At 42.1% G+C, this 126,858-nt stretch overlaps 2 protein-coding genes and 1 pseudogene across 3 annotated transcripts; 1 reads left to right on the forward strand and 2 right to left on the reverse strand.

Moving 5' to 3' along the window:
- The first annotated feature begins 7,562 nt into the window (after positions 1 to 7,562).
- Wdr33 (WD repeat domain 33) lies at positions 7,563 to 113,178 on the forward strand. Of its 2 annotated transcripts, XM_038331801.1 has the most exons (22): positions 7,563 to 7,729; positions 35,008 to 35,234; positions 36,995 to 37,063; positions 37,824 to 37,928; positions 40,876 to 40,971; positions 41,149 to 41,300; positions 42,915 to 43,012; positions 83,412 to 83,538; positions 84,980 to 85,134; positions 85,231 to 85,309; positions 86,450 to 86,560; positions 91,006 to 91,100; positions 91,666 to 91,752; positions 92,011 to 92,150; positions 93,221 to 93,373; positions 93,808 to 94,893; positions 98,810 to 98,918; positions 102,293 to 102,731; positions 107,909 to 108,072; positions 108,163 to 108,258; positions 110,190 to 110,405; positions 112,533 to 113,178. In XM_038331801.1, exons 2-22 carry the CDS (start codon positions 35,031 to 35,033, stop codon positions 112,760 to 112,762), a joined length of 4,011 nt encoding a protein of 1,336 aa, XP_038187729.1. In that variant the 5' UTR covers positions 7,563 to 7,729; positions 35,008 to 35,030; the 3' UTR covers positions 112,763 to 113,178. The 2 variants fall into 2 exon arrangements, with proteins under 2 accessions (XP_038187729.1, XP_038187730.1); XM_038331802.1 differs by lacking the exon at positions 108,163 to 108,258.
- Positions 53,590 to 53,942, reverse strand: LOC119815602 (annotated as a pseudogene).
- Positions 113,179 to 114,780: 1,602 nt separating the features above from the next.
- Sft2d3 (SFT2 domain containing 3) lies at positions 114,781 to 116,892 on the reverse strand. Its single transcript, XM_038330426.1, has one exon. It carries the CDS (start codon positions 116,855 to 116,857, stop codon positions 116,210 to 116,212), a length of 648 nt encoding a protein of 215 aa, XP_038186354.1. The 5' UTR covers positions 116,858 to 116,892; the 3' UTR covers positions 114,781 to 116,209.
- Between the last annotated feature and the right edge of the window lie 9,966 nt (positions 116,893 to 126,858).

Consider the following 126,858-nt stretch of genomic DNA (forward strand, 5'->3'; position numbering starts at 1 on the left):
CACCCCACCCCCGGCCCACAGCAACTCGTATAAAGGAAAACATTTAATTGGGGTGATGACTTACATTTTCAGGGGTTCAGCCCCATTATGGTGGTTAGCATGTTGGTGTGTAAGCAGACATGGTGCTGGACGAGTAGCTGAGAGTCCTATGTTTTGCTGACAACAGGAAGTTGCCTGAGATACTGCGTGGTATCTTGAGCATGGAAAACCTCAAAGTCCACCCCCACAGTGACACTCTTCCTCCAACAATGCCACACCCACTCTGTCAAAGCCACATCTAATAATGCCACTCCCTATGTGATTCTGGAATCAGTTACATTCAAACTACCACACTTGGTGTCCTCATGTCTTAAGTCCCAGCACTTGGGAGAAAGAGACTGGCAGATCCCCGAGTTTGAAGTCAGCCTGATGTTATACATAGCAAGTTCCAGGACAGCCAAGCCTACATAATGAGACCCTTTCTTGGGAGAGGTGGGGAGCGAGGGGAAAAAAAAATGAAAAAAAAATTTTGAGAGCTCAGGAGTCCTGTGAGCCTCCCCCCTGTTTCTTTCATAAGGGTCTATTAACAGGCCAGATCTCTTGGAGTCCTATAAGTGATAACAGGCCACTGTGATTCTAGATGGTGGCCAGCTTCAAGGAAACAGCTATGCAATGGGAGAAAATGAAGCCAGGTGTTTTCCATCACTGATGAGTTCAGGTCGTTAGGATGCTCTGTGGAGGAGTGATGAGGCCTGTGCAACCAGGAACGAACCTGCTTACAAAATGTGCGGCAGGTAATGGCTCCAAAGCAGGAATGGCTGCAACAGAAGAGAGTGTCTCGGATCAGCATGGAGCTGTGCAGAGAAGAGCGAGAGGATGCATGTGAGGGGGCAGCCATGGAGCAGACCTGGAGAGTGCTCATCTGTGCTTAGAAAAGTGCTGCAAAACATGGAGTCCAGCGGCCAGCTGGGAAGTTTGGCAGGAGCAGGAAAGAATGCAAGGGATGTGGAGAGGGTTTGTGCTTAAGACAAGTGTCACCAGGTTTATTTACATATCCTGGACACCTACTAGGCTGTCCATCCAGAGAATACTTTGTACTCAGAAACCAAATATTTGTGTCTTTTACATATTAAAATTACATATTAAAATGCGTGTCTGGGTCAGAGGACTACTAGTGGAAATGGGTTCTCTTTCTACCATTTGGGTCTCGCTTGGGTTGTCAGGTTCGAGGCAAGCACCCTTATCTGCTGAGCCATCTTGCTGGCCCAAATATCTGTATGTTAATTGTTGGTTTGAGACAAGGTCTCACTATGTACCCAGGCTGCCCTGGAATTAATGCCAATCTGACTGCTTCCTGAGTGTTGGGATTATAAAAGAATTTACTTGGCCAAACATTTATAATCTTGCGCTGTTACAATAACAAGATCATTGCCAGAAATGGATGTGATAGAAAAGAATATGAAATAAGTGTTTCCCCTTTTTAGAGACATGGTCTAAGCAGGCCACTAACTTCTAATCCTTCCTCCACCTCAAGACTGCTGAGATTACAGGTCTGTGCCACCGCTCCTGGTTTTATGTAGTACTAGAGATTGAACACAGGGTCTCTTTCATGCTAGGTAAATGTTCTGCCAGCTGAGCTACAGCCCAGCTGTGAAATAGTCATTTGTAAAGTTTGTATTCTCAGTACTTGGGAGGTAGGTGTAAAACGATAAGGAGTTCCGGCATCCTGGGCTACATAGAAATTTAAGGCAACTCTGGACTACATGAGACCCTGCCTCAAAGAAAAACCGCCCCCCTCCCGCCCCGGATGATAGATGAAAGGGAAATGTGGTCAGGTAGCCTGGAAAGTTGTATGGCTCCTTATGTGAACCTGTAAGTGTAGTGAGGAGCGGAGCAGGCTTGCTCTTCTGTCCCGCCTGGCTCCCACAGCTAGCTTTACACCCGAAATAACAACACACAAACTGTGTTCATTTAAACACTGCTTGGCCCATTAGCTCTAGCCTCTTATTGACTAATTCTCACATTTTGCTTTAACCCATATTTAGCAATCTGTGTAGCACCACAAGAGGTGGCTTACCAGGAGAGATCTTAACCTGCATCCGTCTTGGAGAGGAGAGGTATGGCGACTGTGTGAGGCATCTGACTAACTTCCCTCTTTCCCAGCATTCTGTTCTGTCTACTCCACTCACCTAAGGGATGGCCTATCAAATGGGCCAAGGCAGTTTCTTAACCAATGAGAGACCTTCATCATTTAAGTGTGAGATGTTCGATAAAGGTACAAAAGTAGCGTCTGGAAAGCAAAGCGACATGGATTCCTATGAGTTCCAGATGAGCCTGGGCTACAAAGTGAGACTGCATCTTAAAAAGTACCTTCCCCTAAAAATAGTACAAAGAGGAGGCTAATGATTTGGATCTGAAATATAAGCTCTGCAAGGATCATGTGTAAGGATTGGTTCCGAGCATAGCAATACTCAATGTTGGGGCTTCAGGAAAGTGACTATATCATGATGATTTGATGTGCTGTCAAATGTGATGAACACTTAGGAGAGCCGGGACCTAAGGCAGTGAAGGGAATTAGTCACTGGACGTGGTCCTTGGGCATTATCCTTGGTTCCTTCCTCTTATCTTTCTCTTTGCTTCCTGGCCATCAAGAATTGAGCAGCTTTGTCTGGTACTTGCTTCTGTAACCATACTGATCCACCTGCCACAGTCACAAAAGCCACAAGCCAGCCAGCCGTGGACTGTAACCTTTAGAATAGTATGTTAAATAATTCTTCCCTATTTATTTAATTATTTTACTTTTAGTCTCCTGTAGCCCAGGTTGGCCTCAAACATGCTATGTTCATAGCCAAGGTTGACTGAACTTCTGATCCCCCAGCCTCCACTTACTGATGCCAGGTTTACAGGCTTCCATCACCACACACTGGGGCTCAAACCCAGTTCAGGATTTCCTGAACGCTAGATGTCCTAATTTGGTTTTCAGTGACTTTGAAATATTTCTAACCAGTATAACTTGTGGTAGGAAAGGGTTAATTTGGTTTATACATCCCAGGACCCAGAGTATCACTGAAAGAAGTCAGGGCAGGATTAGGAGATTAGGAGGCAGAAACTGAAGCAGAGGCCATGGAAGAATACTGCTTACTCACTTGTTTTTCCCTCAGCCTGCTCTCTGTCTCTCCCTGTCTCTCTCTGTCTCTGTCTCTCTTTCCCCCTCTCTCCACACACACACACACACACACATATATACACACATACACACTGTGTGTGAGTGTGTGTGTGTGTGTGTGTGTGTATAAACTCGGAGTGGCACTGCCCAGAGTCCACTGAGCCCTTCCACATCAATCAGTCATGAAAAGGCAACTCCAAGCTTGCCTACAGTCAATCTGATAGAGGCATTTTTCCCAATTGTGGTTCCCTCTTAGATGACTCTGATTTGCAAAGTTGACAAATAAACAACTAAATAGCACAATTTACCCCTTGTCGACTCGACACATGAACTAATAACCTGAGTTGGAGAGATGGCTCAATACTAGCTGCTTCTTCCAGGGGATCTGTGAATGCTTATGTTCCCAGCACTTACATGGTGGTAACAACCATCTACAGCTCCAGTTTCAAGGATCCAACACCCCTTCTGACTCTATGGGTACTGCATACACCTGGCACACAGACATGTATGCAAAACACCCACACATAAAACAAAAATCTTTAAAGTTTTAATTCCAGAGTTTAAGATCTAGAGACAGGAGATTTCTGTGAGTTTAGGAGCAGGGTCTTCTACATAGTAAGTTCCCAGAACAGCCAGAAATCCATAGACCCTGTCTCAATAAAACAAAGAAAACTAATAAACACTCTAAAACACGAATAACCCTTCCTTGTTTATCCCAACTCTCATGTTAATATCAAGGTCACAATATAAATACAGTTCATTACTGGATGTGGTGATGCATGCCTTTAATTCCATCACTTGAAAGGCAGAGGTAGGCAGATCTCTGAGTTCAAGGCCAGCCTATCTACAAAGAGAACTCCAGAGCAGTTAGGGCTACAATTTGATCATGTCTCAAAGACCTGTCCCCTAATCCCCTCTCCCCCAAAAAACAAAAGAAACCAAAACAAATAAGCAAGCAAGCAAATAACTAAATTCCTTCAGTTGGGACTGTAGAGAGGACTCAGCCAATAGCACAGTTTGTTCTTGCAGAGGATGTGTGTGTTTGAGGGGTTGGGGGTTGGAGAGATGACACAGTGGTTAAGAACACTTGCTGCTGCAGAGGATCTAAATTAAATTCCCAGCAATAACATGGCAGCTCAGAGTGCCTGAAACTTCAGTTCCAGGAAATCCAGTGCTCCCTTCTGCCCTTCACCAGGGATGCCAATGGTGCATAGACATTCATGCTGGCAAAACAGCCATGCACACAACAACCTACATCAAAAGGTAAGAGCCAGGACACAGTTACAGTCAGAGCAGAATCAACATCCAGCAGTGTAAATCAAACCCTGTAGTTCACTGTCCTCTACCTGAGATTCAATCTCGTCTGGACTGCAAAAGCCTCGTGAGGCTTCAACCTTACCATTCTGCCACCCACAGCCCACATGGCTTGCCTTGTAGGATCAAGGCAGCTCCGTTCGACACTTGCTGCTGTCCTTGCCAGTCACCCCACGGTACTAGTGTCACTAGAATGCTGGACTCTCCATTGCCACTGAAGTTGCATCTTCACCAGTTGTGTCTCCGGGCCTCTTCAGGGACTGGCCCTGCTGCATGGGCAAAGCATCAGTCTATTTCCCTGAGCCCTCAATACTGGGGTCTCCACTGTAACTGAGACTACACCCTCACCAATTGCCTGCTGCCTTCTGTAAGGACTCCAGCCTTGTTATATGACGCTAAGTCCCAGCTGCTCTCCATAAGCCCTTCAAGCCTTCAAAATCAGTACCATGTGGGAGATGCTTACATATTACCAAGTTCAGCTGCTAGTAATGTACATGTGCACACACAAATAAAAAAATATATAATTTTAAAATAAAGGGCCGGAGAAATGGCTCAGTAGCTAAGAGTACATACCGCTCTTGTAGAGAACTCCTGTTCAGTTCCCAGGACCCACGATGAGTGGTTTATAACTTCGAGTAACTCCAGCTTCAGGGGATTTGACACTTTTGGCTTCTCAGGACACCTGCACATATATGTGTATATACACTTATGCTTTTTATTCGAAACAATCTTTAAGAATTTAAAGATAGGGCTGGAGAGACAACTCAGTGGTTAAGAGCACTGCCTGCTCTTCTAAAGGTCCTGAGTTCAATTCCCAGCAACCACATGGTGGCTCACAACCATCTGTAATGAGATCTGGTGCCTTCTTCTGGCCTGAAGACATGCTTGCAGGCAGAATACTCTATACACAATAAATAAATCTTTAAAACAAAAAAAGAGAAAAAGGAAAAAACAAACTACAACAACAACAAAAAATGGGCCACAGGGCCGGGTGGAGGTAGAGGCAGGAGGATCACTTGAGTTTGAGGGCAACCAGGTTCACAGAGTGATTTACAGGCTGGCCAAGGCTACATAATAAGACCCTGTCTCAAAACAAAACAAAACAAAACAGATGAGTCTTGGGGTCAATCAGTTGACTGTTCCTTTGGACATAATTCAAATGTAACTAAAATGCACACAAAGGAAAGGGGGGGAAGTGTCTTTAATAATGCGAAAGGCAATTTTTGCTACTTACTAGGCCCTGATTACTCTAATATTTAAAAAAAAAAGAATTTAAAAATAAGCTGGGCGGTGGTGGCACACACTTTTAATCCCAGCACTCGGGAGTCAGAGACAGATGGATCTGCGTGAGTTCAAGGCCAGCCTGGTCTACAAGAGCTAGTTCCAGGACAGGTGCCGATGCTACCGAGAAACCCTGTCTCGTAAAACCAAAACCAAACCGAACCAAAACAAAAAAGATTTAAAAATATACTTCTTAGGTGTATTGTCATAAGGACAGGAAGGTGACTACAGTATTGAATTTACTGAGAAAAAAGAAGAACTTCCACACCTTGAAGCATGTGGGGTTGTAGCAATTCCATCAGTTAAGTGAAAATGATTTCGACTAGTGCAAGCTTTCGGTAGCTAGTGTGTTAGGCTTTGGGGTTCTTACTCTTTCTGTCCTGTCTTCCGTGTTCCTGTTCGTGTGTGTGTGTTTGTGTATGCGCAGGCTTGTGCACACGTGCGTGCTTGCATGCCCTTGTGTGTATAGAGGCTAAAGGTGGCTGCTGGGTATGGTAGAGTGTGTCATTGATCCTAACACTTGGAAGGCAGAGGCAGGTGGTTGGTTCTCTGAGTTTGAGCTCAACGTGGCCTACATCTTGAGTTCTAAGACAGCTCTCCAAAGGGAGACTCAAGTCCTCTACAAGAACATTATACACTCTAAACCCCTGAGCCATCTCTTCAGCCTTTACATGCTTTCACTAAATTTGCAAAATAGTTTAAGTGCTTTGTTCACAATTTGGTTCTTGCTTTAGGGATAATAAACCCAGACCATGTAGACCATGTGAGCTGCTGCTAGCAAGGGTTAGGGGTCTGCCACACTTTTTTTTTTTTTTTACAAGAAGAAATTGTTTTGTTTTTTGAGACAGAGTTTCTTCTGTAGCTTTTGGAGACTGTCCTCGAACTAGCTCTTGTAGACCAGGCTGGCCTCGAACTCACAGAGATCTGCCTGCCTCTGCCTCCGGAGTGCTGGGATTAAAGGCGTGCGCCACCACCACCTGGCTAGGAAGAAATTACTTTGAAGAGTTATTTTCTCTTTGTTTCTGTTTCTTTTTGTGGATACAAAGATAGTCTTTTCTAACACTTTGACTTTATGTATTCAAGGATGCCTTTGAACTTCTGACCCTCCTGCCTCCATTTCAGTACTTCATCACCCCGAGTTTATGTAGTGCAATGGAGCAAAATCCGTATCCTTTTTATTAATTATAATAACTTTTTTTTTTGTTTTTTGTTTTGTTTTTCGAGACAGGGTTTCTCTGTGTTGCTTTGGAGTCTGTCCTGGAACTAGTTCTTGCAGACCAGGCTGGCATTGAACTCACAGAGATCCACCTGCCTCTGCCTCCCGAGTGCTGGGATTAAAGGCGTGCGCCACCACCGCCCGGTTTAATTATAATATTTCTGTGTACGTGTGCACACCAAGGAATAGTACAGTTGTTGGGAGATAATCTAAGGTAATCAGGCTAGGCTGCAAGATAGGCCTTGAATTCTCTGTAATCCTCCTGTCTCAGCTTTTTTTTTTTTTTTTCTGTGAGACAGGGGTTTCTCTGTGTAACAGTCCTGGATGTTCTGACTGTCTTAGCCACCACTCCCGGTTTGAAAAGGTGTCTTATTTAGTTTGGTAAAATGGGAAGTTTTTGAGAGTATCGATGATAGTTCACAAGGTGAAGAAAGTCAGCAAGGCGAAAGGCCCCAGCCTTATGATTCTGTCCCAACACCGACCCGACAGAAATCTTTGGACGCCGGAGATTCAGGCCACACCCTTCACCTGCGCGCATGCTCTTCCATGAGCCCTACGGGAGACCTGCGGCACAGGCGCGCGTGACGTACACCGTGCGGCCGTGATGACGCAAGTCGTACGCTCGGTGGCTCCTCGGGGAAGATGGCGGCTGCATCTTTGAAGGAGAGGAATTGAGAGTGGGGAGAAGGGAAGAGTACTAGGCGGGAGAGACATTCCCTGCGGCGCCGAAGGACACCGCGCTCGCGGTTAGGCGCCCATTCCGGCCCTCCACGGTGAGTGCGCGCCGGGGCCTGTGAGGGCCGCGGGCGGTCGCGCTCCGCCATTTTCGGGCCCGGCCGTTGCGTGCTTGGGGGGACCGGAGGAGACAGGTCGCCGGAGAGAATAGGACGGGCATCTGCGGGGCCGGCCGCGGCCGGTGGGGCTCCCAGCGGAGGGTCTTTGGGGAGGAGGAGGCCGTGCGACAACCTAGGCCTAGCCGGCACGGCGAGGCCGCTCGCAGAGACGCGAAGTTCGGAGGAAGGAAGCGCGTTGGGATGGGAGTGCGCCTTTGAGGGCTGCCCAGAAGGGGGCTGGAGAAGTTTCTGGGAATCCGGAGAAACATCTGGAGAGTCCGCCTGGATGCTTTCTAAAATTGAGATCTGTGTTGGGGACCCGAGAAAGGCCGAGCCTGGCGCTTTGCACGAGTTTGATTCCTATGTGGCTCGTTACAAATGTCCCACTAAGCACTAATTGACCATTGCCAACTGGAAATTGAATTCTGGTCTCAATATGTGAGAGAAACAAAGGCCTCCTGGCAACTGGATAATTATGGTCTTAGAAAGCGTCTCTCGTTTTCTTTTCTTCTTTTCCCAATTTCTTTGAGTCTGGTCTAGTTGTGTTGCCCAGGTTCGCCGAGAATTTCCATTCTCCCACCTGCCGGGCACAAGGAGAGATTATAAGCGCTCACTCTACCTGGCTTGGCTAGCGGTCTTTTTTATTGTTTTGTTTTGGTTTGATTTTTATTTTACTTATGGTATAGAGGTTCACTGTGTATCCAGGCTGGCCTAGAAACTCAGCTCATTATGTAGCCTAAGTTTCGAACTCATTCACTCAACCGATGCGGTGAATAGCCTGAGCCCCATTAGACTTGGCTGTAACCCAGACTGGCACCAACTTGCTGTGTACCTGACCTGGCCTTCCTCTTTGATCCTCCTGCTTCCATTTCCCGAGTGGGATTAAAGGCGTGGGCCACACCTGACCTAGAATTCCTGTGCTTTTTTAAATCGAAGAATATTACATTTTAGTGTCTGTGCCCGCGCGCGCGTTCTCTCTCTCTCTCTCTCTCTCTCTCTCTCTCTCTCTCTCTCTCTCTCTCTCTCTCTCTCTCTCCCCCCCGTCCCCCTCTCTCCCCCTCCTTCTCCCTCTCTCCCCCCCTCTCGTCAGAAGATAGTTTGCTGGAGAACTCTTTTCCACTAAATGAGTCTTGGTTGAACTTAGGTTGCAGTAGATACTTTAACGCTGAGCCATTTATTGGGCTATAGTCTTGTGTTTATTTTTTTTTTTAAGAAAGTGTTAATATTTGGTTGTAACCCTTGTGGTTGGTGGCCTTCCTTGGATTGGGAATCAAAGTCAGAAAAGTATGTGTTAACGCTGTCAGGAATGCTTTAAAGTAGTTTCTAGATGGGAGGCATTAGCTATTCGGGAGCTTTGGATGACAGGAACCAAGGCACAGTGGTGACCTACACCAACCACTTGGGAGCAAAACTTTCACATATACTCTGGTTATAATGCAGGCAACCCTTTTGCCTGTGAATGTTTAACCCAAACAAAGAACAAAGCTCTTAGTGACTGTTAAAAGAAAACACTTTAATTGTTTCCCTGGTGGCATTTTTTCTTTTCCTAGTCTTAATTGCATTTGAGGCCCACCTTTCGTTGCCATTAGGTACTTTTGCATTTTGATTGATTTCCTTGCCCAGTAGAGGTAAAATACTGTGTGGATTTGGGTTGGGGCCAAACTTGAAGTGCTGTATTTAGCTTCTTTACTATAGGAAGTCATTTTCTGACTTCTTAAGTCCTATATTCAGAGCTTGCTTTGCTAACTAACAAAAAGACCATTAACAAAAAAAGTTCATTAGGTAACAGAAAGTCTTTCTTTTTTTGTTTAGTTTTGTTTTTGGTAGATATTATTTGATTATTGCCTGTTAAGCCCTTCTCTTCGTTGCTAACTGTGATTTAGGTTTAAGATTTCTACTTGGGGGCTGGAGAGATGGCTCAGAGGTTAAGAGCATTGCCTGCTCTTCCAAAGGTCCTGAGTTCAATTCCCAGCAACCACATGGTGGCTCACAACCATCTGTAATGGGGTCTGGTGCCCTCTTCTGGCCTGCAAGCATACACACAGACAGAATATTGTATACATAATAAATAAATATTTAAAAAAAAGATTTCTACTTGGACATGTTTTCTCTGGTGACATGCCTCTCCTACTGAAGCTTGTCAGCATGTTGGAGAGTATGGCGCACATCACTGTTCCTCTTTCTGGACTGTAAACATTTTAGCAATTTTCAGGTAGAGTAACAGCTTCATAAAATTTGTGTAATGCCTTATTTTCATAATTTAAGTGTTTATAAATTCCAGACTTGAGGAGATGTATTGGAAAGAAAATCATGGGATTCTGTAGCAGGTGACCTAGGTTTGCAAGCTGAATTCATCACTAACCTAGCTTTAGATCAAGAGGAAGAGTGTGATGAGTACTGAATTCAGGGGCTTGTCTATTTTAAGTGCATGTTACATCATTGAATCTCCAGTTCTAAAGCAATTAAGAAAAACTGGGTCAGTTAATTAAACTCTCTGAGTCTCAGTTTCCTTATATATAAAAATGATAATTGTTATGGGTGGGTTAGTACAAGCCTTAAATCCCAGCACTGGGAGGCAGAGGCAGGCAGTTTGAGGTCAGCCTGGTCTACATAGTGAGTTCCAGGCTAGACTATGTAGTGAATATAGGCTATCTCAAAACAAAACAAAACAAAGAAACAAAAAACCCACCAGAAAAGTGATTTCACTCTTTTTGGTCCCAGTAAGAAATATGATAATTTATTGAATGTGTATATTCCATATACTCACCACTCAGATAGACCAGGCTGGCCTTATAGAGAACCCCTGCCTCTGCCTCCTAAGCAAAGGAATTCCAGATGGTGTTCCACCACTTTGCCTTCCTTCATTGGTTGATGGGCATCTAGATTGGTTCCGTTTCCTGGCCATTGTAAATGGCAAAGGGTGTTATCTTTGATATGTAAATTTAAGGTTATACTGACCTAGGACTGGGTTAGCTGGCTCATAACCCTTTCAGCTTTTTTGAGGATATCCGTAATGGCTACAGAAGTTTACATTCTTTTTTTTTTGTTTGTTTTGTTTTTGTTTTTTGGTCTTTTGAGACAGGATTTTTCTGTAGTTTTGGAGCCTGTCCTGGAACTTGCTCTCGTAGACCAGGCTGGTCTCAAACTCACAAAGATCCGTCTGCCTCTTCCTCTCGAGTGCGAGTGCTGGAATTAAAGGCGTGGGTTGCCGCCACCACTGGGTTTATACAATATTCCCCCTGTATGTATACCTCTATGCCAGAAGGGGGCACCAGACTTAATTACAGATGGTTATGAGCCATCATGTGGTTGCTGGGAATTGAACTCAGGTCCTCTGGAAGAACAGCCAGTGTTCTTAACCTCTGAGCTGTCTCTCTAGCCCCTCCCCCTCCCCCGTTTTATTTTTTGAGACAGGGTCTTGCAGGTGGCCTGGAACTCACTATGTAGGCCAGGCTGGCCTCAAACTTGTATCAGTCAGTCCTCCAATCCTCTTGCTGCCACTATTTCTTGAGTACTAGGACTATAGATACGTGACATCACAGTCATCTTAAAGGTTATTTTTTGATTGTAGCCCAGGATAGTTTTCATGGGATATATCTAGCCTAACATGTACCTTGCTGCCTTTTTTGTTTTTTCAAGACGGTTTCTCTGTAGCTTTAGAGCCTGTCCTAGCACTGGCCCTGTAGATCAGGCTGGCCTTGGACTCACAGAGATCCGCCCGCCTCTGCCTCCTGAGTGCTGGTATTAAAGGTGTGCAATGCATCACTATCAGGTCTAAGTCCTGTAAGTCTTTAAAAAATTCTTATTATCCTCTGTGTATGTGTGTACACCTGTCTGAGTTTATATGCATCACGTATGTGCAGGAGCCCTTGGAGACCAGAAGAAGGTATATGTAATGGAAAAATTAAAAATTGCTGTGGGATCCCTGGTTCAGGCAGTGGGCAGGGGGTCCCGAGAGCCACGTCCTGGGCACCAGGAAACCGCGCCGCAGGTCTCCGAAGGTGGCTGGTCCCTGGTGGCGTGGCTGCAGTGGGCAAAAGACAGATGGATAGACACGCCATGCAGAGTGAGGTTGGATATTTATTAAGTGGGTTATGGAAGTATGGGAGGGAAAGGGGAGAAGAGGAGAGAGAGAGAGAGGGAGAGAGGAGAGAAGGGAGAGATGGAAGCTCCCTCTCTAAGAGGGATACAGAAAGGAGAGACTAAGACAGCCTGCCTCAGCAGATGGGGGAGGGAGTGGGCGTGGCTTGTCTCTTAAAGAGCCAGAACAACCATTATAGTATAGATATCCTGGAATTAGTGTTATAGGCTGTCTTAAACCCCCATGTGGACCTGGACATGGATACTCTTCAAGAGCGTAAGTCCTCTTAAGCCAAAGAGCCATCTCTCCCATCCCTAATATGATACATCTTCCTATGACTGATTTAAGTATACAACCAAGGTAGCTTTATTTAATTTTTATCTTATTTGCTTTCATTTACCTTTTGAAAATTACGTTTTGCCTACATGTTTTTCTGAGCACCCACCACATGCATGATTGGTTTCTGCAGAGGTCAGAAGAGGGTATCAGATGCCCTGGAACTGGGGTTAGGAAAGGTTGTGAGCCCCCATGTGGGTGCTGGAACCAAACCCAGGTACTGTGCTAGATCAACAAGTGTTCTTTTGTTTGTTTGTTTCTGTTTTTTCAAGATAAGGTTCTTCTGTAGCTTTGGAGCCTGTCCTGGAACTAGCTCTTGTAGACCAGGCTGACTTTGAACTCAGAGAGATCCTCTGGCGTCTGCCTGCCTCCTGAGTGCTTGGATTAAAGGCGAGCATCACCACCTCCCAGCTCCCAGCAAATGTTCTTAACTGCTGAGACTTCTCGCCACCTCCCTTCATTTACCCTTGAAGATTTTCTCTGTCAGTGTATTCAGGTGCTTAGTCATGGTTTTCCTGCCTCAGCCTCCTGAGTGCTGTGATTACAAGTGTATACCATTATGCCTGGCTCACCATCTGTATAAAACCAATAATGGATAAAACAATACCACCAAACTGCCACCAGTCATTTTGTGTTGATTCCTGTTACACTAGCACAGCGGTGCTCACAGCGCCACCTCCGCCCGGCTTAAATTTTTTATTCTTACATGTGTTCATCTGCCATTGCCCATGGCTGCACATGGAAGCCAGAGGTTGATGTCAACAGTCTTTCTCTACATTTTTTTTTTTTTTTTTTTTTGGTTTTTCGAGACAGGGTTTCTCTGTGGCTTTGGAGCCTGTCCTGGAACTAGCTCTTGTAGACCAGGCTGGCCTCGAACTCACAGAGATCTGCCTGCCTCTGCCTCCCGAGTGCTGGGATTAAAGGCGTGCGCCACCACCGCCCGGCTTTCTCTACATTTTTTTTATTTGTTTATTTTTGAGACTGGGTTTTACTGTGTAGCCGCCCTGGAACTTGCTGTGTTGTCCTTTAACTCAGAAATCTGCTTTCTCTGTCTCCCCAGATTAAAGGCTTGTACCAGTATACCTGTCTCTCTTTTGGGGTTTATCTCCTTGTCTTTCTCTTTGCCTTTCACAGGGTCTTACCTATATACCCAGAGATCTGCTTCCCTCTGCCTCCTGAGTTTAAAGGTGTGTGTCCTCACCCACTCCTGGCTGTCTCTCTTTCTTTTTTTTTAAAAAATTTTTTTTCTTTTGGTTTTTCAAGACAGGGTTTCTATTTGGCTTTGAAGCCTGTCCTGGAATTTGCTTTGTAGACCAGACTGGCTTCTTGAGGTCTGAGATTAAAGGCATGTGCAACTGCTGCCCTGCTTGCTTGTGCACTCCCCCCCGCCCCCCTTGTTGAGATAGAGTTTCTGTGTAGGCCTTCTTGTCTGCTGTCTTTAGCTCTGTAGACCAGGCTGGTCTCATAGAGATCTTCCTGCCTCTTCCTCCCGAGTCTGGGATTACAGGGGTATACCACCACTTTGGTTGGTCTATCTCATTTTCTGTCTCTTTTGTTTTTTAAGAGTTTACAGTTTCTATGTAGACTAGGCTGGCCTTAAACTCACAGAGATTCTCCTGCCTCTGCTGCCCTAGTACTGAGATCACAGGTATGTGCCACCAAGCCTGACTGAGACAGTCTCTTCATGAGCCTGGAGCTTGTCCTTTTTCCTAGACTGCCTGGTCATTGAGTTCCAGGGATCCTCCTGTCTCCCTTTTGCCCACCCCCACATAATATTGGGGTTGTAGATATGTACAACTGTATCTGGCTTTGTTTGCTTGTTTGTATTTGATTGCTTGGTTTTCACTGTGCCAGTGAAGGTGTGAACAACATGGAGAAGGAAGTCAGTTCTTCTTCCACTGTGTGAGTGCTGGGGATCAAACGCAGATTTTAGGCTTGGTATTAAGAGCCTTTACCAGCTAAGCCTTTTCACTGACCCCGTCCTAGCTTTTTTTATGTTAGCATCTGAACTCTGATGCTAAGGCTTGTGTAGCAAACACTTTACCTCCCCAGCCCCAGTATCCCCTCACTTTTTTATTTTTTATTTTGTTTTTTAATTTTTGAGACAACCTACTGTGTAGTCTTGGTTGGGCTGGAATTCCCTAGTAGATCAGGCTGGCCTTGAATTTAGAGATCCTTCTTCATCTCCCCCAGTGCTGGGATTAAAATGAGTTAATTTGTCCTCTTGCTGAGGACCTGGGTTGGGTTCACTTACCATCACCTGTATGGTAGTTCACAACCATCTGTAGCTCCAGTTCTAGCATTCCATGTTAGTTCTGACCTCTGTGGGCCCTGAGCATAGACATGGTATTTATACATGCAGCCAAGAACGCTCAGGTACATAAAATAAATTTATCTAAAAAAAAAAAAGACTTATGTACATCATGTACTTGTATGTCTGTTTTTTTGCTTATTTTTATTTAAACGATTAATTTTTAGTTTTTTTAAAATTTGTTTGATTTCCCAAAAAATATTTATTTATTTATTTATTTATTTATTTATTTATTTATTATGTATACAATATTCTGTCTGTATGTATGTGTGCAGGCCAGAAGAGGGCACCAGACCCCATTACAGATGGTTGTGAGCCACCATGTGGTTGCTGGGAATTGAACTCAGGACCTTTGGAAAAGCAGGCAATGCTCTTAACCTCTGAGCCATCTCTCCAGTCCCTGATTTTTTTTTTTTTTTTTTTTTTTTTTTTTTTTTTCCGAGACAGGGATTCTCTGTGTAGCCCTGACTGTCAAAAAACTGTTAACCAGGCTGGCCTCTGCCTGCCTCTGCTTGCTGAGTGCTGGAATTAAAGGCATGCACTGCCACCCATTTTAGTTTTTGATTATGTGTACATGTCTTGTGCACAGTATCCACGGAGTCTACAAGGGGACGTTGAATTCCCGGGGAGCAAAAGTTACAGGCAATTGTAAGCCACCTTATTTGGGTACTGGGAACTGAACTCAGGTCCACTGAATAAACAGGAAGCACTTCTTAACCACTGAGCCTGCTCGCTAGCCTGATTTTTTTGATTTTTGTTTTTAATAGAGTTTTCCTAGGTGGCTTGGATTGACTTTGAGCTTGCTGTTTTTCTGCCTGCCTTCTTTGCTTGTTTGTTTTCTTTTGTTTTTCCAAGACAGGGTTACTTTGGCTGTCCTGGAATTAGCTCTGTAGACGTGGCTGACCTTGAACTCAACAGAGGTCCACCTGTCTGCCTCCTGAGTGCTGGGAGTAAAGGCGCGTGTCAGCCACCACCATGCCTGACTTAGTAGGTGATTTTTGTCATTGAATGAACACCACAAAATGTGCTTGCACACCCACTGTGATGGTATAGGTCAGTCAGTCTATGTGATTTTTTTTTGTGTGTATGTGTGTGAGGAGGGTGTATTTCATTTTTATTTAATCATCCATCCATACATACATTTGTTTTTCCTCTTTAGCTTTGGAGCCTATCCTGGAACTCTCTCTGTAGACCAGACTGGTCTCGAACTGCCTGCCTCTGCTTCCTGAATGCTGGGATTAAAGGCATGTGCTACCACCGCTTTTATTGTGTTTTTGAGACAGGGTCTCACTATTGTAGTTCTGGCTATTCTGGAACTCACTATGGAGACCAGGATGGCCTTGAACTCGAGATCTGCCTGCCTCTGCCTTTTCAATGCTGGATTTAAAGGTGTGAGCCACCATCGCCTGGCTTCTGCATGACTGCTTTTTAAAAAAATTTTATTATGTATATAGTGTTCTGCCTGTATATTTACCTGCAGGCCAGAAGAGGGCACCAGACCTCATTATAGATGGTTGTGAGCTGGGAATTGAACTCAGGACCTTGGGAAGAGCAGTTAGTGCTCTTAATCTCTGAGCCATCTCTCCAGCACTTTTGGATGACTTCTCTATGCAGTCAAGAGACAAATATGAAACTTCTGCCAACATAATAAAGTATACTCTGTACATTTATTTACTTTTGTCTGGGTAGCTAATGCTGGAATTTAGTGTCGTTCTGCCTCAACTTCCCAAATACTAGGCATGGTGCTTTATACCACATACATAAACCTATATATGTATTTACACACATATAAAACATGTATACATATGTCGTATATATATGTTTATACATACACATACTAAATAGGACTATACTTTAAAAGGAGTACACTCTGAAATGGTTTTATATAGTATACATAAATCTGTAGTGTCATAATTGCTTATTGCCATTGTCACTTGTATGTAATTGTTTATTGCCGTTGTGTTGGATAATTCAGAATTTAGTGTGCTATGTTTTTATGTATCTAATATATATATTTGCATATACCAGCATCTTTACAAATATAAGTAATGTTTTATGCTACAATGTGAGGTGTAACTTTTATGCTATGCTGTGACTTCACTAGGCAATAGGGATTTTTATTTTCATTATAATGGTAGGATACCAGGTTTGTTTATGTGGTCCTTTGTTGACTGTCATATTTTAATAGGACACAATATCAGGGATGAAAGCATTTTAAAAAAGATTTTACAGATGGTAAAATAGTAATGAGATATCATGAACCTTTGCCCTAAAAATTGGTGATGAGGGAGAAATTAATTTTGTTACTGTACAAACCACCAAAACTAATTAAAGAACCAAAAACCAGTCTACCTTCAAGAGCATCAGAAAGGCTAAAGAATTCCTAAAACCTTCCAAAACCACATTGAATGGCCGAGGGAGCTGTGACTGTCTTGATTTGTAGCTATGAGAAAATGATGCTTATGGCCACTAGTTGCAGGAAAAGTCACTCCTGCCTAACTTGGTGATTGCTAAATTATGTGGATTTCTCTGTCAGGACATTTTATATGATGGTAGTCTCTGTTCTTATACACAGTTGTACAGTCTGCTGGGCTGTCTTGAAACACCCAGGATTTTTATTGTTTCTCAACACGACATGACACCCCCACCACTACCCCATTTCTACCTCTCTCCTTGCCTTCCTCATCTCCCTCTCTTCCTGTCTATGTCCCTCCCCATACCTATGGGACAGGGTCTTACTATGTAGCTCCTGGCTGGCCTGGAATCCTATGTTGACCAGGCTGACTTGGAAATTCAAGTATCTGCCTGCTTCTGCCTTGGGATTGAAGGTCTGTGCCACCGTGCCTGATAGAATTCTAGTTCTTAAAAACCTTTAAAAATAATGGAAATCTGTTTTTAATCTGCCTCATACTTTATGATCCTTTTTTTTTATTGGTTCTGGGGATGGAACACAGGGTAGTGTAAAGTGGTACTGGCCGTTTCAGAAATAGTGTGTCAGTTTTTCAGATTAGTCAAGTTTCAGTTCTAGTTATTTACTCTAGGAAAAGGATAATACATTCACAGAAAAATTTGTGCTAGTGTTTATAGTGGTTTCATTCAACTTACTGAACACAGTATACGTCCAAATGTCTTCAGTGAATGGATCAACTTTGATTATCGCTACAGAATTTAGCAGTAAAAGAAAGAAATAATTAAAACAGCATGGTGAATTCTTCAAAACTTCATGGCAAATGTAAAATGCTACTAGTCTCAAAACGCTTCATGAGATAGTTTTGTTTGTACTATGTTTTGTTAAAATGGACATTAGAGGAGGGCAGTAGTGGTGCACGCCTTTAATCCCAATACTCGGGAGGCAGAGACAGGTGGATCTCTGAGTTTGAGGTCAGCCTGGTCTCGAACAAGTTCCAGGACAGACTCCAAAGCTACAGAGAAACCCTGACTTGAAAAACAAAAACAAACAAACAAAAACCCCCAAAACAAAACGCACACCGATGTATACTTTAGTGATGGAAAACATCTCAGTGGTTACTGATACAAGGAACCATATAGGCTATAACTTGGCATGAATTCTCTCTCGTGTGTGTGTGTGTGTGTGTGTGTGTGTGTAGAGAAAGAAATATAAGTGTAATGATAGGTGCCATTTATCACAGGTTCACCTCAAACTCACTGTCTAGCTGAGCATGATCTTGAACTTCTGATCTTCCTGCCACTACCTCTTGAATGCCACAGTTTTAGATAGTTGCCACCAAATTTAGTTTGTGTAGTGTAGTTTAAACCCAGAGTTTTAGGCCTGCTGGCAAGCATTCTCCCAGTTGAGCTATATCTGTAGCCCCAGTGTCTATATCTTTTTTTTTTCTTTTCTTTTTTTTTTTTTTTTTTTGGTTTTTTGAGACAGGGTTTCTCTGTAGTTTCTAGAGCCTGTCCTGGATCTAGCTCTTGTAGACCAGGCTGGCCTCGAACTCAGAGATCCGCCTGCCTCTGCCTCACGAGTGCTGGGATTAAAGGCGTGTGCCACCACCGCCCGGCCCAGTGTCTATATCTTGATAATGGTCAGTATGTGTGAAACTGGGTTCATTAAAATACAGAAACATATTACATAAAATGAATATTAAAAATTAATTTAAATTATGTGTATATGTGTGTGTTTGATTGTTGGTTTGTACATCTTTGAATGCAGGTACCAGAAGTAGGTTTTGGATCCCTTGGAGTTGGAATTCTGAACCTGCTGACTTGATTACTGGGAATTGTGTGTGATACTTAAAATAAATTTAGTTCTTAGTGTTAGGGATGCTTGACTAGTTGTATGCGAGGGCCTGGATTTGATCTCTAGTAATTCAAAAATACATACAAATAAATGAGTTTTTTGGTTTTTCGAGACAGGGTTTCCCTGTAGTTTCTAGAGCCTGTCCTGGAGCTAGCTCTTGTAGACCAGGCTGGCCTCGAACTCAGAGATCCTCCTGCCTCTGCCTCCCGAGTGCTGGGATTAAAGGCGTGCGCCACCACCGCCCGGCTGAGTAAATAAAATTTAGTTAAAAGAATAAGCAGAGGGCTGGAGAGATGGCTCAGAGGTTAAGAGCATTGTATGCTCTTCCAAAGGACCTGAGTTCTATTCCCAGCAACCACATGGTGGCTCACAACCTTCTGTAATGAGGTCTGGTGTTCTCTTCTAGCATGCATATATGCAAAACAGAATATTGTATCCATAATACATAAGTAAATATTTTTTTAAAAAAAGAATAAGCAGAGCTGGGCAGTGGTGATGCTCGCCTTTAATCTCAGCACTCAGGGAAGCAGAGGCAGGTGGATCTCTGAGTTTGAGGCCAGCCTGGACTACAGAGGGAGTTCCAGGACAGCCAGAGAACCTTGTCTTGAAAACAAACAAAAACTGAGAATAAGCAGAAAAGCCATAGATCATGAGAAATTACTTGAAATATATATCTCACCAGACACAGCAGTGCTCACCTTTAATCCCAGTAGGCAAGAGGCAGAGGCAGATGGATCTCTGAGTTCAAGGCCAGGTTGGTCTACATAGAGTTCCAGACCAGCCAGGAGAGAACCTATCTCAAAAAACAAAAAACAAACCCAAATAAACAAAACAAACAAAAAACTCATTAAGGAAGATATATCCAAAACATAAAAAGAGCTCATAAAACAAAATATATGGAACTAACTTAAATTAAAATGGGCAGAAAGGTCTGAATAGAAGCATTACTGAATAGATGTCCAGTAAGCATGTAGGAAGATGCTGAGCTAGGCATTATGTTTGTGTACACTGTTAAAATCTCAGAACTTTGGAGGCTAAACAGAAAGTTTGCTTCCAATTTGAGGGCTGCATGGGCTTTTAGAAAAATGAATGGAGGGATGGGAACTCATAATTGCTAGTTGGGAGATGGGCTGGTAAGATGGGTTAGTGGGTAAAAGTGCAAGCAAATCTTGATGATTTGAATTGTGCCTTGAACTCATGTAAAGGTGGAAGAAAATATCCAGTTCAACAAAGTTGTTTTATCTTTACATGTTCTATAATGTACATAGTGGATTTAAGTTGTTCTTTCCTCTATTTTTTATTTAAAGTTTTTGAATTTATGTGCATTGGTGTTTGCCTGCATATATGTCTGTATGAGGGTGTTAGGTGCCATGGTCTGGAGTTACAGTTGTGTGCTCCATGTAGGTGCTGCGCATTGAACCCGGCTGATCCTCTGGAAGAACAGCTAGTACTCTTAACCACTGAGCCATCTCTCCAGCCCTTTCCCTCTCTCTCTTTATAATATGTATATATAAAGTCTACATGGAGAGGAAGTTGAAAAAAAATGGGATAGCATGCCACTTAATTCTTTTTCTTGAAAATATGTGAGGATGGTCTGTTGCTTTAAGGAAAAAGAGTGTTTTTGTTGACAGAAAGTTGAGTTTTTAATATTAAAATTATGGTATGTTTGTAGTTGTTACTGTGAAGTTGGTGTTTCAGATAATTAGTACATTTTATGATATCAATGGTGATTTTCCTTTATTTTGGTTTAGTTTTTTGAGACAGGGTTGTAGTGTTCGGGAGCGATGGGCTGCATCCCGCCACCCGGCTCCCGCACGGCTAGTTTTACACGCGAAATAACAACACACAAACTATTCATTTAAACACTGCTTGGCCCATTAGTTCCAGCCTCTTAATAGCTAATTCTCACATCTCTTGCTTTAACCCATATCTAATAATCTATGTAACATCACGAGTGGTGTCTTACCTGGAAAAATTCAGCATGTCTGACCTGGTGGCTGGCTTCATGGCATCCCAGAGAGGAGAGGCGGGGCAATTGTCTGAGCCATCTACCTTACTTCCTTCTTCCTGTTCTGTCTACTCCACCCACCTATGTTTTAACCTATTAGGCCAAGCAGTTTTCTTTATTAATTAACCAATGAAATCAACAGATTGATAGAAGACCCGCCTCCATCACAGGGTATTTCACTTTGTGCTACCGCAGTCAGTCTTTTGAGGACAGTAGTGGCTTTTTTTTTTTTAAGATTTATTTATTATGTATGCAATGTTTTGCTTGCATGTGTCCCTACAGGCCAGAAGTTGGCACCAGATCTTATTAGAGATGGTTGTATGCCAACATGTGGTTGCTGGGAATTGAACTCAGGACCTCTGGTAGAACAATCAGTGCTCTTAACCACTGAGCCATCTCTCCAGCCCCAGTAGTGGCTTTTTGAGACAGTATCTCCCTATACCTAGCTGTTCTAGGCCTGACTGGCTTCAGTCTTCCAGAGCCTGCTTCTGACTGGAACATATCATAAAGCATATGCCACCATATTCGGTGCCAGGCGGTGGTCCCAGCACTTTGGAGGCAGAAGCAGGTGGATCTCTGAGTTCAAGAACAGCCTGGGTTACAGAACAAGTTCTGGGTCAGCCAGAGATACATAGAAAAACCCTGTCTTGAGAAACCAAAAAACAGTTTTAAAAAAGGGAGGGAGGTGTCCAAATAGGACTGGCTATGCTTTTTTGGGTTGTGTTGTTTGTGGGGATGTTTTTTGAGACAGGGTTTCTATGTGTAGTCCTAACTGGCCTGGCACTCGGTTTGTAAAACAGCCTGGCCTGGAACTCAAGATTTATCTGCCTGTATCTGGAGGGATTAAGGGCATGGGCCATCCTGCCTGCTCTGTGTTAACCCTTTTTTAAAAAATATTTATTTATTTATTTATTTATTTATTTATTTATTTATTTATTTATTTATTTATTTATTATGTATACAATAGTCTGTCTTTGTGTATGCCTTCAGGCCAGAAGAGGGCACCAGACCCCATTACAGATGGTTGTGAACCACCATGTGGTTGCTGGGAATTGAACTCAGGACCTTTGGAAGAGCAGGCAATGCTCTTAACCTCTGAGCCATCTCTCCAGCCCCTCTGTGTTAACCTTTTAAATGGAATTGTGAGTTTGAGGCCAACCTAGTCTACAAGAACTAGTTCCAGGACAGGCTCCAAAGCCACAGAGAAACCCTGTCTCGAAAAATAAAAATTAAAAAACTCACAAAAAACCAATGAAGAAAAGAAATAATATTTTATGTGAATGTTTTGCTTGCATGTGTGTGTGTGTGTACATTCACCATATGCAAGCCTAGTGCCTGCGGAGACTAGAAGAGGGTATCATGTTGCTTGGAGTGGGAGTTGATTGTAAACTGCCATGTGGGTGCTGGAAACTGAACTCAGTCCTTCTTAAAGAACAACAAGTGCTGGTAGCTGCTGAGCCATCTCTTTGACCCTTAATTGAAATTTTTATTGAGATGATTTTAGCTTGAGAGAGAGAGGGGGGGGGGAGAATTTTTATTCTGTAGACCAGCATGGCCTTGAACCCATGCCTCTGCTTCCCCAGTGTTGCACCACCATGCCCAGCGCAGTTTAACATATTTGTAAGAAGTATAAACAGAGGTCTCATTAGTAAAGACTCATGGCACCAAATGTGATGACCTAAGTTCCAACCACCCCAGGATCCAATCTGGTAAAAGGAGAGAACCAAGCCCTACAACTTGTCCTCTCACTTTTACAAGTGCACATTTGGAAATGAGCTCTTTCTCTCATACACACATTCACAAATAAACAAAACAGAGGTCCTGTGTACTCCATCGAATTTCTTCTAGTAATGACAAGTTACAAAACCATTACAAGAGTATTTGTTGTGAAATTTCCTAAAAATCAATTATTTGTCAGTATTATGTGTACATGAGTTTGTGTCTGCATTATTATTATATTATGTATCATATTATTACATGCTTGTATATCCACTATGATAGTTAGATATTTTATCAATATAAAACATCCCCTTTTATAAACATACCTATACTCAACTTGGTATTCATTAATATGGTCCCCAATTTTATTATTTGTCATTTCAGAAAGTCATGTAGACCCTTAAGCTTTGTTTTATTTAGTTTATCTGTCACACTTGATTATTGCCTTTTTTATTGTAGTGTTGGAGAAACAAGGAATATTTGTACCCTATCTGTTCAAACAAACCAAAACAGAAAACTTACGCAAAATAAGAAAAAACAGAAAAGCTAGGTTGGGCCTAGTGGTGCATGCCTTTAATCCTAGCACAGGAGGCTGACTCAGGTTGACCTCTGAAGTAGAGTCCTGGATAACAGCCAAAGCTTCATAGTGAGTGCCTATCTCAAAAAAGGAAGCAAAAAAAATTCAAATACCTACTACCACAAGTTTATCATGTCAGTGCTGAGCCTGCAGCTTGATTGCAAGCCACCTATAAGGATGTCTGTTCTGTAGCATGGCATTTGTTAAAGTTGTCAACAATAAGGTCTTCTAGAGATGCCAAGTGAAATTTAGAAGAGTCGAACTGACTCCTATGCTTGGAAATACAGAATGATAGTTTGTGTGACTAGCAGTATTGTGTATGTCATGAACCAAAATATGGTATGGGAGTTGGCCTAGCAAATTGTGCACGTTGTACTGACTTGCTGTTGACCCATGGGCTTCTCAATAGATTTAGCTTGGTAAGGTCTGTGAAAACCAAGTAGAGGTGACTGGAGGTAAATACAGTATGGACAGCATTGATGGTCAGCCCAGTTCCTTTGCCTAATGTTTGGGTGCAGGCATTATTGTAATTACAACTGGCACTAAGGTTTTAGGGTCCTGTAGAGGAGCTGTGAATGGGAGCCTTTCTGTCCCTTTTAGTACCTGATGATCTCTTGTTTAAGATAATTGTGAAAACAAGGAGTACCATCATGGCTGAAATAGTGCAAACCACATGAATTACCTGCTGGGAGAACTGAAGGGTCTTACAGAAACAACCAGCAACTCCAGATGTGGAGATTTTTAGAAGAGGGAGGCAGGGCTGGTAAGAAAGCTCATGATGCTCTATGCAGAATCTGGTCTGGGAGAAAAACACAAAAAACCTCCTACAAGCTTGAACTGTAGGTGTTCTACACTCTCCAGACACGTTTGTTGTTCTTGGTGTGTGAGTGCTGTGTAAAGTCTGTCAGAATTTGGAAGGTACAAGAATTTGGAGGGCACCTTGAATCAAGACCAAATAAATAATGAGACCCTGTATTAAAAACAAATAAATAAATAAAATAAGCAGGAATCCTGAACAAATCAGAATTTGTTTTTCTGTTTTCGAGACAGACTCCCGTGTAGCTCTGGCTGCCCTAAAATTCACTATGTAGATCAGGCTGGCCTGGAACTGACAGAGAGTGACCCACTTGCCTCTGCCTCCTGAGTGCTGGCACTGAAGGAATGTCACCACACCGCACCAAGCCAGGGAAATTTATACAGAAACCATTCTGTTTTGTAAAGAACAAACAGTGGAAGCAAGAAAAAGGAGCAGGAGTCCTCCATTGAATAAAAAAACTCAGGAGCTGGCAGATATGGACTGTAATTCAACATAGAACTTTTGGAATATTTAAGTTTCCTGTGGTTTTTGTTTTTTAAAAATACTTATTTTATGTGTATGTTTCTAGGTGTGTGTGTGTGTGTGTGTGTGTGTGTGTGTGTAGGTGTATGTGTGTATACACATACATGTGCAGTAGTAGCCCATGGAGGTCAGATGGTACTTAAAATTCTGAAACTGGGGTTAGGGATGCTTGTGAACTGTTATGTGGGCTTTAAGAATGGAACCTGAAAGAGCAATGAACATTTTTACTGCTAAGCTCCTCCTGAGCTGGGAGGCAGATGCTGACTACACAAACGCGCGCGCGCGCACACACACACACACACACACACACACACACACACACACTGTCTCTAAATATAAACATTTTAAGTCTGTTCTTAAATTTTTCATGGTTACATTCTTATTTATTTATTTATTTATTTATTTATTTATTTATTTAGTATAGCGTTATGTCTGCATGTATGTCTGCAGGCCAGAAGAGGGCACCAGATCTCATTATAGATGGTTGTAAGTCACCATGTGATTGTTGGGAATTGAACTCTGGACCTTTGGAAGAGTAGCCAGTGCTCTTATCCGCTCAGCCATCTCTCCAGCCCTCTGTTTTATTTTATTTTATTTTTCATTTATTTTTATTTTTACTTTTTTGTTTTTTTGAGACAGGGCTTCTCTGTAGCTTTGGAGCCTGTCCTGGAACTAGCTCTTGTAGACCAGGCTGGCCTCGAACTCACAGAGATCCACCTGCCTCTGCCTCCCAAGTACTGGGATTAAAGGCATGCGCCACCACCGCCTGGCCCTGTTTTTTATTTTTGAAGTGCTTTTTGCATGTACATGTGCATTGTGTTTATGGAAATGTGTTGGTTCATGTGTGTGCATGCATATGTGGAGGACAGAAGATGAGATTGTATTTGTTTATTGCTCTCTACCTTATATATAGAGATAGTGCCTCTCACTTAACTGAGAGCATGCTGGTTCAGCACAGCAAGTATAAGTACCCAGTTTACTCTGGGGATTCTATTTCTTCCTTTCTTTTCTTTTTTTCTTTTTTTTGAGATAGGGTTTCTTTGTAGCTTTGGGGCCTGCCCTGGAAATCGCTCTGTAGGCCAGTCTGGCATCAAACTCACAGAGATCCACCTGTCCCTGCCTCTGTCTCTGGGATTAAAGGCGTGCGCCACCACTGCCCTGCTGGGGATCCCATTTCTACCTTCCATGCACAGGGGAGTACAGGTGGACTACCATGGCCTCTTGGCATTTACATAGGTACTGGGGAATCCAAACTCTGGTCCTGACTCTCGTATAGCGAACACTTTACTAGCTGAGTGATCTTCCAAGTCCCAAATTCTTTTTCTTTTTTCTTTTTAAATTATTTATTTATTTAGTACACAGTGTTCTGCTTGCATGTATTCCTGCAGGCCAGAAGAGGGCACCAGATTTCATTACAGATGGTTGTGAGCCAACATGTGGTTGCTGGGGATTGAATTTAGGACCTAACTCTGGAAGAGCAGTCACCTCTCTTAACCTCTGAGCCATCTCTCCAGCCCCCCTCCCCCCTTTAGACATTTGAAAGTAAAAAACCTTATTTGTGAAACAAGTTTTCTTTTTCTTTTCTTTCTTTTTAAGATTTTTTGAGACAGGGCTTTCTCTGAGTAGCCCTGACTGTCCTGGAACTAAGTCTGTAGACCAGGCTGTCCTTGAACTCAGAAACTCATCTGCCTCTTGAGTGCTGGGATTAAAGGCATGCACCACTATGCCCAATGTGAAACATGTTTTCATTGTGTATGGTTTTTCTTCATGGGAATCTGCCTAAAGCTGGAAGCTTAGTGTAAATAGCCATGAGATATTTCTGCATCTCCTCTACGTCCTGATGTTATAGTTTGAAATGTGTGGTTTAGGCTTTTTGTTTGTTTGTTTATTTGTTTGTTTGTTTATGGACTATGTTCTTTTAGGGAACACGTGATGATGGTCTGGGATAAGCCGAATGAATGAGAAATGGTTTTATTTAATTTGTTTTTTTTCCTTCAAATATCTTTCAAAAATGTCTTCTCCAAATCCCTTCAGACCCCAGAAAGTCTGCTCCTTTTTGTAGTCAGCTATCTTGAGGTTTCTTAAACGACTTTTCATGACCCAGTGGATATTCAAGAGAACTAGATCTGAAGTCTGTACAGAAGCTTCTCTAACACGTGCCATATACACAGTCTGTACTTGTCAATCCTTAACATCTACCTCTCTGAATCTTCATGGATTTCTGTTTCACAAGGTTTAACTATTTTATATACACTGGCTGTAGCATACAATAAAACAGCATACAAAAAAAATGTCTTCTCACCTTAAGCTGTTAGTTCTGTTGTTGCTCCCCACCCCCATCCAAGACAGTCTTTCCCTAGGATGGTCTTAAACTCATTCTGTAGCCAAGGATGACCTTGAATTGTCAATCTGCCTTCCAGATACTGAGATTACAGTCATGGCCCATCACACACCTCATTTTTGATTTTCAAAGGCTGATTTGTAGCTGTGCAGTGGTGGCCCATGGCTTTAATCCCAGCACTCAGGGAGACAGAGGAAGGTGGATCTCTGTGAGTTTGGTGCCAGCCTGGTCTATAGAGTGAGTTTCAGGACAGCCAGAGATACACAGAGAAACCCTTCTCAGAAAACAAAACAAAGCAATAATAATAATAATAATAATAATAATAATAAATAAAAATAAAAAACAACGGCTGATTTATGCTGTATCCCTATTGCCTTCTTACTGGGAATGGTGGTAGTAATAGTAGCAATAGAGCCTCACATTACTTATGCATGCTGAAAGGGGGTAAGTTCATGTGGGCGTGTGTATGTGTATGAAGGCCAGGGGTTGACTTCAGCTGTCTTTCACGATTGCTCTCCACTGTCAGTGTTGCCCTGGTTGTCCTCAAACTCAGTTGGATTGGTCTCAAACTCAGTGCTGCTTGCATATGCCTCTATATGCAAGTACTGGAATTAAAGGTGTATGCCATCATTCTCGGTTTCTCCACGTAATTTTTTGAGGCAAAGTCTTTCACTGAACCTGGAGCTCACTGATTTTACTAAATTGTCCAGTGAACTCTAGGACTTCACCTGTCTGTGCTACTGCCAGTGCTGGGGTTATAGAAGTGTGTCACTCTGCCCAGCTTTTTTTTTTTCTTTTTTGGATTTTTCGAGACAGGGTTTCTCTGTGGCTTTGGAGCCTGTCCTGGAACTAGCTCTTGTAGACCAGGTTGACCTCAAACTCTGACCTCTGCCTCCTGAGTGCTGGGATTAAAGATATATGCCACCACTGCCTGGCCTGCTTATGGAATTTTGTATAGTCAGGATATGTTTGCTATATAAAATAGAGTAGACCAGGTACCATGGAGGCCTGAGTCAAACTGATATGAGTTTAACTGATGTATGTAATATGAAACAAATATTTGACAGAATTGTGCTGCTCCTTGCTTGAGACATTATAAGTTTGTTTAGGAGGAAGATGAAATGAGTTTGGTTGTTTAGGTGGATTTTTATCCTTAACGATTTGGATGTTTAGTTAGTTACATTATATATGAATAACCTTAGGCAAATTATTTTTCTTCTCCACCTGCCGACCTCTCTCATCCCCCAGCTCAGTTACGAGATGAGTATATTTGGGAAAGCCAAACTTTTAGTTAAATTTTGACATTCTAGTACTGAGTTCATAGTGAATACCACTGTAAGTATAAAACCTGTATTAATATTTCAATAGGCTAAAGCTACTATTTCTCTGCATTTGGTTAATATAATTCCATTGTGAATCTTGAAGGATAACTTTAAGGACTTGAGGTTCTCTTTGTGTGAGTCACTGACTTTTCATATTTATGTTGTTAGTTTTCCTGCTTTCAGAAAAACCTGAAATCTTTTGGCACCTCCTATTGAAGGAGAGTCAGGCACTTTACTCTGACTCAGCCACTCTATAAATTGCTTAGAGGAGCTATAACAAGCACCACAGCTTTGGTGGTTTAAATAAATTTCTTCTTGGGCTGGAGAGCTGGCTCAGTGGTTAAGAGCGCTGCCTGCTTTTCTGAAGGTCCTGAGTTCAGTTCCCAGGAACCACATAGTGGTTCACAACCATCTGTAATGGGGTCTGGTGCCCTCTTCTGGCCTGCAGGCATGTATGCAGGCAGAATATTATATACACAATAAGTAAATCTTTAAAAAAATAAATTTCTCAGTTTTGAATGCTGCAACTCAAAAATCTAAGGTGGGAGCAGGTTGGTTCTTCGACACTTTCCTGTTTGGCTTTTTTTGTTGTTGTTTGGCTGTGTTTGTCTATGTCCGTTGCTCTTGTATTGCTCAGTCTTGCCTGAGACCTAATCTTTCTGTCTCCTAAAGACAAAGTCTCTTCATATAGCCTTGGCTTCCTGGAACTTGATCTGTAGACGAGGCTGCCCTCAAACTCATAGAGACCCATTTGTCTCTGCCTCCTGAGTGCTGGGGTTAAAGGCATCCGCCACCATTGTAAGACTCCTCCCTCCCCCCCTTTTTTTTTGAGTCCTAATTTTTTACCATTCAGGATAGATTAGAACCCTAAAGCTAAATATCATCACATTCTGAGGTGCTGAAATTTAGGGTTTTGAAGGAAAGTTCAATTCAAAACATCAACATAGACTCACTTGTTAGGAAAAGTCGCTCCGCCGGCACACACACAAAAAATCCAATCAGACCAGGTTAAAACACATCAAATGCCCGTGTTTAATAGATGGCACGCTCAGATGGTCGGGAGAATATGGCAAGGAAAAGACAGAAAACAACCAGCCCAAGCCTAAATAGCCTGGGGGAGTGGTCCTGACACTCTCCTCCCCAGGGAGGGTCAGTGCTTGGCAGGCTGGGAGTTGGAGTTCAAGCCAGGGCAACTGCCAGTTTGGCCAAAAGAAATTAAAAACTTTTGTTTATTTTTCTTCCTCCCTTCATCCTTACCTTCTTTCTTCCCTCCCGCCTCATCCCCTCCCTCTTTTGGAGAAAGTCTCATGTAGCCTAGACTAGCCTCAGATTCATTATGTAGCGTAAGGATGCCCTTCATGACACTCCCTTCCAAGGGCAGAGGTTACACAAATATATCACTGTATCTAGCTATTTTGATTTTTGTGATGCTAGGGACTGAACCCAGGGCTTTTTATCAGTCAGATAACCTCAGTCTCTCTTTTTCTTCCCCTCTTTAATGGGTTGCCTGACTTGAAGCTGAAGCTTGTAAGGCATATGTGAGACTTTATCATGGTTACTGTGTAGTAAGGTGGTTTGTTTTAATTTCAAGTTAGACTTTTGTTTTGTTTTTGTTTTTTTGAGACAGGGTTTCTCTGTAGCTTTGGAGCCTGTCCTGGAACTAGCTCTTGTAGACCAGGCTGGCCTCGAACTCAGAGATCCGCCTGCCTCTGCCTCCCGAATGCTGGGATTAAAGGCGTGTGCCAGCACCACCCTTCATGTTAGACTTTTAAATTTATTTCATTGATGAATTGTGTGTGTGCGTGTGTACCTATGCTTGCTGTGTTTTGTGGGTGGATATCAGAGGATAACATGGAGTTGGTTCTTTTCCTTTATACTATGTGGCTCCTGGGAAATCATCAGGCATGGTGGCAAGTACCTTAAACCCCTGAGCTATCTTCTGGGCCTTACTCTTAGAAATAAATTAGGTGTCACAAAGGAAGAAACCACCTCTCCAGGTAAAGTGTCTCAACAAGGCAAACTTTACTTCTAACCAGCAGGATGTATATTTAGAAAACAGAAGGAGCAAGCACACTGGGGCAGGGTTCTACTTTAAAGCAGGTGGTAGCCCTCCCCATTGCTAGGGTCTAACCTTACAGTTTTTCTTGATCTCCTAGTTTAAAAGAATCAGAACAAAGGAAATAAAAGACATCAAACAAAGGGAAGTCACTGAGTTCTGAGGCCGTAGCGGAACCTTTAGAGTACAAAGTTTTATTTACTGAATCTTTGCAAAAGAATTTTACAAGGTAGGGAGAGAAAAAGGTTTGCATTCCATGAAGTTAGAAGAATTTTACAGCAGTTGACAGAAATGACTAATATTTGATGTTTTTTAAATGAGGACTGGATTTTGTTTTGAAATATGGTGCCCCCTGTTTTTGTTTGTTTGTTTGTTTGTTTGTTTTGGAGACAGGGTTTCTCTGGTGTAGACTTTGCTGTCCTGGAACTCACAGAGATCCACCTCCCCAGTGTTAGGATTAAACCTTCTTAAAGTGTATGTACCATTCGGCTCATTAGGCACATTTAGTTTTTGCTGCCTCCTCTTCCTAGTTCTAACCTTTTCATTATCCTGGAAGGAAAGACCGTTCTTTGGAAGTAGTCTCATTTTTCAACTCTTGCAACCTGTAACGGAGAGGCTTTCTCTCTGTTTAGCACATTCTTGGTTTTTTTTCTTTTTCTCCTCCTCCTCCTCCTCCTCCTCCTCCTCCTCCTCCTCCTCCTCCTCCTCCTCCTCCTTCTCTTCCTCCCTCTACCTCCCATTTCTTCCTCTCTTCCCCCCTCTTTATCCCCTCCTCCTCCCCCACTTCGCTTTCATTGAGCTATACATTTTTCTCCATTCCGTACCTTCTTTCTACCCTCTCTTGTGTCCCCTTCTACCCCTCCTCCCAATTTACTCAGGATATCTTGTCTTTTTCTCCTTCCTATGTAGATTTGTGTATGTCTCTCTTCGGGTCTTCTTTGTTGTCTAGGTTCTCTGGGATTGTGAACTGTAGGCTGGTTTTTCTTTGCTTTATGTCTACAAGTCATTTATGAGTGAGTACATATTATATTTGTCTTTATGGGTTTGGGTTACCTCAGTCTATGGTCTTTTTTTTCCCTAGATTCATCCATTTGCCTGCAAATTTCAAGATACCATTTTTTACTGACATTCTGGGTTTCATATAAAAAGAGTCATAGCCTTTTGTCTTTGGCTGCTTTCATTTGACACACTTCCAGAATTATACATGTTATAATTAGTATAATTTTTTTGTTGAAACTCATTTTATTCCAATAAAATTAGAAAATCTATACTTATAAATAGAATTTTCTAAATATGTTCTTTTGGGTTTAGGGAGCTGTACCTCAGTGTTATTACTTGAGAGATGCTAGACTCATCCCCAGTACCTCACACTTTATTCTCCAAACTTAAGAATTTTTGTTTTTCTTTTTTGATTTTAATTAAAATTACTACTTTTATTTTGTGAGGTATGTGTGTGTTTGCATGTATATATGTATGTGTGTATACAAGCATACATGCACATGGGCATAGAAATTAGAGGACCTCCAGGAGTTGGTGTTGCAAGGTAGAGGGCCACTTGTTTGTCCTGGCCACCCGGCTAGGTTACACCCGAAATAACCACACAGAAACTGTATTAATTAAAACACTACTTGACTATTAGCTCTAACTTCTTATTGGCTAACTCTTACATATTCGTTTACCCCATCTCCATTAATCAGTGTTTTGGCACGTGGCAGTGGCTTACGGGAGTTTCTAACTGGCTTCCATCTCCAGTGGAGGATCCATGGCTTCTCTGTGTCTCTGCTTTCTTCCTCCCTGCATTCAGTTCTGTCTTCCCTGCCTACCTAAGTTCCGCCCTATCAACTAGGCCAAGGCAGTTTCTTTATTCATTAACCACTGAAAGCAACACACAGACAGAAGGGCTCCACACCAGGTTGGGGGTGGGGGTTTGGTTCTGCCCTTCTACCATGTGAGTTCTGGGGATCAAACTCATGTTGTCAGGCTTGGTGGCAACTATTGGGCTGTCTTGCCAGCTCAAAATATGCCCCTGCTCCCAAAGATAGGGTTTCTCTGTGGTTTTTGTTTTTGTTTTTGTTTTGTTTTGTTTTTCGAGACAAGGTTTCTCTGTAGCTTTGGAGCCTCGACTGGAACTAGTTCTGTAGACCAGGCTGGCCTCAAACTCACAGATCTGCCTGCCTCTGCCTCCCAAGTGCTGGGATAAAAGGCTCTGCTGGCCTCAGGGTTTCTCTGTAACTCTGGCTATACTGGAACTTTCTGTAAACCAGGCTGGCTTAGAACTTGGAGGTCCATCTGCCTCAGCCTCCTTAGTGCTGGGATTAAAAGCATGTGCTGCTACTACCACCTGTCTTAAAATATAAGTTTGAAAGGGATTAGGCACATGACTCAGTATTTGGGAGGTAGTGAGTAGAAGATTCTGAGTTTAGAACTAGACTGGATTACATAATGAGACTATGTCTCAAAACGGATTTAGAAAAAAGTTTAGGCCTTTAGAAAAATTGGCCCAGATATATCTGGATTGAAGTTTTAAGTCTCCTTGCTGAGATGTAGTTGTATTCATGAGGTGTCTGAGTAGGCAGATTCCTCACCAGCCTCTAAGTGCTTTTTATACACAATAATTCATATATAGCTTTAATAGGTGGGATGTTTCTTATCTCATTACAAACTAACATGAAGTAACACATTAAATATATTAAATACCCATTTTTGTGGCCACGTTTATGTTCGTGTGTGTCAGGATTTCTTTTCATCTCCACCATTACTACCACCACTCTTGCCTCATTGCTGTTACTCTTGCAGGGACTAAAGTGATAAAGATGAATGAAGTAGTACCAAGACCATTTATTTCCTCTTTAAAAATTCTTTTCTCATATATTACATACTACATTCCAATTCTACTCTTCTCCATTCCCCTCCCTCATCTCGTCCCAGTGCCTCCCTGACTTCCCCTCCCCCCGAATCTCCCCTTCTTCCTCCCTTCCTTTCAAGAAAAGAGCAGGCCTCCCAAGAATATCAACCAGTCATGGCATATCAAGTAATAATAAATCTAGGCACATTCCCTCCTATTAGGACTGGATGAAGCAACTCAGTAGGAAAAGGGTCCCTAAGCAGGCTAAAGAGTAAGAGACAGCCCCCACTCCCACTGTTAAGAGTCCTACAGGTACAGCAAGTTACACGACCATAACATACATACATACATACATACACACACACACACACATATATATGTGTATGTATGTATGTATGTATATATATATATAGAGAGAGAGAGAGGGGGGGGGGGAATGTAGATCAGACCCATAGAGGCTTTGTGACTGTTGGATCAGTCTTTTGTGACTGTTGGATCAGTCTCTGTGAGCCCCCATGAGCCCTGGCAGTTGACTCTGGCCCATTTTCTTGTGGTTTCTTGACTCCTCTGGCTCCTACAATTCTCGCTCACCTTCTGCAGGATTCCTCAAGCTCCATCTGAAATTTGACTGCTCCCATCAGTTGCTGAATGAAACCTCTTTGGTGACACCATTTTTACCTGAAGAATATTATAATTTTTTCTAAAGCCTTTTAGTAAAACCAAATGTAAGAACAGAAAAATGGTGGAAATTACAATCTTTCTTTGAAATAAGAATAATTGTAGCATGGTGTTGGTGGCGCACGCCTTTAATCCTAGCACTTGGGAGGCAGAGGCAGGTGGATCTCAGAGTTCAAGGCCAGCCTGGTCTACAGAGCTAGTTCCAGGACAGCCAGGGCTATACGGAGAATCATGTCGAATCATGTCTCCAAAAATGAAAAAAAAAAAAGGAACAAACAATTGTGTTTCCCCCTGCTCATTCAGTGAATTAGCCCTATCAAATGTTTTGGTCTTTTAGTTTTTATATTTATTTACTGGTGGTGCTGGGGTCTGAACCTAGGATTTCATGCAACCTAGGTAAGTTCTTTGCTACTGAGCTCTATTTCCAGCATCATGTTTCATTTAATAAGTAGCGTGTTTAAATGTTAGCCATACTACAAGGAAGAAAACTAAAATGTTCACTGAACTGGCAAGGTGGCTTAGTTAGTGAGAAGGCAAAGACTCTGCTGCTTAGCCTAATAATTGATTTTCATAACTGGAATCCATATGAAAGGTGAGAACCCATTTCTGCAAGTTGTCATCTGACCTCCACACATTTCTTAGCTTATGTGTCCCCTCCCCATGCAAATAAATACATACATAAAAATTTTATAGCCAGGCCAGTGGTGTCACACACTGGAGGCAGAGGCAGGCAGTCCCCTGTGAGTTTAAGGCCAGCTTTGTCTACAGAGGAAGTTCCAAGACAGCCAAGACTACACAAAGAAACCTATCACAAAAAGCCCAAAATAAATAACATTTTAAAAACTATCCACTTAAAAATTGGTTTTTAGCTTGGGACTGAAGAGATGGCTCCAGTAAGTGCCACTGACCGCTCTTCTAGATGACCAGGTTCATGTCAGCTGAACATCCATCCGAAACTCCAGTTCCAGGGTATCTGATGCCCTCTTCTGGCCTTTTCAGACATATTATTTTTTTAAAAATATTTATTTATTTATTTATTATGTATACAATATTCTGTCTGTGTATGTCTGCAGGCCAGAAAAGGGTACCAGAACTCATTACAGATGGTTGTGAGCCACCATGTGGTTGCTGGGAATTGAACTCAGGACCTTTGGAAGAGCAGGCAATGCTCTTAACCACTGAGCCATCTCTCCAGCCCCCTTTCAGACATATTCTTGCAGGCAAAGCACCCCCACACATTTTTTAAAAGTCTAAAAAATGTTTTCAGATTAGAAGAAAAATGCTTTTAGGCACTGTTGTATGCTGATACATGTACTGAAAATACTTCCTCTTCTCTTTTAGTGGCCTAGTAGGAAAACATCGCCATGGCTACAGAAATTGGCTCTCCTCCACGATTTTTCCACATGCCAAGGTTTCAACACCAGGCACCCCGACAGCTATTTTATAAGCGGCCTGATTTTGCACAACAGCAAGCAATGCAGCAGCTTACCTTTGATGGAAAACGAATGAGAAAAGCTGTAAACCGGAAAACCATAGACTATAATCCATCTGTAATTAAGTATTTGGAGGTAAGTCCATTGAATGTACTTTGATGGTCAAAATGTTTTTGTTTCTGTTTTTTTGCTAAAGTGTATTAAGTATTACTGGTATTTCTTGAATTAGTGGGATGGATTAGTATTTAGATGGAGAGTTTATTAATCATCTTCCCAGAATAACACAGTGTATGTGAAATATTAAGTGACTACAGACATAGTAACACTGGCTCTGAGAATGTGGCTTGTCCTACTTCTGAGTTCCCAAGGGTAAGGAATTGTAGTCTGGAGGAGGAGCTCTATATTTACCTTGAAGACTGAGTACCTACCACACTCGTAGAATGCCCTGATCTGCTGCTGAAAGTGCTCTCAGCTCTGTTTCTCTACTTTTGAGCTCTTTATGTACCTTTTAAATGTTACTATTCCATCTAATTGGTTTAGTTTGCTTTTTATACCTTAGTTCAGTGTTGTTTGCACATTGAACTAATTAGTGTATTACAGACACATGACAAAAAGTGTCAAGGATAGATTTAGACTTTTTAGTTTCTCCCCCTTTTTTAGACAGGATATTATATAGCACAGGCTGGTTTTGAATTCCTGAACTTTTCTCCTTCATCCCCTAAGTACTGAGATAAAGGCACGTGACTTCACACTGGTTGATTCTTGGCAATTTCATTTGGGAATCTAGAGTATGAAGCTAGAATTTGGAAAGAATAAAAAAGAAAACCAAAAGAAAGATAAAGGGAAACTGTTTTGTGTTAATGTATTTGGCAGAAGTATGGTTGACAGCCTACCTGCCCATCCAACTTAATTATTTTATGTGTATGATTGTTTTGTTTGCATATATGTATGTCATGTGTATGCCTGGTGCCCACATAGGGAAGAAGAGGGTGTTATATCCTGTGGAACTGGAGTTAACAAGCTGTGAGCCGTTTGGGTACTGGCATCCAGGTCTTCTAGAAGAGCAGTCAGTGCTCTTAGCCACTGAGCCATCTCACCAGCCCTTCCCCCATTTCATTTATCAATATGATAAGTGAGTGAGGATGTGTTGGGGATCAGAGGAAATGGATGAGTAGGGTAAGAGCTACTTGAGTAAAATTCTAAGAGGAAAAGGGGACCATCTAAGAAACTGCCATCACTGTTATCTGTGTTTGAGAAAATAGCCTGGTGTCCTGGTGTGTTGGTGTACTCCCCTTATCCCAGTGCCCTGGATGCCAAGGAACTCTGAATTCCAAGCCACACTGGTATAGCTAGGGAATTGCAGGCTAGCCAGGGCTACACAGTGAGACCCTGTCTTAAATACTAAAACAAGGCCTGGCGGTGGTGACACCTTCCAGCACTAGGGAGGCAGAGGCAGGTGGATCTCTTTGAGTTTGAGGCCAGTCTGGTCTACAGGGTGAGTTCCGGTACAGGCTCCAAAGCTACACAGAGAAACCCTGTCTTGAAAAACCGAAAAACCAAAAAAAAAAAAAAACCAAAACAAAACTCAAAACACACATGAATCCTGTTACATTTGGGGTTTGGGGAGGTAACTCAATGCTTAAGAGCACAGACTGCTCTTCTAGAGGACTTGGATTGATTCTCAGCATGAACATGGTGACCCATAATCATCTGTAATTCCAGTTTCAGAGTATCTCATGCTCTTCTGACCTCTGTGGGTACTAAACGTGAGTATGTTGCTTGGTACCCACATGCCGGCAAATATCCATACAACAAATTAAAAATAGATTTCATTATTAATTAAATTTTACATGACTGTTACAAGACCGTATACTCATTTATTTATTTTTTAACAGAATAGGATATGGCAAAGAGATCAGAGAGATATGCGGGCCATTCAGCCGGATGCAGGTTATTATAATGATGTAAGTATAAGTTCTATAATACTAGCCTAATAAGAAATTCCTTGTAAACCTCAGAGCATGTGAGTTCAGGGTCAAGGTTGTCTTGACTTCTTTTTTATAGTTAACACATTTCCAAAAGTGTTTGTAGTATTTACCTTGATTAATATTGTTTCAACTTGGGGCTGGAGAGATGGCTCAGAGGTTAAGAGCATTGTCTGCTTTTCCAAAGGTCCTGAGTTCAATTCCCAGCAACCGCATGGTGGCTCACAACCATCTGTAATGGGGTCTGGTGCCCTCTTCTGGCCTGCAGGCATACACACAGATAGAATATTGTATACATAATAAATAAATATTTAAAAAAATATTGTCTCAACTTAAATATTCCTTTAAATTTAATGATGAATAAACTTTGGGGGTGGGCAAAAGCAATGTAGAAAGGTTGAACAGCTTCAACGTCTTTTAATAGAAAAATTAATTTTAAATTTGGGGTTCTGCAAACATGCTTTGCTGTATTGACTTGGAGAAGTAATTTAGGAAATCTGATGCTTAAAACAGATGTTGAAATTAAGTTCTAGATTAATACTAATAGTTGTTTAATTTTTTATCTTAGTTTTCTTTTAATTAATGTAGAATACTTTTAATCTCTTAAAAGCTTTGGAAAGTTACCCTGAAGTTTTCTTTAGATGTTGAAATAGTTACCTTGTTGTGTACCTTGTTTCTTCTCTGTGTGTGATCAGGTGTTATAAAAAAACCCAACGTATTTTATTTATTTTTTTGATAGCTGGTTCCACCTATAGGAATGTTGAATAATCCTATGAATGCAGTCACAACAAAATTTGTTAGAACATCAACAAACAAAGTAAAATGCCCAGTATTTGTTGTGAGGGTAAGTATTCTGTTAGTTTTTTTTTTTTTAATTAATTCTTAGTTTTACAAATGTATTTGACAAGGTTGGGCAAGGTAGCACATGTCTTTAATCCCAGAGGCAGGAGGATCTCTGTGAGTTTAAGGCCAACCTGATCTACATAGTTCCAGGATAACCAGGACTACATAGAGAGACGCTAACAGTTTTACTTTGGAATCCACTCTTATCCATTTGTGTACTGATAGTAGAATAATGTACTTTGAATTGTTTTTCATCATGTTATAGAATCCTGGAATATGTAGCATTTCATACTGCAGCAGGTTTCAGGATAGCCCTTGAGTAGAGACGGCTTTGTTGCTGTTGGAAAAACAGCATCCTAAAGTGAATAAAAAGCTGTCAGGTTTTGATAGGAATTGATGTTTTAGGACAGCTAAAAAACTATGATACCTCATCATACTTAATAACTCTGTGAAGGTTCCCAGTAGTTTCTTTGGAATTATAAAATACAGTTTTATAATCAGGAAGATAGTCACATAGTTTTATATTTTGAAGGGATTTTTCAGTAAAAGGATCTTTTCCATATTGACCAGACATTCAGTTCATATTCCTACAGATGATAGTGTAATACTTTCTTTTTATTTCATTTCTTCTTTCATCTTTTAAATTTTTTTGAATTTTATTATTATTATTATTATTATTAATTTATTTTTTTGCATTGTCAAGACACAGTTTCTCTGTGTAGCAGTCCCAATTGTTCTGGAATTAGCTCTTGTAGTTCAGGCTGACCTCTGCCTTCCAAGTGCTGGGATTAAAGGCACTGCCAACAAGAAATTTTTTTTTTTTCTGAGATAAGGTTTCTCTGTATAGCCCTGGTTGTTCTGCAACTTGCTCTGTAGACCAGGCTGGCCTCAAACTCAAGAGCTCCTCCTGCTTCTGCCTCCCAATTGCTAGAATTAAAAATGTACACCAGTTTTATGTTAAATGATGTTTATACATGCATGTCTCTATGCATGTTAGTGGAGGTGCCTTTGGAGGCTAGAAGAGGGCATCCAATCCTTTGGAGCTGGAAGTTACAGGTTGGTAGCTGCTTTATGTGGATGCTGGCAATCAGACTCAGGCCTCTGTAAAATTATCATATTCTTTTAACCATTGAGCTAGTTCTTAAACTCCCTTGTATAGTTGTGTTTCTTTTTTAAACTCTTTGCTCTTTGGGGGCCTGCCACCCAGATCCCAAATAAACACATGAAGGCTTATTCTTATGTTTATGAATGCCTGGCTTTAGATTGGCTTGTTTCTAGTCAGTTTTTCTTAAATTATCCCATTTACCTTTTGCCTCTGGGCTTTTAATTTCTCTATTCTGTATTCCTTTTTTCCCTTTCTCTGTGACTAGCCGTGTGGTTGGGTGGTTGGTCCCTGTATCTTCCTCTTTTCCTCTTTCACCCCTTCCTCTGCTCTTCCAGTCATTCTCGCTGCCTGCCAGCCATGCCTGTCTTTTCTCCTACCTAGCTATTGGCCCTTCAGCTCTTTATTAGACCAGTTAGCTATAAAACAGGCAAAGTAACACAGTTTTATAGAGGTAAACAAATGCAACACGCCTTCGCATCATTAAACAAATATTCTACAGCATAAACGAATGTAACATATATTATTTAATATTCCACAACACCCTTGTTTTTTTATTTTATTTTTAAACTTAATTATTGTATGTATATGTTGGGGGGGCCTCTCCCCTATGGTATATATGTATCAGAGGATGGCCTTGAATAATAATAATAATAATAATAATAATAATAATAATAATAATAATAAGCCTTGGTGTTTTGTCTACATGTATGTCAGTGTGAGGGTATCAGATCCCCTGGCACTGGAGTTACAGACAGTTGTGAGCTGCCATGTGGGTGCTGGGAATTAAGCCTTAGTCCTCTGGAAGAGCAGGCTGTGCTCTTAACCAATTAGCCTTTACTCTAGCCTCGACCTTGAACTTTTGATTCCACTCTATCTCTTGAATGCTAGAATTACAGGCAGTGTACCACTATCCCTAGTTTTGGTGTTGGGGTCAAACTTGGGGGCCTTGTGTTTTCTAGGCAAATATTCTAACGTCACTAGCTTCTCTCCTAACTTTTAGAGAATATTTAGTTGTAGGGAAAGTTTGGTATTTTTAATGTTCTTAACCTAATAACCATTACCATTTTGCTTATGGAGGGAGGGGAGGGGTATTTTATTTTTGAGACAAGGACAAGGTCTCACTATATTGTCCTAGCTGGCCTAGAACTTGCTATCCAGACCGTGTTGGCCCTGAACTCATAAAGATCTTTTGCCTTGCCACCCAAGTGCTTGGGATTAAAAGTTTGTGCTACATGCCTGGATTTTTTTATTTAGCTACTTATTTGTTTTTATTTACATACTTATTTATGGAAGCAAGGTTTCTCTGTAATCCTGGCTGTGTAGACCAGGTTGATCTTGAACTCAGAGATCCTCTTGCCTCTGCCTCTGGAGTGCTGGAATAAAAGGTGTTTGCCACCACCTCCTGGCTGGCTGGCTTTCTCTGTCTTGTCTGTCTATCTATCTGCCTGCCTGCCTGCCTGCCTCCCTGCCTGCCTCCCTCTCTTCTAATTCAGTTCAGGGTCTCATGTAGCCAAGAGTGATCTTGCTTAGACAGGTACATTAACTATAAAACTTAGCGTTGTCTACTTTATTTTGATTATTTAACATTTTATGAATAAATTCTGCCGACTGGCGAGATACTCAGCAATTAAGAACATTGTAGCTTTTTTAGAGGACTTGAGTTCAGTTCCCTACACCTACATTCTGAAACTGACAACTGTCTGTAACTATTGCTCAACCTACACATGTACACCCACAAATAAAACCAAACCAAGCAAGCAAAACCGCCTTTGAAATTATTTCTGAAATTAGTGAAGTTGCATGGCATGTGCTTATGTTTGCCGTCTTCCTTTTCCTCCCCCAGTGGACTCCAGAAGGAAGACGATTGGTCACTGGAGCTTCTAGTGGAGAGTTCACCTTGTGGAATGGGCTGACTTTCAACTTTGAAACCATATTGCAGGTAACAGGAACCACCAGATGGTCGCTCCTCTAAAAACTTGAAGGCATAGTCAACTTCATTGGCCGTCTAAAACTTAACAATTGTACAGTTTACTGCTCTGAGTTAATAGAGGTTCCTATCAGCTTCACCCATATATTCTCTTAAATAAAAACTTAAGCATGTTTTCTATTTTTACAGGCTCATGATAGCCCTGTGAGGGCTATGACTTGGTCACATAATGACATGTGGATGTTGACAGCAGATCATGGAGGATATGTGAAATATTGGCAATCCAACATGAACAACGTCAAGATGTTCCAGGCACATAAGGAGGCGATTAGAGAGGCCAGGTTTATACACAATATACCATTTTCTGTAGTCCCTATTGTCATGGTTAAATTACTCTCTAAGTGTATTCTGGGTGCAGAGATGCATGGGCTCTCTCAGATTCTGGGAAACTTTCTGCACCTTATGAACACGATATTTCTCTTTGTTTTCACACATTCACCATTTTGCTGGCACCTTTCTGAAGTAGTTTTGTCCTGGTATCAGCCTTTGCAATATGTTAGAGATGTATTGTCTGCCACATTTTGCACTGGTTTTCTCTTTTTATTTATGGTTAATAATGTGTATACGTTATTCCTTTTTATTATCTACTGTGTAAGACAAGAATATTCCAAATAAAGAATTCAGTCTTTAATTATACAACTGAATAAAATCTAAAGCCTACAGAAATCACCTTCAGAATCCACACAAAAGTCAAGGAAAAAAAGAGGCTTAAGTGAAGACCTGGTTGGCTTGGTTCTGCCACGACTTCAAAAAGAAAGAAAGTATAGGACTAAAAACCTCACAGATAACTCTCTGGACGTGGCAAACATTAACGGATTAATGAATGGGTTCTTCATGCTTTGCAGCTGTAAGCAGACCTTTGTCAAAGAAGACTCTAGGACTTTTCTTCTGATTTCACTGTTGATAACATGACTTATGCAAATGTATGAGTGGAGTTAAAACATTTCCAGTGAGTTGTATGTTTTCACATAACAGTGAGAAATGTATAGTAAAACTGGGGGAAAGAGTTTCAAAAAGAAGCCTGAAGAATTGCTGCAGCCTCAGAATAAAGCTAAGCATTCTTTTAAGGCTGTGCCATCTACGTGTGGGAAGAGGTTGGCTTTAGAAACACCATTGGCAGTCACTTGTTTCTCCTTTCAGAATCCACAGAACCTGTTGCATATATATGTTTCTGCTTTATAGACTTGACCTCAGTGTCGTGCTCATCATTTTTTCACCTTTAGCTGTTCAGAAGTTCAAGGGAGTTCATACAGTTCATTGAAAATCTTGATGGTTTTTCACAGCCAGGAAGAAAACTGGCTCCCTCTTGTGTAGCAGTCATTGGCTTTTAAAATATCTGGTGTATATTTTAAGTTTTCCTCCAGAGGTACAACATTCATGGGATTACTTTACACCTGGAAGAAGGCATGCGGTTTTCACGAGCCTTTTAAATAAGTGAGAAACATGGTATATAAGGATGCTATTTTAGCATATCACTTTTGAAGTTTAAGTATCTGAGGCAGAAACTGATGCTCATGTTTTGAGCAGTATTACTCTGTAGCTTAAATGATTATATGCAGAAATATTGTTAAGAGTAGAGTACATGTAGTTTCACTGTTAAGGCAGCTTCCCATAATTTGTTGGTACAGGAAATATACTAAAAGGAGCACAGGTAATGCACTGAGAAGTTCTCTGAATATTGATGGAAAACTGGAAAGAAAAACCCCCTATTCTTTTGAAGTCTTTTGATGAGATGCATATGTTAGCTGACTCCGTTCTCTTTAAGGGCTTCTTCACTGGATACATCCTTCTCCTGTTTATAATGCAGCAGTGTTTTTATTTTTCCCTGTCTGAGAAGCATGGATGATCTGTTAAATGCTGACCTCTTTCCCCTGCTGTGTGTCTTCATGTAACAGTTTCTCACCCACGGATAATAAATTTGCTACATGCTCTGATGACGGCACTGTTAGAATCTGGGATTTTCTTCGTTGCCATGAGGAAAGAATTCTCCGAGGTATGTGTACTAATAGTACTGATTGAAATACTTAAATAGGGAAGGCATTTGTGGTTAAGTCATCACAATACACTATATCTATTTGTATCTCCATTAAAGTATTTTTTATACATTCACCATCTCTGTCAAAACACAGCTGTTCTCTAGTTTGCATTCATTTTTAAAATTTTAACTAATAGTAATTTCACTGTCTTTGAATTCTTTCAGTTGCAAATTATATACAAGCTCTCCCTTTTCTCTATCACTTCTTTATCTTTGTCCTTTAGGGAAGTATTCTTTACTGACTTAGACATTTCAAAATAGTAGACAGTTCACATATTCATGACAGCTCTTGTACAGATAAATTATCTGATAAAATAGTTATTAGTAGCTGTATGTACTTACCCCTTTTTTGAGAAAGGTTCTTATTGTGAAGCTTAAGCTGGTCTGGAACTTGCTGTATAGCCCACACTAGCCTGGAACTTATAGTCCTTAGTCCTTGTCCAGACTCCCAATTCTGGGAGTGCAGTTGTGCTTCATTGCAACTGGCTTACTTGAAATTTGTAGATTATTTCACTTTGTATAGTGGGGCTGTTACCACCCTTTATGTGAATTCTGAGGTACTAGAATTTGGTAATTAGCTGTGTCTTATATATCCTTAGTGCAAACATTATAATAAAACCATTTGTACTTCTAAGTACTGGTTTATTATTCACTAGGAATGTAATATTTTCAAATGTTTAATTTCAACCTCTACTCGTTTACAAACTGACCTTTGCCTCCATGCCCTTGATTCCAGAATCCCTCAGATGTAAGTAACATCATGGGAAATGGAAATTAAGGGTACCAAAGATAACATTTATCAGGACATTATGATTCAGAGATTTCCCTTCATGTTACAGAGTCAGCAGTTAGTTGTCTTGGTGGAATTGTAAATTTCGTACAACTGGTAAGATACTTTAACATGCCAGATGTTGTGCACACCCTTTACTCCTGGGAGAAGCAGGTAATCTCTGTGAGTTCCATGTTAGTCTGGTCTACATAGGTGGTTCCAGACCAGCCAGCACTGTATAGTGAAACCCTCCTTCAGAATAAAGCAAACAAACAAAACTAAACTAAAAAATTAAAAGATAAATTCCAGCCAGTATCATTGAATGTATTTTCACATTGTGTTGGATCCATGTCCAGTTGTGCATCACCACAGCTAGTGTAGGGGTCCTGTTGGTGCCTGTCAAATTGAGGGGCATATGCACTGTGGAGACCATGACACCATGCAACTTAAGAATGAGGGAGACTCATTTATGGAAGAGTAACATGACCCAGAAGACTTAAATGACTTGTTAAAAAATAATAGGTTCAATGCCATAACTAGACTCTTAACCACTTAACTTTCATTCTCATTGTACACTTATGTTGGCTCTTTCCTCACTGTTCTTAGAAATATTAGGCATTAAACAGATATAGGTTAATGTTTTCCAGGCTTAGAAATAAAGGAATAAAGAAAATTTTTTATTTAAAGTAATCCTGGGGGATTACAATGACTGACTTTATAATCTGAAATAGAGTAGAATTCTCATATTAGACTGCTCAACAGTTTGTATTGCAACAATCTTTTGTATGTTAACTTCTTTTCACTTTACACAGTAGTTCTAGAAGGGCTCTGAGAACAGGCCCTGCATGTGCCTGACAGTGTCTGAAATAGAGTGTAAGAAGCATCACTTGATAGTTTTAGATTTGAGTTACGGTGAACCTTTTTATTATTAATTTTAGTCCAGGTGAATTTAAATAAAATGGAGCAAATCTCACAGAATCCTTAGATTTTATATTCCAGTTACTATTTTCTATCATTCAGTTTTCTAAATTCCGTGAAATTAAGAGCATTTCTGTTATACATGATGGTTCGAGGTCAGATTTACAGTCATTACTAGGAGAATACAAAATTGTTCATCAAAAATTAGAAGAAAGGACCTGAAGGCAGCTTCTCATGGAAGACATTGGATCCCAAAGCCAAATTTGGACAGGATGATTGTTCCACTTCTAAAATGTCAGGTTGTCCTGTAATAAGTAAGTCATAGTCTACCCATGGCAGGCAAGCAGACATGCTCCTTTTTCTTGTATGTGTCAGGCACTTATTTTGAGAGGCTAGGTGTTTAGAAAAATCAAGAAAACACTACTTGAAAGGAGGTGATGATCATATATATATATTCTGAGGCTTTAACACATACTTACCCTTTTCTCCATCATCCATAATAAAAATCAGACTTTTACTCAGATTTTTAGTGACAAAGTATTGGTTGCCTCATGTTTTCCTTTACTGATATCAGGTCTGATTTTTATAATATTCTTCCATTATGTTGGTAATCTTTTCTCCAACTTCCTCTTCCACTTGGGACATCAAAGGAAAAAAAAAGCAAAAACATTAAATGCATGGCTATAATCTCAACACTTGTGAGGTGGAACATAGCATGGACTATGTAAGACAATTAGAAACAAAATAAAAAGCATCTGTGATCTATTCTGACAGTCAATTAAATATTTAAAAATAACAGTCATTTTTTTTCCTCCGAGTTCAGCTTTAAGTACACAGTATTATTTAGAAGTCACAATACTACAAATACAAAAAGTCACAATTTTTCAGTACAAAATTTACAATCCCCCCTTCCCCCCGGGTTTTTCGAGACAGAGTTTCTCTGTGTTGCTTTGGAACCTGTCCTGGAACTAGCTATTGTAAACGGGCTGGCCTCGAACTCAAGAGAAACCTATTTAAAATGGGCATAGAGCAATTGTTGGGAGATTTTCTGTACAAAAGTATTGCTTGTTTGATTCATAAGTTCATGAAATTGAGTTGGGAAACATCTTGTAAATATTCCTCATATACTGGAGTTTATACACTTTTGTCCTTTTTCTCAAGTAAAGAGTGCTTAAAATTTTGTAGGCAAGATATTTTCACAAGCTTTTATCATCTTCAAAGCAGAGACCAGTGAGTAAACTTAATATTTGTTATAAATATTTTATTGACACAGAAGAGGGAAGAAGACCTGCGACTCTGTCTCTAAAAGCAAAACAAACCTCTTGCTGCCAAGTTAAAAAATGCAATCATTAAGAATGCTAAATTAAATTTTATTGGGAACCATTAAACTTATAAAAAGAATCTACTCCAGAAATTCACTGCACTTGAAGTTTGTTTTATCTTCTTGGTTTTAGCAGTAATAATTGGCACACTGATCAGGCATAGTGTAAATACTTAATTTAGCATCATCAGCAACCCTTTGGTATAAGAATTGGTTAGCCCTTACTTTACAAATGAAGTTAAATAAACCTGCCAAAGATCATCCATACAGTATAAGAAGTAGGGCTAGGATTTGAAGGTAGGTTGTTTGGCTTGAGTTTTATTACTGTGTAGCCCAGGGCGTATGCTAGGCAAGTAACCCAACCACTGAGCTATATCCCTAACCTTTTATATTTTAAAAGAAATGTCATCATAGATTGTATTTCTGAGCTATGGTGATAGAATTATGAAGTAAAGATTTTGGTAGGGGAGTAGGGAGAGTGTGGGCAAAGGGAACTCCAGTTTATTTTAATACTTTCCTTAAAAACTGTCCCTATTGGTTATAGTGGGTTTTTGGGGGGGCGGAGATTGTTTGTTTGTCTAGTTTTGTCTTTTTCAAGACAGGGTTTCTTTGTGTGGCTTTGGAGCCTGTCCTGGAATTCTCTCTGTAGACCAGGCTGGCCTCAGACTCACAGAGATCTACCTGCCTCTGCCTCCTCTGAGTGCTGGGATTGAAGATGTGCATCATCACTGCCCAGCCGTTATAATTACTTATGTACTACTTACTGAACCACAGAAACATTATACCACACTGGATTGTTGAAACAGCAAATGAGTTACAAGGTATCTGCTAAGTTATATAAATGTACAGAAAGGGGTACCTTGCAGTAGGGTCCAGAGGAAGTGTCTTGGGTTGGGAACAAATCTGTTGGTATGTGCTTGCTTAGCATACACTGAGTCTCAGGATCATGCCCAGTATCGCATGAAATTGAGTTTGGTAGTACATAACCTCTCATCTAGGCAGTGGGGAGATGAAGGTAGTGAGATCAGAAATTCAAGGTCATCTTTGCTACTTAGCATTTGTAGACCAGTCTGGGCAAAGTGGGACTCTGTCTTTAAAAGCAAAGCTAAACCAACCTGTTTTATTAAATTTTATTTTGCTTCGCTTTAAGAAAGGGTCCTACTACGCAGTTAAAGCTAGACTTGCGTTCACTAAGTAGCACATGCTGGCCTACAAAGAACTTATGGTGTTCTTCCCGACTCATCCTCTAAGGTGCTGGCTCTCTTCAGTATTAGCGCTTAGTGCGCAGAAATGAACCGTGTTCACCTCACAGCATAAGAAAAAGAACGGCATTCATTTTTTTTTTTTTATTTTGGTTTTTTCGAGACAGTTTTTCTTTGTGTAGCCTTGCCTGTTTGGGAACTAGCTCTGTTGACTAGACAGAGCTCTGCCTGCTTTTGCCTCTCAGCTGCTGGAATTAAAGGCACATACCACCATTGCCCAGCAGCATTCATGATGCGTCTTTATGTATTTTTTCTTGATTGCTTTCAACTGTGATTTTTACTAAATAAGCTAAAGCCTTTACTACAAAGATCTTTTAGTTTGGTAGAAGGTTTTTAAACGGTGTAAAAACATGTCTACAGAGTCTTCAGGGTAAAAATGATCTTCATTATGAGTAATTTACTTATCTATAACATTTTATATAGCATTCTACAAAATCCTATCTATTTCTTAAGAGAAAACCACAAATCCTGTTATCTTTGTAACATAGTTTGTATTCTTGTCTTGGTTACTTTTTTATTACTATGGGAGAACACCTTGAGGAAGGCAACTGATAGAAGAAATTTAGGGGGAATTTACAGTGTAGACGGTTAGAGCCTATGACCATCATTGGGGTAAGCATGGCAGCAGCATGCAAGCATAGTGCTAGAGTAGTAGCTAAGAGCTTATATCTTGAGACACAACAGGCAAGAAAGGTAATGGGAATAGTTTGAGTATTTTGAACCATCAAAGCCTGTCCCTAGTGACTCATCTCCAGCAAGGCCACATCTTTTAATCCTTCCCAAAATTTCCGCCAGTTGTGGAGTACGGATTCAAGCATGAGCTTATGGGGGCCATTCTCATTCAGACTACCACACTCAACTCTCTGGCTCTCATAGGCTTGCAAAAAGGTATTTCATTCAAATGCCAGGAGTAGTGGTACATGACTTTAATCCCAGAACTTGTTAGGCAGAGGCAGGCTGATCTCTGTGAATTCGAACCTAATCTGTCTACATAATGAGTTCCAGAACTGCTAGAGCTACCATAGTGAGACCCTGTCTTCAAAACAAAACAAAAAAATCAGTTGATGATAACACATACATTTAGTTCAGCACTCCAGTTAAATGGGTGGATATATCTTTTACCCTAGCAGAAAGCAGGAGGATCAGGAGTTTAAGGCCAGCTTAGACTTAATGAGACCCTGTTTCAAAAGCAGTCAGGGACTGAGAATATAGCACATTCGTAGAGTATTCACTTTGCATTATGGGTTTAATTCTTTTAGTACCATACACAAAAGCCAGGAGCCATTCCTACACATAGTTTTACTTATGAGCCTCCCCACCAGATAGTCTTTAATATATAGTCCTGATTGGTCTTGAACTAACAGATCTACTTGCCAGTACCCCAATCTTAGAGACAGGGTCCTTATGTAGCTCTGGCTATCCTGGAGCTTGCTGTGTAGACAAGGCTGGCCTTGAACTCAGATTCACCTGCCTGTGCATCCTGAGTACTGGAATTAAAGGCGTGTGTCACTAAGGCAGCCTGTGGTCTTAGTTTTTTACAGCAGTAAGTTAGCAAGAATAATTTAAGCAGTCAGCCTTGCTGAAGGTGGTGTTGCCCTTGTAGGTTTGGAGAAGGTGTTGAATGAATCCTCTCAATCTATAACTGGAGTTGCAGATGGTTGTGAGCTGTCGTGAGGATGGAATTCTGTGTCCTGAGCAGTCTCTCCCCCCGCCCCAAATCTGAGTCTCATAAGCCTGGCTGTTCTCAAATTAATGTTGAAATTACAGAGCTCCCTGCCTCTGCCTCCCAAATAACGGAGCACACATCCAGCCATCTCACTGTGCCTAGAGCTGATTTTCTAGATGGGCTGACTAGCAAGGCTCAGGGATCCTACTTTCGTATTCCCAGCATTGAAATTACAAGTGCACTTCTGCCCTCACTATGTGGGCGGTAGGGATGAACGCTGGTCCTTAATGCTTCTGCAGTAGGCACCTAACCAACTGAGCCATTTCCTCAGTCGTCATTTAGATGCTTAGATGATTCTGTATGGAAGTAGGGTTGGGTTACCTAGTACGGATTTCTAGAATATTGAGGATGAAGAATGTAGAACAGCATATTTGAATTTAGTTGTAGGAAGGTTTTGTGTTTAAGAGTACAGGGTGGGCTGTTGTATAAACTATTTGTGTTTGTTGAAATTGTGCTACGTTTTCTTACTAGCTGTCAGGGAAATTATTTTTGATGGGTGGTTGAATTTCACACTATTTAGGCAGACTGTGTTTCTATGAATAGGGTTGAGGATGTAGTTTTGTCTGTTCAAGGCTTCAGTCCTAAGGATGGGGTATGTATATGTACATACATATGCAAGTACGTAAGTCCTTACATTTGCATCAAGACTAGAGAACACTGGGTATTCTGTTTCAGTTCTGTCTTATTACCTTGAGACAAAGTCTCCTAGTGAATCTAGAATTTGGGAATTTATGGCTATGCTGGCTGAGTAGCCAGCCCGAACTATCCTCCTCTCTCCATCTTTGAAGTGCTGCTGGGATCAGAAGTGACATGACCACACGTGGCCTTTTACCTCTGGGTCTTTTGTCTCAGATGCTAGGGTTACAAACATGAGCTACTGTCCCTGATTTGTGCTACTTCTAAATTTGTTTCCCTGTATGTGCATGTACACACACACACACACAAACACACACACACACAAATTGTACCTGTTATTTTTATGTATTTGCACTAAACCCATCTAACCACTTCTATGCTAAGATGAAAATTTTCATATCTCCAGAGATTCTGTCGTGCTGCTTTTCCTGTTTTATCATGCTAAGTTCCTAGCTTAGGAAAATACTTCAATTATAATTTTGCTCTTCTAGTTTATTTATGGTTTCCTTTATCTCATTTTTGTTGGTTAGAGTTGGCACTGCTCTACTATAGTGGCCCTCCCACATCAATCATCAGTAAAGAAAATGCCCTCAGGATCATGCCCACAGGCTGGTCTTGTTTTTTACTGTTCTTCACTTCAGGTTTCCTCTTCTCAGGTGACTCAGTTTGTGTCAAAACTAGAGTTGTGGCAAGAACTAAACCATAGTTATAGCAAATGTTCATCTTAAAATAACACCACCTCCCAACAGAAGCAAACCAACAATACTAAAAATGAGGATATGAAGAGTCCTATATAGAATTCTAACCACGCAGTCTTAACTCCAGGTGTTAGTCACAGTGTTAGACTTTAGCAACATGGGACTCGGGCAAGTTCTACTGATCGAAAATGATGACTAATAATAGCCTTCTTGAGTTAGTTTGTGAGTTAAATGAGTTTATGAGAGCTGTCAAACTAGTTATTACAATACAGTATTCAATATTAGTTACTGTGATTCACAGAGCTATTTTCACAGCCTCCTTGATACTATGATAAAAGTGGTTATTTCAGAACTGTATAGCTATCCCTTCAGGTTCCAGATTTTCTGAAGATACCAAATTTCCTGATGCTGAAATTTTTTTTTGTAAAATGGTAGTTGATAAGCCTACATATGTTCTCTCAAGCCCTTTATTTATATTGGAACTAGGGGTTAAGCTCAGGGCTTTGTTCACTTTAAGCATACTGTTTGTTGCTGTGTATTCACTTAACTCTCCTGTGTTCTTTTAAGCCATCTCTAAATTACCTGTACTATAGAATACAGTGTTGGTGGTAGATAAATAGTTGTTTAGGCAATAAGGACAGAAAAAGTCTACATGTTAGTACAGACCTAGTAGTGGTTTACTCCTGATATAATAGGTCTGAGATTGGTTTAGTTTGCAGGTGTGGGATGTGTGGATGAAAATGGCTGCCTTTATTTTGTAGTACTAGAATTTCATGCATGTTAGCCTGTATCCTCAGCTTCCTTCCTTCCTTCCTTCCTTCCTTCCTTCCTTCCTTCCTTCCTTCCTTCCTTCTTTATTTATTTGTATATTTATTTATTGGTCATTTTTGTAGTACAGGCTTTAACATCTTCATGGCCAGGAAATCATAAAATTATTGACAACTTGCATTTATTTATTCCATACCCCAGCACAACTCTCTACACAGCTTTTCATTTACCTCCCTTTCTCCCTCCCTTTATTTATTTATTTGAGGGTGGTTGTTTGTTTTAATAGCCTGGGTCTTACTCTGTTAACCAAGCTAGCTTCAAACTCACAGGGATCATCTATGTCCTGAGTTGTAGGTTAAAGGTCTGCACTACCATGTCTGGTTCTTTCAGTTTTTTGGAAGTTAATATATTATTCTTTTTTGTATGTTTGTTTTTTAAACAATAGTTTTTTTTTTTAGTTTTGTTTTTGTTTTTAAAGCTAAGTTCATTGACTGTATTTTCTTTGGGTGCAGAGATGGTTACTATTTTAATTATTCCCTTCAACTTCTGTAGGACTTCCTATTTTTGCTTCTGTCATTTTTATCCTCAGTACTGGGAATTCAAACTCAGTGCTTTTCAGGGTACATAGTAAACATTCTTCTACTTAAACTTACCTAAGACATCTTTTTTTGTTTTAATTCAATGTATTGAACATGCCAATATGAATGGAGTAGTTTTTAAATGTCTGTCTTTTAGGTTTTATATTTTTACATATGTTTGTCAATACATCATGTGTGTTCTTGGTGCTCATGGAGGCCAGAAAAGGATGTCAGGTCCCCTGGAACTGGAGTTACAGATAATTGTGTACTGCCTTGTGGATGCCTGGAATCAAACACAGGCCCTCTGAAAGTAACAAGTACTTTTAACTGCTGAACCATCCTTCCAGCTTTAAAATGTATATCTGACAGACAGGATCCATGCTTAAACAGTAGACTTCTTTTATGTTCCAGAAGCTGGCTATTTTCAATTTTTTGTTTGTTTGTTTGTGGCTAAGTTTACGTTTTCAGTTTTTTTATTTCTTGTCTGGGTGTGACTAATAGCAAAAATAGCATTGATTTGTAGTTATGAGCAGGCCTGCTTTTCATCCCTCCCGATTCCCGCATGGCTAGCTTTACACCCGAAATAACAACACACAAATTGTATTTTATACACTGCCCATTAGTTTCAGTCTCTTATTGGCTAACTCTCATATCTTGCTTAACCCATTTCTATTAATGTGTGTAGCACCACGAGGTGGTGGCTTACCGAGAAAAGATCTTAACCTGTGTCCATCTCTGAGAGGAGAGCTATGGCATCTCCCTGAGGCGTCTGCCTCACTGCCTTCTTCCTAGCATTCTGTTCTGTTTACTCTGCCTACCTAATTTTCTGTCCTATCAAAGGGCCAAGTCAGTTTCTTTATTAACCAATGAAAGTAACACATAGACAGATGACCCTCCTCCATTTTGCAGAGTAGATTTTGCACCTTTAAAAATGACTTTCAGAAGCTGGGTGGTGGTGGCTCACACCTTTAATTCCAGCACTCAGGAGGCAGAGACAGGCAGAGCTCTGTGAGTTCGAGGCCAGCTTGGTCTACAGAGCAAGTTCTAGGACAGGCCCCAAAGCTATAGAGAAACCTTGTCTTGAAAAATCAAAAGAAAAAAAATGTCTTTCAGGTTTTTACTGAATGGCAAGCACTTAGTTTGCTTCTTCTGCCACTGGACTGAATTCCCAGCAGCAGTAGCAATAACAGCATCTTCTGTGAAAGAGCAGAGATGACGGTGAGGTGGAGGTGCAGCTCAGCTAACAGAATGCTGCACTGCATGCAGCAAGCTCTGGACATAGGAGCTTTTGCCCCGTCAGCTTTGGCTGCATAGGGAGTTGGAGGCCATCCTTGGCTTTATAAGACCCTGACTGGGAAGAGGGTTGTGGGTCTTAACTTGGCATTATTTTCTTCTGAGAGCAAACTTACTGACTAGGTATATGAGTAGTTAAGACAGCGGTTTTGTACTTTGTACTTTGACAGTTTTCAGTATGATTGTCAGTGATGTTTTATATTTCATCTGAGCCACTTAGTACTTATTTATATGGCCTTGACATGAAAATATAGTATACCCCTGTGAAAGACAGAGGTCAACCCATGGGAGTTGATTCTCTACTGCTCAGTCTATGTGTCTTGGAAATGAATTTAGTTTGTCAGGCTTGGGGGCAAATGCCATTTTTCCCCCCTGGAGCAGGGGTGTTAAGGCAAGATTTCTTTGTGTAGCCATTGCTCTCCTGGAGCTCACTATGTAGATCATGCTGGCCTCAAACTCAGATCCACCTCTGCTTTCCAAATGCTAGGATAAAGGGATGAGCCTCTACTAACCGCCAGGCTCACTGAACCCCCCACCCCACTTTTATGTATGTACTTTTTATTAGTTTAAATCTGGGAGGGGTTTGGCATCACACAGATTTTGTGTCAAGTGACCTTTGTAGGAAGGTTGCTTTGGAATTTGGAATGAAGCTTGTTACTGTTTGCATGGGCCCTAGCTACACCTTTTCCCAGATATCACTCTGGTTTTGTTTGGTTTGCCTCCACAAGAGTTGCTATGTTGTTTTTTTTTCCTTTTTTTTTTCTTTATACATATAAACATATCTCTTGCCCAAGTAGGAATCAGTTTTATCATAGGCATAAACACCTTCAGTTTTAAGAAGAGCTCTGTGCTCTCTTTGGTTCCAGAGACCTTGCTTATAGTCAGCAAAAATGGCCTTGCACTATAGCCTTCCAGACATACTTGCCTTTTAGATGTCCTGTTCCCAGCAGGCCTCCACAGGCACTAGGGTTGTGGAATATAGCCCAGGAGCCAGAGTGCTAGGCCTAGGATATACTAAGCATTGGGTTCAATCCTGAGTACTGTGTAAACCAGACATCCTAGTGTATGCATTGAATCCCAGTGCTCAGGAGGTTGAAGCAGGAGAATCAAAAAATTCAAGGTCTTATAAGCTACAAAGTAAATTTGGCTACATGGGATCTTGACTCAAAATGCAAATAAACCAGAAAAATAAATAACCGTTTTCCAACATTAGTCTCTCTTAAAATGTTACTTCTTTATTTTTGTGTCAGCCTGAGTATATGTATACCCCATGTGTGATGGAGGATGGAAGAGAGTGTCACACCTTCTGGAACTGGAATTACAAGCTCTCTTTAGTATCATTTCTATTGCTGTGATGAGATGTCATGCCCAAGACAACTTATAAAAGAAAGCATTTGTTTAGTTGGGAGCTTGCTTACAGTTTAAGAGGTGTGAGTCCATGAACTGCCATGCTGGAAGCATGACAGCAGGCAGGCAGGGAGGCATGACACTCGAGTAGTAGCTGAGAGCTACATCTTATTGGCTGATTGGAGTAGAGGGTGTGTATGTGAGCGGTGTGGTGGAACCAGGCCTGGCCTGGGCTTTTAAAACCTCAAAGCCCATCTCCTCCAACAAACCTAGCCTTCCCACTCCCAACAATTTCTTTGGTTAGCCTTGCTATCCTGTAGACAAGGCTGGACTCAAACTCAGAGAGCCACCTACCTCTGCCTCCCAAGTGTTGGGATTGAAGGCCACACCTCCGGTTCTAAGCATTCAGACCAGAACCTATGAGGGCCATTTCTCATCCCAACTTACCACCTGATGGAGGAGGGTCATCTGTCTGTGTTACTTTCATTGGTTAATAAAGAAACTGCCTTGGCCCTTTAATAGGACAGAAAATTAGGTAGGCGAAGTAGACAGAACAGAATGCTGGGAAGAAGGGAAGTGAGGCAGTCGCCATTCCTCTCCTCTCTGAGATAGACGCAGGTTATGATCTTTCCTGGTAAGCCACCACCTCGTGGTGCTACACAGATTACTTAATATGGGTTAAATCAAGATGTGATTAGCCTGTAAGAGGCTAGAGCATTAGGGCCAAGCCAGTAAGAGGCTAGACCATTAGGACCAAGCGGTGTTTAAAAGAATACAATTTGTGTGTTGTTATTTCGGGTGTAAAGCTAGCCGTGTGGGAGTCGGGCGGGATGAAAAGCAGGCCTGCTCGCCTCCTTCTACAACTACCCAGGCCACGTGGGTGCTGGGAATAAAACCTGGCTCTTCTAGAAGAGCAGCATGTGCTTCTAACTGTATGATAGGAGACTTTCTATATGATTAGGTAGTTTTTGTGATAATAAAAAAAAGATAATTTTAAGCCAGGAGAGGGTGGTGTACACCTTTAATTCCAGCAGAGATGGGTGGATCTCTGTGTGTTGTAGGCCAGCCTGGTCTACTGAGTGAGTACCAGGACAGCCATGGCTATACAGAGAAATTCTGTCTCAAAACAAAACAACAAAAAAGTGGTAATTCCTTCCCCCCTTTAAACTTCCTTATTTCTATTTGTGTGCATTGGTGTTTTTCCTGCAATGTATGTCTGTGTGAGGGAGTTACAGACAGTGAGTTATGGGCTCCCATGCGAGTGCTGGAAGAACAGTCAGTGCTCTAAACCACTGAGCTACCTCTCCAGCCCACAAACGTGGTAATTTATAACCATGAGTTTTATTGATCATTCATGTAAATCTGGTGATATCTTTAAAACATGGAAGGTTTTGAAAGAACGTTTGTCATTTAGTAAACTCCAAGATAGGTCTCTTCCATATTTTTTTGATAAACCAAGGATATTTGTGTGTGTGTGTGTGTTTGTGTGTGTGTGTTTTCTTCTTGTTTGTGGACTTTTGTGACAGGGTTATAATGTAACCCTAACTTTCTTGGAGCTCACTGTATGGACCAGGCTGGCTTCAAACTCAGAGATCCCGCTTGCCTCTCCCTCCAGAGTGCAAGGATTAAAGGCATGTGCTACCTTCAGCTGAGGATATTCTGTTCAATATTGAATTCTTTATGTAAGCATTTATGGGTGTGTGTATGTACATGTTCTCATGTGCATGTTTGGAGGCCGGAAGTCATCCTTGGGTATTGTTCCTCGGTAGCCATCTGCATTATGTTGTTGTTGAGACAAGGTCTCTCTTCGAGGTTTAGGGATTGTAATTAGGCTAGACCAGCAAACCTCCCCAGTACTAGGCTTACAAGAATATTACAAAAATAAATAAATAAATAAAAATTTCAAGAATGTGTATAAACCTTTGCCTGTAGTTCTGTGTGCCATGCGCATACCTGATTCATAACCAGGTCATGTGACTGGGAATTACAGACAGTTGCTATATGGTTATGTTCAGAAAGAACAGCCAGTGCCTTTAACAGGTGAGCCATCTTTCCAGCCTTACAAGCATACTCTACTCCACCTCCATCCTACCCTATGCATTCTGAGGTGAACTTAGGTCCTCATAGTTGTATGGTTGACCTACACTGACTGAGCCATCTCTCCAGCCCTACAAGCACCCCCACCCCCACCGTGGGTTGTGAGGTGAACTTGGGTCTTGCTGTTTAGCTAGCAAATGCTTCACTGACTGAGTCATCTTCCCAGTGCCTTACATCTCAACTCTCTTATAGTTAAGTAAAATTTGAGTAAATTTTAAATCCAGAAAAGTTGTTTGTTGATAAGGCTTGATCAATATTTATTAAAAATTGAGAGCACGTCTGGTTAGTGTCATCTGTAGCACAACGGAAAAAGCAAGACACATTTCTTTGAGAAACAACAGAAAATGGGGCATGGTAGCACACACTTTTAATCCCAGCACTCAGGAGGCAGAAGCATGTGCATCTGTGTTCCAGACCAAACAAGGTATCTCCCCAACCTCCACCCCTCAAGAAGTAATACTCCTTGTATATGATAAAGATGTTTCCATAGAAGATTTGTTCTCCAAATCTTAGAAACAAAAGAATTGTGGTTTTACTATGCAGAAGGATAGTAAAATTAAATTTTATTTATGTGGAACAAACTTAAGAATGTAAAACTTTGGTTTAGGCCAGCCTGAAATTTGTAAAGTAACTTAGGCTAGCCTTGAACTAATGAACTTTCTGCTTCTGTCATTGATTGATTGATTGATTGATTGATTGATTGATTGTTTCTGTAACTTTGGAGCCTGTCTGAACTTGTAGACAAGGCTGGCATCGAATTCACAGAGATCCAGCCTCCTGCCTTTGCCTCCCGAGTGCTGAAATTAAAGGCGTGCACCACCACTGCCCAGCATCTACTTCTGCCTTTCTTGTATGTGACTACAGTTAATTGAGTCACCATGTCTGATGGTATTAAAGCTTTCAGAACATTTTTTCACACAAAAAGATTAGTTCAAGTTAGGTTTTTGTTTTATAGTGCTGGAGGGACAATCCAGAACCTTGCACATGATAGATAAATGTACCACTGAATTATGTCTGCAGTTCATTTTAGGTGTAGGGGTGTGTGTATGTGTGAGTGTATTTATATCTGTCATCTGTGTGGCAGTGTGTTCTTTTAATCTCTGTACTTGTGAGGCTGAGGCTAGATCTTGTTTCAAAAAAAAATCAGACAAAAACTCTAGTTTATATCCTTTCAATAACAGATGAAAGCAAGTTTGCTCCTATTCTGTCTGTTTCTTTGGAACAGGAGGATAAGGTATGGAAAACAAACCTTTTCCGTAAGGTATGGGAAGAAATAAATTAATTAAATAAAGAGGAATAAACTGTACAGCAACAGAGCTGACAAGATGGCTCAACAGGTAAATGTTTTTGCTAAACTTGATGTCAACCTTAGTTTGATTTTCAAGACCCAGATGATGAAGAAACAAACTCCCGAAATTGTTCTCTGACTTCCTTGTACATTTAATTGTATGTGTGTGCCCTTTTCCCAAATAAATAAATGTCATTAAAGATGTTAACAGAAAAACAAACAAAAAATGTAATTGCTGTTTTTAGTGGTTGGGCTTCTTTCTTCTGGCAGCTCCAGAATTTTAGGTCCTTGGTTTTTGTTATGGGAATCTTGGCTCTTTTTTAGATCATGTGTTGTATGGGTTTGTAGAATTTATTCATGATACATGTTCACTTTTGTGGGCATATTCCTGTGTGCAAGTGCACATGCTATGAAGGCCTGAGGTTCCTGTCAGTAGCCTTTCTTGATTGCTCTCTGCTTCATTCATTGAGGTAGGGTCTCGGTTGAATACAGAGCTTGTCTGTCTTGCTGTTCTGGCCAGCCAGTCTAGCCTTCCCTGGTGAGCCCCATCTCTGCCTTCTAAGCACTGGGATTCCAGGCAGGCCACTACATTCCCTTGGCATCTATGTGGGTTCTGCAGATGACTGACACTTTGATGCTTATGTAGCAGTTATTTTAACTACCGAATCATCTCCTGAGCTCTTAGCTCTTTCTTTGTACAGCTATGGCCAACAACCCTGACTTTGCTAGTAGGGTAGTCTTCTCAGTGTGTGTCTCTCGGTCTAAGTCATGGCTAGTAGTACTTTGATCACCAGGTTGTTCTGAGGGTCACAGACATTCACAGAAAGCACTACACACAGTGTAGGGCCAAGCACATGTGTGTTGCTTTTTGTCAAATATACCAAGGGAAGATATTAAAAGACATAGCATGTGTGGAAAAGAACATACATTTTAGCTGATTTAAGAGAAGGTTGGAAATGATTAGGAGGCAGTAAAAGATTTGTTTATGGAAAAAGATTGAGTTGAGAGTTAGGATAGCATGTGATTATACTACTATTTTTAGTAGTGATTCTCACATTTAGGTGTATCATTGATAATGCTAACTAAGCCACATGCATATCACTGTAACATGACGTTTTTTATGTTTTTGTTTTGTTTTTTGAGAAATGTCTGATGATATAGTCTTAGCTAGAGATCTGCCTGCCTCTGTCTCAAGTGTTGTGACTAAAGATATGTGCTGTCTTCATTCAAGGCTTTTAAAAACCTTTCTTTGGTTTTGTTTTTCAAGTCAAGAGTTTCTTTGTGTATACCTGTCTGTCCTGAAACTAGCTCTGTAGACTAGGCTGGCCTCAAATTCACAGAGATCTGCCTGTCTCTGCTTCCTGAGTGCTGGGTTAAAAGACGTACACCACCACCTCCTAGCTCATTAAAAACCTTTCTTTTATGTTAATCTTCATCATACCTTTGCCCTCTTGTGAGAATTATGGGCTTACTTAAGGGAATTTCACTCCCTATGTTTTCCATCTCTAAGTTTATTTTTACTGTGTTTATCTACTTGCATTTGTTTGTCTGGGAGACAGTGTAACAATGTAATTTAGGCTAGCTTTGTGTTGGTTCCCCTGCCTCATTATGGGTGTGTATTCCCACACCTTTTTTTGAATACTTATTTTTTAAAGTCTTTCCTGACCCATTAGTTACATTTTAAATTTCTATGTAGATAAATTTTTGTTATTGAGATATTATTCTGAGCTTTACTACATAATTTTATAGCAGAATGTTCTTTACATTGCTGTGTTTTAGTAGGTTTATAATATCTTGAAATAAGAATTGTTTATTTTGAACTTTTTTTTAAAGGCAGGGTTTTATAAATTCCAGGCTACCCCACACTCATTATGTATCAGGATGATCTTGAGCTTCCAGTTTATTCAGTGCTACAAATTGAATCCAGCTTTCATTCTACCAACGAAATTTTATTGCCATCCCCTATTTTGAACGCTAAAAGAAGTGATTCCCCTCAAGCTGTGTGTGTGTGTGTGTGTGTGTGTGTGTGTATACGTTTGTTTGGGGAGGTTAGTGGGCAGTTTTGGGAGTCAGGTCTCCTTCCCTTCAGGATCCAGGGCTCTAATTCAGTTGGTCAGGCATGTGCGGTAAGTCCTTGGCTCACATGATTGGGCCTTATTCTGAACATTTTTAATAGTCATTTTAATTAGAGTCAAAATCAAATACTTGGTGTGGTGGCTGAGATTCATGCCTATAGTCCCAGCACTTGGGAGGGTGACATAGGACTGCTGTGAGTTTGGCAGCTAGGGCTACATAGCCAGTTTTAGGCCACATTGGGCTGCAGAGTGAGGTCCTCTTTCAGTAAAAACAAGAATTCAAACAGAATAATCAAATCCTCCATTATGAATATTTGTGAATTAGAACTTTTGTTGCCTTTCTAACCTTTTTCTCCATCACCCTTTGCTTTTTTTTCTTGTTGGTGTTGCTAAGATTGTTCAGTGAAAAGAAACATTTTTTTCCAAAGTTTTATTTTTGTGTATGTGTTTGTATGTGTGCCTACATGAGTTTATAGGTATCACATGCAAGCAGGTGCCAGCAGAGGCTGTCACAGAGGCCGTCAGATCTCCTGGGTCTGGAGTTCCAGGCAGTTGTGAGCTGCCTGCCGTGAGTGCTGAGAACTAAACTTGGGTCCTTTGCAGGAGCAGTTAGTGCTCTTAACCTCTGAACCATCACCTCTCCAAGCCTAAGAAAACATTCCTTAAAGACAGAAGAGGGTACGAGGCCTTCCTGCTGCCCACTGCTTTGACTTTGGTTTCATGTTCCCTGTGATGACTGAGGCTAAGTTCAGTCCAGAAACTGGGAGCCACACTGTTACACATTCTGGCACCACACAGGTCCCCAGACAGAGGCAGACCTGTTACACATACCTGGTTAACCTGCGTTCTTCCACTGGGACACATTGATCATGTGATTTCTGTGTGATTACCTCATAAAAGATGCATAATCTCTGGTTATATAGATTTACTCTTGAGGAAACACCAAGCATATTATTCTTGCCTGCTTTTGGTATATGTTGTTGGAAGTTTTATATGACATGGTTAAATGGATCTGCTTTGGTGTTGACATGTCTTGTCTCCAGTAAGATTGGGAAAATCACAGGTGATGACTAATAGCAGACATAACATTGCTGACCTCTGTATTCACACTTGTAATTTGATTTTATGAGCTGCACCATTTCCTAGCCAACCTGGCTGAAGACAGAGTGCATTACTAAGGCACATTTTCCCCTACAGGCTTACATGGTAACAAATGTACTCTTGTTTATTCATCCAATGGAAGTTAGAATTGGAGAGTTTGTAAGATCCATTCAAACACACCGTATTTGGAGAGTAAAGGGTGGAGAGCTAGAAAAGAACTGGCTAGAATTAATCTAGAAATGATTCTCCTGAAAATTTCCATTTTTTTATAAAAGTAGTTAAGTACTCATTGAAAATTTAAAATAGATCCTGATCTTGGTGGCATAAGCTTTTAGTTCCAGCACTGGGAAGCAGGGGCAGGCAGATGAGTTCGAGGCCAGCCTGGTCTACAGTGCAAGCTTCAGAACAGCCAAGAGCTACACAGGGAAACCCTATCAAAAAACCAAAAAAGAAAAGTAAAATTTAAAATGGAAGTTAAATAGTAATATGTCAGTCCTGCGGTCCCCTTTCAGTCTCATATCCACGGTAAGCACGATTTTGTTAATTGTGTGTGTGTGTGTGTGTGTGTGTGTGTGTGTGTGTGTCCCCGCGCGTGCGCTTTACTTTCTTGTTTTAAACAAGAATATTGCACAGTTCAGGCTGGCCTCAAACTTGAAGGTAGTAGAGGATGACCTTGAACTTCTGTTTATCCTGCCTCTGCCAACAAGTGGTCAACATGTCTGACTTTGTTGTATACCTTACTAGAATTTCTATACAAATCTAAAAAAAAAAAATTTAATCGCCAGGCACATGCCTTTAATTCTAGCACTCAGGAGGCAGAGACAGGTGGATCTCTGTGAGTTCAAGGTTAGCCTGGTCTACAAGAGCTAGTTCCAGGACAGGCCCCAAAGCTACAGAGAAAACCCTGTCTCGAAAAACAAAAATCAAAAAAAATTTTTTTGTCACCTTTAATGGTGCAAGCCTTTAACCCCAGCATTCAGGAGGCAGAGGCAGGCAGATGTCTGTGAATTTGAGGCCAGCCCAGACTACAGAACAAGTTCCATATACAGCCAAGGCTGTTACACAGAGAAACTCTGTCTTGAAAAACAAAGAAACAAAAAAGCACACCCAGTGTTTTAAAATTACCTCAGAAAGTAGTTTGCATTACGCAGTGATGTGCTCTTTGTTTTTCCATCCATAGGTTATCTAATGCTCATCTAGCTCAGCTATCTTGGTCATTTTTCTTTGTTGTTTCTTTTCAGTAAAGACTGCTTAATAACATTGTAGCATATAGCTTCTAACACATACACTTCTAACACATACACCTAACTCATTATTTTAAGAAAGTCCATTGTTCTTTTTTTTATATTTTTTATGGTTTATTTAACTTTATTTTATGTGCATTGGTGTGAAGGTGTCAGGATCTTCAGACAGTTGTGAGCTGCCATGTGGGTGCTGGGAATTGAACCCAGGTCATCTAGAAGAGTGCTCTTAACCACTGAGCCATCTCCCCAGCCCCACACACCTAACTCATGATTCTTCTGTCCCAGTTTCATGTTCCAGAGTTAGAGCCAAAGCCATGTATTTTCTAAGACAAAGGTTTTTTTTCTTCTTCTTTTTCTTTTTTTGTGGGAGAAGCTGAAGGGGATGGGAGAAGGTGAGATTTCACTTTTACAGTTCTGGTTGGTGTGGAACATAGACCATTGGTGACTTGGAACTTGCAATGATCCTCCTGCTCTCCTTCCCTAGTGCTGAGATTACAGGTAATACTCTAACCTGCATAACTTTGCTAAAACAGTTTTAGTCTAAGTTTCTTTGTACTTTTGTCTACTCTTGAAAATTTAACCTTAGGCTAGAATTGTAACATCAGAATGTGTAATCATTTACACTCTGGGAAGATAAGTTGCCTTCAAAGGTCATTTAATAGTACTTAAGAAGGTTGTTTTAGGAAATCATCATATTTAATTAAAACATCTTTATTTTATGTGTATGAGTATTTGCCTACATACATGTATATGCGTTTGTGGAACACCATCACCCACATGCCCTGGAACTAAAGGTGGTTGTAAACTACCATGTGGGTGCTGGGAACCAAGTTCAACTCTTGACAAGAGCATCAAGTGCTTGTAAGCAATTGAGCCATCTCTTCAGCTCTTCAATATACAATATACCAGTTCGTTTGTGTGTGCGTGTGCGTGTGTGTCTGTCTTGTCTGTCTGTCTGTCTGTCTGTCTTAGTGCATCGACCATTTGTGTACGGAATCCCTTGGAGGTTTGGAGCTGCTGTGTGGGAACCAAAATCAGATCCTCTGCAGAAACAGTAAGCTTTCTTAACTGTCAACCATCTCCAGCCCCAATATTCAGATTTTAAACATTTTTTAAAATTATATAATTATTACAAGGTAAAATCTTTCTGATACCATTTAAGGATATTTTAGAATGTGGAAACCTGACAATCTTCTCTGGTGATCGCCAAAGATAGATTTTATTTAAAAACTGTGGTTGTTAGAATGACACTCCCACATTTTTTTCTATATGCCTGGCATAATGTCTTTTTTCTGTTCTGAGAAGTGATCAGTTCAGTGATCTCACCCCCTAACCTTGCCTCCATCTCTTCATTTTGATTTAATCTATTTTAGTTGCTTAAGGTAGCCCCAGTTGGAACTCACTCTGTAGACCAGGCTGGCCCCGAGCTCAGATCCTCCTGTTTGACGTATAAATTTTTTGGTTCCAATTTTAGGCAGTATATCTCATTCATGATTAGTTTTTCTTTTCAAAGGAAATCTGTTCCTCCTAAATGTCTGTTTTCCTTTCACTTTTCTACCTTTAATTTCCCTTAGCATAAATGATGTTACATAATTTACCTTCCATTATAAAATGTTACATAATTTCTGTTTTGTTCTTCAACAACAGCTGTCCTCTGTTCTCTGTATTAGAACTTTAAAAAGTAGGAGCTGGAGAGATAGCTCAGTTGCTCAGGTATTTGTCACACATGAATAAGGACCTGAATGCAGTCCCAGAACTCATACAGGGGAGGGGGTGGAGGGATTGTGGCTCACTCTAGAGGTGGAAGGATTGTGGCTCACTCTAGAGGTGGAGAATAGTGGATCCCTTGGACTAGCTGGGCAGCACTCTAGTCTACCCAGTGAGTTCAGGCCACTGAGAGACCCTGTCTTTCAAAAAACAAGTACATAGATAAAGCGGAATGTGGGGGCAGCAACAGCTGGGGACACCAGCCGAGATTGTCATCTGCCTTCCACATTGGAGGAGCACTGTGCACACCCATGATTCCACCCCACCTTACCACACAGATTCTAAGGAATGGAAGCCAAGAAGCAGCATTTCTACTGAGAATGATACTATTAGTCATAGAACACAGTAATGCAGTTAGACCTCAGAAATGATAATGATGTCCCTGTTGAAAGCCATTCTGCCTGTTGAATATCAAACTAAGATAATCTTTACTTTTAAAAAAAGTTAGTTTACTGTTTTGTGTGTATGTGAATGTATGTGTGCATGTATTGAGATTAGAAAGATGGCTTTTGGAAGTTGGTTCTTTCTTTCCATTGGGTTCCAGAGATTAAACTCAGGGTTGTTAAACTTCCACAGCAAATGCCTTTACCCACTGAGCCTTCTTGCTGACCTGTGATAATTTTTTCTTAACTCTTAAATTTGATGAGCTATTGAGAATGTCATAATTAACTAATCCTTAGGTTTTTTTCACACATTCTAGTTATTTATCTAAATGTCATTAAAACTTTCATCTCTGCAAATTTTTTTTTAAGATTTATTTTGTATGTTTGAGTGTTTTGTCTGCATGTGTGTTAAGTACACTGTGTGTTGTGTGTGGCCCTGATGCCTGTGGAGGCCAGAAGAGGGTACACTGGATTCCCTGGAACTGGAGCTATGAACCTTTGTAAGCCACCAGATGGATGCGCAGGAACAACCTTGGATACTCTGCAAGAGCAGCCAGTGCTCTTCATTGCTGACCTATCTCTCCAGCCTCAAATTTTAGATTTTTGGTTTTTCATTTTGAGCAAATAAATTTTATCTTACTTAAAATTATTTTAGTTATTTTTTATTTTAATGTAAATGAGTGCTTTGCCTTCATGTATGCCTGTGTACCACATGGGTTCCTGCTGCTCAAGGAGGTCAGAAGAAGGTGTTGGATCCACTGGAGCTGGACTTAGACAATGTGAGTCACCGTTGCCAGTGCTGGGAATCAAATCCAGATCCTGTGAAGAAGAGCCAGTGTCCTTAACTGCTCAGCCGCCTCTCCAGTAGGGTGTAAAAAGAGCTTTTCCCTCAAAGTTTTAAATTTTTAGAAAATGTTTTTGTTCTTTAAAAATTTAATAGTGTTTCTATTTGTTTGTTTGTTGAGACAGCAGCTGCATTATGTAGCCCTGATAGCCTCATCTCTCCAGTAGGATATAACTTCCTGAAGTGCTTTTCCCTCATAAATTAATTTTTTTTCGAGACAAAGTTTCTCTGTGTAGTCCTGACAGTCCTAGAACTCGCTCTGCAGACCAGGCTGGCCCTGAGCTCACAGAGATCCGCCTGCCTCTGCCTCCCGAGTGCTGGCATTGAAGACACGTGTCATCACTACCTGTCTAGGAGTTTAAATTTTTTTAAAAAATGTTTTTATTTGAGAATTTAATATGTTTGTTTGTTAAGATAATCTCATGTCTTAATGGCCTGACTGGCCTCAGCTGGCTGGCTGTTCAGACAATGCTGGCCTGGGATTCAGAGATCCAGTTCTGCCTGCCTCTGCCTTCCAAATGCTGGTTTACAGGCTCAGTCATCATGCTGGGTTCCCTCAGAAAATTAGCAGTTTTCCTGACAAGAAGTTAGATGCTACTTAGACTCCTGGTTTTTGTCTCTTAGTTTGTCCCCCTACCCCCTTTATTTTTGAGACAGAATCTCACTGTAATCCTAGCTGGCCTAGTACTTAGTATGTAAAATAGGTCTTCCTTCGACCCATGGACACACTTTGATAAAAATGTGTGTGCGTGCATGCACACCCTCGGAAGCCAGAGGGTATTGGATCCCTTGGAGCTGCAGTTAGAGGCGGTGGGAGCTGAGTTCTAATCCTGGAAGAGCAGCAGGTCCTCTTAAGCACCACACACCTCTCCAGCCAGCCGTTCTGTGCTCTTTAGTCACTAGTTTTCTGTGTTTACATGAAAATACTCTAAACTTCAGCTTTTTGGACTCATTTAAAATTGGTAATCTTTATTTCATTTGAGTATTTTTTCTTCTTTATTTCCTTTTCTCTGTATATTACAGAATTCTTAGCAGATGGATGTTGAATCTGTTACTCAACACATCTGGCAATCTATTTTTCTAAGTTTCATCTTTCTTAGTGGTCTGTTTTATTCTTCTCTGCCAGGTCTTTTATTACCTCCTCTTTTTTTCTATCTTTTTGTGAAGGTACCCAAGACTTTGAACGTGCTAGGCAGCTAGACTACCACTGAGCCACCCCTCAGCTCAGTAAGTTTTCTTTTAGTGACTAAAATCTCTTGAAACTCTTGAAGCATATGTTGTTTGACTAGTTCTGATATTTCCATTTATTCTTCTTAGAGCCACTTAGCCTTTTCCTTTTGCTCTTTCTGCTCAACCTTTCTCAAACTTGTAAAATCCTCAGTTGATCCTATATTTGGATAGTAGCTTCTTTTGACTAATAAAATTGATTAGTTGTCTTTCTTTTGGAGTTAGGTCCACTGTTTCCTGGAGGTTAGACCTAATTGTGGTATATGTGTAGTGAGGAAAGTATGTTATAATCTGATGTGGAACTGCTTTAGTTTATTATTAGGCTGAATTCCAACTGCCTTTTTTTCTCTTTTTTTCATTCCCCTTTCCGTTCATCATGGTCCATATTACGGCATTTTTATAAACTTTATGCTACCTTATTCTCTTGTGTTTTTCCAGTTTACTCTTAACTTTGCTAAGAAAACAGTTGTCTGGCAATAGCCAAAGATAGCTGTTCTATTAAACTTGAAATGAAATCAGGAATGGCTTCCTGGACAGGGTACCCTATGGAGAATTTTGTGCTATACCTCAGCCCTTGTCATTGGACTGCCACTAAACACAGAGCCTTTGATACATATTTACTTGTGTTTACATTTATTATGTGTGTGTTTCTGTGTGTGTCTGTGTGCCTGGTGCACATGTGAAGGTCGGAGGATACCTTGGAGGAGTTGGAGTTGGTTTTGTTCTTCCGCCATGTACATCTGAGCTTAAATTGTCAGGCTTTATCCACTTTATCCACTTTATGCACTTTATCCACTCACTGAATCATCTTGCTGACCTTTGACTGTAACTGAGAATATTGCTTGTGTCTACTGTTAGTTCACTTTGCATTGAGATCTTGATTCCATTTCTTTCAATCAGTTTCTAGCATCTTGCATAATATTCTCCCTGCCTTTTTTATGTTTTTGGTTTTGTTTTTTTTTTTTTTAATTTATTGTTGTTTTTGAAGGCAGGGTCTTACTAAGTAGCTCTGGCAGTCCTGGAACTATATGTAGACCAGGTTATGGAGATTTATCAGCTCATGGAGATATATCAACTTTCCAGATGCTGGGATTAAAGGCATATATCAATATGTCTGGCTTATTTTTCCGTTTCTTGTCCTGGGCTGGTTCTTCGTTAGGCAACCTGGATGTTCTTCACACCTGAGTTATTGTGCTGATTCCAAAGTTAGTGCTGACACTTGATTGACATAGTACACTACAGTCAGAACTTCCAAATGCAAGTGATCCTCCTGTCTGAACCTTCCATATAGCTGGAATTACAGGCATATGCCACTACACCAAGCTCAGTTCTGTTTCTCTCTCTCTCTCTGATATTTAATATCTCTGATATTTAATCAGAATGGAGTCTTTTATGTGATGTCCTCTCTCTCTCTCTCTCTCTCTCTCTCTCTCTCTCTCTCTCTCTCTCTCTCTCTCTCTCTCTCTCTCTCTCTTTTGTAGCCTTGACTGTCTTGGATTGGATCTCACTCTGTAGACCAGGTTGACCTTAAGCTCAACAGAGATCTACCTGCCTCTTTGTCCTGATTGCTGGAATTCAGGTGTGCACCATCAATGCCTGGTATGTGTGTAGATTTTAATCTGGGTTTCTCATACTCACTAGATAGCAGACACTCCACCGCTGAGCTATCCCTCAGCCCTAACTTAAATAGTTAGGTTTAAGATTCTCCATGGCATTGGAAGATTTAGAGGTAAGTGATTAATTAAAAACTCATGAGTTAAACCTATTATTACTTTTCATACACCCTCTGAAATGTCTTATTATTCTTTAAAATAGAGAAAATGATGTAAAGAAAATCTACAACACATTTATACCATAAACGTAAAGGGATTGGTTGATGTTTTTTTAGTATTGGAGATGACATTTTAATCTAGTAGAATCTATAGTACTAAAAGTATTGTTTGCAATTTTGAACACGTGTGCTATGTGTATGTCTGTTATGTGTGCACGTATGCATAAGTGTGTTGGAAACCAAACCGAGGCTTGCTTGTGCAGGCTGGGATGCTGAGAATTACTAATGTTATTGTTTTCAGGGATCATTTGAAAACAAAATTTAAGGGATTTCTTTTGGGAAAGAACCTTCAGGTCATTTTCTGCCTCCTCTACCCAGTGACAACAGTTCTTGGATATCTAGGTCTGTTGAAATAGTCCCACAGTGAGCTTCTTCAGGACAGATTCGGTCAAAAAAAACTCTTATTTACTGAACATTTAGAATCTAGCATGATGCTAAGTGCTTCATGTATTTCATTTAGTTTCTGAAATAATCTACTATTTGTATAGTATACTATTTGTATAGTATTCTCCATTTTACATGGGCCAGTATATTAAGGCTTGCAAAAGGTTCAGTAAATTGCATAAGGACATAACTAGTACCATGTCATCTGAGCTATATAAGTATGATTGGTTGTTTTTTTTTTTGTTTTTTTTTAATTTTTGACTATTACCTATTGTATAGGGTTTGAGTACTGAACACAAGTACCTATTGGAATTAAATTATATTAAAATATACTTTTATTGACTTCAAATTATTTAATTGTTCTAATTCTTTTAAAGGTTTTATTTTTATATTTTATTGGTATGAGTGTTTTGCTTATATGTACGTGTGTACTGTCTGTGGCTGGTGCCTGAGGGAGTGAGGAGGCATCAGATCCCCAGACAGGTCACAGACAGGTGTGACCCACCATGTGGGTTCTGGGAACCAGACCCAGGTCCTCTGGAAAAATAATAATCCTCTTAACTGCTGAGCACCTCTAGCTCATTATTCCACCTTTTAAAGTTACTCTGTTTACTTGACAAGCACTTTTTGAAATTTTATGTGTATAAATGTTTTGTCTGTGTGTGTGCCCTAGGTACATGCCTGATTCTGGAGGAGGTTGGAAGAGGATGATGGACCCCTCAGAACTGGAGTTAGGGATGATTATAAACCATGCTGTGGGTTCTAGGAATTCAACCTGGGCCCTTTCCAATCTAAAGTGCTCCTAACTGCTGAGCCATTGTCTGGCCCCTTTCCCTTTTACTTAGAATCTGTGTAGCTCCAAACTGGAGCTCCTCTTTTTTTATTTAGGTTTTGAATACTGGTACTACAAGTGTGTGCCCAAGAATTATTCCTATACTGAGTAAGGGAATTCCCGTGATTCATCCTGGATACTATTCAGATGGTTTGTTTGATAAAGAATAATTTTTTATTTTGTGCTATTGGGAATTGAACCTATGACCTCATCTGGTAGGCAAGCAATCTACCACTGAGCTAAAACATTCTTAGCCCACGTAGTTTATTTTTTGTTTGTTTGTTTGTTTTCAGACAAATCTCACTGAGTAGCCCTGGCTGGCCTGAAACTTAAAAGGATTTACCTGCCTCTGCCTCTCAGTTAAAGGTGTGTACTACTACACCTGGCCCACACTGTTGGCATTGAATAAAAATATTTATATACTATCCACTACCACCCCCCCCCTCTCTTATTAGACCAGGTTTCTCTGTAGCCCTGGCTATTCTGAAACCCCCTCTGTAGACCCAGCTGGCCTTGAACTCAGTCTCTAGAGTGCTGGTATTAAAGGCATGCACTGGGCTGGAGAGATGGCTGAGAGGTCCTGAGTTCAATTCTCAGACCATATGGTGACTCACCACCATCTCTAATTCGATCAGGTTCCTCTTCTGGCATGCAGACAGAATACGGTATACATGATAAGTAAATCCAAAAAAAAAAAGGCATGCACTACCTTCTGAACTTAATAAACATTTTTGATCCCTGGGTTTGTCAGTATTTATTTGATAAAGAACAATAAATTCAAGCCTGCAATAACAGCACATGCAAAGCTGAGGCAGGATTGTTCCAGTGTAGCCTGGGCTACAGTGGAGAAAGAGGGAGGGAGAAAAGAGGAAGCAAAACTTTAAAAAGTTTCTAAGGTTTTTGTTTCACGCCATGCTTGGGAATTCTAGATGCAAAGCCTTTTTATTTGTTTTCTGAGACAGGTGTCACTGTGTAGCATTGGATAGCCTGGAACTCACTGTGTAGAACAGGCTTGCTGTGCTCTTCTGTGTACCTCGGGAGTGCTGGGGTTAGAGACCTATACCATCACAGTCAGCTCAGAGCTTTTTTTCTCCATCTCAGTACTTGCAGGATTTTTCCCCATTGTCTTGGAGTTTATATTTCGGAATGATTTCATTGTATTTTGTAACTCATCCATTAACTGGAATTTATCAGGTACTTCCTTGTGATTAGACTTGGGGAAGAACATAGGTGCTGTTTTGATCTCATTCTTTGTCAAGAATGCATACTGTTGCTATGACTTGATATTACCATTGGTTCTGTCCCTTCTCTGCACCTCACCTTTAGAATGAAGTCACGCTACACAGCTTGCACTCAACAATCTTATGTATTCTTAGCCTCCTTGAGTGTAGAGTAAGTACCTGAAGTACTCCTGGGAGGTTCCTCTCTGCTGCAGTATATATGTTCACTTATTTAACCAGTATGGACTAAATGTGTGTTTATTAAGGTACTTTTAATATGATGGAAACTAAGTAGTATATAATCATCTCCCATAGAAGTTTTCTCATTTCTGCTTTTAGTGAGTGAGGATAATTGTGAAGATCCAGTTGGATTATGTATCAACTCAGAATCCTTATTTGTGCTTAAGAAAAAGAACCTGGGGCTGGAGAGATGGCTCAGTGGTTAAGAACACTGCCTGCTCTTCCAAAGGTCCTGAGTTCAATTCCCAGCAACCACATGGTGGCTCACAACCATATATAGTGAGAGCTAGTGCCCTCTTCTGGCCTGCAGGAATACATGAAGGCAGAACACTGTATAAATACTAAATACATGTTTCAAGAAATAAAGAAAGAAAGAAAGAAAGAAAGAAAGAAAGAAAGAAAGAAAGAAAGAAAGAAAGAAGAAAGAAAGAGAAAGAAAGGAAGAGCCTTAGGGTAGAAAGTAGGACATTGTACAGTGTCTGTTCCCATTAGTATTTGAGGATTCATGTGACCTTGTTGACTTTTTTGTCACACCTCTTATTTTTCTTTGCGATGCAGATAATCATTACAAAGAATGCTAGTTACAGTTGATACTGGGAGTAGCAATGATGGCCATGAGGTTAATGAAATACCCAGCCAGGATTATATATTGTTTTTATGTACCTAAACTTAGGACAGTTTTTTAAAAAAAAAAATGTAGTCTTTATTCTGACCAACTGAAAATGAGCCAGTTCACCTCTCTATCTTACTTTTGGGAGGAAGACTTAACCTGAAGGTATCAATTAATATTGTTCTTATTCTTCTTTTATAAGAGGTTTCAGTTGTGCCTCCAGTTTATTCTTGACCCTGGTTACCTGTGCCAGTAAATATTGTTACTTCAGCATTGGCACGGCTTTGCTTGGCTACACCCATGTTTTAAGAGAAATGTCTCAAAATATTACCCAGACCGGCCTTAAGCTCTCAGTTCAAATGTTGTTCCTACCTCACCTTCCTGAGAACAGTAAGATGTACACATGTACTTGGTGCTGATCTTGTTACTGCCAGACTTCTGGCCATCTTTTTCTTTTCTTTTTTGGAATCAGGGTCTCATGTATCACCATGACTGGCTTGGAACTCTATAAAGACCACCTTGCCCCCAAATTCATAGAAATCTGCCTGTTTGTGCTTCCTGAATGCTGGAATGAAAAGTGTAGTGTGTGTGTCTGTGTGTGAGCCTCCCTACTCCCGATTTTGAATTCAGGCTGGCAGACATGGTATGTAGCTGATTATCCTGCCTTTAATTCAAAAGTTTCTGGGCATGCATGCTCATGCCCCCACCATCAATCCTGTAAATGTTCTATTAGTAATTACATCCTTGTACCTTTTCAAATAAGGACTTTTTGTATCCTGATGTAGTTATGTCTGTGGAAATGTCTGTTAGAGATATTACTGACCTGTGCACATACACACATAGACATACCTCAGCAGACCATTTCTCTAAGGAGCGTCACATGCTTTCTACACATATGGGAGCAGTGTCTCTTAAATGGCTGATGGGCGCGAGGACACGACTGCTCTAGGTCTGGCCCTGGTGTGAATCAGCATCAGGAGAGCAGAGCATTGAAGAATACTGAGTCGTTACATTCTCTCTCTGTAATCTTTGATGAAGATTCTCTACAATCACATTTAGACCTGTTTTTAACTTTTAAAAAAGGGTTGGGACAAAACAAACATGTTTCTTGCCAGGCAGTGGTGGTCTCCCAGCACTCAGGAGACGGAGGCAGGAAAATCTCTGATTTTAAGGCCAGCCTGGTCTACAGAGCGAGTTCCCGGACAGCTAGGACTGTTACACAGAGAAACCCTGTCTTGGAAAAAATAAAATTGTTTCTCAGTTGTAATTGAAGAATCTAGAAGACTGACAGACATTCTAAGCATTGTTAGGTGGTAGTTGTGAAGACTTAATGTTTCCTGTTGTGTCAGCCTCCTTGGAAAATCCTCAAGGCTTTTGTCTGCTTGAGTGGAAATTGTACCCTTTGTTCACTTTCTCTGCACACTATATACACAACTAGCAGCTGTCTGACATTTAGATTTGAGCAGAGTTTATGCCTGTATGGTTTTGTTGGACTCCCACATATATTTTACCATATGTGCAATAATTCACTCTGATATTAGAAGTGCTCAGGATGTTACATGGTATTAACTTATAAATTATATAAGCTAATTTTGCTTTCTAAGCTACTTAGCAATCCTTTAGGTCTGCCTTTGGGAATTTTCCATGTAAACATACAGTTAGTAGAAAACTGTAGAAACCAATTCACTGTTTATACAAGTGTGACTTAAGTAGGATTTATAAGGTCTGTGACATATCTCCCTTTTTATTCCATTGGGTCTGAGTTTTGTATTGGTTGAACATCATACATTTGAAAACTGTTAGAGGTTTGTTCAATATTTCTGCATTAGTATTTAGGTTTAATTAAATCGTTAAATTTTGCCATATTCTGATTTCATTTTGAATAAATACACATTACAAATAATGGTTAAGGCCCTTCTTTCTTCTTTGTCTGAATGTGTCTACTTTCTTATCAGACAACATAGTGAGCTAGCATTTCACATTTCTCAAATTGGTTTTGTGGTAAATGTGGCAATGCAATGAGGAAAAATTGTACCAAATTTCCCCACAAATTTATAATATATATTGTAAGCACTGAAGTTCTGAGGTGTGGAGGGGAAAAAAACCAAACAAACTTGTCCTTTTAAAAACTTCATCATTGCCTTTGAGTCTGTGTGATGTTGCTTGGAGCATGCCCTTTGAAAACCTGCCTAGAAGTGTACCCATTTTGAAATTCACTTTGACTTCCATAGTTTGTCTCTGATGTAATCTTTTTGATTTTGATGACAAGCTTACAGTTCACAGTCATTCTCAGGCGATCTTGTTATTGGATACCTTAAGAATGATTTTGCAAAATGGGTATATAAACTTAGAACAAGCCTTGTACTCATTGACCAGTTCACAATTACTTTCGCTCCTTAAATTTCCCAGTTCTTGAGTCTTCTGGTCTTTGGAAGTGTCTAGCCTGTGGATCATGGCTTTGCTTACCCTTAAATTGATGTTACATTTTATGTTTCTACAGCTGGCAGTAAGCTCAAGTTTGCTGTTAATGTTTAACACATTTCTGCGTGACAGTTCCTTAACTATTAATATTGTACAAAATGGTACTTGAATTCATTGTTTGCCTTTTTTCTCTCTGTATTAGAAAAACTGGTGTTTTTGAAGTCATGTATATTCTTCTTAATACTTGTTCCTATAATGACCTGATGCAGGAAAAATAAAATGGGAAAATGGACATTACTTCTGACCTTCAAATAAAACACATGAATTGATTTTCGGACTGTTTACCAAGCCTTGGGTCCTATGTACCATGTTAAGTCAAGGCTGTTAACCTGTGTGGGATGGCAGGCCCCATGATCTGAATGGGGTTGTGGACAGGGGAGGAGGTCCTGGGAAAATGCAGTCACAAAGGTTATAGTAAATTTCATGGAAACAAGGGAAGCATCAAGGACATTCTGTATCAAGCCATTTTGGCTTCAAGTCTTCACACCACACTTCTGTATTAGGAATCTATGGGAAGTTTTCACTGGTGTAAAAGTCTAGCCTTATCTGTTAAAGCTTAAACGTTCGGTTAGACTTAGAACTTTTTCTTCTAAAATATTGTTTAAAGCGGCCGGGCGGTGGTGGCGCACGCCTTTAATCCCAGCACTCGGGAGGCAGAGGCAGGCTGATCTCTGAGTTCGAGGCCAGCCTGGTCTACAAGAGCTAGCTCCAGGACAGGCTCCAGAAACTACAGGGAAACCCTGTCTCGAAAAACAAAACAAAAGAAAAAAACAAAAAAAAAATATTATTTAAAGCAACCTTCCTTTTATAGAGGGCAAGATATCCTGAAACTCAGGTGAGCCGTGCAATCCTTATCCTCCTGAGTGCTAGGATCACAGGTGTGTATGACCACATCAGGTTTTGTGCCATGCTGAGGATCGAAGCCAATGCTTTATGCATGCTAGGCAAACACTCGCACCTACCAAGCAGGCAACATTCTCAGCCTAAGAACCATGTGCGTATGCGTGCCTGCCCGTGTGTGCAAATTCATATGTATTAGACCATATAGGTTAAATCTTGAAGTATTTGTGTTTAGAGAGAGTTCCATACAGACTTCTAGACAATATGTATTTTGCAGTTTTGCAATTGCACCTCTTGTCTCCCACCGTATTTTCCATGTCCAGTTGTGATCTGAATAAAATGGGTAAATACTGTGACCATCCTAGTCATCCTAGACTCAGAACCTCACGCCTGGCTTCTTCCTCTGAAGGACTGGATGTGTCTGTCACATTCCACTTGGGGACTCTTGTTGGTCCCCTATAAGATCACAGTTCACCTCTGACAGACCTGTGTGGAGGAGGCCAGAGGACAGTTTGTGGGAGTTGGTTCTCCTAGCATGTGACATCTGAGGTTGGAATTTGGCTTCTCAGACTTGTACAGCAAGTACCTCCCCTGCTGTGCCATCTCACGCTCACCTGTGCAGGCCCTTAGTGTCTTAAAGGAAAGCTTATTATTGTCCAGTGTTTTAACTTTTTTTTAAGTTGTGCTTTTGTTTGTTTTGGTTTTCAAGACAGGATTTCTCTGTGTAGCCCTGGTACTCACTCTGTAGACAATTGGACTCAAACTCAGAGATCTGCCTCCTCTTTCTCCTGAGTACTGTGATTAAAGGTGTGTGCCGCCACCTTGCTACTTTTAGAAGTCCTTTCCAACAGCAAGAAGTTGTTAGTCCTAAAAATGTTATTCAGTGCCATATGTTCTTTAGACTATGTGGGAGCTGCCTGAGTAAACTTTATCAAATTAGTATTAACTCCTTTAACAGTGCAAATGCTATTTTTAAAAAATAATTTATATATCTGGGGATAAAGAGTGTTGAATAATTTCTGAAATTTTGTTCTTTCAAAAATGAAATTATCATACTGGATATGATGGTACATGCCTTTAGTCCCAGTACTCAGGAGGCAGAGTCAGGAAGATCTCTGTGAGTTTAAGGTCAACCTGGTCTACACAGAGAGACCTTTGTCTCAAAACAAACCCACTCATGAACAAAACAAAACAAAAAACCCCAAACCATCCAACCAAACAAAAGAAAACATAATTAGCAATCAAGTTTAATACATTGATTTTTTTAAAAAAATAAGTATGAGGTACATACATAGGAGACAGGTCAGTGCCTGGTGTCCTCCTCTATTGCTCTTCACCTTGGTTGTTTTAGGCAGGGTTTTTTGCTAAACTCGCAGATCACATCCAGCTGGCTAGACTGTCTTCCCAGTGAGCTTTGTCCCCGCCCAGCACAAGGTTACAGACATGCTACCATGGTTAACTTTTACATTGGTGCTGAGCATTCAAACTCAGGTGCCTATGCTTGAATTGGTAGGTATTTTACTGGCTGAGCCATTTCCCTAGCCATAATGTGAGGAATTTTTAGTTGAAGTTTGAGGTCAGTGAACCATTTGTTTATATTTTTTCTGGTGATTTAGTATAAGTTGATGAGTTTTAGATGTATCTTGCCAGTTCCCATGTGTTCTTGAAATTAAGTGTGAGCTTCTTACTGAGGACTGAGGCTCATTTGCCTGGGCTCATGGGCCTGCTTAGCTCAGTGTTGGCAAATGAAGATGTTAACTGGATTGATTATAAGCCATCCCTTGAGATTTGAGTAGAGGTGCGGTCAACGTAATAGGAAGGAACCTGTAGCCGGAAATTTCAAGTGCCATGGAAGCATAATGTGTGACTTTAAATTCCCACCCAGCAAATTTTTCCTAAAAGATTATTACTAATTAAACTTTCCTTTGGTTACCAGGAGCCATACTGCATCTGGCATTTCAGCCTATATATTTAGTTAGGGCGGGAAGTGGGCTGGGATGCATGTGTAGAGAGGTTGTTAGGAGTAACAAGCATGACAGCTTGTTAGGAGTAGATAGCTCCCCCATGTGAGTCCCTGGGGTTTGGGGCAAGAACATTTACCCACTGGTCCATCTCACTGGCTCTGCCTGTATTTATTTAAAGCCTGGCTTACTGCAGTACACTTGCATAAGGTAATATTCATTTTCGGTATACAATTCTATGAATTTTGTCAAATATACAGAAAATTTCAGCACTAAAAACCCATATTTCCACTTTGGTTTCAAAGGCTGTATTGTATTATTTGAGTTTACCCTGACTCCCCTAGGCAACCTTCATTGGTTCAAAGGCACGTGATTTCAGCCTTGTCAGTTCAGACATGCGCAAGCAGTAAACATCCGAACACAGTGCCTCGTATGCTTCTGCAGGCACAGTTGCTACCAGAGGATTTGTCATGCCGAGGCTAGGTGCCAATAGTATTCTGATAGTATGTCTGCATGGTCACATGTGTTCTCTGAGTTGTACTAGTTTGTTGTCCCACTGTTACAGAGGAGCCTCTGACCAACGCATAACAGTGCTGCATAGGTTTTGTTAATGTGGGACTTGGTGCCAGGAGTGTTGCCAGAGTAACATTCAGTGGTGAGTCCTTTCCCCTCTTTGCTTTCCTTGTTTTATGCCCCTGACACTCCCAGACAGAATCTTTCTCTTTCTCTTTCTTTTCCTTTTTTTTGAGACAGGATTTCTCTGTGTAGCCTTGGAGCCTGTCCTGGCACTTGTTCTGTAGACCAGGATGGTCTTGAACTCACAGAGATCTGTGTGCTTCTGCCTCCCAAGTGCTGGGATTAAAGGCGTGTTCCACTACCACCCAGCCAGAATCTCTAAATAGCCCAAACTATTTTCTGACGATCCTGCTACCTCAGCCTCCCAAGTACTGGGATAACAGCTATGAGCCACCACAGTTTTCTGCTTATGTTAAAGCCATACCAAGAAAGCTGTGCACAAAATTTACTCATTATTCATTTGCAGAACCCCAATATCACACTATAGAAAACATTACTAGAACACCTTTAACTTGTTTCATTGCCCCTATTCAAATTTCTGCTTCTCTGTTTATTTTTAGACAAAATCCTCTCTATGTAGCCCTGGTTCTCCTAGAATTCACTGTGTAGACTAAGCTGGCCTAGAACTCAAGAGTTCTGCCTGCCTTTGCCTCCCAAGTGTGTATCTACATTTATATAACCCTATTAACATTTGAAGTTCATGAATGTTGTTTTATTTGTCTTTATTAAATTAGGCAAGCATTACTTCTGCTGTGTGTGATGCTCATATATAAGACTGTAGTGAATGTGCCATAGTATATGTGGAGATCGTAGGACAACTTTTGGTAGTTGGTTCTTTTCTTTCTCCTGTGTGCTGGGAATTTAGTTCAGGGCATCAGGCTTACGCTGTTGACAAGCACTTTTACCTTCTGAGCCATCTCTCTGTCCCGTTGCTAGTTTTCATGAGAATTATACAAAGTCAGAATTATACTGACTTTGAAGTTCTGGACTTAAGTGATCCTTCTGCTTCAGCTTCCAAATAACTAGGACTTCAGGTGTGTTTAAATTTTTTTTGACTGTGTTTAAATTTTTTTTAAAAATCTTAATTTATTTTCTTAGGATAAATCTGTGGTAGTCTTGCTGCTATTTTTCACATTCACTTACTGTGTGTGTGTGAGTGCACGTGCGCATGTGAAGGGCAAAGGACAGTTTTCATGAGTAAGTCATTTTATTTCACCATGTGGGTTCTAGGTCATCAGACATGGGGGCAAGCACTGCTAAGTCATCTCATGTTATCACTTGAATTCCTTCCTTCCTTTCCTATCTTCCTTCATCCCTCTCTCCCTCCCTCCCCCTTTTCCTCCTTCCTTCCTTCCTTCCTTCCTTCCTTCCTTCCTTCCTTCCTTCCTTCCTTCCTTCCTTCCTTCCTATTTTTTAAGATTGGGTTTCTTTCTGTGTGACCCCAGCTGTCCTGGAACTCACTCTGTACACCAGGCTGGCCTCCAACTCTCAGAGATCCTACTGCCTTTGGTTTTCAAGTACTGGGTTTAAAGGTGTGTGCCGCCACCACCACCGTGCTTGAAATGTTTTTTTGTCAGGAAATGGAAAGTTTTCTCTCTCCTGAAGAAGGAAGTATGAGTTGTTCTCAAACTTCACTCAACAACCCTCTGGAGGCTGAGGGTGGAGGACTTAGCATGGGCAACATACTGAAATACTAATTAAAAAAATAGGTTTCATATCAACTTGCTTTTGTGCCAGCCTGGTTCATTTTTCTTACTCCCTCCTTCTACCTTTTTCTGTCATTTAAAAATAAAAATGGTAGGGGCAAGAGAAATGGCTGAGTGGGAAGAACACATGTTGCTCTTCAGGAGTTTCTGTGTTGCCAGCACCACAGTGCTTAGTTCCCAGCCACCATTAACTCAGCTCCAGGGCATCTGACATCCTCTTCTGACTTTCTCAGGCACCCAGATACAGGTGGCATGCATACATATGGACACATGTATGCACATAGGTTAAAAAAAACCACAACATAATAGTGATTTCATACCTACTTTCCAGAGGTGATCCATTGTTACTTAGTACGTTTAGTACACTTTTTTTGTTGTTTTGTTTTCATTTGGTTTGGTTTGGTTTTTCGAGACAGGGTTTCTCTGTGTAACAAACCTGGCTATCCTGCAGCTGCCTCCTAAGTGCTGGAGTTAAAGGCATGTGCCACCACTGCCTGGCTTAGTAGACTTTTTAAAATGATTTTTGTCCCTCAATATTGGATATTCACAAAGCACTATAGATCCTGAGTTATTGTGATAACATGATAGAGCATAGGCCTAGTAACCCAAATCTAAACAAATTTTTTCTGCATATAATATGGTAGTAATTGTATACAATATTTTTAGTAATTTTGTAAGCAAAACCAGACTTCATAGTATAGAATTTGATGCTTGGGTATGCTGCTACATAATCAATCTTAGATATTGGATATTTGGGATATTAGAGATAATTCTGTCTTGAAGTCTTGTCTCCAAACTTACTGACTTGTCCTTAGATGACATATTCTTGTGCATTTGTTTATGAGTGTATGGGGTTTGTGTGTATTATTCCTGTTAGTGCTAGATCACTGAGCTCATTCCCAGCTCCATGTCTGCTCTTTTTATACACGAGTTATGTATTTTTGAGCAGATGTATATTTTTTATTTAGTTTTGTTTTCTGGAACTCAGTATGTAACCCAGACTCATTTTGAACTCAAGACCCTTCTGCTTCAACCTTCATGTGCTGGAATTGCGGGTGGGATTATAGGCATACTTGCCACCGTGTGTATCTGTGTGTGTGTGTCTGTGTTTCTGTCTGTCCCTGTGTGTCTGTCCCATCTGTGTCTTTTTAGGCCACAAATGTTAGTAGGCCGCACATGTTACTTAAGTTACTTTTATTTTTACAATTAGTGTGTGTGTGTGTGTGTGTGTGTGTGTGTGTGTGTGTGTGTTTTGCCTGCATGTTTATGTATTATGTCATGTTCGTGCCTGGTGCTCATGAAGAACAGAAGAATGCATTGGATCCCCTGGAATTGCGGCTACAGATGGTTGTGAACAACCACATGGTTACTGGGAATTAAACCCAGTTCATCTGGAAGAGCAGCCAGTGCCCTTAAATGCTGAGTTGCCTCTCTAGCCCCAATTTATTTGTATTCTGATTATAGTGGGGCTAGGAAGAGAGCTCAGAGGGTAAAGTGCTGGCTGTGCAAGCATGAAGAGCTGAATGTGGATCTCTAACTCTGAAACTGGGCGTGTGCCGTGCACCTACAACCCCAGCACTCTAGGAGTTGGGGACAGACAGTTCTACTCGTGTAGCTGAAAGGAAGACCCTGGCTCAAAAACAAACAGGTGGACAGTGATAGAGGCAGACCTCTAATGCCAGCCTCTGCCTTCCACATAGCTGAGCGTTCCAGCAAACAAACACACTCTAAAAATGTTTTTAATTAAAAAAAATAAAGCTAACAAAATAGGTGCCTCAAATATAGTATCAAGACTGAAGGATGAATTGTCTCCCCATTCTAGTTCTTGTCTGCTAGGCTCCACCCTTCAGATGTCTTCATGCATGTAGAATTGAACAGGAAGGTAAATATTTGTGTTTGTTTTTCCAACTAGATTTTATTTTTCTTCATCCTTTTAATTAATTAATTTCATTATTTATTTGGGGCAGGGTCTCCTCTCTAAATAGCCATGACTGACTTGGAACTCACTATATAGACCAAATTGGCCTGGAACTCAAAGAGACCCACCAGCCCCTGCCTCCTGACTGCTGTACCACTTGGGTTAAAGCCATGAGCTACTACTGCCCAGTGAATTATTGGTTTTTTAAAAAGTTAACAACAGCAACTGGAGAGCTTATGACTCAGTGGTTAAGAGCCAATATTGCTTTTGCATAAATTCCTGTTTGATTTTCGAAATTCATACATATACATAACTGTGCGTTATAGTTTTAGATGGAAATGACCCCTAAATTTTATATTCCCTGTGCATGTTAGATTCATCAGGCAGGTTAGGAGGACCACATGGTTTCATATATCCTGATTCTTTTTTTCTGTCTCTGTATATGTGGTGGTGCTCTCATTTCTGGGTTCACACATGCCTGTGTGGGCACATACGGAGGTTAGAGGTTGACGTTGGGCTGTCCCTTTTCAGTCACTTTTCACCGTATATTTTGGGACAGTCTGTAATTGAACCTGGACCTCACCTTTCTGGCCTGATTCGCTGGCCGGCCGTTCTTCCAGGATCTCTCGCTGCCCTAGCTTTTATGTGGGTACTGAGCATCTGAGCTCAGAGCCATCTCCCTGACCCTGTTTTGTTTGATTTGAAATAGCATCTCACTATGTAGCCTTGGTTAGTCTGGGATTCTTTATGTAGGGCAGGCTAGCCTGCCTCTGCCTGGGATTAAAGGCTTGCGCCACTGCTCTGGGCCCCTGACCTTAATGTTTTTGAGGCAGGGTCTCGTGTAGCACAGGCTCAGGTTGGCTCTGAGCTCCTCTCTGCCTCCACCTCCCAAATGATGAGACGTAGTCATGCACCACCATCCTCAGATGTACCAGTCCTTTTTACTTTCTTAAAAATTACATTTTAAATTACGTTGTGTGTCTACCCCTGTTTATATGTTGGGAAGGGTGCATGTATGGAGGTCAGAAGACAACTTTGGGGGATTGGTTCCTTCTACCATGTGGGTTCCAGGGACAGAACACTTCTGGCTTGGTGACAAATGTCTTTACCCAATGATTCATCTTACTGGTCCCCACTTCTTTTTCTTAATAATAATCAAAGTATAACTGCAGAGCTTCCCTTTCTTGTCATATGTCAGTAATAAAACATGTTCAGTGTTAGGAAATAATAAAAACAAACACACGGAGAAGGAAGGATCAACCTTTTAGGTTGGTATCTGCACTTTTTCTCTTACACCTGGGTATGCGCACAGTCACATCCACGTATTTGCCTAAAGTGTTAATGCATATTGATTTCAACAACAAATATACTTAGTATTATGGACATTTGAGTCACATCATTGAATTAATTATACTTTGAGTACTACTGTGCTGTATGGTGTTTTGGAATATACTTGAGCCTTACTCAAGAACGTTTAGAAACAAACTGCATCAACATAGGATGAGATCACAGGACATGTGCTTTCTTGGTGCATCCCTCCCCACCTGCCTTGGGGGAGGGGGACAGGGAGAACTGTTCTGAGCTCAAACCCATGTGGTATACATGGTAAATACACTTTGCCTTCTGGACGATTGTAGATCACTTCCAGTGTCTTGACCATCTCTCCCTTCCTCGATTCTTTCTTTTTTTTTTTTTAATCTCTGTTCATTCCTCCTTTTCCTTTCTCACTTGACATTTCCAAGTCATGGATTTGCTCCAGGTGAAGGAGGGAACTATTTGAAAAGTTATTACTCTGCACCTACTTTTTAATGCATTTACTACATAAACACTCCTTGACTCTCTACAGTGTGGCCTTTCCAAAACCATAAACATTTCTTTGCCTTGTTCAATCTGGTTTTTCACATCTGTGATTTTAGTAGCATTTCTTTGTTTTCACATATTTAACTCATGTGAACCAGTCAGACATTGTTTCTCCTCAAGTACTTCAGGAAATAATAGCAATAAACCTGGAATATGGTTACTGTCTTCCTGGTTAGAAAGGGGTAGTGGGAAAACCTGGCTTAGGACTACCCAGACTGTCGTGAAGAAGGAACATTGAGCTGAACAGTGCAGGTTGACTCTTAGAACTGAAATAACCAGTATTAAATGCTTAAAAAGCCTGCACAGTGCGTCTTCCAAGAAGCCTTGACTGACCTGCCATCAGGTGGGTGAGCAGGATGTATATAGTTTCCAGAGGAGAGAGCTGACCGTGAGCACAGTAGCAGTGGAGGCATGCTGACCCTGGGTCCAGGAGATCCCTAGACAACCAACACTAAGCAACTCTTTGTCAGGTTTTCCTGCTTTTGTCATTTAGAATGGAGCCCCACTTGGAATGCATCCAACCAATGAGAATTTGTTCTGACGTGTTTCCCAACAGGTCACGGTGCTGATGTGAAGTGTGTAGACTGGCATCCAACCAAAGGGTTAGTCGTTTCAGGAAGTAAAGATAGCCAACAGCCTATCAAGTTCTGGGATCCCAAGACTGGGCAGAGTCTTGCAACACTGTAAGTGATAGGAACCCTGCCTTGTCCCTTGAAGAAGAGGGACCAAAGGCAGCCTGCATTACTTAACTTTTAGCTTTCTCCTGTGGTTTGGCCACAAAGGACTTCAGTCTTTAGATGTTTTGTTAATTATGACTTATCTCTATATCTCTAGTGAAGGAAGATGATATTTGCTCTGCTACAGACCTAAATTTTTCTGGGTTAGCCTACAGGACTGAGAGGAAGATGAGGTTCCTGCTATTGTCTGTTTCCTCAGAGTACTCCATCACTTACAGTTTTAGTGCCTTTGCCTCTTCCTAACCATGGCCCAGCTGTCCCTGGCTTACTTCATCTAAATACAAAGATGTCTCTCCATTTTTGTGCCAGTTCTCTCCCCTCATCTCCCTCTCACACCCTTCTTCTCCCCTTTCTTCCTTCCCCCTTTCCTGTCATCTTTTCTTTCTCTCCCCCCTTCCCCTGTCCCATTCTCTTTCTCCCTCTCCTTTGTTCTCTTTTATGTCTTCTCTCCCTCTATATCCCCTCCATTTCCTTTCCTTTCTCTCCTCCCTCCCCCTCCCCCCCTTTGCTCTTCTTTTTCTCTCTCTGTCCCCACCCATCTCGCATCTCTTCCTCATCTCTGTCCTCCCCCGAAGGAGACTTGCTTACTTATGTAGCTATGTTTCTCCTTGGCATGATTTGTAATTGTTACCATTATATGAATGTATTGTTTTGGTGCACATGGATGCCTTATCCTGGCCCTAATTGGAAATGAAACATCCACAGTTCAAATTGGTTAAGGCAAGGCTGCTGTTAGACATGACATACACAGTACATTATGAACCCTTGGATATAAACGTTATGCAGGCCCTGGGACAAAGCATTGCCTTTCATTAAAATTTACCCTCAAACTATCTGTAAACTAGTACCTACTTCCATACTTCGTCTTCTCCATCTTCTTCCTTCTTCCTCTCCTCTTTTTCTTTCTGAGACAAAGACTCGGTCTATGTAGCCACGGCTGTTCTGGAACCTGTGTAGACCCACCTGACCATGAACTTACAGAGGTCTGCCTTGCCCCTGCCTCCCAAGTACTAGGATTAAAGTTGTATGCCATTTGGCATTGACAAGAGGTTTTGAGTTTATTTTAAATGTGATCTTCTTGCCGGGAGGTGGTGACACACGCCTTTAATCCCAGCACTGGGGAGGCAGAGGCAGGTGATCTCTGTGAGTTCGAGGTCAGTCTGGTCTACAAGAGCTAGTTCCAGGACAGGCTCCAAACCCTGTCTCAAAAAACAGAACAAACAAACAATAAATGTGATCTCATCTAGTTATAGTCACATACTCTATTACTACCAGGCCACACCTTTCACCGTCGTTATCCACATGCTTTCAACAAAAAGGACCATGCTGATGAAGTGATGCTTGCTTTGCATCCTGACGTGGTGTACTCTCCGTGCTTTGTTTCTAGTCACGCCCATAAGAACACGGTGATGGAAGTGAAATTAAACCTCAATGGCAATTGGCTCCTGACAGCGTCACGTGACCATCTCTGTAAGCTTTTTGATATCCGAAACCTGAAAGAAGAGCTTCAAGTGTTCCGAGGTCATAAGAAGGAAGCCACAGGTCTGTGGCTGGGATGTGTTTCTCATTTTGGGGACTCTTCTTGCAGCCATCACATGTTGTAATCATTTAATCTTTCTTGGTATTTTTGATTTGCAGCTGTAGCCTGGCATCCTGTTCACGAAGGGCTTTTTGCCAGTGGAGGGTCTGATGGTTCTTTGTTATTCTGGCATGTTGGGTATGTACCATCTACTGTGTGGAGAAGTGCTGATGTTTGCCTGTACACTCATTCCCGAATTGTACTGCAGCAGAGTTGGGGCTCAGCTAGGGAAATTCTGGTGGCTGGAGACTAGCATGTTTTGAAGCCCAACTCCATTGGAGTTTTCTAGAAGCACCTGCCCATGGCCATTGCATGTGATTTGGACTTCTCCAAGTATAAAAACGGTCTTTCATGGCAGACTTGGGACAAATAATGTACTAAGAGACTCAGATGAATATGATCTAGGGCTAGAGAGATGCTCAACAGATGTGAAGCATTTGCTGTGCAGGCCGGCCACTCTGATTTCTGTTCTTGGAACCCATGGTGGAAGGAGAAAACTGATGCCTGAAAGTTGATTATGACTTCCCTTAGGTGTCATCATGTGCACACACCATACTCACATCTCATGTATATAAACACATCGCACACACATTAAGACATTCAGTTTAGATTAAAAAGTCTGTTTTGAACTGACCTCCAAATCATGCACTGTGATGTCTGCAATGCTGTGTTGATTATAAGTGACTTCAAGGAGGAATCTGTTTATGAAGAGTTCTCAAATGTATATAAATATGATCAAATTTTGCATTTTTTATGTGCAAATGTGTCCTTTATCAGAGACTAGCTTGAAGTAAAAAAAGACAGCACTTGTGTTTTGGATGTAGAAATCTTTTTTTTTTTGGTTTTTCGAGACAGGGTTTCTCTGCAGCTTTTTTAGAGCCTGTCCTGGAGCTAGCTCTTGTAGACCAGGCTGGCCTCGAACTCACAGAGATCCGCCTGCCTCTGCCTCCCGAGTGCTGGGATTAAAGGCGTGTGCCACCACCGCCCGGCAGAAATCTTTATAGAAGAATAAAATAGATTTTTTTAGTTGAAATAATTTATGAAGCGTAATTTTCTATGATTCTTTTATATTTGACTAAAAGAATCTGCTGAAAAACTAGTATAACACATGGCACTGACAAGAATCAAAATAAGAGATGATAGGTTTTTAAAATACTAAAAAATATCTTTTTGTTTTGTTTTTGATGTTTTTTAATATTCTTTTGTTTGTATGTTTTTGTTTTAGGTAATTTCTTGGTAATTTTGGTTCAACGGTGTTTTTCATTTGTATTCCTGCAGGGTAGAGAAGGAAGTAGGTGGGATGGAGATGGCCCATGAAGGAATGATCTGGAGTTTGGCTTGGCACCCTCTTGGACATATTCTCTGCTCAGGCTCAAATGACCATACCAGGTAAGTACCATGCTGAGGATAGTAAGAAATGTCTGTACTCAGGGAGTAGTAGGAAATAAATATATGTGTGTGTGTGTGTGTACACATACATATATACGTATATACATACACACACACTATATAGTGTGATATATATATTGTGTGTGTGTGTGTGTATGTTTATAGTTCAATTTTTTTTTTCTGAGACAGGGTTTCACTGTGTATCCCTGGCTATCCTGGAACTTTATAGACCAGGCTGGCTTTGAACTCAGAGATCTGCCTGTCTCTGCTTCCTGAGGGCTGGGATTAAAGGTGTGTGCCACCACCCCCAGACAGTTCAAATTATCTTTAAAATTAATTTAGAGTAGATAGTATGGGGGGGAGGGGCGGTTAGCATGCAAATAAATGGGTTTCATACTCATTCTTATATGTGCCTAATCTTTGTTCTTAGTTGTTCCTCTTCTTCACTGAGCATAGAGACTTTGTTCCTCAGCACTCCCTTTTTCTTTTTTTTTTTGTTTTTTTTTTTTGTTTTTTGTTTGTTTGTTTTTGTTTTTTGAGCCACGATTTCTTTGTATAACAGCCCTGGCTGTCCTGGAACTAGTTCTATAGACCAGGTTGGCCTCGAACTCACAGAGATCCATCTGCCTTTGTCTCTAGAGTGCTGGGATTAAAGGCATGTGCCACCACCACCCTGTCTCAGCACATTTTCTTGAATTGTCATTTTTCTGGTGTATGTTTTTGGCACCTTTGTTAAAATATTAAGTGAATATAGGGTCTGTAGAAATGGCTCAGCTGTTAAGACTATCGGCTGCTCTTCCTGAGGTCCTGAGTTTAATTCCCAGCAACTACATGGTGGTTCACAACCATCTCTCGTGAAATCTGATGCCCTCTTCTGACATAAAGTCATACATGCAGGTAGAGTAGTACTCATATACATAAAATAAATAAATCTTTTAAAAAAATTAAGTGGTTATAACCTGTTGGTTTATTTCTGAGTTCTCTATTCTAGTCTACAGGTCTTCATGTCTATTTTTGAACCAGTACCATGCAGTTTTGTTAACATTGGGTCTGTAGTATAATTTGAGATCAAATACTGTAATACTTCCAGTATTCTTTCTGTTAAAGAATAATTGGTGCTTTTTTTTGTTTGTTTTTATTTCTGTTTCCATATGAGTTGTAGAACTCCTTCCCCCCTTTTGATTACTGTGTAGGAAACCACTGGAATTTTGAGGGACTCGGTGAATCTGCAAATCATTTTTGACATCACAGTATGCTATTAGCCCACAAGCATAGGAATTTCCATCTGCTAAGTTCTTCAGTTTCTTTTGTCAGTGCTTTAAAGTTTTCATTGTAGAGGTCTTTCATCTCGTTGGTTAGTTTTCATCTTCTTTTAAAAGACAAGGTCTCGTATCCCAGGCTGGTCTTGAGCTCACTGTGTAGCCAAGGAAGCCTTAAACTTTGATCTTGATACCTCATCTCCCAGGTACTTGGATTATAGATATGGTCTGCCATGTTTATTTGTTTGTTTGTTTTGAATCTGTTGTAACTATTTTTAGAGTTCTTTCTCAGAAAGTTCTATTTTTGAAGATTGCTTTTATACCCTTTTACTTTGTTTAAGTATTTATCTAGGTTAAGATTTTTCAGGTAGGGTCTTTTGGGATCTATTAACTATATGCGTGTCATCAGCCAATAGGAATAATTGGACTTCTTTTCCTATTTCTGTCACTTTTATTTTGTTCTCTTGATTAATGTTCTAGTTAAGACTTTGAGCATTATTTGAATGAAAGGGGAGGAAATGAATATCCTTGTCTCATTTTAGATTTTAGGAAAAATACAGCTTTTTCCCATTTACTATAATGTTTGCTATAGATTTGTCATATAATTTTTTTTATTATATTGAGGAATATATCCTTCCTTCTATTCCTACTTTCTTCAAGGCTTTTTATCATGAACTAATATTAAACTTTGTTAGAGGTCTTTTCTACAGCTGTTGATGATCATGTGACTTCTGTCTTTAATTTTATTTATGTATTGTGTTGTATTTATTGATTTGCATATGTTGATTCAGTCATATTCCTGGGATGAAGCCACTTTGGACATTGTCCTGGTGTTTGCATTTCTGTCACCGTGATAAGCACTATGACCAAGAGCAGCTTGGAGAGGAGAGGGTTTGTGTCCCCTGACAGCTCCTGGGTTACACTGTCACTGAGAAAGTTGGGGAGGAACTGGGGGCAGAGCCCATGGAGCACACTGCTCACTTCCTTGCTCTCACGTCCATGTTCAGCTTCTTTTGGGAAGGAGGCCTTAGAGAGTGTGGTATTGCCGACAGTGGGCGAGGCTTCCCTCCTACATCATCAATTAATAATCAATAAAATGCCCCACAGACATGTTTACAGGCCAGTCTAATAGTTGTTCATTTGAAGTTATTTCTTCCCAGGTGTACTTCGGTTTGTGTCATTGACAAAGCTATGTGTGATGGATATGTATTCACTCAGTGTGTTCTTTAGTTTGTCGTGGAGTTTATTTTCAGGGCTTGAAATACTTCATTCCATGTTTTCCTGGATATCAGGGTTGCTACTGAGATACTGAGATAGTGTGTTAATTTATTACTTTTCTCTTGCTGTGACAAAACACCATGACCAAAAGCAACTTAAGGAAGACAACTTATTCTGAATTATAATTCTAGAGAGTTAGGAGTACATCATGGCAAGGCAGAGGCATGACAGCAAGTGGCAGGCCTGAAGGCCAGAGCTGGAAGCTGAAAGGTCACATGCCTAATTACAAGCATGAAGCAGAGAAGGGAACCGGATATATATATATATGGGCAAAGATGATATATATTATTTCCAATGACATGCTTCTTCTGGCAAGGCTACACCACCTTCACTTCCCAAATAGGGCTGTCAGCTCTGAACTAAGTGTTCAAATACCAGAGCTTGAGTTGAACCTGGTTCAAACTACTGCAGGTTGTATAGAAATTAGGATTGGGCAAGTATTTAAATGGCCTCCTTTAAATCTATTATGTTAGTATTTGCATATTAATTAGAATCAAGTGATTTTCTTCCACCACGATGAATAAGTCAAAGGAAATGGGAAATAATACATCAGTCAGTATTTCTTCCTAACTGGATCGACTGGTTTTCCCTATCCTGCCCTTTGGTTTTTTGTTTTTGTAGCTGTTTTTTCAGGTGGAGAGAGAGCTGCTAGTCTCAGTAATTAATTCAAAAGGCTAGATCTCTGCTGATGAGAGTTTCTGTGGTGGGGGTATGCCTATAATCTCAGTACTCCAGGAGGCAAAGACAGGTGTATTTCTGTGAGTTTGGGGCCAAGCCAATCAGAGCTACACAGGGAGACCTTGATAAATCAACAGCAAAACCAAAACCACAAAAGCATTTCTGTGTTTGACTGAGCGTTCTGTAGGAGGTTCCCACGAGACATCCTTCACTCTGCACACCTCCTCCTGCCCGTTATCCTATTCAGTGGTACATGGAGATGAACTTTCCACACATTCTGCTTGCATTTACATTTGTGTAGGTGTTTTCTTCCCAAACAGATTTGAGCTGCTTTTGACAAAGTTCAAGTCTGGGAATACTTGTTACTTTTGACTACATTGTGCCAGATTTCAGACAGGTCCCATGTTTCCATGTTGTTGCTGAACTAGGCAGTGGCTGAGGTGATGCCTTCCATGTATTCTTGAGTGTAGGTTCCCACACTACACTTTCCTTGAAGTCTCCACAGCCAATGTTGTCCCTTTGGAGTGTCTACCCCTGGTCACACGCTCTGCAGCCCTCTCAATGTGTCTAGCTCACTGTTCCTCTGATGGCATGCCAGGAAGGGCTAGTATATTCCTGGCCATTGCTGCTGACACAGGCTGGGTGGCAGTATGGCCCAGTGCTAGTTGGTAGCTATTGCTGGTGTTTGCTTTTGTGAAGGATTTTGTAGATCTCACTTGAACTTCTTTATTCTCTCTTTACTTCCTACCCTTTCTTTTCCCATCATTTTCTGCCTTTTTACCATTCTTTTTGTGTTTCTGATGTTTTTGTTTTCTTTCTCTGATTCTAGTCTCCACCACTAGTCATGTAACCCAGGTTAGACTCCAACTTGCTGTGTAGCTGAAAATGACTTTGAGTGTTTACTCTTCCTGTATGTGCCCCCAGAGTACTGGGATTACGGGGCATGCTGTCATACACAACCTAGGTGTGTCACGTCCTGACTCTTCCTCTCTGAGACACAGCTTTTGATCTGCTGTTTTCCAGTGATTGGCATAGGGTGCTATACTAAAGAAGAGGGGTTAAACATTACTTTCCTAGTTTAAGTTTTGATTTGCATTCTGATTTAAAATGCTCTTTCCACAATTAAAATATTTCAAAGAACGGTATTTTTAAAACTTGATTTGAACTGTTTTGCCCAGAGAAAACACTGGAACCATGCTCCTCTTTCTCCCATTATTCTTATTTCATCAGCAAATTCTGGACTCGAAACCGGCCAGGTGATAAAATGCGAGACCGATATAATCTGAACCTTTTACCTGGCATGTCTGAAGATGGAGTAGAGTATGGTAAGAGCTGCATATTTGTCCTTTGAAGTCTCATGATATTCCATTATAAACTTAAGTGTTAGAAGACTCGTACAAAACTAATTTAGGGCAAGGGATGTAACTAAGTGATCCAGTGCTTGATGTTCTCCTTTCAGTCCTCATATCAAATAATCCAAACACCAAATAATTCAGTTTTTTGCTTGGACTCAGAGATTGCCTGTTTCTGCCTCCCAGGTGCTGGGATTAAAAGACTTGTATCAGCTCACCCAGCTTTAGTTTTAATTTCATAGTTTATTGATTTATAAGTCTCCAGCAATATTGCCTGGGTCTTTTTGTTTGTTTGAATTTTGTTTTGTTTTGTTTGGAGACATGGTCTCACTATGTATTCCTGGCTATCTTAACTGACTTAACTATTGCTATATAGTCTGTGCTGGTCTTGAACTCATAGAGATCTTCTGCCTCTGCCTTTTGAATGCTGTAATTAAAGGTGTGCTACTGCCCCCAGTGATATTACTTATTTTTATAAAGCATTGTTTGTAGGGGACACTATGAAGCTCTCTGTTGATGATGGGTATCTTATTTGTAGATGACCTGGAACCTAATAGCCTGGCAGTGATCCCGGGGATGGGAATACCAGAACAACTGAAATTAGCTATGGAGCAAGAACAGATGGGTAAGGGCCGCTATGTTTATTCATTTTATTTTTATAAGGTTTTGTAAGCCTCTCTTATTTAATTAATTATTTAATTAATGTAAATTAATTTATTAATAAGTGGTGTTGAAATACTCACGTGGCTTATATTGAGAAATGTGACTAAAAATGGTTGAAACTATGTAATATTTAAAAATTATGTTTCCAACAGTTTGTTCATTCATTAAAAGGCTACATTGTTTTGTTTAAAGGACTAACTAGTTCTTTCTATGGTTTCAGGAAAAGATGAATCAAATGAAATTGAAATGACAATTCCAGGCTTGGATTGGGGAATGGAGGAAGTGATGCAAAAGGATCAGAAAAAAGTTCCTCAGAAGAAAGTCCCTTATGCAAAGCCCATTCCTGCTCAGTTTCAGCAGGTGAGCCACTAAAGTGACCTTGTGCCAAGAGATTTGTGACCTGTTCCTCTAACGTGCTCAGGATGATTTCCTCCAGCTCTTTTGGTGCCCCCTTCTCGTGTTCTTGTTTTTAGGCATGTTTGGCATTTGTGCTCTAAAGTTAAGTACTGAGTTTGGCGTCCACCTTCTCTATGCCTCTTTTTAGTATTGTCTCATTTTTATCATCTACACTGTCAGAGGGGAGAGAAGGGCTCCACAGGCAGAGTGTGCTGGCCATACTCTGTATTGTCTGTCTTCTGCCCCATTAATCCAAATAACTTACTCAAGTAGCTAGCAAACTTCGCATGCTTTTCTTAAAATTTATTTTTATTCTGTGTTCATTGGTGTTTTGCCTGCGTGTATGTCAGAGTGAGGGTGTCTGATCCTCTGGAACTGGAATTACAGACAGTTGTGAGCTGCCATGTGGATGCTGGGAACTGAACCCAGATCCTCTGGAAAGAGCAGCCAGTGCTCTTAACTACTGAACCATCTCTCCAGCCCCAAAGCTTTGCATTCTCAATAGCTGTAATATCTTGCAGTACTTAGGTCAGTGTGACACATATCCATGTTAACGCTGAAATTGAGGTAGAAGTCTGTTCTGGTCACGGTCTCAGAGGGTCCAGGTTGTGTGGCTTTGTCTCTGGTCTGTGGCCTGAGAGAACATCATGATGGGGAGCATATGATAGAATAAAGCTTCTTACTTCCTACTTCCCAGATACATCTCAGTATCCCCTCAAGGGTGTACGCCAATGACCACCTCACTCCTTCAAGCCCTTCCCTCCTAGAATTCCACTTCCTCCCTAAAGTATCACCCGAGGACCAAACATTCACCATATGAACTTTTGAGAATACCAAACTATAGCTTGTAGCTTTCATAATTTTAGTAATTTCAATTACTAATGTACCTGGCCCACTCTATTCTTATGTCACAAAGAATTGGCTTTAGAGGTGAAGACAGTTCAGCTATGTATATTGATGATATTAGAGAATTTTTTTCAACCTATCAGAATTTTCATGCTTCTATGTAATTTAATTTTCTCATTTTTTCTAAGGCCTGGATGCAAAATAAAGTTCCAATTCCTGCTCCAAATGAGGTACTGAATGACAGGAAAGAGGATATCAAATTGGAAGAAAAGAAAAAAACACAAGCAGAAATTGAGCAAGAAATGGCCACATTGCAATATACCAACCCACAGCTTTTAGAGGTGTGTGAGCTAAGAAAGCAGAGATGGCACCTTTTATTGATATCCTTTCTACCCTCTTTAGTGTTGTTTTGAAATGATACTTTCTTCTTCTTTTTTTTTAAAGATGTGTGTATTTATAATGTATACAACATTCCTTCCATGTATGCTTGCATGTCAGAAGAGGGCACCAGATCTCATTACAGATGGCTGTGAGCCACCATGTGGTTGCTGAGAATCAAACTCAGGACCTCTGGAAGAGCAGTCAGTGCTCTTAACCTCCGAGCCATCTCTCCAGCCCCCTAAATGATACTTTCTTATTGTGTGTGTGTACATGTATTTATGTGCCACAGTGTGGATGGATGTCAGAAGGCAATACAGCAGCAGTCTTATTTGAAGGCTTTAGCTTATTTTATTTATTTAGTACACTCATTATTTTTTTTTTCTCCCCTTTCCAGCAACTTAAAATTGAAAGGCTTGCACAGAAACAGGCTGATCAGATCCAGCCTCCACCCTCGTCTGGTACCCCTCTCCTCGGACCTCAGGCCTTTTCTGGACAAGGTCCAATATCTCAGATTCCTCAAGGTTTTCAGCAGCCTCATCCATCTCAGCAGATGCCATTGGTGGCTCAAATGGGGCCCCCGGGTCCGCAGGGCCAGTTCAGAGCCCCTGGACCCCAGGGACAAATGGGACCACAAGGCCCCCCATTGCATCAAGGAGGTGGGGGACCACAAGGATTCATGGGACCACAAGGACCCCAGGGCCCTCCCCAGGGACTGCCACGGCCTCAAGACATGCATGGTCCCCAAGGAATGCAGAGGCACCCTGGACCTCATGGCCCTTTGGGTCCTCAAGGGCCACCTGGACCTCAAGGTAGTTCTGGTCCTCAAGGTCATATGGGTCCTCAAGGTCCACCTGGACCACAGGGTCACATTGGTCCCCAAGGTCCACCTGCTCCTCAGGGCCACATGGGCCCACAGGGGCCTCCTGGTACTCAAGGAATGCAGGGACCACCTGGTCCCAGAGGAATGCAAGGACCTCCTCATCCTCATGGGATACAGGGTGGGCCAGGGTCTCAAGGAATCCAAGGTCCAGTGTCTCAGGGACCTCTGATGGGACTGAATCCAAGAGGAATGCAGGGACCTCCAGGACCTCGGGAGAATCAGGGTCCTGCTCCTCAAGGGATGATGATTGGCCACCCACCTCAAGAGATGAGAGGACCTCATCCTCCAAGTGGATTGCTGGGACATGGCCCTCAGGAAATGAGAGGTCCCCAGGAGATGCGGGGCCTACAGGGACCTCCACCACAGGGATCCATGTTGGGCCCTCCCCAGGAACTTCGAGGGCCCTCAGGTTCACAAGGGCAGCAGGGGCCACCCCAGGGCTCTTTGGGACCTCCACCCCAGGGTGGCATGCAAGGACCCCCTGGACCTCAGGGACAGCAGAACCCGGCAAGAGGGCCACATCCATCTCAAGGACCAATACCATTCCAGCAGCAGAAAACACCTCTGCTAGGTGATGGGCCCCGGGCCCCCTTCAACCAGGTATTACTCACTTGCAGCTTGTACACATTATCACATGGGAATGGACTCTGCATTGTACAGAACTAACAAGAATGCAGAAAAGCACTTAGAGCTGGGCCCTCCTGCTCCTTAAGTGTCAGCAGTGGCTTACAGCAGTGGCAGTCTGACTGGAAGGACGTGGCAAGACGGAGATGAAGAAAGAGCTAGTTGACCATCATTAAATAGATCTCTTGCACCTTATTCTTTTTCACAGAGATTCTTCCAGAACAGATGAGCTGTTAGTGGAATACAGTTACTTGTGCCAGGGCTCCAGAGAGTTGTGGCTCTATGGAGGGAGTGTACTAGGTTGTAGACAGTTCCACACTTGTCAGAGTCTCTTGTGGAGTTTTTAGCCTGATTATTTCATAGACCAGCAAGTAAGCAGCCCACCTTCAACATTTCTGTCCACTTCACTTTAAGATGTTTTTAAAATTACATATATTTTATGTGCATGTGTGTGCACATGCTCACACACCACAGCAAACGTGGAGGTCAGAGGACCATTATTAGAAATTGATTCTCTCCTTCAGCCATTTGGTCCTCAGGAATTTAATTAAGGGTGTAAGGCCTGGTAGCAGGTACCTCTCAGCCATTCCACCAGTTGTTACTGTTGTTTTAATGGCATTTATTTGTATCTGTTTACTGTATATGGCATGTGCACTGCTTCTAAGGATGGCATGGGGTGTTGAAGGATACTGTAAACTCTGCCTCGCTATTTTCGTTTCAATGGACGCATTTATAGAAAAATTGATTGCAGACCAGAGTATTCAGAAATAATGGCCTTGTGCATGAAGTTCTGTTCAAGCTGTTTTCTCCTGTCATATAAATTATTTGCAGGAACCTGAAGATGTAGTTCATTTGACAGAATTCTTTGCCAGCAATTGTGACATCTTGGGTTCGGTCTCTGGTCCTGCATAAAACTGGGCATGGTGGTACATGTTGGCTAGAGACAGAAGGATTGGGAGTTCAAGGTCATCCTTGACCACGTGTCAGAAAGCCATCTCCAAAAAATATATATGGATATATGTTATGAGACAGGGTCTCTCTGTAGAGCTCTGATTGGCCTGGACCTTGGTATGTAGACTAACCTGACCTCAAACTCACAGAGAACCCTCTGCCTCTGCCCTCCAAATACTGGGATTAAAGGTGTGTACCACCCTGCCCAGTCTCCAAAATAGTATTTGTAGGAAGGGTATTTGTGTAAATATTTGGTCGTTTTTCAAGGACTCTGTCTTCAAGAAGTTTTGCTACTCAGTCATTGATTTGGTACTTGAGAGATGATGCGAGGAGAGTTTGAAGTTGTTTGGGGTAAATTACATAAGACAGCACGGGCATGAATGGGTTTAATAGTGTTTGGTTATGAGCGATGGCTCCGAATTATTTATTTATTTATTTATTTATTTATTTATTTGAGACAGGGTTTCTGTGTAGCTTTGAATCTTATCCTGGCATTCACTCTGTAGACCAGGCTGGCTTCAAACTCAGAGAGATCTGCTTGCCTCTGTCTCCTGAGTGCTGGGATTAAAGGCGTGTGCTACCACGCCTTTAATTTTAGTATTGATTCAAAGATCAATAGTAAAATTACTTAAATGTCACAAACCAGTCACACGAACAGACACTGACAGTCAAAAACTGCCAGTGCGGTGTCTTGAACTGGATCTCAGGACTCCACAAATGTGCAATTGAGAATATGCCCCACCCCCAAAAATCAATCAATTAAAATGGTCATTAGCTATGGTCTATAAAGCCAGGCTGTGGTTGTGCACACCTTTAATTCCACCACTAAGGAGGCAGAGGCAGGTGAATCTCTGGGCCAGCCTGGTCTACTAAGCTAGTTCCAGGACAGCTAGGGCTACACAGAGAAACCTTGTCTCAAAACAAAACAAAACAAAGAAATGATTGATAAACAGACAGACATAGCTATCTAGCTATCTACACACACACACACACACACACACACACACACACACACACACACACACGGAGTTTTAGGACAATTTAGGATGACAACTCTGAGTTTAATCCTACTCATTCTAAATTCCATAAAGTGGGAATAACATAATTCATGACATCTTCAAATTTTGGAAAATCTACAGAATACTACATCACATATTCAGTAAATCCAGTGGTTACATTTTGCATTGTATGCACATTTACTATTGATCTTTGAACTGTGCTAATCTCATACAAAGGCCAGTTGTAGTGTGTTTTCCATATGAAAGATGCCCAGATACTTTTTGTCTGCTTGCTTCTTTTGTGTCATTGTTTTTATTTTTGTTTGAGACAAGGTTTTATTATGTAGGCTGGGCTAGCCTCGAACTCACAGAGTTCTGTCTCTCAAGTACTGGAATTGGAGGCACATGTCACCATTTCTGGCTTCTCTGGCTTTGCTTTAAGAGCCCTGATCCAAGGACAATGTGGGAAATCAGAACAAATACTGGGTGGACATGGTGGCTCAACTTTGGGAGGTGAAGACAGAATCTTTACGGCAAACTGGCTAGTGAGACTAGCTGTAATGAATTCCGGGTTTTATTGATACCCTGACTTAGAGAATAAGATGGAAGAGCAATTGAGGAAGATTACTTGCATCAACCTCAGACCTTCACATACTTGTGCACACAAAAACATATGCACCTTCCTGCTCACATGCACCTCTCTCTCTCTCTCTTTCTTTCTCTCTCTCTCTCTCTCTCTCTCTCTCTCTCTCTCTCTCTCTCTCTCTCTCTCTCTCTCTCTCTCTTCACACACACACACACACACACACACACACACACCCAGAGCTCTGTAGAGAGATGGCTCAATGATTAAGAACATGTGTTGCTATTGCAGAAGACTCAGGTTTGGTTACAAGTATCCACATGATGGCTCACAAATATCTGAAACTCCAGTCCCAGGGGATCTGATGTCCTCTTCTGACTTATGGATACTGGGTACACATGTAGTACACATACATGCATGCAGGCCAAACATCAGACACATAAAGTTAAACAAACCTTTAAAAACAAAGCCAGATGTAGAGGCACACATCTCTAATCCCATTCCAGCACTGCTGCTCACAGGCCACCAGCTTAGAGTATACTGTATAGTATCAGCAGTAAGAGAGATGTTGCCTTAACATGGTGGAAAAGGAGAGCCAGCTCCTGAAAGTGGTCCTCTTACTGCTTACTAGCCCACAAAACAAACAAGCAGCAATGTAAAGCTCCGTCCTGATGTAGCCTTAGGGTTGGTTGCTGTGTGTGTCACAGCATGACAGTTAAAGCTGCCTACCTGGTAGAGGCTAGGCCTTTCCCGTCATGAGCAACTTGCCCTCTGCAAGAGCCGTGGCACTCCACTGTGACTCTTGGCTCCCTCTGAAGCTTGTGTGTGACATTGCAAGAAAAGATCTGGCTTTAACTAAATCCTTTTGGAGGTTTAGAATACAGGTTCTTTTCCCTTTGATTGTGAATAGCTCCTCCCCCAGTTTAGAATTGTTTGCGCGTATGTCCCTGTGTGCTTTGTGTGAGTACAGGGGTGTGCATACCACCTTGGAGTACACAAGTGTGTCAGATGCACTGCTGCTGCATCTGACAAGCTAGCTGGCCTTTGGGCATCTAGGGACTCTCCCATCTCCACCTGCAATCACACCATAATTATGTACATAATTATGTACACTGGGATCCCAGACTTGGGCTGCTCCATCTGACATTACTTGGAATTCAGACTCCATCTGGTTCTCACGCTTGCAGGGCACTTTACCTACCAAGCCATCTCCCCAGCTCACTCCAGAGGAGTTTGGTTTTAATGTCACTAGCTAAATATTTAATTCTAATAGCTTGGGGCAGCTTTTTGCATGTTATGGTTGTTTTTCATGAAGCTCCTGTCCCTGGTCTCACACCTGTCTTTAAATGTTTCACCTCAGGAAGGACAAAGTGCAGGTCCCCCACCCTTGATACCAGGCCTAGGGCAGCAGGGAGCACAAGGCCGCATCCCTCCTCTGAACCCTGGACAAGGACCTGGCCCTAACAAAGGTAAATATGTGCTTGGCTGAGGAAGAGTTCATGTTCTACCACTGTTGTGTGCATTTTACAGTATGCAGCTTTGTTGGTAATTGATACAGTGGCACTGGAACAGCTGGGAAAACAGGGTCACAGTCTTGTGATAGCTTGCTTTGTCTTTTGTTGTCATAGGTAATGCTTCCTTAGTGATGCTAGCCAGAGACGATGAGTTGGACACCACCAGAGGCCAGTAGTGAAATCACTGGGAAACGCTGGCATTTGTGTCTGTGCCTCAGGCCAGCACAGCTCACACTGGGTCTTAGGCCTGTAGGATGCAGGTCCATGTGTCTGGCCTTCCAAAGAGCTGAATTGCCTCTGCTCTAGGCTCCTTGATAGGGTAGAGGATGCAGGCTATTGATGATGTTCTTATCATTAGCACTCCCTTTGCCCCATCGTACCATATTGGACTCTTTAACTGCATACATTGCTAGGCACCGTTTGAAAAGAAGAAAGCATGGATCTAATGTACATGGGAAGTAGAAAAAGACAAGAAAGCCTGAGTAAATTGGGAGCATGGGTACCTTGGGAGAAGGTTGAAGGGGAGGGGAGAGGAAAGGAGGGAAGCAGAGAAAAATGTAGAGCTCAATTAAAACAAAGAAAGAAACAGAAAAGAAAAGAAAGCAATGTACTGATAATCTGAAAAGCAAAGATGAGGACTGCCAGCATTTAGGAGTGTATAGCTGTTTGGAAGTTACCAGAGGCTCTGGTTGATCTGGCATTGGATCAGGTGAGCAGCATTGGAGTAAAGGGTAAGGGCTAGCAAGAGAGTTAGCATGGAGAAGCATGCGGTGGGGGTGGGTTGTTATGAACAGAAGTGAGGTAGGAGTGGAATGGTGCCATTCAGCACCCCTAGGAAAGACAATACACTAGCACAGGGGCACTGTGGAAACTATACCTCACAGTGCTACAGACCTTTATTACTAACTGGCCAAACCCGCATACCATATGGTATGTGCTGGGTGTTTTTGCCTATTCTATTGGATTAAGAGAAGTCCTTGTCATCATTTATAGCCCTGGGAGTTTAGACATTTAAAGCTCAGCTTTGGGCTGGGCAGTGGTGGTACACGCCTTTAATCCCAGCATTTGAGAGGCAGAGGCAGGCAGAACTCTGAGTTCAAGGCCAGCCTGACCTACAAAGCGAGTTCCAGGGCCCTGTCTCGAAAAACAAAACAAGCAACTTTAAATTTCTCTGAGCTATTAAAGGTAGGAAAGGGCAGGGATTTGGAGAGCTTTTACTTCCATTCCTTTTGCATAGAAATGGTAGCAGTAGATACAGAAGGATTTGTCAGGGAGAAAGAAGATGAAGTTTGGGGGCCTTGGGAAGGGCATTTGTTCTCCACTAGGTACTTCCATTGGTGAATGAAAGTGGCCTCTTTGCCACACCTGCGTCTGTCTCCACTTGTTCCTGCTCGTCTTGCTCGCCCCTCTCTCTCCCCTTCTCCCTTTCTTCTTCCTTCTTCCCACCTGCCCTGCTGCCTTCCCTCCCCCTCTTTCTCCTAGGGACCCGAGGGAGCAGGGAGAGACACGCACATGGCCTACCATCCCCTCCTGGAGTAGTTGCCACCACCACATCACCGTGTGTAGTGGTAGGTTTCTTTCCTTGGGAGAAAGTTGACAGGCTACTTTGAAACAGAGATGATGAGTATTTTGTAGGTTAATGAAGTCCAAGTGGAACCTCTGGTCAATTGTCACCCATGTGTGAAGTTCAGACAACCTGAAGTTGGAGAAGCAATTGTCTTAGTTTGCGTTTCTGTTGCTGTGATAACCATCATGATGAAAAGCAGTTCGGGGAAGGAAGGGTTTATTTTACCTTAAAACTTACAAATCCCAACCAGGGACGTTAGGGAAGGAACTCAAGGCATGAAGTTAGGTGCAGGAGCTGATGGAGAAGTCATTGAGGAGTACTGCTCAATGGTTTGCTCTCCGTAGCTTGCTCAGCCTGCTTTCTCACACAGCCTAGGACCACCAGGTCAGGGATGACACCACCCACAGTGAACTGGGTTCTCATATCAGCCATCAGGCTAACCCATGGGCCAACTAGTGGGAACTCTTTTTCAATTGAGATTCCCTCTACCAAAATGACTCTAGCTTGTATCAAATTGGCAGAAAACTTAGCCAGCACAGCTTCAAGAACAGTGAGTATCGAGTGCTTGTCTGATAGGGGAGTGGATCCGGGATATTTGCAAACCGCCTGAAGAAGGGACAGGTGAGCTCAAGTTCAGAGACTTTTTCCTAACATCACATTTTTATGCTGAGTTTTCCAAGTTCCAATCCATGCTTTGTGGAGAGAGGTTGAGACAGCTGGGGGAATGAAGAATGAAAGGGTTGGGGTTGGAGGCAGGTAACAGAGATGTTGATTGACTGATACAGGAAAAGTTGTTCTTATTGACAAGAAACTGCAGCCAAAGAGCGTGAGTTGGGAAGTCTCGAATGAAATTCCTGTCAGAAAAAAATTGCTAATGATAGCGTATTTGAAGCACATCATTCCCAGAAAGAGCAAAATAAGGTATAAATACAAACCTCAAAGTTAAAGGCCAGCAGGGCTCTTTTGTTCCCAAGCAGTTGATAGAGGGGCCCATGGTTCCAAGAGCCTTATGGAAGAATGTGTTAAGATTTCTACAGTGTGGTGTGGCATAAAGCTGAACAGGCCAGGGCTAAAGCAGTGGATAGTGGGTGGCAGCAGTGTAGACCTAGTGCCTGTGATGGCTGTGTGTGTGTGTGTGTGTGTGTGTGTGTGTGTGTGTGTGTGTGCGCGCGCGCGTGTGTGTGTGTGTGTGTGTGTAAAATTTATTAAGTTGGAGACAGGATCTCACTGTATATCCCTGTCTAGCCTGAAACTTACTCTGCAGACTAGGCTGGTTTCAAACTCAAAGAAATCTTTTGACCTTTGCCTCCCAAGTGCTAAGATTAAAGGTGTGTGTCACTACCGCTGGCTGAGGAGAATTCTTGATTCCACAGCCTCCTAGCTTTTAGCTTGCAGCCTGACTTTTCTTTGTTGTGTCTCTTGAGTATCAAACCAGGGAGCCTGCTGAAGTCACAGGAAGGACAGGGACAGGGGTAGGAAAGACCATTCTCGTGCCAAGAGTTCACTTATGTTTTCAACCTGTGGCCGAGAAGTGGACACTTCGTAGAGATTAGTAAGTATCCCTAGGTTAAATTACAAAACTGAAGGTTGTACCCCAAACCCCACAGTTTCCCCATTATATGATGCTTTGGGATGCTCATCTTCTAAGTGTATTCAGAACCCTGGAGGGAAAGCACTGGAGGGCAAAGCACATCCTAAAATCAGCAGGTCTTGTAGAGCTGGCCGTGGAAGCCATAGTAACCCTCAGCTTTGTTTCTTGTAGGTGACTCTCGAGGCCCCCCCAACCATCACCTGGGCCCCATGTCAGAGAGGCGGCACGAGCAGAGCAGTGGCCCTGAGCACGGGCCCGAGCGGGGGCCTTTCCGGGGCGGCCAGGACTGCAGGGGTCCTCCTGACAGGCGTGGGTCTCACCCTGATTTCCCTGACGACTACAGCAGACCAGATGACTTCCACCCTGACAAGCGCTTTGGCCACCGGTTAAGGGAATTTGAGGGGCGAGGAGGACCCTTACCACAAGAAGAGAAGTGGAGGCGAGGGGGCCCCGGACCTCCCTTTCCACCTGATCACAGGGAATTTAGTGAGGGGGATGGCCGAGGTGCAGCCCGAGGCCCTCCAGGGGCATGGGAAGGCCGCAGACCTGGAGATGAACGCTTCTCCCGGGATCCTGATGACCCACGTTTTCGGGGACGCAGAGAAGAAAGGTAAGGAAGTGATATTCTGTGGGCTCTCTGCATTTTTCCTATCCTTACTGCTAAGATGTTTTTCCTTTCCCAGGGGAAAGCACTATGATGATTTAGCCCTGTGTTTTATTTGGTTAGCATTTAGACTTTCTTTTCTTATTTTGTTTTATTTATTTATTTAGGTTTTTCGAGACAGGTTTTTCTCTTTGTAGCTTTGGAGCCTGTCCTGGAACTCAATATGTAGACAAGGCTGGCCTCGAACTCACAGAGATCTGTCTGCCTTATGAGTGCTTAGATTAAAGGTGTGTGACTCCATTCTCTGGCAGCATTTAGACTTTAAAGTTATGTTATGTAGTTTTCTATCATCTTTGCATTTGAGACTTTGGTCTTTCAAGTTGTTTTGATATAGTCTTATGCTGTAGTGCAGGCTGTCCCTGTATTCCTAGTCTTTGCCTCCTGAGAGGAGTGTGCCGCTACTCCTGGCTAACTTCTGAGTTCTGTTAAAGAGATGGGAGACTCGTTATGCTCAGAGAGTGTCTTGGATCCATCTGACTTATGGTGTTCAGATTAATTAGATAATGAGACCTGAGCCAGATACTGTAATTGAAAATAAAGGGCTTGTGGGACAGTAGAGATGGTTCAGTTGTTAAGAGCACACTGGCTGTTGTAGGGGACCTGGCTTAATTCCCAGCACCCACATGGCAGCTCACTGCTGTCTGTAACTCCAGTTCCAGGGTACCTAATGCCCTCATGCAGACAAAACACCAATTGACACAAATTAATAAGAGAAGAAGGAAGGAAGGGAGGAAGAGAGGAAGGGAGGAAGGGAGGGAAGAAAAGAAAAAAGAAAAGAGAAAGAAAATAAAGGGCTTATAAAATAGATTAAGATTTTGTGAAATTGCTCAAAGGTCTTAACAAAGTCAGTTTGAAATAAACATCATGTTTCTGTTAAACTTAGGTCAGGCTTGAATTCTCAGCCCTATGGATATAAAGAATAGAAGCAATGCAGAGGAAAGAAAACAAATTGTTATGATTTCAGATGATATTGAGCATAAACAGTGACAGTTGTGATTAGTGTTTAAGAAATGACATCTGCATAATGTTCACAATTTCTTGAATCTCTGCGTTTTGTGCAAACTTCACATTTTGTTTTGTCTTCATTTATCTTTTTGTTCACCCATGACATATTTTCAGCTTAGACTCTTAGGCCATCGCTTCTTTCTGTGCTTGCTGTTTTCTCCACCTGGAACAACACTCTGTAAATACTCTGTGGCTCCCTCTGGTTAGAGCTTTCCCCTAAACAGCTCTGTGCCTCTTGCAGGACTTCTAGGGCAGTCTTTCCCTTTGAATCATATAGGCATCCCTTGGTGTATGACGGCAGTTTCAGAGACCCTTCCACATCAAAGTCCTTGAGCAGTTAGCTAGTTCCTTGTATGAAGGGCTGTAAGGTTTACACAGAACATACACAATACCTTATACAATATGCATGTATGTATTTACTGTGTGTGTTATATATGTACATGTTTGTGTGGTTGTGTGTGAGGTGTTGAATCAGATGTCTTTGTCAATCACTTGCCTCTGTTTTTTGAGACGGTCTCTTACTAAACCAACAGCTTAGCAGTTCAGCTAGGCTGGCTGACTGGTAAGCTCCTGGGATCTTCTTGTCAGTCTCCCGAGCTGAGGTTGTAGCTACATCCTGCTGTGCCCTACTTTTTACACGTGTGTTGGGGATCTGAACTTAGATCCTCATGTTTGTATGGCAGTCACTTCACTGACTGAGCCAGCTCCAGAAAGTTATTGTAATGTTTTGTGTGTTTGAGACGGTCTCACAATGTAGTCCAGGCTGGCCTGAAGCTCACAGAGATCCACCAGCCTTGCCTTCCAAGTGCTGGGATTAAAAGTGTGCATTACCATGCCTGGCTTTATTGTATTGTTTAGGAAATAATAACAATGAGCAAAAGTCTGTATAAAGTGTTCAGTACAGCACTGGAGAGGTGGCTCAGTAGGTAAAAGTACTTTACACACAAGCTTTTAATCCTGAGTTTAGATCCCCAGAACTCATGTAAGTAAAAAGCCAGATGTGGTGAGTGTACATCTGTAATCCCAGAACTCCTATGACAAGGTAGAAGGCAGAGACAGGAGACATTCCTGGAAGCTCGAGGAACAGCTAACCTGAAATAAGTAAAGGGCAGAAATAACAAGAGAGACATTGCCTGAGCAAGATAGAAAATTATTCTTTGACCTGCACACACACACACACACACACACACACACACACACACACTCTGATGTGCACATGCCTGCTTTCATATACCCACATACTTAAAAGAAAAATTAAAAAAAAAAGGTAAGTTCTTGCTTTGTAGCCTAGGCTGGCCCTAAATTAATAATTCTGGGATTATAGGCATGTGGCACTGCACCTAATTTCAAAACTTAAAAAAAAAATATATTACATTTCTTTATTCTCTGTGGGTGTGTGCATGTGAGCACAGGTACTGGAAGCTAGAGAGGGTGCTAGATCCCATGGAGCTGGAGTTACAGGGCCTTGGGAGCTGCTTGATGTGGGTGCTGGCATGTGACTGAGGCCGCCAGGAAGAGCATTCACACTGAACACTGGGCCGTCTCTTCAGCCCTATTGTTTTATCTTTGTGTATGTGTGCCTTCTGCCATGTTGTGCAAGTGTAGATCAGAGGACTACTTGTGGTAGTTATTTTTCTCTGCCATGTGAGCCCTGGGACTAGTTCTCAGGTCCTCAGGCTTGGCAGCAAATGCTTTCACCTGCTGAGCTGTTTCACTAGCCCAGACCAAAAAAGAAAAAAACGTTAAAAAAAAGATTTGTGTTTCCTGAATGCATGTGTATTGTGTGCATGCCTAGTGCCTGTGGGGGACAGAAGAGGGTATTGGATACCCCAGAACTGAGGTTCTAATGGTTGTGAGCTGCCATATATGTGCTGGGAAACAAGCCTGGGTCCTCTCCAAGGCAGTAAGTCACCTTGCACCGTCTTTTCAGCCTTGGCTTTGAAGCTGTGTCTCATGTAGCCTAGGCTGGTCTCAGTCTTTCTATTTAGCCAAAGTTAACCTTGAATTCACGTTCCTTTTTTTTCCCCACCTCCCAAGTACAGAAATTACTGATGTGTTCCATCATGCATTGCTATACTTATTTATTGCTTATAGTGCTTACAAGCACAACAATTTTCTGTTGTTTCCTTAGGATCTAGAGTGGTTGTGGTTAAACTGGGGAGGGATTTGAGAGGAATCAGTTGATTAAAAGATGATTTTGTTTTCTTTCTTTCTTTCTCTCTTTCTTCCTTTCTTTCTCTTTTTTTTTCTCTTTCTCTCTTCCTCCCTCTCTCTCCCTCCCTCTCCCTCTCTCTCTCTCTCTCTCTCTCTCTCTCTCTCTCTCTCTCTCTCTCTCTCTCTCTCTCTCTCTCTCTCTTTTGGCAGGGTTTCTCTGTTGTAGTTCTGGCTGTCCTGGAACTTGCTTTGTTGACCAGGCTGGCCTCGAACTCAGAGATCTTCCTGCCTCTGCCTTCTGAGTAATGGGATTAAAGACGTGCACCACCAGCTCCCAGTGAGTCTTTGTTTCGTCTCTCCTTCCTAATCTCTTCACCCTGCACTACCTTCATCTCATCATAAAACCCCGCTTACTTCCTTTCAAGAGTATGGCACAGCTGTGTACCATACATGGTGAATACCCTATATGCCACAGCACATAGGAATCAGAACTTCAGCATAGGGATTTAACTGGTACAAGCAGTCCATACCAGTAGGTCTTTTCTAATAAAGGCAAAGAAGACTCCATTTGTCACTGGGCCATTGGCACAGTGGATGCTTGGGAACAGGTGAGAAATGCTGCATCTCAGGAACAACATTCTTGTCAAGGTGTCTTGGCCACTCATGCCTCTTGTGCAGTTCTAGTCTGTCCCCGGTGTGCTGTGCTAATAGCAAAAATGCTTTGGTCATGTCGACTGGGGACAAAGAAGGTACTTGAAAGGGAACCAGAGGGGGGGAAAAATCACACAGACTGGCCCCTGCTTAGTATCTTGCTGTGAAGAGACACTGTGACCAAGGCAACTCTTAGGAAAGAAAGCACTAAGTGGGGGCTTGTTCAGTGTCTGAGGACTAGTTCATGATCATCATGGCGGGCAGCAGACAGGCATGGCTCGGGAGCAGTGGCTGAGAGCCTCATATCCTGGTCCACAGGCAGCAGGCAGAGACAGATAGATTGGGCCTGGCATTGGTATTTGAAACGCGAAAGCCCACTCCCAATGAAACGCCTCCTCTAACCACGCCATACCTCTTTATCTTTCCCGAATAGTTGCACTAACTGGAAACCAAGCATTCCAGTGTGAGCCTATGGGGACCATTCTCATTCAGACCACCAGAGTGGATTATGTGCTTGGACAAATACAGAGTACTTGTCCCCAAACAAGTCAGCACCCTTTGTCCATCTGTGTATGTAAAAAAGACGTTCATCATAAAAAATAAAGCTAAGTCAGGTGTATTAAAAAAAAACAACAACTGAACAACAGCAAAAAGTACCAGTTCTAGTGTAATGATTGATGAGATGAGGAAGGAATGGGCATAGTAATACACAGAAAGTACTTGGTATATTCCTATAAGCACGGGTAACCTACGTTCTGCTAATTGTTGCCTCTGTCTGCTTTGGACTGTAATGTTAGTACTGTAAGGTGAAGCTTTAAAAAATATATCATGTTTTTCTCTCCATTTACATTGTATATTAAAGTCTCCTGTTCTCTCCATACTTAAATATATTCCAGCTGGGCAGTGGCGGTGCACACCTTTAATCCCAGCGCTCAGGGAGGCAGAGGCAGGTGAATCTCTATGAATTCGAGGCCAGTCAGGTCTACAGAGTGAGTTCCAGGACAGAGAAACCCTGTCTTTTTTTTTTTTTTAAAAAAAAAAAAAAAGTGGGGCTGGAGAGATGGCTCAGTGGTTAAGAGCATTCCCTGCTCTTCCAAAGATCCTGAGTTCAATTCCCAGCAACCACATGGTGGCTCACAACCATCTGGAATGAGGTCTGGTGCCCTCTTCTGGCCTGCAGGTATACATGTAGACAGAATATTGTATACATAATAAATAAATAAAATTAAAAAAAAAACCTGTCTCCAGCTCTTAAAAAAAGAAAAAAAAAGTAATGTATTCCAGAAGGTTAGACATTCTGTTTTTGTTTTCAGCTTTAGAAGAGGAGCCCCACCAAGACATGAAGGCCGTGCTCCCCCAAGAGGAAGGGACAACTTTCCTGGTCCTGATGACTTTGGTCCAGAAGAGGTTTTTGATGCTGCTGATGAAGCAGCCCGAGGCCGAGATCTCCGAGGGCGAGGCCGGGCCACCCCACGAGGTGAGCATTGAGAACTGCTGAGTCTGAGGGCCAGCAGCCTGAGCACAGCAGGGCGGCCTGTGAGCACAGTCTGTTTGCTCCTCTGTGTAGGGGGATCCAGGAAGTGCCTACTCCCCACTCCTGACGAGTTCCCTCGCTTTGAAGGAGGACGGAAGCCAGACTCCTGGGATGGCAACCGAGAGCCTGGTAAGGAAGGAGACATGCTTGTGGTTTGGTAGTTCACAGAGTAGGCCCCATCTCCAGGTTCTGTCTGTCTTTTTAGTTTGACTCCATGGAGGCCGGTTGTCTTCCTGTCTGTCTGCTCTAGTGTTTTATCTCAACAGGTTTAATGCAGAAACAGGTGGGGAAATCCAGCTTTATTTATTTAGTGTTTTAAGTAAGATAGTGAAGGGATTTTGTGTTAAGTGTAGAACAGTACACTCAGGTTAGGGAGGTGTCTCAGTAATATATGCACTCTGTAAGCAGGAGGACCAGTTTGGGTCCCAGCCTTTCTTGGCAGCAGCACCAGTAACTCCACTGCTGCTTTAGGCCAGATTTAGTGGGGCAGTGGTGCACACTTGGGAGACAGAGGCAAGTAAATCTCTCTGAGTTTGAAGCCAGCCTAGAACTACAACATAGCAACTTATAGACCAGTTAGGGCTACACAGTACCCTGGCTTTGGAGTTTAAAAAAAAAAAAAAATCAAAAATTAGAGACCTGAGGAAGATACTTTATATTTCCACCTGGCTTCCAGATAGCACTTACACAAATAATACCATTCTTTCCACTAAATCGTCATCTATTTGGAAAATAATGATAAAAGAATTAAGATTTTCTTATCTTAATTTATCATATCATAAAATTAAGTATTTTTGTTGTTTTGTTTTTTAAGACAGAGATTCTCTATGTAGCCCTGGCTGTCATGGAACTCACTCTGTAGACCAGGCTGGCTCCGCCTGCCTCTGTCTCCCAAGTGCTGAGACTAAAGGCATGCACTACCATGTCTGGCTGAGTAGATGTATTTTTGTTAGTGGACTTTTGGGAGTCCTCAGTAAATTTTTTTGTATGTGTATATATGTGAACTATGCATGTGTATATGTGTGTGAGTGTATGTATGTCTGTGTATGTTTACCTGTGTGGGTGTACATGTGCACAGGTGGGCATGCTTGTGTTTGCTTGTGTATACAGACACCAACTTTTCTTGGTGACTGTTTGTCTTAGCTATTGAGGCAGGTGTAGTGATATTTTGTTTATGCTTTAACAAATAAATTTTGCCTGAAGATCAGAGTGCAGAGCTAAGCCACTAGAGGTCAGGGAGTGGTGGCTCACATATTTAGTTCCAGGACTTGGGAGACAGAGGCAGAGGGATCTCTGTTAGTTCAAGACTACCTTAGGCCACACAAGATTGAATCTGTCCAAAAGAGAAACAGAGCTCACACAAATGTGATCCCTGCACTTGGGATCACACCCCTTTTATCTTAGCACTAGGGAGGTGGAGACAGGAGTGCTACGGCTGGGTGGAGAGAGGAATACAAGGTGGAGGAGACAGGGGCTCAGTGCAGTCTGAGGTTTGGTGGGCATAGATGGAGTCTGAAGATGCAGTCTGAGGACAGAGTTGCCCCTTTGATCTAGTAGAGGTAAAAGATCTCTCCAGTGGCTGGCGCTCTGCTTCTCTGATCTTCAGCATTAACCCCTATATCTGACTCTGGGATTTTATTATTAATACCATTTAGAATTCGTGCTACAGACAGGGCTTCTCATTTAAGTCAGGAGCCTGCTGATTTGGCTAGTCAGCTCCTTGCCCTGGGACCTTATGCACATGTAGATTTTCTGTGGGTGCTGGTATCTGAGCTCTAGTCCCCATACTTGGACAGCAAGCACTTTTTCTACTGTGCCAGCTCTCTAGCCCCTTTCTCAATAATTTTAAAGATCGCAATGATAACCTGAGTCCTGCTTCCTATTATTCCAGGAGGAGTTCCTTTTTCACATCTCTGGTGTGACTCAGCCTGGTCTGTTTAGACGTTCCTGTTCTCAGGTTGCTCTAAGTGGTATTACTCCCCATTGCTTTGGGCCGCACTGATTTACCGAGGTGAGAGTGTCAGATCCTTATAAGCACGGACCTTTGGTTCTCATTTCAGGACCAGGTCATGAACATTTTCGTGATGCTTCCCGCCCTGACCATCCCCCTCATGACGGCCATTCACCAGCTAGCAGAGAACGCTCCTCTTCTCTTCAAGGCATGGACATGGCCTCCCTACCACCCCGGAAGCGCCCCTGGCATGATGGGTCGGGCTCTTCTGAACACAGAGAGCTGGAGGCCCAAGGAGGCCCCTCTGAGGACCGAGGAAGCAAAGGTGAGAGGACTACAGTCCCATCCCAGACTGAGAGCTCTGTTGCAGATACCTGAGTCCCCAAGGCAACCTCCACTCCACCTCAAAGCCTGGTGTGGGCAGAGGATAGGCTCTTACACTTAGTGTGAGTGTAGTTTGTCTGCCACAGCTGGGTGGAACTGCAGACTTGACTCAGCAGAATTTCCAGAAGTTCCTTGTTGGGGGTTTCTGCTTAGCTGGTCCCCCTGGCTGTTGTATCCTCCACCAGTGGCTATTTGGAGCCCTCAAGGTGATCTTCTCTGGGAAGGGAGAGTTGTCCTCTTCCAGGTTCTGTACCTTGCTTCTAGGCCTGGGCCCAGGAAGAACAGCAGTGGCACTTTAACCAGGAGTAGCAGCCAGTGACTGCGACTACAGGTCTGGCTTTAGGTTGGGCTGGACCCTGGCCTGTGTGGCATGCTTTGGGAAGGAAGCTGCTGGATGCCCCACCTTGTTCACTTGCCTTTTGTGTAGCCCTTCCAGAATGACTTGTGACTACATCTTGTTCTAGTTAAATGCGGTACTGTTCAGTATACTATGTTCCTAGATTATTCATGGGTAGTCAGGATGCCTGGCCAAGGACATGTGACTAGCACGACAGCTACATACTAGATGACAACTCCACTCAGGCAACCATAGGTTGAGCTACCATGCTTTGCATAATAAGAAGCCTAGCTTGGCTAGGCGGTGGTATTGCACGCCTTTAATCCCAGCACTTGGGAGGCAGAGGCAGGTGGATCTCTGTGAGTTCGAGGCCAGCATAGTCTACAGAGAGAGTTCCAGGACAGGCTCCAGAGCTACACAGAGAACACAGAGAAACCATGTCTCAAAAAACCAAAAAAGAAAAAGGGGAGGGGGGGGAAGCCAAGCTTATTGATTGGTAAGTTCCTCTACTGTCTTCATCTCCATTTGATTAACTTCCACTTAAACATTTCAGACAAAATAGTTGGTAATTAGTAGTGTTGGAAGAACATGCTCCAGGAGATGATGAACCAATCACACCATCTCAGGAGAAAAAGTTCTACTTATGTTTTCATTTATTTTTGCAATCTGGGAATTAAACATGGGATCTTGGCACACAGTAGGCAAAGCACTGTACCACTGAGCTCAAGAAAAAAATTTAAAAATGTATTTATTCTTTGATAAACACAATATATTTAGGTCTACCCATCCCAGATCCAACCCCCTCATGGCCCCTTCCATACTTAGCGCTTCTTCTTCTTGTCTGTTTAACTCTGAGTTTGGTTAGCACTGTGCATATGTGCATGGGTGGGGCATTCACTGGACCATGAGCAGCCTGTCCTGGGCCCACCACTCAAGAGCTTTCTCTCCCCAAGTAGCTTCACTCACATTTTTAGTTGTATTTGCTTTGTGTGTTTGATGTGGGTGCCATGTGCACATGTGGACAGTTTGCCAGACTTGATCCTCTATCTTGTCCTGGGCATGGAACTTGGATAGTTTAGTACCAGGTGCCTGTACCTGCCGAGCCACCTCACTGGCTGAAGAAAGTTTTTTTTTTAAGATGGTTTTACTTACAGCTAACAGTTTGCAAATCCTAAATCCGAAAACAAGTCAGTAGATCTCAGAATGCTATTTTATTTTTGTTCTTTGAGAATATTTCCCACTACTAAACAGGTGAAAAGGAGCCAAAGGGCCCATGCCTTGGGATGTGTACACAGACCCTGACTGGAGCCCTTGTTGCTACCATCTGCAGCCTATCAATATCTATATCTATCTATCTATCTATCTATCTATCTATCTATCTATCTATCTATCTATCTATCTATCTATCTGCCTATATATCTTAGTTGCTTCTAACTTTAATGTGTGCTTTTGGAACCTTCCTTAAATTACTTTGGTAGCCCAGGAGAGCAGAACATGTTCCCCTTGGGGCAGGTTTCCTGGGAATCCTTAGTGTTCAGCTTCCGGCCTTTTGCCCAATGGATGGCCTCTATAGATCATCCTGAGGTCAGGGTGGAAATGAGGTCAGGAAGGGACGGAAGAACCCAGTCTTCTGAAAGCCACTGTCATTAGGGAGTGAAAGTGTACCAGGAATTAGCAAGAAGCAACCATCAAGATACGGAATGTCATGTCTTGAATCATGTTTTGTTTTAGGCCGAGCAGGCCCAGGACCTTCCCAGAGAGTTCCAAAATCCGGGCGCTCCAGCTCTTTGGACGGAGACCATCATGACGGGTACCACAGAGATGAGCCTTTTGGTGGCCCTCCGGGCAGCAGTTCGTCTTCTCGAGCGGGCCGGAGTGGCAGTAACTGGGGTAGAGGGGGTAACATGAACTCTGGCCCTCCAAGGCGAGGTACTTCAAGGGGTAGTGGGAGGGGACGGTAGAAGTAGGGGCTGAGTAGCCCTGGGCCTCTCTGGATAGTATTTAAGAAGTTCTTGTGGACTTACCAAGTGAAGAGAAAAGAAGCCTTTACCACTGTAGCCCTGAGCTCTTCTTCTGGGGCAGCTGAGTTCTAGGATCCCAATGAGGTTTCCACGATGAAGAGACTGCTGCCACTACCTAGAGTAGTTGGCCCTGTTTTGTCTTGTCCACCCTTGTTGCCCTAACTCTGCCATGTTGTTTGTGAAGATAAAAGCTGGAATCCCCCTTTTTTTTTTATGTCGTAAGAAATGGAACACCTCCACAAAGTTGAGTTCATGTCCAATTGGAAATTTATTTCTATATGTACAGTTTGTCAGAGAAAAAAAACTTGTTTTGTATGAATACAGAATGTGATTTACTCAAGAATTAACAGAAACAACCGGTTGTGTAGTGCTTGCCTTAAGGAACTCTCGTTTCTCCTGCATCTGACCTGCTGGGTGCAGTTCCCGCTGTTACTGACAGCAGACAAAGTCCAAGTCAACTTTGCTTTTCCAATAAGTCTTACCTTCCTTCCTGGTTCACACTGTCTCTGTTATGCCGAAAGGAATGCTTTAAAGTTGCCCTAACATAGTTCAAGCAGGCTCAAAAAACCTCAGAAGATTACACACTGGAAGAAAAAAAAAGCTGAACCCTAGAGGCTCTTGGATGCATCTCCTAGCAGTTTAGGTTTGAGTGGACTTGTCTTCGTTGGGAAAGAAAGCTGGTGTAAACTGGCGCTAACTAGAAGTCTTAGACTTATCACACACACTTCAAAGGAAGTGGAACAAAGTATATTTTGGAAACAGTCTCCTTTTCCACATTTGCTTTATGGAGGCTTGGGTTTGGGGTAGAAGACCGAGTGTGCCAGAAAGTTCTTTGCCATGACAGATATATCTTGTGTCAAAAAAACAACATACCTTTAATCCCAGCACCTGGGAGGCAGATCTCTGTAAGTTCAAAACCAGCCTGGTCTGTGGAGAGTTCCAGGGCCACACAGTGAAACTCTGTCTCAAACAACCCCCCCCCATAAATAAACAAACAAAACTGAGTGTTGGAGGCAAAGGCAGAGCAGTCTCTGAGCTCCAGGTTAGCTTGGTCTACAGAGAAAGTTTTAAGATTCAGGGCTACATAGAAACCCTACTGGAAAAACCATCCTCCCCCAAAGAAAAACAAAACAACAACCAAGTTAGGACCTGGAGAGATGGCTCAGCATTTAAGTGTGCACACAGGGACAAAAAAAGTAAATGACTTAAATGACGGTAGGCAGTTCCCAGAGCCTACCGTCAGGCATCTCACAGCTACCTCTAACCCCAGCCACACACACACACACACACACACACACACACACACACACCTACATACCTTCCAAAGAGTCAAAATCTCAGTATGAGATAACCTTTTCTATGCTGGCTTTTTTTCTTTTTAACTTATTTTTTTTTAAAGCCTGTTTCTCGTAACTTTTTTTTTTTTTTTAACCTGCATTTATATCTGTGCGTCAATTGTGTGGCTGGTGTCTTTGGAGATCAGAAGAGAGTATCAGATCCCTGGAACTGGAGTTAGCACCGAGTGGGTCCTGGGAATTGAACCCATGTTCTACCCTGGAGCAGCTGGTACTCTTAACCACTGAGCTGTCTCTTCACTGATTTTTCTAAGAAAGCTTTTATTAAAAAGGTCAGGCCTGGAGCTGCTAATATCTCATTACATTAGCAGCTTTTGGGCACACAAAGACAGTTTACTTGGCAAGTTGAAAAGAGATGCCATAGTTAGACAAGTATACAGAAATATAACCTGGCTCTCTCTGGGTATGGAGTGAAGAAATGGTTATTTGGGTGTCAGAACCTGAAGATTTCAAGCAAACAATTTTCTTTTTACTTCAAAAATAAAAGTGTCAGCACCCACACTATTAGAAAGCTGTGTTCCTCTTCACCTGTACTCCCCAGCATAACATCAAACAACTCACAGTCATGTTCCACGACGCTACAGAGATTCATAAACACCCAGGTCACACTGTGAGGATGGATTCATTTATAAACAGAGCCCTCCTTCTATATTATACATAAACATTTACATACAGCATTTTAAATACTCCTGTCAAAATATAAGATGTTGTGCTTTGAGCTTTATAAAACTTATTTCATGTAATGAATTTTTGAGATGATTTTAATACTTTGAATATAGTAACATAAAAACTGTGTACATCACTACTGAAAACAGCATTTCCTTTCTTAAGAGAGTGCTTGTCTGCCTGGGGAGCACTAGAGAGAATGGGATATGAGCCAGGATGGAATCACTTTGCTACTGCCTGCCCTGCTATGCCTTTCCTGTTAGGGCAACATTGGGGCAGCCTGGAAAACAATTACTTTGACATTGTACCAGCCAGTGCGCAGATGTGGTTCTCAATTTAGCCAAACATGAAGCATCTGGACATATATATTAATTAATGTCTGGACCCATCCCCAGTAATATTAATGAACTGACGAAATGTGGCTTCCTTTGATGTGAGAACCATTGATACAATTATGAGCTTCTAAATACACTTTACTTTTTAGTGTACCAAGACTCAATACTGAATCCAGTTTTTGGCAATAAATGATGATAGATTTAAATGGTGTTTGGCTGCAGCACAACAAAAACAATTATGAATAAACAGCACTTTACATTGTATCAGAATCAAATTGTGTAGTACTTGAAAAAGCAGCAATAATGTTAGGAATAGTGAACGATTGGCAAAACCTCTCGCTTACAGCAAACACAACTGCAGATGTAAGCTTTTCCTTGTCTCCCAGGACCCTTAAGCCCAGTTCTGCGGAAACCTGCAAGCTTAACCATGCATCATCCTGGATATCTGGCTTCTTGAGTAAGAAAGTTGCTCTTTGGTGTATTACTTTTACGATTAATTTTCCTTAAATATTATAAAGCACCATATTTACTCTTAACTGAAGAAAAAATTGAGGTATAATGTATTAACTAATCACTATTTTAAATCCAGTGGCTAAATTTAGTGTTTAATCAGATTATCTGGGTTGATTTACAGTGAATAGGAATACGGAGGCTTCAAAAAGTGGCGACAAAAACCGAACCTCTATGCTCAATTGCATATACCACTGTATTCTTTTTAAATGACAAAAGGGAGGGGCAGTTCTTCCAAAGCCACGGAAGCAGGCAAGTCAGCCGTCCCCATAACTGACGTCCATGTAAAGCCAGTTCAAAAGCAGTTCATGGATAGTGAACTGTGTCGTTCGGCGCCCATGTTGCCCACACAGAACCTCAGAACGCTGAAGCCGAGGATCTTCTGAGACGGCCAGCCCGTCAGTCGGTGGCAGCTGCTCCAGGCTCACGGACTCCGGAGCACAGTCCAGTGGGTGCCTTGTCCTCGCACGCTAGGGTGCCGTTGATTGTGGCGATGCCTGGCTGGTTCCTGAGCCGGACTGTCACACCGGGAGAACGTTGGTGAGGCTCGCCCCCCGATTCAGGCGACCAAGTGCTAGGCGCAGCGCCGTCACGCCGCCCCAGGGCAGGAGCCCCAGCAGCGCGTAGAGCAGCGCGGCTACCTGCGCGCACGCGCCGAGCGCCGTCAGCACCGTACTGCGCAAGACCAGCGCGGCGTAGAGCGTGGCGCCCAAGGCGGCGGCGTAGGCCAGCGCGGTTCGCGACGGCGTCTCCTCGCCCCGCAGCAGGCGCCCGCAGGCCGGGCCGCCCCGCAGCAGCGCCGCGCTCGCCAGCGCCAGCACCGAGCCCAGCGACCAGAGCAGCGCGAATTTGCGCGCGCGCAGCAGCAGCACCGGCGCGTAGAGCGCCGCCAGGCCGAAGCAGAGCGCGGCCAGCAGCAGGCCCAGGCTCCCCGCCGCCAGGCGCTGCCCGCGCGTCACGTTGGGCATGCACTGCGAGCCTGCGGGCGGCGGCTCGGCGGAGCTCCACGGCCATCGCAGAGCCGTGCGGCCTAGCCACGCCGCGGCGGCTCTGTCCCCGGCCTCAGGCTCTTCGGCCGTCCCCGCGGCGAGCAGCGGCTCGGCGGCTGCCGGCCTGTTCGCTTTACCCTGCATCAGGTAGTCCTGCAGTTGGCGGTGGAGATCCGCCATTTCGGACCGGGTGCCGGTGGAAACGGCGCTGACACTTCCGGGTTCGGGCGCCCTCAAGCGGAAGTAGCTAGATCCTCAGGCTGCGGTTGGTCGGCAACGGCGGAAAGGGTGGTGTCCAAGGCTTTGCGGAAGTCCCGGAGTAGGCGGCTCCTCATCTTATGTTGTAGTCACGGTTAAAAAAATAGTCTTTAGTTCCAGGACAGGCTCTAAAAAAGCTGCAGAGAAACCCTGTCTCGGAAAACAAAAACAAAAAAAAAAAAAAATAGTCTTTAGAGTGGTTGTGGTAGTAAAGGGATGCACTAGGGAGACTCTGCTGGCATAGTGAATATTTATTGTCAGGTGCCTAACATTGTTAACATTTTGCTAAATGGAGGAATCTGGGGAAAGAGTACACAGAATTTCTCCCTCCTTCCCTCCTCCTCCTCTCTTTCTTTTTTTAACAAGTGTCTACATTTCTACGGTTACCTCAATTCTAATGAAGGAGCTGGAGAGATGGCTAGCGGTTCTTGCCGCTCTTGCAGAGAACCCAGGTTCGGATCCCAGCACCCACATGGCATCTAACAACCACTGGTAATTTCAGTTCCAGGGAATCTGATGCCTTCTTCTAGCCTCCGCTGAGGCTGCAGGTATGTGGTACACGTACAAACATGCAGGCAGATCACGTGTGTGTGTATTTAACTTAAAAATTTACACCTACAGAGCTTAGGTTATTCCCTTTGAAAGTAGAGTTGGTAAAGGACTGCCTCCCAGCCCACTCCTGGTTTCTGTTTGTTTATAGTTTTTTAATTACTTCTTTTATATTTTTGAGAATATAATTATATTGTTTCTTCCTTTTCCTCCCTTCAAACCCTCCCTTCAAACCCTTACTCTCTTTCAAATTTGTGGACTCTTTCTTTTTCATTGTTATTACATGCATATATGTATGTACATGCATATATACACATTTCCAGATATAACCTGCTCAGTCTGTATAACGTTACTTGTATGTTTTCAGAACTGGCTATCTAGTGTTGGATAACCAGTTAGTATGCTTTACCCCCAGGGAATTCTATTTCAAATCTCTCTCTCTCTCTCTCTCTCTCTCTCTCTCTCTCTCTCTCTCTCTCTCTCTCTCTCTCATACACACACACAGGTTAAGTGGAATTATTTTCCTGATTTTATACTTGGTAGTTTGTCATTAGTATATAGGAATGCTACTAATTTTTGCAAATTATGTATTCTGCTACTTTGCTGAATGTGTTTGTCAACCATAAGAGATTTCTTGTGGAGTCTTTAGAGCCTTTATAAAAGAGTCATATATGCAAATAAAGATACTTGACTTCTTCCTTCTCTATTGTCTCCACTTGTCTTATTGCTCCAGCTAATATATATATAATATATATATATATTATATATTTATTATATATATTTTATATATATATTTTATATATTCTTGTTTTGTTCCTGATTTTAGTGGAAATGCTTTGAGTTTTTCTGTGTTTAGCCAGATGTTGGCTGAGGAAATCTGTGTTGCCTTTATTATGTAGAGATATGTCACAGATTCTCTAGAGCTTTCATTATGAAGGTATGTTAGATTTTTGTTAAAGGCCTTTTCTGCATCTAATAAGATGATCACATGCTTTCTATCTTTTAGTGTGACTATGTGGTGGATTACTTTTCTGTCTTTTAGTGTGTTTATGTGGTGGATTTATTGGCTTACATATGTTAAGCCATCCTAGCATCTCTGGGATGAAACTGATTTGATCATGGTGATCTTTCTGATTTTTCTTAAATTCAGTCTGCAAGTATTTTTATTCAGGATTTTTGCATCCATGTTCAACAAAAATATTGGCATATAATTTTCCTTTGTTGTTGTTATTGGGTCTTTGTCTGGTATCAGACTAATAGTAACTTTGTAAAAGGAATTTGGAAGTGTTTCTTCCGTTTTTACTTTACACATAATTTGAGAAGTATTGCTATTAATTCCTTGAAAGTGTGGTGGAATTCTGCATTCAATTCATCTGGCCCTAGACTTTTTTAGTTGGGATTTTGTTTTGTTTCATTTTTAACTTTTATTGATTCTTTGTGAATTTCATATCATGTGCCCCAATCCCATTTATCTCTCTTTCCTTCCTTATCTGCCCTGTAACCTCTCCTTCTAAAAGAAAGCAAACAAACACAAATCTCACTGTAGAATCTGCAGTGTGTAATGGTGTATAACACAGTACACCCTTTTGCTTAAACAGCTTTACTTAACATATGTTCATTGCAGTGAGTCATTTACTCTGGCTTCTGCTACACTATCAACACTGGGTCCTTACCAGAACTCCTCTAGGATGTCCTGCTGTTGCCCTGGGTTACAGAGATGCTGCAGCTTTGGGTCTGCAGGACCGCTCTCTTCACCTGCTCCAGCAGGTCATAGATGGGGTAGATGTTGGGGTGGGCCAACTCAAAGCCTTGGATCTGGACCTGGGTGGGAGCTGAGCTGGTTGGTTCACCCCCTCTCCTGCAGCTACACAACCAGGGTCAGCTCTCCTGCTTTGCCCAGGGGAGCGGTATGGTCATTTCTCCTGAGCTTATGCTATTGGGGCTAGGTCTCTCTCACTCACGCCACCAAGACCAGCTCTGCTGTGCTGCTCAGGAGAGGTGAGAGGCTGCTCCTGCTATCATGCCTGCAAGGCCAGCTCTCCTAGGGAGATTTTTATAAAGGGATTTTTATTTTATTTTGTTTGTAGGGGTGTTTTGCCTGCATGTCTGTCTGTGTACCACATGCATGTAGTGCCCATGGAGGCCAGAAGATGGCATTGGATCCCTGGAACGGGAGTTACAAATGGTTGTGACTCATCGTGTGGGTGCTGGGAATCAAACTGAGACCGCTGCAAGTACGGCCTGTGTCCTTATGTGGAGCCATCTCTCCAGTCTCTTGTGCGGAGATTTTCAATTACTGGTTCTAGCCCATTGAATGCCATGGGTATATGTCTCATCTTGACCTAGCTTTGGTGGATAATATATATCTAGAAATTAATCCTTTCCTTTTAGACTTTGGCTTTGGTAGAATGTAGATTCTTTTTAAAAAATGAAATCTTTATGATTTCTTGCATTTTCTTAGTGTTTGTTGCGATGTCTCTAATTTTATTAGTTTGGATCCTGTCTTTTAGTTTATTTGGCTAAAGGTTGTGAATTGTGTTAATCCTTCAAAGAATCATCTGTGATGGCAATCTTGATTGTCATCCTGACATATCTGGAGCCAACTAAACTTAAGCAGCTGGGAACATCTGTGAGGGATTGTGTTGATTGGACACATTTGGGATGGGAAGAGCCACCCTAACTCTGGACCACACCATCTGGTGACATGCACTTGAAAGGACATGGAACAAGGAAGCTTTTGCTGTTTGCCTTCTTGCCCTCACTCTGGCTGGTCAGTTCATCTATCCTGTTGCTGACGTTCCCTTACTGGTGTCAGGACATACTCCTTCAGGATCCCATTGTTCCCTGAAGACTAGCTGAGACATCCAGCCTTGTGGACTGAAAAACTGTTGCATTCTTGGTCTTTCAGTCAGGAGACAGCGCTGTTGGATTGACTGGACCACAGCCTGTAAACCACTCAGAGAGAGAGAGAGATTTTTTCAGTTTTTTGTTTTGCTTTGTTTTTGTAAGAGATTAAAGGTAGCCGAGAAGATGATTCAATTGGTAAAGTGTTTGCTTTGCAAGCATGAGGACCTGAGTTCGATTCCCCCACACCCATGTACAGTGAGCCAAGTGTGGTGGCATGTTTTCACACCAGTGCTGAGGAGGCAGGCAGGTAGGTCCCTGCGGTTTGCTAGCCAGCTGTCTTAGACGGCTAGGCAAGTGCCAGGGCAGTGAAAACATGTCTCAGAACAAACGAACAGGAAAACAAGAAAGGAAAAAATTGGTGGGCAGTGTCTGAGGGGCAGTTACCTGAGCCTGTTCCTTGACCCTCCCCTCACACACGCATGTACCCGCATGAATATGTGAGCACATACACAAAGAGAACTTGATGTCTCCATGATAGCAACAAGAAAAATGACAAAGTACTCAGAAATGTAACAGGTCTAGGAGAGTCTAGGAAGAGCCCACCTGGGAGACAGAAATCTGTGCCTAAAAATGCAGGAGCAGTCACAGGCTGGAAACAGGTCTCAGTGCATCAGGGGCTTCGGGAGCAGAACTGACAGAAGAAGGGATTTATTGGATTGGATTATACGATATAGTCTAGGTAATCAACAATACCTGCTTCATATTAGAGGGTCAGGCCAAGAACTGGCCAGTCGCCGAGTCTAGAGGCTGGATGTCTCAACCTGAGGATGCTGGTTCTGGTTATCTGTGAAGGCGTCAGCAGAGCAGCAGAGACCACTTTGTCCAGAGGGTGCCGGTGAGCAGGTGAAACCAGTTTACTTCTTCTGGGTTCTTTTATCAGAACTACCACCAGGAGGCGCCACCCACATGTATGGTGAGCCTTTCTCTAATCTGCCTCTAATCTGATCAAGAAAACCCCTCACAAGAGTTGCCCGCAGCTGCTTGCCTTTTAGTTGATTTCAGGTTCAGTTGGCAAGTCTTGTCAACTTGCCTCTTGTCAGCTTGACACCTGGTCATTTCTTATATCATGCTTTATTTCCAAAGCAATGTATAATATGGTCATAATTCTGCCTAACATGACGCAGTGATCTCATATACAGCCTCAAACATTATTTCTTCCAAACAGGTAGTAAAGTCCCTTGAAGAATGCTTAGTCTTGCCGGGCGGTGGTGGCGCACGCCTTTAATCGCAGCACTCGGGAGGCAGAGGCAGGCGGATCTCTGAGTTCGAGGCCAGCCTGGTCTACAAGAGCTAGTTCCAGGACAGGCTCTAGAAACTACAGGGAAACCCTGTCTCGAAAAAACCAAAAAAAAAAAAAAAAAAAAAAAGAATGCTTAGTCTTTTAATATCCCATTTGCAGCACTTAACCACTGATACTGTTTCAATCAGTGTTATATTACAGAACAAAGAGAGGAAAGGAAACACAAATATCTGCTCAAGTGTATGTGTATATCTTCACAAACATGTTCTAAATAGAATAGGGCTGTGCCGGCTGCTGTTTTGTAAACCGACACGCAAGCTGAAATCTTAGAGAGGCGAGAACCTGGACTGAGATGATATCCCCACAGAATTGGCAGTGGGCAAGCCTGTGGGGGCATTTCTTAAACAGTATTTGATGTTTGTGGGCCCAGCTCACCCAGGGCAGCACCTCCCCAGTGCAGGGGTTACGGGTGGTGTATGAAGACACGCTGTAAGGAGCAAGCCAGTGAGCAGCACTCCTCATGGTCTCTGTGTCAGCTCCCGTCTCCAGGTTCCTGCCTTGAGTCCCTTCTCTGACTTCCCTGGATGATGGGTTACAAACTACAGGATAAATAAACCCTTTCCTCTACAAGCTGCTTTTGATTGTGTTGTTTTTATCACAGCAACAGAAACTCGAACTAAGACACGCACAGACATGCTTATGACAGCTACAGCCCTCATTACTATAACTGATCCTGTGTATGGCCTTACCTGCCTTGTTTCCCTAGCCATTCTGTGACTCACCTACCTCAGCAGGCATTTCATCAGATTTTGGTTCGTGCATGGAGGGATGACCAGCATGGAGGGATCGTTCCTGAGGGGTCTGTTCCATTTAACATTCGGTCTGAATTGGGTTACTGTAGTGATATTTCCTTTTATTTTAATAAATAAAGCTTACCTGAAGATCAGAGAATAAAAGAGCCGCCCTGATCAACCTTACAGACCAGGTGGTGGTGACACACACCTTTATTTAATCCCAGTAGCCACACTAGTTTGCTGTAGAAACTGGCAAGTGTTGCACACTCTGAATCCCAGCATTAGAGAGGAATATAAGACAGGAGGAGACAGCTCTCAGACACAGTCTTATTCTGAGGATTCCTGGAGGCAGAATCACCATTTTGAACTGAGGTAGAGGTAAGAGCCAGTGGCTGGCTGATTTGCTTTTCTGACCTTCAGGTTGAACCCCAGTATCTGTCTCTGGATTATTAGTCATGGTACAGGTTACTGGGCTATTCTCGTTGGCGTCCTGAAGGATCTCCTGCATTCCAGACATGCTCTTTCTTACTCTGTTGTGGAGAGGCATCCTAGTTCTTCCTGGAAACAGCCATTTGTACCGTTGCTCCTTAGCCCATTGATCCAAGGGCATCAGGAGCTCAAGTGGCCAGGAAGAGGAGGAGTCTTAGCTTCCAGTTTAATGGAACATTTGTTAGGCTTCCTGACAGAAGCACTTGCCCCTTCTGGAACCAAAACTTCTGGCATGCAGAGCACAAAGTCATGGGGACAGGAGGGACAGATTTTGCTAGTGGATCACCAGAAGAGGCACTGAGAGCGGAGCCATTCTCATTTCCTTTGGCCTTGGGCCCATGCTTCTTGTCTATATGAACCTCAGTACCATCTGTTGGATGCTGATTCTAAACGTATACAGCCTTTTGGAGAACCCTGCTCCAGCCATCTAGGCTGATGTCACATAATTGCTGCTGTATGTGTTTTTTAAAGGTCATTCCACTGCTATTAAACCAGATTTCTTCAGGATAGCAGGGAACATGGTAAAACCAGTGAATTACGTGAGTGTGGGCCCACTGATGGATTTCTTTGGCCTTTGTGTACCTTGATCAGGAGCAGCACTATGTGGAATACTATAAGCATGGTGGTCAGCTTACCATTAGGACCCTGGGGAATGGTCCTCTACCTGAGTGCTGGTGCTCGTCTAGGGGACCACTGACTTTGTTTTGTGGAACAAAGAATTAAATGCCTAGGAAAGACAGAATACTGAGACAGAGCAAGTGAAAGCTTTGGTTTTACTGAAGCTCCCTTTGGGATGGGAGGGTTCCAGAGCTGGGAGCTTGCTAGTAGGACTTTGGGGTGGGTGTTTGCCGCGGACCATCTCTCGTGGAGACCACAGACCGAGGGAGAACAGGGGTGAAGGCCAGGAGAAATCAGGAATCAGCGAGGAAATGACAGACAGACACACTCAATAGGGTTGAATATGCTGCTGCAAATTTACTAAAATTCAAGCATCACTTTTATGGGATTACAGAAGGAAGTTGGCAAACAAAAAGCTTTTCATGAAAAGAATGATTACAGGCAATTGATTGTTTTCAGTATGTTCTGTGGTTAGGACCAGGTGGGCAGAGCTCTTCTTTGAAACTCTTCTTACACCATTAACCAACTGCTTTCTCATGGCCCTAAATCATATCTGTTCCCATGGTGACCCAAACACCATTCTTTAGGATTTCACTCCCAAGGCTTGCTTCAATATTGAATGGCTGGTTTCATATTGTCAAGAATAACCTGCCTTTCTTTCCTATCTAAAATGCACCAGGGGTTTCTCATTCTGGTTAGCCTCTCCATAGATGGTAACTCGTGTCACTCCATACGTTTTCCTTCATCATTTACTCATCTTCTATCATGAGCTCTTTCTGTTCTAGGGGATCCATAAGTTCCCCCAGAGAGCGAGCCAGAGTCCAATATGTCCTCAGTAGTTTGGTTATTATCGGTAATGTCCTAGAACATCTTGATCTGCTGGCAAGATAAAAGAACTACACAGAATACAGAAACAGACCAGAAAGCTCAGTACGGCGCCAGGGCCAGCAAAGGCGAGTTTGCTGATCCAGAATCATGACTGTGGCTGATTGCCAGGGAACCGCCTGGGGCTCAGCTCCTGGGAGTGCAGACCCCAACCCTTCAGCGTCATTCCACCTTAGCGGCATTTTTCTGCTACACAGGCGTGACAGCCGTGGGCGTAGCAGGTGTTTTCCTCCCCTTTTGTATTTCGAGCCTGTTAAGAGCCCTGCTGCAGAGAGCATGGTCTGTGGGCTATGAGGCACTCAGCAGTTGGATATCCACATGAGATCTGTCTTTTGACAATAATACTTAAAATAGAAATATATATATAAGATATATATATATATATCATATATATATATTACCTTATATACCTAGTATAAAAGTTAAACACACCAAACAGGGACAGTTGTTTGGGCAGAAAGTGCTGCTGCAGGGTTCCACTGGACAATCTCTGGTGAGGACACTGGAAGTTTGCAGACCCAACCCATATCCACTGAGAAGTCCTTCAGCTGTGACAGGCTGGAGGGATAGCACTGGTAGAAGAAGTCCAGGGAGGCCTTGAGAGTGTTGGCCAGCCTCTAATACTGAAATATGGGCGTGTGTGGGGCCAGTGATGGTGCAATTCAACGGTCGCTGAAGTCAGGGCCACCACACACAGAGGCCAATTTCAAGTCCTTTTGCTTATGGGTATCAGCACAGAGTCTGGAGAAGCTGTTGTCTTGGGAGCATGGCATTGGGATCCTCAAGACCATTGCCAAAGTTCCAATTTTTGTATCATTTCATTGGGCAGTGGTTTTGCCCTATTAGGGTTTACAGCTTAAGGCAGGTTCAGCAACATATCAGTGCTCCCCAGGGGTTAGTTCATTAGTATATCAAGGTCTGGCTTGGGCTTGGCTGTATCTGAGCTGCCTGTGACCAGTCCATTAACACATCAGAGCTTGATTCCAAGGTACAGCTTTTTACCAGAGCTGACTGGTGGCCAGGTCCTAGCTTACAGGCATTATGTTATTCCAAGTCATACAAAATGGTTTTTAAGGGGCTCAGTGGTTAAGAGCATTGCCTGTTCTTCCAAAGGTCCCAAGTTCAATTCCCAGCAACCACATGGTGGCTCACAACCATCTGTAATGAGGTCTGGCCTGCAGGCATACATGCAGACAGAATATTGTATACATAATAAATAAATAAATAAATATTTAAAAATGGTTTTTAAGTTTCATAAAATATTTCACTTCTGTTTCTACTATCTGCCCTGGGCCTTCCTACTATCTCTCTCCTTGAGATGGTTTCTGGAGCCCATTCTTGCTTTCCCTGTCGACCTACACCCCTCTAACTGTCCCCAGTGTCATATAGAGGGCACTGCCATTCCACAGCAGCTAGATCCAGGTCAGCCTCGCAAGTGCAAGTCCATGATGTTGGGCACATGTATAGCCTCCACCTCTGCCACCTCCGTTTGGACGCTTGGTCTTCAGTTGATGGAATGATTTGATAAGGATTAGGAGATGTGTCCTTGTTGGAGGATGTGTGTCTGAGGGTTTCAAACACCCCCACCATTTCGTTAGCTCCCTTTGCATCCTGCTTGTGGATCTGATAGAAGATTGGAGCTACTGCTCCAGCACCAGCTGCTTTGTTCCTACCATGGTGGTCATGCACTCACCCTCTGGAACGGTAAGTGAGCCCAATTAAATTCATTCGTCCTCCCTCCCTCCCTCCCTCCCTCCCTCCCTCCCTCCCTCCCTCCCTCCCTCCTTTTTCTTTTCATGGTTTTTCGAGACAGGGTTTCTCTGTGTAACAGCCTAGCTATCCTGGAACTAGCTCTTATAGACTAGGTTGGCCTTGAACTCACAGAGATCCACCTGCCTCTACCCTCCGAGTGCTGGGATTAAAGGTGCGCGCCACCACCACCACCAAGCTAAATTCTTTGTTGCAGTGGTCATTGAGTTTTGTCATGGCAACAGAAAAGTAACTAGGGAGCTGACTGTTCACAGAATCGGTCCTTCTATCTACTAAACTCTTCCTCTGCAGAAGTCACCTTTTGATGAACACAAGTATCTTTTGTCAATTTGGTGAGATCCATCTAAAAACTTCTTCCCCAAAAGCCTTTCTCACCAATTTTCCAGCCATGCTCTTTTCAAGTCCCATTGGCTGCCGCCTTTGAATGAGAGCATTTCTAAAAAGAAGCTGTTTCTGTGAAGAAACAGACAACTGAAAACAGCAGCAGCAGCAGCAGCAAATCTCCTGAATGGCGTGTGTCTACAGAGGCTGATGGACCAATTGGATTTCTGCGCTGTGGAGAGGTTGGGATTTGCTAGGTCCAGAGGCTAGTTGCCTTATCTTGGGCTAGTGCTAACCTTCTGGGATAGCCATTCCTTGCCCCACTCTCTATCTGAACTAACACCTTGTGA

Source organism: Arvicola amphibius, chromosome 5 (genome assembly GCF_903992535.2).
Source record: "Arvicola amphibius chromosome 5, mArvAmp1.2, whole genome shotgun sequence".
In the NCBI taxonomy this organism is placed as follows: Eukaryota; Metazoa; Chordata; class Mammalia; order Rodentia; family Cricetidae; genus Arvicola; species Arvicola amphibius.

What these genes read in the sequence shown, in the direction of transcription:
- Wdr33 (XM_038331801.1), top strand. Translation starts at nt 35,031, where the DNA reads ATGGCTACAGAAATTGGCTCTCCTCCACGATTTTTCCACATGCCAAGG. An exon ending in ACTTTGAAACCATATTGCAG is followed by an intron (nt 40,972 to 41,148) that starts GTAACAGGAACC and finishes CTATTTTTACAG; the next exon opens with GCTCATGATAGCCCTGTGAG. An exon ending in GGATGGCAACCGAGAGCCTG is followed by an intron (nt 108,259 to 110,189) that starts GTAAGGAAGGAG and finishes TTCTCATTTCAG; the next exon opens with GACCAGGTCATGAACATTTT.
- Sft2d3 (XM_038330426.1), bottom strand. Translation starts at nt 116,857, where the DNA reads ATGGCGGATCTCCACCGCCAACTGCAGGACTACCTGATGCAGGGTAAA.